General features: G+C 47.5%; 5 protein-coding genes and 1 long non-coding RNA gene across 15 annotated transcripts in view; 4 read left to right on the top strand and 2 right to left on the bottom strand.

Annotated features, from left to right (window-relative positions):
* Window positions 1-9,068, bottom strand: part of ARHGAP39 (Rho GTPase activating protein 39) — a 199,107-nt gene extending 190,039 nt beyond the window's left edge. For 2 of the 3 annotated variants that reach the window (XM_083516610.1, XM_083516612.1), the window contains exon 1: window positions 6,527-6,555. In XM_083516610.1, coding sequence (XP_083372736.1) covers window positions 6,527-6,540 — 14 coding nt within the window. In that variant the 5' untranslated portion in view covers window positions 6,541-6,555. Of the gene's footprint in view, window positions 1-6,526; window positions 6,556-8,876 lie in introns of those variants that run through there. The other variant, XM_083516611.1, reaches the window with a different exon arrangement.
* Window positions 9,069-49,534: 40,466 nt separating this feature from the next.
* On the top strand, window positions 49,535-71,279 carry GFUS (GDP-L-fucose synthase). The gene is made up of 11 exons (XM_083517097.1): window positions 49,535-49,616; window positions 52,121-52,277; window positions 53,190-53,304; window positions 56,982-57,110; window positions 58,488-58,561; window positions 59,834-59,967; window positions 63,019-63,083; window positions 64,236-64,302; window positions 67,009-67,088; window positions 67,740-67,839; window positions 70,137-71,279. The coding sequence occupies exons 2-11, from the start codon at window positions 52,132-52,134 to the stop codon at window positions 70,190-70,192; spliced, it is 966 nt and encodes a 321-aa protein (XP_083373223.1). The 5' UTR covers window positions 49,535-49,616; window positions 52,121-52,131; the 3' UTR covers window positions 70,193-71,279.
* On the bottom strand, window positions 67,846-118,546 carry TIGD5 (tigger transposable element derived 5). Of its 3 annotated transcripts, XM_083516734.1 has the most exons (3): window positions 118,448-118,523; window positions 113,695-113,991; window positions 108,407-111,746 (listed from the first exon to the last, which is right to left on the bottom strand). In XM_083516734.1, exon 3 carries the CDS (start codon window positions 111,173-111,175, stop codon window positions 109,265-109,267), a length of 1,911 nt encoding a protein of 636 aa, XP_083372860.1. In that variant the 5' UTR covers window positions 111,176-111,746; window positions 113,695-113,991; window positions 118,448-118,523; the 3' UTR covers window positions 108,407-109,264. The 3 variants fall into 3 exon arrangements, 2 of the variants coding, with proteins under 2 accessions (XP_083372860.1, XP_083372861.1); XR_014529076.1 differs by lacking the exons at window positions 108,407-111,746; window positions 113,695-113,991 and adding an exon at window positions 67,846-68,504 and having other exon boundaries at window positions 118,448-118,543; XM_083516735.1 differs by lacking the exon at window positions 113,695-113,991 and having other exon boundaries at window positions 118,448-118,546.
* Window positions 96,149-105,929, top strand: PYCR3 (pyrroline-5-carboxylate reductase 3). 2 transcript variants are annotated; one of them, XM_083516911.1, is made up of 7 exons: window positions 96,149-96,337; window positions 99,282-99,581; window positions 100,340-100,404; window positions 101,151-101,330; window positions 103,540-103,752; window positions 104,307-104,399; window positions 105,456-105,929. In XM_083516911.1, the coding sequence occupies exons 1-7, from the start codon at window positions 96,253-96,255 to the stop codon at window positions 105,636-105,638; spliced, it is 1,119 nt and encodes a 372-aa protein (XP_083373037.1). In that variant the 5' UTR covers window positions 96,149-96,252; the 3' UTR covers window positions 105,639-105,929. The 2 variants fall into 2 exon arrangements, with proteins under 2 accessions (XP_083373037.1, XP_083373038.1); XM_083516912.1 differs by lacking the exon at window positions 99,282-99,581 and having other exon boundaries at window positions 96,160-96,337.
* A 4-nt stretch (window positions 118,547-118,550) lies between the features above and the next one.
* Window positions 118,551-140,578, top strand: EEF1D (eukaryotic translation elongation factor 1 delta). 5 transcript variants are annotated; one of them, XM_083516714.1, is made up of 10 exons: window positions 118,636-118,776; window positions 120,246-121,504; window positions 123,190-123,313; window positions 127,541-127,612; window positions 133,057-133,128; window positions 134,737-134,836; window positions 135,050-135,153; window positions 136,801-137,073; window positions 138,454-138,648; window positions 140,487-140,578. In XM_083516714.1, exons 2-10 carry the CDS (start codon window positions 120,246-120,248, stop codon window positions 140,523-140,525), a joined length of 2,238 nt encoding a protein of 745 aa, XP_083372840.1. In that variant the 5' UTR covers window positions 118,636-118,776; the 3' UTR covers window positions 140,526-140,578. The 5 variants fall into 5 exon arrangements, with proteins under 5 accessions (XP_083372842.1, XP_083372841.1, XP_083372844.1 ...); XM_083516716.1 differs by lacking the exon at window positions 133,057-133,128 and having other exon boundaries at window positions 118,551-119,578; window positions 119,819-121,504; XM_083516715.1 differs by lacking the exon at window positions 133,057-133,128 and having other exon boundaries at window positions 118,631-118,776.
* LOC310713252 lies at window positions 127,619-132,698 on the top strand. Its single transcript, XR_014529150.1, has 2 exons — window positions 127,619-130,552; window positions 131,396-132,698. It is a non-coding gene; the product is annotated as an uncharacterized lncRNA (long non-coding RNA).
* Window positions 140,579-141,329: the final 751 nt, after the last annotated feature.

Raw genomic sequence — 141,329 nt, 5'->3', positions numbered from 1 at the left:
TAGAAATTATGACCAAAGTGGTAATCAAATGGATTAGAGCTTCAGAGGCTTTTACCCTGAACTGGCCATCTGGGTTTGGTAAGGAGGTGTAACATTTCATGGATCAGGGAAGGCGGGTTTCAGTCAGCAAAAGCTGCAATCCACGGCCCGCTTACTTGGGAATAAGCCCCAACGAATTTACTGGGGCTCGCTTCCGAGCAAACATGTGCAGGATTGGGCCCCAAGGTGCTGCAGGCCAGGACTCCAATTAGTTGAGGGGGCGAGTTGCATCAAATTCATAGGTGACAAACCGAATGGTTCAGAGTGCCAAGAGGACTTAGAGAAAACACTTGCACAGACGTCCTGAGATTCCCTGCTGTTGCTGCAGAGTTCCTGGTTTAGGCAGGGAAACTTTTGAGAGCCCTTCCATCAAATGATCCTAAGGGCCAAGGCCCCATTGGGTTTTGAGGACCACAAAAACCTACGTCACTCTGCTGTAACAGGGAAAGATGTGCACATTCCTAGAGTCTCTTCATGTGAAGATTAAAAGAATGCACATAGAAATGGGGGTTTCCGTGCCCCAATCCCTCTTTGCATTCCCATTCCAAGTGACTAGCCAACCACCCATGTAGTTCTGCTATTTTCTTCTCCCTAAATGAGATTTCAAGACCCATCAGAGGCTGTTTATGCAGTGGTAGGAGCAATACATGACACAGAACCCAGAAGGTTAATAATAAATAATAATAATAATAAATTATTTATACCCTACCCCCATCTGGCTGGGTTTCCCCAGCCTCTCTGGGCGGCTTCCAACAAAATACTAAAAATACAATAAAACATCAAACATTAAAACCTTCCCTAAATGGGGTTGCCTTCAGATGTCTTCTAAAAGTCAGATAGTTGTTTATTTCCTTAACATCTGGTGGACCGGCATTCCATAGGGCGGGTGCCACTACTGAGAAGGCGATCTGCCTGGTTCCCCGTAACCTCACTTCTCGCAGGGAGGGAACTCCCAGAAGGTCCTTGGAGCTGGACCTCAGGGCTGGACGATGGAGGTGAAGACGCTCCTTCAGGTCTACTGGGCTGAGGCCATTTAGGGCTTTCAAGGTCAGCACCAACACTTTGAATTGTGCTCGGAAACGTACTGGGAGCCAATGTAGGTCTTTCAGGACTGGTGTTATGTGGTCTCGGCGGCCGCTCCCAGTCACTGGATATCAGCCATCCATGGGTACATTTGGCCCATGAGCAGCCGATGGCCAGTCCTTATAATGCAGTACAAGGCTAATGTTGAGCCAGTTGGGTCTCGTTCATCACCAGCATGATTAAAAATGGCCTCTAGGTATGGACTCTAGAAAGATACACATCTTTTGACCCTACCAAGAGTGCCGTAGATCTTTATGATCACGGTTAGCTTGCAGATGGAAGCATCAGCAAATCAGGAATATACAGGCACAAATACAAGATGGGTGACACCTGGCTTGAGAGCAGTACATGTGAAAAGGATCTAGGAGTCTTGGTTGACCACAAACTTGACATGAGCCAACAGTGTGACGCGGCAGCTAAAAAAGCCAATGCAATTCTGGGCTGCATCAATAGGAGTATAGCATCTAGATCAAGGGAAGTAATAGTGCCACTGTATTCTGCTCTGGTCAGACCTCACCTGGAGTACTGTGTCCAGTTCTGGGCACCACAGTTCAAGAAGGACACTGACAAACTGGAACGTGTCCAGAGGAGGGCAACCAAAATGGTCAAAGGCCTGGAAACGATGCCTTATGAGGAACGGCTAAGGGAGCTGGGCATGTTTAGCCTGGAGAAGAGGAGGTTAAGGGGTGATATGATAGCCATGTTCAAATATATAAAAGGATGTCACATAGAGGAGGGAGAAAGGTTGTTTTCTGCTGCTCCAGAGAAGCGGACACGGAGCAATGGAGCCAAACTACAAGAAAGAAGATTCCACCTAAACATTAGGAAGAACTTCCTGATAGTAAGAGCTGTTTGACAGTGGAATTTGCTGCCCAGGAGTGTGGTGGAGTCTCCTACTTTGGAGGTCTTTAAGCAGAGGCTTGACAACCATATGTCAGGAGTGCTCTGATGGTGTTTCCTGCTTGGCAGGGGGTTGGACTCGATGGCCCTTGTGGTCTCTTCCAACTCTAGGATTCTACTCCCACCATTTCACAAATGATCAGCATGGATATATGGGGGTGGGCAGATGGTCTCAAATAAGCTGTTGGCCAGTAACTTACCGGCCTAAAATAATCCGAGGTCCGGTAAATTATTTGCAGTGCTGCTGTTCCAGTTTTGCAAGAAGTATAGATATATATTTTTTCTGGCTACTGTCTGCTGAGGACAGTTAGCAACCATTGTACATCGTAAAAGAAGTAGACAGGGGAGTTATGATCCCCAAAGGACTAACCTTTAATGGTCATAAAGTATGGGGGAAATGAAAAGGCGGAGGACTCACACCTATCGTCCTGTCTAGCACATCCCAGCCCAGAGGTGGCCGCATTTGGGATGCTGGCATGCTTACGAACCTAACCCGGCTACAGGCCCTGAAAGGGTTAGGCCCGTAGGAGGCAGCAGAGTAAAATCAATGCATCTATGATAATGGGTCTTTGGCTCAGGGGGTTAGTAGTGCTTTTAGCCAGTGACAGGGAGGCTGGATTTTCATACCCAGTGCCCACAGAAGTAATTTACATTCAGGAAGAGTTCAGTGCTAAATGGGTCGATGGAAGCACATTGAGGCAGGGAGAGAACTGTCAGCACCTTAAAAAAAGTGGAAGGGCGGGGAGATGAAGGCTGGAAGGAGGAAGGATACGCCTGACGACAACAACAACAACAACAACAACAACAAAATAGCAATGGGGAAATCAGAGTCACTGCGTCTTGTTTTCAGCTGTACCACATGGTAAAGACTAAGGCTCAGCTCATGAGCTTCCACTGAGCAGGGTCTTATTATTACTGGCCCCTTCCAGTCTGCTTAAAGAAGAAGCAAACCTCAAGGTTTTACATTTCAAGCCTCTTGGATGGCAACATATTTAAGCGGAGCGCTGCTGTGAACTTAGCACAACGGGCAGTGACTGCTTCGTAGTGACTCGGAGACAAATTGCTAAGGGCACAGCCTCCCTCTGCCCTCATAATTAAAAATATAGCCAGCAACAGAGGAAGCTACGTGAACAGAAAAGGCTATTTGTCCGTGTAACTTAGCATTGTTTCTGCCAACTGGGAGCCCATTTCCAGAATCTCAGGCAGAAAGAGGTCTTCCTCATCACTTGCTGGGGGATCCCTTCACTGGAAATGGCAAGTATTGAACCCAGGGATTCTGAAATGCAAATCACAGGCTGTTTCGCAAAATTAAGGCAATCCAACCTCCAGCAGTGCTTTGTTTTCATGTTGTATGGAATCTAACCCTCCCCCAGCCCACTCAGCTTGGAGCAAGGGGCTGTCCCAGAACTTGCAAGGCATTTCAGAAGCCCAGTCCGTCAGGGGAAAGAGCGGCATGGTTCTGGTGACCGGGACTTCTCAGGTTGGCTACCCAGCGGGAAACAAAACCTGACGTCTTACTCAAGATTGGTAACCTTCCAAAGCATAAGAGATGAACTCTAGATTCCTGAACCTTGCCATTCTCCCATGTTAAAGCCCAAACAGCCCGTTTTTAATACTGGTAACTAGCAACTTATGCACATTTAACTTAGGGCTTGCCATACGTCCGAAAATTATTGCAATGCCCGGGAAAATCTGGTTGTATGGTGACCCGTGTCAGATTTTTGGTGGCAGATTTTTGGTGAATTTCGTTAAAAATACCCTGTAGTTCAAAAACTTCTCCTTTTTTTTGTTAGATTTTGCAAAAAGAAGAAGAAGAAGAAGAAGAAGAAGAAGAAGAAGAAGAAGAAGAAGAAGAAGAAGAAGAAGAAGCAGCAGCAGCAGCAGCAGCAGCAGCAGCAGCAGCAGCTCGGTCACTTTGCAAAAAAAAAAAAAAAAAAGCCTCAACAACACTTGTGTCCAGATACTCACTTTTTGAAATATGGCAGCCCTATTTAACTTGAGTGCATTCAGCTTTATGAGACTGACAAAGAAAAATATAAATAAATAAAAGGGGGTGGGTGTCTGGGTAGGGGGAAAGACCCTGGAGATCCCACCGGCCATTGAACCCAACGTTTTATACACAATTTTGGCTTCACTCCTCATGCCGTCCCATAACATAACCCTGTGTAACTCAAGTGTCAACTTCAGGGGAGCCTCCAAACTATGGCTTGAAGGACTGATGAGGACAATATTCTTCGTCCGCCCCACATGTATATTTGCCGACTCCAACTATGGCTGGTGCCAAACTACTATGTTCAGTGCCAGTCCTCCAAGCCATAGTTTCTTCACATTCTGATTTGGAGGGGCAACCACACTAACCATACTTTGCCAGTTCAGGCATCATGGTCAACTATGGCTGGTCTTAAAACAGAAAACAGCATCCTGGAGACACAAGGGGGGGGGGAGGTTCATGGAAGTCCACAGTTTGATGTGCATCACCTAAACTATGGTTTGGAGGATCATCTGCCGAAGTGTTTGATGTTATCACCAAATTCACCCAACCCCACGGAATTAACTCAACCACACTTATAGGTAGAGCTCACACTTTGCATGCAAGATATTCCAGGGGAAACTGGCAATCCTAAGACCTTTGAAGCCTCAAGACCTTGCAGATCCCCAAGCAGGCCAAGAATCTAATTCCACAGAAGGCAGCTGTTCGTTAGGCAGTTCCTTAAGGCCTTGCCGTCTATTCTCGCTCAGGGCCCCTGCAGAAAAGCTATTGAACCTATAAGATCATCTACCTACTACGGCATTCACTTGACCAGAAGCTAAGAAACCCTGGGTTCTTCTTGGTCAAGTGGTTCAAAAATTCCCTTCTCCATCACCACCTGGAAGCTGCAACAGTGGTGGGCTCGTTCTGCATCTCTTATCTCCAATAGCAAGACACAGTTTAGGAATTTCTCTTTTGCCACCTTCCAGCAGTCTGTGAAGAGGACACCAAAAGGCAACAGGAGATGCTAAAACCTAGCATGTGCCGCCACCCAAAAAAAGCACTCTTTCCTCAACAGAAATCTGTATTAGGTTAATACCTCCCATTGAACTGACCCTTCCCCTGGGTACCTAACAAAATTCTGGCCTTAAAATTCCAACACCATGTGCAGTAATGTGCGTAACATACAGATACAGTTTAAAACCTTCTCTGAATATCTTCAAACTCCTCTCATACTCCATCTTAAGACTTTTAGCAGAATCAGACAAGGATGGATGGCTTGAACACCCGCAGCACCCCTTCCTCCCCTTAAATAATTATTTTTAACGTTTGCCAGATGAAGAGTTCTGGGGAACTCAAAGAGGTCACACACTATTTTGCAATATTTTGGCTGGCCTGATGAAAGTACTGCCTTAATGTGGCCTTTGCATTGTGATTATTTTTCTTCTGATGCCTACTTTTAACTTTAGCTTAAAACCAGACTTCTCTGGGATTCAGGGAGAAGACTGTTACTCGGCCGCCTCCCATGCCTTAAGCTCGGCTCACTCCTGCTACTTTCATGCTGTTGTTACGCAAAATGCAGGCGTACTGGTTTATTCCACCAGACCCACACAATCAGCGCTTGGCAGCTGAGATGCAAAAGGAAAAAGGCGGCTTCCCTCCTTGCTGCGTCCGCACCAAGCTCAACAGTGACACTTTCGTCAGCATCCAGCGCAACAACACACATGTGGGGCACACCACCACACATGCAAAAGATCAAAGGCAACAATTCGGGGGCAGGACCGTCCAGCTGGCAGGGTCCATCGCTGGCGGGGCAGACCAAACCACAGCCTCACATCATCTCCCATTGGTCAGGGGACAAACAGGGCCACACGCAGGACTCAGCCGGAGTCGCCTGCCGCCTGTCCACGCAGCCATAATTCTCACGCCCAGCTCCATTTGTAGAAAAGACCGCCAGCCAAGGTCACCATCCAAGGGTTAATGCAAACGGTATTGCACGCACAGCGGGGGGTGGGGGAGGGAAATAATAATTTCCCCGCCTTGCAGCAGGTTAGCAAGCAGCTGGCAGCATCCAGAGAGCAGCCCCGGAAGCTATCCGACCGCATACCAGTCTTCGAGCTCTGGATGCTCTGAGCCAGCGCTGCTGCATCCCGGTTGCGCTCCACCCAAATGCCAATCTTCACCCCCCCCGGCCCCCAACCCCTCCCACTGCACCAGTGGGGGCCCCAGCAGAGCATCCCAATCATTCCACAACACCCAGCTGGGCGCAGATGCACCCACAGCTGCAACCGCCAGTTCCAAACCTGAGCTGGCATCTCTCCCCGCACCCAATTCAAACGGGGGGGGGGGAGCGGTTAGGAAGAGAACCACGCATTTCCACCACCCACCCAGCTCCGCTTCACGGCTTGAGACGGCTCGACACCCCCCCCCACCCAGTCCGTCCTTCGGTATGCCTCGTGTTGATGTAAATAAGCACCCAAGCCATTTCCACCCACGAAGCCTCTCCCCCCCCCCCCCGCCTCCGCTCGGCCAAACCCGCAGTCCTCCATGCTTTTGCAACATGCTCGGTGCTGGAGGAGGCAATCGCCCACCAAACACGCCCCTTAGCCCGGTTCACTTGGCTCGCCTCCAACTTAAAGAGCCCATCCCTCCAATAAAAAAGAATAAAACCTTTCCCCCCCCCACAAGCCACAATCTGCACCAACGGCTTCCAGCTTGCCCCCCAATCCATGCTAACTGTACTCCTATGCGCGAGAGGCATGGACACAGCTCCAGAAGACGCAGGAGCAAAATAATATACAATAAATGCGATTCAGGGTGGGAAGAGATTTCGATCTCGTGTGCATGCACACACACACACCAGCTCTGGATAAGGAAGGGGGAGGGCGGTGACCCCCCCCCCCAGCAGAGAGGAATGGGGCTGCCTGAAACCCAGAAGCACAGGGCAGGTTTGGGGCAACTGGCGAGGTGGCGGAAGCAAAATATCCACGGCCAAAATTTCAGCAGGAGGAAAGGTAGAAAGCCACCTGATTGCAGAGGGAAGGGCATGGGCAGGTGCCATGTGGTGGGGGGGGCACCCAAGCCCCACACCTCCACATGGGGGCAGAAAGCAGGACCCCCAAGAAACAGCTGTGAGGTCCTGTCCGGAATGGCATATTCCTCCCCCAGGAGTGGAAAAGCTCCAGGGCCGATGGATGGCACTGGTCTCTTCAACCAATCCCTGCAATGGGAGGAGGTTGCGTGGGGGGGGGTCTGATCAGTTTGAAGGGGCAACTCGGGCTCCTTCCTCTGTAAGGTCCCATCCCTGCACAGCTATGGGGGGGGGACTGGAGAAAATTGGGTGGGTGGGAGTCTCTAAAAAAGATCAGGGGTGGGGAAAAACCTTCAGGGCAGGGTCCTCAAAAGGGAGAAATGTGTCAAGGTGAAGGGGGGTTCTCTGGAGCAGCCCAGGCTTACTGGGGAGGAGGAGGGGGAAGGGGGGGCTGTCCCAGGCTGGAGAGGGAAAGGTCTCCCAGGAAGTAGAGGAAGGTGACACACAGGGCCTTCCAGGGGTGCCCCCCCACCCTCAGAAAAGAGGGCGATCTGCCCTAGCAGGGGCAGAATTTGGGGTGCGGGGTAACCCTCTGAGCGCACTGAATGTACCAAGGTGCCCTCCCTATAGCAGGTGGGGCATACTGTTACCGTGGGGGTGTTCACAAGGGGGGCGGCAGGCGGTCCCTATGGAGACGAGCTCTCCAGCAAGGAAGGTGCATTGGGGAAAACAGGGAGGGGTGCAGGATCTATGGAGTAGAGGGGGTCTTCCTACATTGAGGAAAGGGGTATGAATGCCAACCCCCTCCAGCAAGGGAAAAGAAAGACAGATGGATTATAAGGAGACAGGACTGTTGCAGCGGGGGGGGGGGGTCCATAGATGAAGGGGGGGAGCTGCAGAAAATATGGGGTAGCCCCAAATGGATGAAATGGGCGAGGGTCAGATTGAGCAAAAAGGGTCTGAAAGTGGATTGAGGGGAAGGCAGGAGAGAGAAAGTGCCCCTTTCTCTGTATTTTCCAAAGGGAAAAATTAAGGGGGTTCTGCAAGGAGATGGGTGGGGTTGATTCGACCAGATGGGGTATATTTTTTTGGGGGGGGGAACTACGATGACGACTAAAGTATAAAAGGAGCTGGCTTGGCCGAAGGAGGAAATAAAAAACAAGAGGATTCGGGAGGGAATGGAGGTGGTTTTTTTTGGGGGGGGGACACTACTGATGTGAGAATCTCCACCTGGGGTGGAGGTGGTGGGACAGATTTTGGGGAGGGGGCTTGGCGGGAGGTGTGGGGGGGCGCCTATCCTTGCGCTGCATAGCGGCTGATTTGGGTGGGGAGAACCCCCCCCCGCAAAAAAACCGAGGAGGGCAGATTTGGGGGAGGGAGACCTGGAATGGGGTGGGGGGGCTGTGATGCAGTAGTGGTGAGGGAAGGGTTTGGGGGCGGGGTTGGCTGTGGGGGCGGGTTTCCACCTCACCCCCAGTGGGTTGGGGGGTTTGGGGGGTCTACACATACCCCCAGTTCGTGCTGTGGGGCAGGAGGGGGGCGTGAATGGGGAGGGGGGTCTCCTCCTGCCTCCCCACCCCTGTGAGTTGCTGGGGGGCTGCTGTGAGGGGGGGTCTCTCCTCTTCCTCCTCTCCCCCCCAAAGGATTTGGGGGTCGTGCATGGGGAGGGGGTCTCTTCCTGCCCCCCCCACCCCTGTGAGTTGCTGGGGGGGGCTGCTGTGAGGGGGGGTCTCTCCTCTTCCTCCTCTCCAAGAATTTGGGGGTCGTGCGTGGGGGTCTTTTCCTCCTCCCCCCTCCCCCCCAAGGATTTGGGGGTCGTGCATGGGGGGGGTCGTGCGTGGGGGGGGGTCCTACCTCTCCGCCATCTTCTCCCCCGAGCCGGCGGGGTCGTCACCGGGCGCGGCGAGGGGCGGCGGCGGCCCCCGCCCGGCAGCCCATGGCCCCGGCAGCGCTGCGGCTCCTCGCCCGCCGCCGCCTCCTCCTGGCCGCTGACGGAGCGAGCGACGGAGCGACGACGGACCGACGGACGGGCTGCCAGCGCCGGCCAGGAGGAGACGATGCCGCCGCCGCCGCGTCCCGCCGTCACCACCGACAACGGCCCTCGGCCAATGGCGCTCGCCGACGGGCGGGGCCAAGGCGGCCTCGGTTCCGCCCCGCCCGCCGGCCCCGCCCTCCGCCTCAAGGGCTCACGGGAAATGTAGTTTCTGCGGCCGTCTCACCTGAGGTGGCGGCGGCCATGTTTGGGCCTACGAGAGGAGGCCTCTCAAGGGCATCCAGTCGGCCCTTGGCAACATGTCGGAGAAAATGTCCCCGCTTAAAAAAAATAAACTAAAACTCTGTAATGAAATGCCTCTCTCTTTTCAGCCAACGGAAATGGAATAAGGCAGTGGGGGGAAGCACTCTGCATATGTTCAAGAGTGCCATGCCATAGAATCAAAGATTTGCTATGAGTATTCTTGCTGCTGTTGTGACGTACATAAAAAATGTTCTGTCTTTCTTTGACAGCAATTGGCCGACAATGCCCAGGAGAAAGGCCTCTGGTTTCTTAGGGAAGGTACATTTAAGTACCTTTTTCATTTCGTTATATATCATTTCCCAGAAGTCCTTAATCCTTGGGCACGTCCACCAAAGGTGAAAGAATGTACCTTCAGTTTCTTTACATTTCCAACATTTATTATCAGACAAGTGGTATATTTTTGCAAGCTTGACTGGGGTCATGTACCACCTATAAATCATTTTCATAATATTTTCCTTTAAGGCATTACATGCCGTGAATTTCATACTGGTGGTCATCGCAAAGTATTGGAAGACACAAGACTTACCCACTCTGGAAGAATGGCAGATGAAGGTGATAGACTACATGGGACTGGCTGAGATGACTGGCAGAATCTGAGACCAGAGGAAAGAGACGGCGGAAGAAGACTGGAAGAAATTTAAAATCTATCTTAAGAGATATTGTAAAATTAATGAGTGTTAAAATGTTATGATTATAGAAAGTGAGTGGACTACAGCTATAAAGATTAAGTCAAAAGAAAAGAAAAGAATACAATTAGATAAAATTAAGGGTGAGGATTTGCTGAATTAATTTCGAAATTGGAATGCAGAAAGGGGAGGTATGAGGAGGTCAGTGAAGTAAGTTTTAAGAAAATAAGGTTTTGAAATTATACTTGTTTGTTTTTGTGTTTGTTTGTTTGTAGTGAGTATGTTTATATAATTTGTGAAAATTCAATAAATATTATTATTTTTTTAAAAAATAGAATCAAAGAGTTGCAGGAATATGCAGCTGTCCCATATGGGGACTGAACCTGCGATCTTGGCCTTATCAGCACCACATTCTCAGACCCTTCAAGTGCCCCTATTTTCCCAGGACGTCCCTGATTTAGAGAAGTCGTCCCAGTTTCTCTTTTGTTCCAGTTTTACTATACAGTGGTACCTCAGGTTACAGACGCTTCAGGTTACGCATTTTCGGGTTGCGTACCGCGCCGAACCCTGAAGTACCGGAATGGGTTACTTCCAGGTTTCGGCACTCGCACATGCACAAAAGTGCTAAATCACACTTTGCGCGTGCGCAGAAGCGCCAAATCACGACTCTGCGGGTTGCGAACGTGCCTCCTGCACAGATCACGTTCGCAACCCGAGGTTCCAGTGTATTTACATATGCTGGAAGCTGCCCTGAGTGGCTGGGAAAACCTAGTCAGATGGGTGGGATACAAATTTATTAGTAGTAGTAGTATTAATCTCCTGTGGCATTGAGTTCCACAGTTTATCTATGTGCTGTGTGAAGAAGTCCTTTCTTTTATCCATCCTGAATCTTCCAACATTCACAGACCCTCCAAGTGCCCCTGTTTTCCAGGTACACTCCTGGATTTACAGAAGCCGTCCTGGTTTCTGATTTGATCCCAAAATGTCCAGTTTTTCCTTAGGATGTCCATATATTCACCAGATCAACATTGCAGGGTATGCAATCAGCTTCTCAATGCGTGGTCCTGTATTCTAGTGCTTTGAGAGAAGCATTTTTTTTTCCTCTATCCACATTCTCCACCCCAGGTGTCATTTTACGAACTATCCAGGGCTTTTTTCCAGTATGAACTCCCTGGACCTGAGATCCGTCACGTCTCAGGTGGGCACCATCACCGTTATAGGAGAGCAAGGGAGGCATTCGTAGTGAATTTTGGCACCTCTTTTTCTGCAAAAATAGCACTGCTTCTGTCATGACTCCTCGTACCCTCCTTTTCCCAGAGGCATGAGGGAAGCGCATAGGCGCCACTACTGTGTGGTGTGGTTTGCGGGACTTGTTATTTCCCTGCAAATGTATGGAGCCTCCGCCGTCTCCTAACCTTCACCGCCCCCCCAGTTTTGCACCTTCACAGTCTCCTGACATGGATGCTGAAGGTTGCAAACAGCCGTGTTTTATATATATATATATATATATATATGTTTTCGTAGATTTTCACGGGTACAGGAATGCAGGTTTTGGTGTCCTCGGGTGTCTTCCCGTGTAAAAGTTGGGGTGTCTAGGCGACGTTTCGACGAGGTCTCACTAGTCATCTTCAGGCTGGTGCTTTCGGCTTCTTGTTACTGGAACAGAGCGGGATCTCAGTGTTTGAGTTCCTATAAATACTGTAGAGGGGTGTGGTGTATTGCCTCAAAAGTTCTGGGCAGAGGGGAAGTTCCCAGGCTAGTGTTCTTTTCTTCTTTTGTTCCTTAATTACTTGAGGGATATCTTGAGTGATTACTTGAGTGATATTCTGAGTACCACTTAGGTGGGTCATTGGGTGTGGATTAGTTGCTAAAGCCTTCGTGTCTTGACCTCTTGAATTTGTGAAGAGTTTTTCTGGGAAGATGGCTGTACTGCACTTAGTTGTGCTTTGGCTTGGCTTCGTGTATAGGGGCGAGCTGTGGTTTTGTGCCCTGTGCCAGCCAGATCTGTGTAGGGATTGCAGGGGGGTGCAGCATCCGGAGGTGCCACTATGGTTTGGTTACTGGATGGTGTCTGTAATTTATCTGTGGAGAGGGTCTGGGTTTGGGTCTGGTGTGGTTGATTGGTGGTGGCGTTCTGTGTGCCTCTGGATCTGGTGTCGGTTTTTGTGGGGAGGGCTAATTTCCAGATGTCTGGCAGGCGGGACGTGTCGTCACGCTTGTTCATGTTGTGAGGGTGTTTCTCTATCTCGATGGCTTCCATGATTATTCTCTTGTGGTGATGTTCCATGTTAAAGAGCAATTTGGAATCTGCAAAATTAATTTCGTGTCCTGTTTCTTTCATGTGTTGGAAAAGAGAGGAAGATTTTTCTTCTTTTTTGACGGCATTCTTGTGTTCTGCGATACGTGCATTTATTCGTCTGTTTGTTTGTCCAATGTACGTGGCTGGGCAGACTTTGCAGGGTATTTCATAGACCCCTTGGTTTTCCAACTGGATTTTATCTTTGGGGTTTCTGAGGATATTGGCTATTTTTTGGTTGGTGCAAAAGGCTGTTTTGATATTGTGTTTATGGAGGATTTTGCTAATTTTATCTGTAGTGCCCTTGATATAAGGAAGGAGGGCCATGCCATTGTTTTCTTCTGTGTCTTGGTTTTTGGGGGGTGTTTCTTTTTGGATAAGCTTCGTAACCCTGTTTTGCTGGTATCCATTGGCGATTAACACATTTGAGAGATTCTGTAACTCAGTTGTCAAGTGGTCTTTGTCAGTCAGGCGTTTGGTTCTGGAGATGAGGGTCTTGGCTACGGAGTTTATTTGTGCAGGGTGGTGGTGTGATTGAGCATGTAAGTAGCGGTTGGTGTGTGTTTTTTTCCGGTAGATAGTGTGTCCTAGGGAGCCATCAGGTTTTTTGTAGATTAGGACGTCAAGGAAGGGAAGCTGGTTGTTGGCTTCTATTTCCATAGTGAATTGTATTTTGGGGTGTAGGCTGTTGAGATGTGTGAGGAAGCTATCTAGTTTTTCTTTCCCGTGTGGCCAAATTACAAAGGTGTCGTCAACATATCTGAGCCAAAGTTTGGGTTTGTGTTCTGACTTGTCTAAAGCATTGGTTTCAAAGTGTTCCATGTACAGATTTGCGATGACCGGTGAGAGGGGTGATCCCATAGGTGCTCCTTCTATCTGTTTGTATCTTTGTCCATTGTGGATGAAGTACGTGTTGGTTAGGCAGTGGTTGGTCAGGTCCAGGATGTATTCGGGGGGATTGTATTTGTTTTGAATGGCTGTCAAGGCTTCATTAATGGGCACTTGTGTGAAGAGAGATACAACATCGAAGCTCACAAGTAGGTCATCGGGATGTAGGTTTTGCTTCTTTATTGTTTCTATGAACTGGAAGGAGTTTGTAACGTGTGAAGAGATGGATTCTGCATAGGGCTGAAGTTGCTTAGCGAGAAATTTATGCTTTAGACAAGTCAGAACACAAACCCAAACTTTGGCTCAGATATGTTGACGACACCTTTGTAATTTGGCCACACGGGAAAGAAAAACTAGATAGCTTCCTCACACATCTCAACAGCCTACACCCCAAAATACAATTCACTATGGAAATAGAAGCCAACAACCAGCTTCCCTTCCTTGACGTCCTAATCTACAAAAAACCTGATGGCTCCCTAGGACACACTATCTACCGGAAAAAAACACACACCAACCGCTACTTACATGCTCAATCACACCACCACCCTGCACAAATAAACTCCGTAGCCAAGACCCTCATCTCCAGAACCAAACGCCTGACTGACAAAGACCACTTGACAACTGAGTTACAGAATCTCTCAAATGTGTTAATCGCCAATGGATACCAGCAAAACAGGGTTACGAAGCTTATCCAAAAAGAAACACCCCCCAAAAACCAAGACACAGAAGAAAACAATGGCATGGCCCTCCTTCCTTATATCAAGGGCACTACAGATAAAATTAGCAAAATCCTCCATAAACACAATATCAAAACAGCCTTTTGCACCAACCAAAAAATAGCCAATATCCTCAGAAACCCCAAAGATAAAATCCAGTTGGAAAACCAAGGGGTCTATGAAATACCCTGCAAAGTCTGCCCAGCCACGTACATTGGACAAACAAACAGACGAATAAATGCACGTATCGCAGAACACAAGAATGCCGTCAAAAAAGAAGAAAAATCTTCCTCTCTTTTCCAACACATGAAAGAAACAGGACACGAAATTAATTTTGCAGATTCCAAATTGCTCTTTAACATGGAACATCACCACAAGAGAATAATCATGGAAGCCATCGAGATAGAGAAACACCCTCACAACATGAACAAGCGTGACGACACGTCCCGCCTGCCAGACATCTGGAAATTAGCCCTCCCCACAAAAACCGACACCAGATCCAGAGGCACACAGAACGCCACCACCAATCAACCACACCAGACCCAAACCCAGACCCTCTCCACAGATAAATTACAGACACCATCCAGTAACCAAACCATAGTGGCACCTCCGGATGCTGCACCCCCCTGCAATCCCTACACAGATCTGGCTGGCACAGGGCACAAAACCACAGCTCGCCCCTATACACGAAGCCAAGCCAAAGCACAACTAAGTGCAGTACAGCCATCTTCCCAGAAAAACTCTTCACAAATTCAAGAGGTCAAGACACGAAGGCTTTAGCAACTAATCCACACCCAATGACCCACCTAAGTGGTACTCAGAATATCACTCAAGTAATCACTCAAGATATCCCTCAAGTAATTAAGGAACAAAAGAAGAAAAGAACACTAGCCTGGGAACTTCCCCTCTGCCCAGAACTTTTGAGGCAATACACCACACCCCTCTACAGTATTTATAGGAACTCAAACACTGAGATCCCGCTCTGTTCCAGTAACAAGAAGCCGAAAGCACCAGCCTGAAGATGACTAGTGAGACCTCGTCGAAACGTCGCCTAGACACCCCAACTTTTACACGGGAAGACACCCGAGGACACCAAAACCTGCATATATATATATATATATATATATGCTTTCGTAGATTAAAGTTGTTGAAATCGGCTGAAAGCCTTTCTGCGGCATTTCTGTTCCCAAATCTTCTGTGCTTTGTGCAGGGAGCTTTCCCTCTGAAAACAGCCTCTTGAAGTATTTATAATATCTTATTTATGCAGAAGTCTTGCTAGCCGCTTTTCCAATTAAAAAAAAGAGAGAGAAAAACAGAAAGATTCCTCAAGGTGACATACAGAAGATAAATTATCTCAATTTTATACAAATAATATTTTCTCGCCCAAACGCTGTTTGTGGGCCCGTGCTGCCTTTCCTCAGGTGCCTTCAGAGAAGGAATTACGAGTCGCTCTCATCTTTCTCTAACCTGTGAGGGAGAAATAAGGCGTCCTTCATAAATAGGATATGCAGAAAAGGCTGAAGCTTATGGGACCCACAAGCACCGAAAAGGGGAATATGGTGTAGACAGGCAATACTAAACTCTGTTTGTTTATTATCCATATTGTGTTTTTACCTTGTGTTTTTTTTAGGCTGCGAACCAGACAGAGATCTATGGATGAAGGACAGTGTGTACACATTTAATTAATAAATAGACGAGAGGCAGAGGCCACGATGACGATGCTTGGATGCTGCGAGATATCCAAAGGGGAGCACTCAGCCTATAAGTTTTACACTCTTTGGCTTGGAGTTGAATGCTTTATCAGGGGTCAGCAAAGTTTTTCAGCAGGGGGCCGGTCCACTGTCCCTCAGACCTTGTGGGGGGGCCAGACTATATTTTGGAAAAAAAATATGAATGAATTCCTGTGCCCCACAAATAATCCAGAGATGCATTTTAAATAAAAGGACACATTCTACTCATGTAATAACACGCTGATTTCCGGACCGTCCACGGGCAGGATTGAGAAGGCGATTGGGGCAGATCCGGCCCCCGAGCCTTAGTTTGCCTAAAGGTAAAGGTAATGGGACCCCTGACCATTAGGTCCAGTCGTGACCGACTCTGGGGTTGCGGCGCTCATCTTGCTTTATTGGCCGAGGGAGCCGGCGTACAGCTTCTGGGTCATGTGACCAGCAGGACTAAGCCGCTTCTGGCGAACCAGAGCAGCGCATGGAAACGCCATCTACCTTCCCTATTTATCTACTTGCACTTTGAGGTGCTTTCGGACTGCTAGGTTGGCAGGAGCAGGGACCGAGCAACGGGAGCTCACCCCGTCACGGGGATTCGAACCGCCGACCTTCTGATCGGCAAGTCCTAGGCTTTGTGGTTTAACCAACAGCGCCACCCGCGTCCCCAATTTGCCTACCCATGCTTTATTTGGTCCTGCCACCTACCCAGAGAGAAGGCCCTGTCCTTCCTCCTCAAAAGGTGACCGAACCTTTATTCAGCAACTAAAAAGGGGCGAGGAGGAGACACACGAAGCAAGCCCCCCCCATCCCAGCCCCCCCCATGGAAGAGCCTGTTTCCATAGCAACAGTGACACCCCGGTGTCTGTAGGCAAAAAGCGATGCTGGCATCTCACATTAGTCACAGATCTGCATCAGAGCTACCGGAGGGCAAGTCTGGGGGATGCAGCGACATCCAGCCAGGCCCTAGCTAAAAGTAGAAGGAAGGAGCAACAAGCACACTTAAGGGAGGAAGGCGGGTCTCGCTGAAATCAGTGGGGCCACCTACTTCCGAGTAAACATCCCTCCGGAAGCCTCGCTGAGTGGGTAATGATAAGGTGCCATGCCAGGCGCGGAAAGCCAGGCTCTGTCTGCAAACGAAGGAGGCGAGAAAAACACTGAGCAGGGTGGGGACTGAATCACGATGTCGGAAGCAGAGATTGCGTTTTTCGCCTTCGGGTGCAAACACGCAAGATCTCTGGAGCTTGACAAGCCAAGAGGTGGCTTGTCCCGCCTCTGCATGAAACCCCCCAGCCAGGGGGAGCCCACCACTTCTCCAGACAATGGCAGACCCTCCAAGTGGGTCCCTATTTTCCAGGGACAATCCCAGATTTACAGAAGCCAGCTCAGTTTCTGATCTGATCCCAAAATGTCCCACTTTTCCTAGGATGTCCCTTTTTTCATCAGAGAAATGTTGGAGGGTATGGAGTTGCGCAACCCCCCAAGCTAAGGATATAAGTAACTCTACAACCTTCAGAAGACATCTGAAGGCAGCCCTGTATAGGGAAGTTTTTCATTTTTAATGTTGTACTGTACGGTCATACCTCTTGTTACGTTTGCGTCATGATACGTTTTTTCAGGTAGCGTCCCGGAAAGGGTTACTTTTGGGTTTTGCCACTCGTGCATGCGCAGACGTGCAAAATGATGTTACGCACATGCACAGAAGCGGTGAATCGCGACCCGCGCATGCGCAGACACGAGTTGCATTCCTTTCAGGTTGCGAACGGGGCTCCGGAACGGATCCCGTTCGCAACCAGAGGTACCACTGTATTGTGCTGGGGCAACCCAGTCAGATGGGAAGGGTATAAATGTTGTTGTTGTTGAATAGGACATCCCTATTTTCATAAAAAAAAATGTTGGAGGGTAAGCAATGGGTCCTGCTGCCAAACAGCTTCATCTATTGTTGAACAGAAATCTGTCCTCCTCTAAGTGATGCCACCCTAGATCCAATTCTTCTCCCTGGAGTGACAGGAAGCGAGTCTTTGCCTCCTTCTGTTATGATTATGATTATATTTGTATCCCACCTTTCCTGCAAGGAGCCCAAGGTGGCTGACATAGGAGCAGGAGGGGTGGCTAACACCCCAGAGGACAGGATCACACTTCAAAACGACCTTGACAGATTAGAGAACTGGGCAAAAACAAACAAGATGAATTTTAACAGGGAGAAATGTAAAGTATTGCACTTGGGCAAAAAAAATGAGAGGCACAAATACAAGATGGGTGACACCTGGCTTGAGAGCAGTACATGTGAAAAGGATCTAGGAGTCTTGGTTGACCACAAACTTGACATGAGCCAACAGTGTGACGCGGCAGCTAAAAAAGCGAATGCAATTCTGGGCTGCATCAATAGGAGTATAGAATCTAGATCAAGGGAAGTAATAGTGCCACTGTATTCTGCTCTGGTCAGACCTCACCTGGAGTACTGTGTCCAGTTCTGGGCACCACAGTTCAAGAAGGACACTGACAAACTGGAACGTGTCCAGAGAAAGGCAACCAAAATGGTCAAAGGCCTGGAAACGATGCCTTATGAGGAACGGCTAAGGGAGCTGGGCATGTTTAGCCTGGAGAAGAGGAGGTTAAGGGGTGATATGATAGCCATGTTCAAATATATAAAAGGATGTCATATAGAGGAGGGAGAAAGGTTGTTTTCTGCTGCTCCAGAGAAGCGGACACGGAGCAATGGATCCAAACGACAAGAAAGAAGATTCCACCTAAACATTAGGAAGAACTTCCTGACAGTAAGAGCTGTTCGACAGTGGAATTTGCTGCCAAGGAGTGTGGTGGAGTCTCCTACTTTGGAGGTCTTTAAGCAGAGGCTTGACAACCATATGTCAGGAGTGCTCTGATGGTGTTTCCTGCTTGGCAGGGGGTTGGACTCGATGGCCCTTGGGGTCTCTTCCAACTCTAGGATTCTAGGATTCTATGATTCCTCCTCCCCCATTTTCTCCTCACAACAACCCTTTGAAGTAGGCTAGGTTGAGATTGGCCCAAGGTCACCCAGTGAGTTTCATGGCCAAGTGGGGAATCAAACTCTGGTCTCCCAGGTCCTAGACCAACACTCTAGCCACTGCACCATACTAAAAAAAGAATCATAGAGTTGGAAGGGACCCTGAGGGTCATTTATTCCAACCCCTTGCAATGCAGGAATCGCAGATAAAGCATCCCTGACAGATGACTATCTCACCTCGCCTCTGAAACATCCAAGGTAGAAGTAATCCAGAATGCGGCAGCTAGACTGGTGACTGGGAGAGGCCGCTGAGACCACATAACCCAGTACGTTTCTGAACACAATTCAAAGTGTTGGTGCTGACCTTTAAAGCCCTAAACCACCTCAGTCCAGTATACCTGAAGAAGTGTCTCCACCCCCATCGTTCTGCCCGGACACTGAGGTCCAGCACCAAGTGCCTTCTGGTGGTTCTCTCCCTGCGAGAAGCCAAGTTATAGGGAACCAGGCAGAGGGCCTTCTCGGTGGTGGCACCCGCCCTGTGGAACGCCCTCCCACCAGTTGTCAAGGAAATAAACAACTACCTGACTTTTCGAAGACATCTGAAGGCAGCCCTGTTTAGGGAAGCTTTTAATGTTTAACAGACTACTGTATTTTAATACTTTGTTGGAAGCCGCCCAGAGTGGCTGGGGAAACCCAGCCAGATGGGCGGGGTACAAATAATAATGTGTTATTCTTATTACAGTGGTACCTCTGGTTAAGAACTTAATTCGTTCTGGAGGTCCGTTCTTAAACTGAAACTGTTCTTAACCTGAGGTACCACTTTAGCTAACGGGGCCTGCTTCTGCCGCCACACAGCTGCCACTGCGCGATTTCTGTTCTCATCCTGAAGCAAAGTTTTTAACCTGAGGTACTATTTCTGGGTTAGCAGAGTCTGTAACCTGAAGCGTCTGTAACCTGAAGCATATGTAACCTGAGATGTCACTGTATTATTATTACTATAGGAAGGCATGCCATCACACCCCAGTTTGAGCACTGGCCTTAATTTCAATTGTGCCAATTTACATTCATGTGCCCTGGGATAAATATCAAAGGATTGTAGTGCAGGAAAGGACCCTCAAGAATTACCTAGTCCAGTCTCCTGCAATGCATCTATCATATACCTACTCCTCTCTTAAGAAACTTAGCTTGCAGTCCCTGCCCTTGGGGGTCTCTGCAATGTGAAGGGGGGCGGGTTGCAATTCACACACACAAAATCAAAAGCATCACCATAGGACAAAAGGAGGACAGGTGACATCTGAGGTTGTAAACCTCTGCTCATGTTCTTTGGACACACCTGATCTTTGGCAGTCATTGCGCCCAGATATTCAGCCTCTCCCTTTTTCTAAGACCACAATTCCTGAACTTTATCGCGCCACCACCCCCTCGGTTCCCTGTGCTACCCGACCCTATAAAAACCCATTATTCAGTATAGCCGTTTGCATGACACCCTCGAAAAATGTAATAAAGCAATGACATTCAAAACAGGCACAATTAATTGTGCCTTAAAAAAAACCCAATCCAATTAAAACTATTTAGTTTAATTAATTCAACAAATATTGATCCAGTGATACCAGCTTCTCGGAGTCTGAGAGTCATTTACGTCTCCAGCGCCATCCCCACCAGGGACAGTCCCCCCCCCACTTTGGGAATCTAATTCTTTGGGGTGCAGGGGTCCCCTATAACCTTGATTTGTTTCTGCGACAATAAGTAAAACATTGCTGTGGTTGGGGCCATCCTGGGAAGAGAGGGGTCCTCTGAGCTTCCGATCTGGTGCATCGCAGCCAAAGTTACTTGAGTCTGCGCTCAACAGTTTCTGAGCTTCCCACTGAACAGAAAAAGTATTGTGATACCGCGTAGAGTGCATGTCATCCTGTTCTTTGCAGAGCAGGAGCTGCAGCAGGGTGATTTATGGAAGGAAAGAGCAGGGCTCTCTGGACAGCATCTCTGCGACTTCTTTCTCCTATTAAAAAACATGAGCTTAGATTCTGCCATCAAACATGTGGAGCTTCCGAGGTGCTCTGGGTGATGACAGTGTGTGTGTGTGTGTGTGTGTGTAACGCTGCAACACGATTGCTGAATGGAGTGAGACGTTAGGACATTACAATTCCTGTGTGCCGAGATCCGCACTGGTTGCCAATTTTCTCACGGGGCCAAGTTCAAGGTGTCACTATTAACAACTTGGGACCAGTTTACCTGGCGAGATCACCTTTCCCCATATGTGCCCACTCAGCCACTTTGAGCAGCAAAACTGGCACTGTTACCAGTGCCACATATTACTCGTTATGCACTTGTAAGAAATTGGTCTTTGGAACTCCCTGCCTCTTGATATCAAGCAGGCGCCTTTGATTTACTCTCGATTGACATTTTTGTTTGGACAAGCCTACCGAGACCTGAAGAATGTCAGTGTATGTTAGTTAGTTAGCCTTGGTGAAGACTTGATGTTTTTATTCCCCAGAAAGTTTCTTATTTGAGTTTCCATTGAAATGAGGCTGTATTTTAATGTTTTAATGTTGTATTTTAATCTTGTTTTTAAGTTGTATTTCAATCAATTTGTTTTTATATTGGGTGTTAGCCACCCTGAGCCCAGTCTTGGCTGGGGGGGGGGTATAAATAAAATTGATGATGATGATTTAATCTGATTTTAGTCTAATGTTAGGGTCAGGGTTTTAAAGTTTCAAATTACCGTTGTTAATTTTTCTTATTGGTTTTCAAAAAACCTTTTATTTTTATTTTTTTTGGTACACTGCTTTGAGGTTTCTTTTTTTACAACTAAGCAGTGAATAAATCTTACGAAATATATATTTTCTTATTATGCTTTTGCCTCTATTCCACACCCTGATACAGTCAATGATAGCACTGTAGAATTGGAAAAGGGACCCTGAGGGTCATCTAGTCCAACCCCCCCCAAGGCAGGAGTCTTTTGCCCAACGTGGAACTCGAACCCACAACCGTGAGATTAAGGGGTCTCATTGCTTTATGTTATTTAGTCGCTATTTTGCATGCATTGCCTAAACACCAGCTCCTGGGTGAGATGGGACATTTAATTATTTATCTGTACAATGCTGTTATATGTTGAAATAATTTAATTTAATTATGAAAAAATCTAAAATTTTAGTATTCCAAAGAAGCTTATCCCGGTCTAAATGGGTGCTGGATGGCCATAACCTTGAACAGATTAAATACTTCAGTTATCTAGGGCTCACATTCCATCATACAACATCTTGGAAGCACCATTGGCAAACCTCCCTTCAAAAGGCAGAGATCACAAAGCTAGCCATATTCAGATTCTTTTTCACAAAGGGCGGCAAATATGTTCCAGAAGCCTTAAGGGTTTTCAACGCAAAATCCACTGCAAATGTCTGGCATAATGGGGACCTGCCAAAGCTAGATGGCTTTCAGGCAAAATTTCTATGATCTCTGCTGCAGGTGCCCAACTGTGTCCCCAACTCCATACTTCTGTTGGAAGCTGGTGAATGCCCAATTTTAACTAAAGTGTGGTGGGCTGCCCTAAATCATTGGCTCAGGATTTCAGTGTTTGATCTAGGGAAGGGTTTGTACCAACACCTGACCAATGAGGAGTTTGTCAGCAAATGGCAGAAAACCATGGCTAAAAAAGCCACCTCTATTGGTCTGTCACGCCCACCCCCAACTGTATTACCTGGGTTATGAAGGCACCCAAAAGACGTTAAAGCAAAGATTATGGGATAATGCACACAGTGACTTGCGATCTCGATCACGCGCAGTCTGTAGTCCACTGGCAGTAGGAGTACAATATGGGCATGTCTTTAAGTTAACACCTTACATTAAAAACCTGACAGTACCAAACTATCGAAGGCTTTTCACCAACGCCAGACTAAACGTCTTTCCTTCTGCAGTGTTGGATGGCAGGTTGAGAGGAGTTTCCTACCAGGACAGACTTTGCTCGTGTGTTCAAGACATCGATTCTATAAAACATATTTTGCTGCACTGTGCGAAATACAAGCAAGCCAGGGCTGAACTGATATTACCCTTGCTGGTATCTTTCCTGGGAAAATCAGAGGCTCACTATGTCAGGTTCCTATTGGAAGACCGGACAAACGCTAGAACATTAGCAGTGGCGAAGTTTTTATCGGTGGTTGCAAGAACCAAAGATCCCTATCTTTAAGTCTGAACAAAATGCTTGTTTAACCTGGAGGTAGGCTGTCTGAATTGTGCATTGCTTTGTAACGATTTGTTGAGTCTCTGGACTGTAATAAAAACTGATTGATTGATTAATTTAAAAGATTTTTTTAAAAATGCTTCTCCTGAAGATGCTCAGGCTTGGACTCTGGAGGATCTTCTGTTGGAGAGGATTCCTTAAGGCAATGTGGGGAGGCAGCCTTTGAGAAAACCCTCTTCTTCTCGCTGCTGTCTAATCCTGGCTGATAGATGATTTCAGTAAGAGGGTATCTTCTGCAGGGAGGAACAGGGCGCATGCGGGAGGCAGACGTTATTTACAAGGTTCGTCGGGCGAAATCAATTTATAGGCCACATTTCCAACAATCGGGCGCATGAAGTGCTCAGCAAAACCGTGCCATAAAAATAAAATAAAAAACGGCAGACAGATGTAAAAGCGCTGTAAACTATAAAAACAACCGTAAAACAGCAGTGAAGGAAAGTATCATAACTTTGACGTCAGAAAAAAATCAATCAAAACCGTCTTTTGGATTTGACTTCCTAACAGGATGGAAAGAATCTCGCTCACCACCTACACCTAATGATGTGGCTGAGAGACAGCTTCTCTGGAGGAGAATCCTAAGTCATGGAAGGAGCCACCCACTGAAAAAAGCCTCTTGATGGGAATAATTGGAGAGGGAGAAGGCCGGCCCTGTCATAAGGCAGACTGAGGCAGATGCATCAGATGGCAGGTGCTGTAGGGTGGCATTGCATCAGATTCCTCTAAGGTTAGCCTCCTCTGCCCTTCCTAAGATAGCCCAGTGTCCGTCAACAGTGCTGGAATAACAGCCCATCCGGTCAGGTTCTGCACATGGGACAGGGTGGCGTCACCTTGGCCTTTATCTCAGGCAGCAAATTCAGTCATAGAATCGTAGAGTCATTTAGTCCCACCCTCTGAAATGCAGGAATCTCAACTAAAGCATCCATGGCAGACGCCATCCAATCCCTCAAAGAGTCTCAAAGAGTCTCAAAGAACTTCCTGACAGTAAGAGCTGTTTGACAATGGAATTTGCTGCCAAGGAGTGTGGTGGAGTCTCCTTCTTTGGAGGTCTTTAAGCAGAGGCTTGACAACCATATGTCAGGAGTGCTCTGATGGTGTTTCCTGCTTCGCAGGGGGTTGGACTCGATGGCCCTTGTGGTCTCTTCCAACTCTATGATTCTATGATTCTGCTTAGAAACCTCCAAGAAGGAGAGTCCACCACCAGTTGCTCTTATTTACATGTCACTCGGGAAGACAGGCAAACTAATATCAGTGTACTGGAAGAAGCAAAGATCACCAGCGTTGAAGCAAAGATTCTTCAACATCAGCTTCATTGGACTGGTCATGTTGTGCGGATGCCCGATGATCGTCTTCCAAAGCAACTACTCTATTCCGAACTTAAAAATGGAAAGCGTAATGCTGGTGGTAAACAAAAGAGGTTTAAAGACTGTCGCAAGGCAAATCTTTAAAAATGTAGTATAAACACCGACAACTGAGAAACACTAGCCTGCGAGCGCTCCAGTTGGAGAACAGCCTTTGCCAAAGGTGTCATGGGTTTTGAAGACACTCGAATTCAGGACGAAAGGGGGAAATATCCTAAGAGGAAACATGCTTGGCTCACTGTGATCAGCTCCTGCCCAGAAACCAATGTCCCCACTGTAAGAAGGACGTATGGATCCAGAATTGGTCTCCACATTCACCTATGGACTCACTGTTAAGACCGTGTTCATGGAAGACAATCTTACATGGCTACAAGGTATCGCCAAGAAGAAGAAGAAGAGTTTGGATTTGATATCCCGCTTTATCACTACCCGAAGGAGTCTCAAAGCGGCTAACAATCTCCTTTCCCTTCCTCCTCCACAACAAACACTCTGTGAGGTGAGTGGGGCTGAGAGACTTCAGAGAAGTGTGATTGGCCCAAGGTCACCCAGCAGCTGCATGTGGAGGAGCGGAGACGCGAACCCGGTTCACCAGATTACAAGTCTACCACTCTTAACCACTACACCACACTGGCCAAGGAAGCTAGAGATGTCAAAGACAGTGAACGGACGCATGGATGGAACTCTCACCAGCTCAACTCTAGCCATTTTCTGCCGATATTCAGGCAGACAGCCAATCCAACAGATTGTTCCCGTGACTGAGTTCCCCTTGTCTCAGAAGGCGCTTCCTGATATATAGTCTGAATCTCCTTTCTTCCAACTTGGGGGTGGGGATTGAGAAACTGAAACTGACAGGACCCTAGGAGGGAGAAGGCATTTCTGGGGGTACACAAGCTCCCCAGGGAACCTGATCCCAAATGGGCAAAAGCTTTCCTTGGGAATCTGGGCTCCAGCTGTTTGTCAAGCGGTTCTCTCGTAATAAAAGTTGCACTGCAAGTCCCAGAGAGCGGAGACCAGAGATTTTTCCATTTCCCTCACCTGCATCCCAGATAAGATGACATTGAACCATCCCGGGGTGGATGAGAGAACGAAATCAAAGAGAAGGCGATGAGAGCTTTATATTGCACAGAAGCAGGAAAAGACTCTTCCACTTAACCGCGCACAGATGCTAAGGCGGACATCCGGCGCCTGAGCTCATGCTCCAAGAAGCATGAGGGATTTCAAAGAGACCTTAAGCGTTATGGCATGAAAGGGGGAGTGTGATCCGTTCATGGGGTTGCCAGATGGCAAAGAGATCAGAGCTCCTGAATCTTTAGTGGTTGCAGAGACACAAGGAAGCGGGGACTAGGGCTGGCTAATATATCCATATATCGTCCCAAACCAGTTTGATGTCCATATTGTGATATCAGTTCCATAGTTTTTGGCCTGGCAATATATTGCAATTCATGATATTTGTGTGTGTTTTATGCGGAATTCACGATACTGGGAAAACTGTGATACTGGGAGCCAGTGCCTCTACATGTTTCCATTCTTATTTCAGATGTCGTGATGTACAGTCATACCTTGGGTTAAAGCCACTTCATGTTGTGTTTTTTCGGGTTAAAGGTAAAGGGACCCCTGACCATTAGGTTCAGTCGTGACCGACTCTGGGGTTGCGGCGCTCATCTCGCTTTATTGGCCGAGGGAGCTGGCGTACAGCTTCAGGGTCATGTGGCCAGCATGACTAAGCCGCTTCTGGCGAACCAGAGCAGCGCACGGAAACGCCGTTCACCTTCCCGCCAGAGCGGTACCTATTTATCTACTTGCACTGTGATGTGCTTTCGAACTGCTAGGTTGGCAGGAGCAGGGACTGAGCAACGGGAGCTCACCCCGTCGTGGGGATTCAAACCGCCAACCTACTGATCGGCAAGCCCTATGCTCTGTGGTTTAACCCACAGCGCCACCCGCGTCCCTTTTTCCAGGTTACGGACCGGCAAAACCCAGAAGTACCAGAACGGGATACGTCCGGGTTTCAGCGCTAAATCATGCTTTGCGCATGCGTAGAAGCGTCAAATCACAACCCGCATGTGTGCAGACACGCAGACACGGGTTGCGAACGTTGCAGGTTGCAAACGTGCATCCCGCACGGATCGCGTTTGCAAACTGAGTGTCCACTGTATCAGTATATCGCAATGTTTAGCTGGTGATACATCGCGAAGTTGAAAGCCAGATCTTGCCCTTCGCCACCTTTGAGGAGGGGATCCTTAGCTTGGCATGGACAGTAGATGGTCTCACCCAGGCAGTGTGGGCTAGGAGTTAGAGTGTCGGACCAAGACCTGGGAGACCAGGGTTCGAATCCTCACTTGGCCATGAAGCTCAGTGGCTGACCTTGGGCCCGTTACTGCCTCTCAGCCTCACTTACCTTGCAGGGTTGGTTTTTTACCTTGAAGGTAAAAAAAAGGGGGGCTACAAATGCAATTAACGAGAATGGAAATTAGTAGGAGTGCTTCATTATTTGCTGATCTTGCAAGGCTGGCCGAGGGGGCTTGTGGCGCAGAGATTGGCGCAACTCCCTTGTGATAGGAATGCTGTGTCAGCACTTCTGTTACTTTGAGAAAAGCGCTAACCTGACGGGGCGAAAGCAGCAGTTTGGGAGCCCCCTAATCTTCTTAGGCCTAATGGCCGTGATTGCATGGTGCTGTGCAAAGTCTTGGACGCACGTGGCCATTACGAAGCGCTGTAATTACAGAGGAAGTCCCGTTGCAGATCTGCGTGGTTTCAGCCTTGTGTTTCTTCAGCCGGGGAGCAACATCAGCCAAGGAAGACATCCAGCCGTCTGGTCCTTCTGCAAAAACAACGTCTGGCAGACCAGAAGCATCTCACCGCTTCCTTTCTCCCTTCTCCGGGCTGTCAATCAATCTCCAATTATTTCCTCTTGTCTGGAAGCTTTTTCAGGATTATTTAATGCATCTAAAGCACTTTTCTCTCGCTGTGTGTTTTTTTTTTTTTAAGTCAAGACAGGCTTGGGAGACGAGAGAGAACAGGAAGTCTGCTTGACCCCATCAGGCGGGACAGTCCTGGAGTCGGTGTGTGTAAATCTTGGGTCACAGAATCGTAGAATTGTGGAGTCGGAAGGGCCCCTCAGTGGCCATCTAGTCCAACCCCCAACCTTCTGCAATGCTGCTGTTGGGGCAAGGCTGGCCCTACCATTAGGCAGAGTGAGGCAACCACTTCAGGTGGCAACTGCCATGCCACTTGAGTTCCCAGCTGTGCTCCTCTGTTGCTATATGGCCTCGGGGTTGAGCCCCCCCCCCAAAAAAAAGAGTTTTTAGCACTAATAATGCTTTGTTGGCATGGAATGTTGAGTGTCAGTAGGAAATGAATGGGGGAAAGTGCAGGATGGAGGATTGTGGAAGAGGGTATAGCCAGCTGACTGAATCATAGAATCCTAGAATCCTAGAATCCTAGAGTTGGAAGAGACCACAAGGGCCATCGAGTCCAACCCCCTGCCAAGCAGGAAACACCATCAGAGCACTCCTGACATATGGTTGTCAAGCCTCTGCTTAAAGACCTCCAAAGGAGGAGACTCCACCACACTCCTTGGCAGCAAATTCCACTGTCAAACAGCTCTTGCTGTCAGGAAGTTCTTCCTAATGTTTAGGTGGAATCTTCTTTCTTGTAGTTTGGATCCATTGCTCCGTGTCCGCTTCTCTGGAGCAGCAGAAAACAACCTTTCTCCCTCCTCTATGTGACATCCTTTTATATATTTGAACATGGCTATCATATCACCCCTTAACCTCCTCTTCTCCAGGCTAAACATGTTAGGGTGTGAAACCTAAGACGCTGGCAAGTTAGCAATGTCATGTAACTTTAAGTAGTCAAGCTCGTTAAGTTGTTAAGTTGCTCAGTATATAAAGAGTGTTTGTTTTCTCTGTGTGTGGGGCGTGAAGCAAAAATGTCTGAAAGCTCCGGAGGTGTTTCTGTTATCTTTCTGCAATAAACCTGTCTTTGGAAAGACAGGCTTCCCTGTGTCGTTATTTCTTTGCTGCTGAGACTCTGAAGCTTGTACTGCAACAAGAATCTCTGCACTGGACTTAATTAATGCTCTGCAAAGAGAGCTGTTGCTGGTGGCGCAGCGGAAGTGTTTACTGGACCAGTACAAACTCTCTTAGGTTATGGATCCTTCTACGTTTCCACAGCTGTATTGTGTGCAGAGAAAGTGAAAGCAGCTTTCGGATGAGAGGAGACCGGCTTGGTCATAAATACAGCTCTTAAAGGAGGCTGGAGGCGTCTGAAAAGTGAGTAAAACAAATCCCAAGGGGAAAGAGAAGAAAGGGCACACAGAGGGAGTAGCAGCAGACCCCAAGAATGGCAGTGGAAAATTTCCAGGTTCCCTTTACAAAGTTGAACTCTGCTAATTACGTGCAGTGGTCTAAGAGGGCTCAAGTCTGGTTGGAAGCCAAAGAAGTGTGGGCTGACTATGTCCAGAGGCGAAAGCCGTTTGTGGCTGTTGCAGCAGATGCCACAGCAGAGCAACAGGCTGCTGCACATGCCCAGAACAGGGAACATGATAAAATGGACACTAAAGCTAGATGCATGTTGTTGGTATCGATAGACGATTCCCAATTACCTCATGTGGAAAATTTAAGGTCTGCATTTGAAATTTGGGAAGCTCTTAGGCGAATTCACCACAGAGCCACGCCCGGAGAGAAGGTGAACATTATACGTGCTTTGTATGAGTTGAAACTGAAGCCAGGGGATAGTGTGGTTGAACACACGTCACAGATGACTGAGTATTTCAACCAACTGTCATCTTTAGGTGTGAATTTTCCTGAAAATATTAAAGTTTATACTCTGCTTAGCAGCCTGCATGCAGGGTTCGAAAACTTAGTACTAACTTTACAAGTTTTGCCAGAGGACCAGCTGAATATGAATTATGTGACTGGTAGATTGTGTGAGCAAGAATATCAACATCATCGAAAACGTATTGATAATTCAAATACCCCAAGGGTTGGATGTTCAGATAATTCCCAGCATGGGGAAACTAGGAGGCAGAGCTGGAAGGAAGCCTCACAAGTGTCTGCTATGGCCAGCAAGTCATGTTTTCGATGTGGCAGCAGGTTTCATTTGATAGCAAAGTGTCCAGAAAAGCAACAGGAATTTCAACAGTCCAAGGCCAGTTTCCGGAGCTACAGGGGAAGACGACGTGAGAACTACAAGAATCAACGATCCAGAGGGGGAGCAGGTGCTGATAAGGGACTATCTGCAATGGCAGCACAACAGAGTTCTAAAAGGAGTCAACAAACTTTGAAGTGGATAATTGACAGTGGAGCAAGTCACAGTTTAGTTCCAGCGACATCTAGTGGCCGCTTGATGAACTGCAAGACATTGCCAGTTGCAAAAACTGTGACTATAGCAGACAATAGTAAACGAGAAATGAACCTTAAAGGCACAATTTATGTTAACTGTTTGCAAACTAACCTTCCTGTTTTTGTTCTTCCAGGAATGAAGAATGGACTTTTGAGTGTGTCATGCCTGGTAAAAAGTGGTTTTAAGGTTGAGTTTGAAAATGATGTGTGCACCATTTCGAAACAGGGAAAGGAGCTAGTTAAAATTCCCTGTGAGGATGGGCTTTTTGTTTTGAATGAAGAGCAGTTAGCAGCAGGTAGATGTTCAACAGGTGAAGCACAAGCTAAGTGTGTAAATAAGGCTCCTCATACAGGTTGTGCACATCTACTACACAGAAGGTTGGCTCATATATGCTTTAAGTATGTAAGCAAGATGCCAGATTTAGCTGAGGAGTGTAACATTAAACCCTGTCCAAATTTTCTGGATTGTTGTGCTTGTAAACATGCTAAGGTTAAGACGTGTAACTATCCTAGATCTGATAGAGTAAGCAAGAAACCCTTTGAACTTGTGCACACAGACGTGTGTGGCCCTATGCCAGTCAAATCGCTTGGAGGTGCGAGATTTATGCAAATTTTGGTGGATGACTTTTCAAGGGCTAGTTGGGTTTTCTTTCTGAAAGAAAAATCAGAAGCAGCTTCCATCCTGATGGATTGGATTGAAGAAGTCGAATGTAAATTTGACACCAGGGTACGTAAAATACAATCAGATCGTGGTGGGGAATTTGTGAACCACACGCTGGAGACGTGGTTAAAAAGGAAAGGTATAGTTCATAGACTTACCAATCCCTATTCACCACAGGAGAATGCAGTTGCCGAAAGAAAATTTCGAACATTACAGGAAGCCATTGCTGCTTTGCTGTTTGATTCTGGACTTCCACAGCATTTTTGGGCTGAAGCTGCATTGTATGCGAATTATACTTTTAACAGAGTGTACAATAGCACAGTAGGCAACACTCCTTACTTCATGCTATTTGGGGAAAAACCAAAAATTGATCATCTAAGAGTTTTTGGATGTCGTGCTTATGTGCTGGTGCCTAGGGCACAACGTAGGAAAGGCGATCCTAGGTCTAAAGAAATGTTTTTCTGTGGTTATCAAGCAAACACAAAAGGTTGGAGATTTGTGAATGTAGAAGGCAATCAAACGAAAATCACAATCAGCAGAAGTGCAGAATTTTGTGAACAGGATGGTTGGAATAAAATTCATGGAAATCCTGACATACTATTTGATGTGGTGAACAGTAACAATGAAACTCAGGCCCCAGGGCAGGTATTAGTTCCAGAACAGACTGAGGAATTTGAGTCTGAGGACGAGAGTGAGAAATCGCCTAGTTCACCCAAGTCTGTAAAGTCAGAATCTTCTAGCTCTAAAAGTTCACCTGTACAGCAAGAGAGACGTGTAAAGTCAGAATCAGAAAGTTCTTCAACTACTAGTGACAAACAGGTGACGACTAGTGATTCTGGGTCAGAGGGGGAAACTGAAGGAACATCGCAGGAACTGTTAAGGCGTTCTCAGCGTACCAACAAAGGTAAACCTCCTGAAAGGTACCAAGCTATTAGTGTTTGGGCTGGTTTGGCAAATTGCGAACCTGAAAGTTTTGAGGAAGTTGAGCAATTACCCCAGGAGGAGGCCAGTAGGTGGCGTGAGGCCATGCAAAAGGAGTTGAATTCTATGAAAGAACTGGGTGTGTTTTCCATCACCAAACTGCCAGAAGGTACCAAGGCAGTAAGTTGTAGGTGGGTGTACAGGATAAAGACAACAGCAATGGGGAAACCAGAGTACAAAGCAAGGCTTGTAGCTCGAGGTTTTACGCAAAGAAAGGGGTTACATTATTCTGAAGTCTATGCACCCACGTCAAGGAGTGAAACCCTACGGGCACTATTAGCAATTGCTGCTCAGAAAGGGTTCAAAGTGAATCAATTTGATGTCTCTACAGCTTATCTTCATTCAGACTTGGCTGAAGAGCTCTATATGGAGCTACCGCCAGGATTGAAAGTTGGTAAATCAAATCAGGTGTGGAAACTACATAAATCTATTTATGGACTCAAGCAATCTGCTCATAATTGGAATGAGTGTTTGAATGACGTTTTGGTAGGCATTGGTTTTAGCAGGAGCAAGGCTGACAATTGCTTATATTTCAGAAATTCAGGAGATGCTCAAGAATCTTTGCTTGTTTATGTAGATGACCTGATTTATACGTCAAAGACACAAGAACAAGTAAAAAAAACTAGCCAAAGAGTTAAATAAACACTTCAAAGTTAAGAATCTTGGTGATGTGAAGGTCTATCTTGGTGTTCAGATAGATAGGACCAAAAATGGCAGTTTTCTACTGAATCAAAAAGGCAAGATATTGCAAATGTTGAAAAAGTTTAACATGACAGAGTGTGCAGGTGTTAGAACACCAATGGAAATGGGTTTTGTAAAAGACAATGAGTTCAAGGATAGTGCTGAATTCAAGCGTGCTGAAATCTTTCAGTCAGCACTGGGAAGCTTACTTCATCTTTCCCAATGGAGTAGACCAGATATTGCTTACGCTGTTAACTTACTCAGCAGAGAAGCTTCGAAACCTAGTGTAAATGCATGGAAAGGAATTCAAAGAGTGTTAAGATATTTACAATACACCAAAGATTTTTGCCTTGAATTATCTTCAGAAGGACAAGCACAGATTACTTGTTGGGCAGATAGTGATTGGGCAAATTTAAAGGATAGAAAATCAGTGTCTGGCTGTGTAATAAAATTTGGTAACTCTCTGATTGGGTGGAGATCCAAGAAACAGAACCTGATTGCTTTGTCGTCAACAGAAGCTGAGTTCTGTGCCTTATCTGAGTTATGTAGAGATCTAGAATTTTACAAATGCTTGGCACAAGAGATGTATGAAAAGGCCATCACTCCAATCACTGTATGGGGTGATAATCAGCCGTGTCTTAAGTTAGCACAAAATGGGCAGTTTAAAGGTCGTACAAAACATTTGGATATCCGCTTTCAAAATGTTTGTCAAATGGTAAAAACAGGAATTGTTAAATTAAATTACTGTCCCAGTCATGAAAATCAAGCTGATGGTTTTACAAAACCGCTTGGGTTTCAGCGGCATGAAAACTTTTGTGAAGAAATGGGTCTGAAGTAATTTTGTTTTTTGTATTGCCAGCGAGAGGGGGTGTTAGGGTGTGAAACCTAAGACGCTGGCAAGTTAGCAATGTCATGTAACTTTAAGTAGTCAAGCTCGTTAAGTTGTTAAGTTGCTCAGTATATAAAGAGTGTTTGTTTTCTCTGTGTGTGGGGCGTGAAGCAAAAATGTCTGAAAGCTCCGGAGGTGTTTCTGTTATCTTTCTGCAATAAACCTGTCTTTGGAAAGACAGGCTTCCCTGTGTCGTTATTTCTTTGCTGCTGAGGCTCTGAAGCTTGTACTGCAACAAGAATCTCTGCACTGGACTTAATTAATGCTCTGCAAAGAGAGCTGTTGCTGGTGGCGCAGCGGAAGTGTTTACTGGACCAGTACAAACTCTCTTAAAACATGCCCAGCTCCCTTAGCCGTTCCTCATAAGGCATCATTTCCAGGCCTTTGACCGTTTTGGTTGCCCTCCTCTGGACACGTTCCAGTTTGTCAGTGTCCTTCTTGAACTGTGGTGCCCAGAACTGGACACAGTACTCCAGGTGAGGTCTGACCAGAGCAGAATACAGTGGCACTATTACTTCCCTTGATCTAGATGCTATACTGGCCGGCTGGAACTCTGAACAGGAGCACTGCTGTGACGCTGCACTGCAACATTTTATTGTAGTTCGTAAGAAGAGCCTACTGGGTCATGCCAATGGCCCATTTAGTCCAGAAAACCTGTTTTCACAGTGGCCAACCAGATGCCAGTTATGAGAAACCAGCAAGCAGGATTCAAGCACAAGGGCCCGTTATGGGATGCTTTTCTATTCTTCCCTGTCCTACAATTCCAGTGACCACCAATTTCTTCCCCAAACCCACCCCCAATATGCCAGATCCAAGATGTGGGCTGTTATGTACTGAGTTGAATAGGATCCAAAATGCAGCAGTCTGATTGGTCCTAGAACAATGGGATTCAGAATGCAGCAGTCTGATTGGTCCTAGAACAATAGGATTCAGAATGCAGCAGTCTGATTGGCCCTAGAACAATGGGATTCAGAATGCAGCAGTCTGATTGGCCCTAGAATAGAATCCAGAATGCAGCAGTCTGATTGGTCCACAGGAGCCACCCAATCCAGCTCCAGGTGGAAGTGAATCCGCAACCTGATTGGCCTACAGGAGAATCCCATAATTAGCCAATCACGTGGGGCCCATTGTGTAAATAGTGTATATAAAGCAGACATTCTGGGGGAACTTCCATTCCTCCTCACCACTATGAGCTGAATAAAGAGCATGAAATCCACTCACGACTCCGAGTATATTTCATGGGCCTTCTCTCTTGTGATTTGCACTTGGCACAGCACAGGGGACTTCACCCCCTGGCTGAGTGTTTGAAGCTGACTGGGCAGCACAAAGTGTATTGACAGGCCTTCATTGCAGGTAATCACTCAGTTGGCACAGCTCAGGCTGGCCAGGACTCCTGCCCAGGATAGGGTCACACTAGGCAAACAGATGCCGATATGAACTCCTTCCTCATCAAATAACTGAGCAGGTTGATCTGCCAAGATCACCTGTTGAGCGGGCAAGAGGGAAAGTGTGGTTTTCCTGACATTTCCGTTTCCTTCTGACCTTACTGTTTACACAACCATGTATACATTGGTGCACTTGTAAATTGTAGTTAAAGCTATGGTTTTCCCAGTAGTGATGTATGGAAGTGAGAGCTGGACCATAAAGAAGGCTGATCGCCAAAGAATTGATGCTTTTGAATTCTGGTGCTGGAGGAGACACTTGAGAGTCCCATGGACTGCAAGAAGATCAAACCTCTCCATTCTGAAGGAAATCAGCCCTGAGTGCTCACTGGAAGGACAGATCCTGAAACTGAGGCTCCAATACTTTGGCCACCTCATGAGAAGAGAAGACTCCCTGGAAAAGACCCTGATGTTGGGAAAGATGGAGGGCGCAAGGAGAAGGGGACGACAGAGGACAAGATGGTGGGACAGTGTTCTAGAAGCTACCAGATTGAGTTTGACCAAACTGCGGGAGGCAGTGAAAGACAGGAGTGCCTGGCGTGCTCTGGTCCAGGGGGTCACGAAGAGCCGGACACGACTAAACAACTAAACGACAACAACAACATGACCTAGACAGAAAGAGATAAGAGAACCAGCTTGCACCAGCTGTACTCAGAAGGAATAACCCAAACATCATGAACCTTCTGCTCGTTTCTTTGAACACACAGAAGCTTCCAGAACCCTCTTGAATTAATTTGAACAGGAAAGATCTCTACAGATCAGATCAAAACTTTCTGCAGTAAGAAATGCAAACATGGGGTCACGAAGAGTCGGACACGACTAAACAACAAGAACAACAACAAAATTCAGAATCACATTTCCTGCAGCCAATGGAATAGTCTGGAGTCCATAAAAGCTCAGGCTGTAATACATATGTCAGTCTATGAGGTTCCAAAAGACTTTGCCGCTGATGTTTCCATTGACACCAGTTGTACCAGGTTGGGGACATCTTCCCTAACCACTGGACCACACAGTTTACCCCTGGAACATCTCTGCACTGGACAAAGCGGGGAATATAATGCAACAAAATTAAGCTCCTAGGATCAATTGCCGGCTTTGGGAACGCTTGCAGGAGTCACCTTCCTTTCCTCTCACCCTGCCAAACTTTGTCCGAAACACCTGGTTTTCTTGGAGAGGGGGGGCGTTCCTCAAAGGAGTCCACTGATCCCGCCGCTAAGGGTCCTGACCTTTGCCCAGCCGCCGGGAGAAAAGGCCTTTTCTCTTCTCTTCAAGGAGGACATTATTCCGGCTGGAAATGTCAGCATGTTTTGGCCAAGCCAGCTCTCTGTGCTGCCCGATAAGCTGGGAGGCGCATCTTATTAGCTCTGCACAATGGAGCCCAGAGAGAGCCCGTCCGTCCGTCAAAGGAGCCATTCTTGCCGCGACAAAGACGGCTGGTGTGCGCCAGGAGGGGAGTGAGGAGGTGGCTTCAGCAGCCCGCCCCCTCCTGTCCCAGGGCTCACCCGAATTCCTCAGCACCTCCGTCACAGAGAGCCAGTGAAATACAGGCAGGAGGGCCTAGCCAGCCTCACCAAGAGCCCCCGAAACAGGAAGCCCAGGAAGTGGGGAGCTCCAGAAGTCTGGAGCAAAAAAAGCAAAGGGGGTGGACAAGGCAAGACACAGCGATAACAGCAAGAACCTTTATTGAACGACATAACTGGGAAACAAGGGCAAAGCAACTGCTTATATACATTCCTGAAAGCCTGAGCCACTCCCACTCCCAATGTGATTGGCTATCTAAACTTCCAAGCTGCGAATCACGACTCAGAGTTCAAGGGCCAATGGCAGAGGCCCAAATCCTGAAATGTTCTGTGATTGGACATCATGTATCGAATCAGGAGCTCAGAATCCTTGGTTCAGACTCAAGCTCAGGCTAACACAGACCACTGAATACATAACAGGTGGAACTCATAGAATTGTAGAGGGACCCCCAAAAGTCATCTAGTCTACCCCCTGCAATGCAGGAATCTCAGCTAGAGCATCCAGGACACATGGCCACCTGACCTCTGCTTAAAAACCTCCAAGGAAGGAGAGTCCATCACTTCCCGAGGGAGACCATTCCACTGTCAAGCAGCTCTTACTGTCAGAAAGTTCTTCCTGATGTTTGGTTGGAATCTTCTTTTTTTGCAACTTGAAGCCATTGGTTTGTGCCTTCCTTCTGGAGCAGGAGAAAACCCAAGCAAGAGCGTCCGAGGCTCCATGCAGAGTTTGCAAGACAGACCGAAATGGAGGGAAGAAGAAGAAGAAGAAGAAGAAGAAGAAGAAGAAGAAGAAGAAGAATTTATTATTTGTACCCCACCCGTCTGGTTGGGTTTCCCCAGCCACTCTGGGCGGCTTCCAATGAAGATTAAAAATACACAAAAATGTCACACATTAAAAACTTCCCTGAACAGGGCTGCCTTCAGATGTCTTCTAAAAGTCTGGTAGTTGTTCTTCTCTTTGACATCTGGTGGGAGGGCATTCCACAGGGCAGGCGCCACTACCGAGAAGGCCCTCTGCCTGGTTCCCTGTAACTTGGCTTCTCGCAGGGAGGGAGCCGCCAAAAGGCCCTCAGCGCTGGATTTTAGTGTCCGGGCTGCACAATGGGGGTGGAGACGCTTCTTCAGGTATACCGGGCCAAGGAATCAGGAAGGGTCTGTGAGAGTGAGGAAAGGGCTCTCGGTGGCTGTCAGCCTCCACAGTGGGAAGCAGTGTTATGCAGGTCAGTAGACAAGAGAGCAGTTGCAGTTGGGTCGGCATCCAGCTCTCATACTGTCCAACTTTTCCAGAACCAAAACCGGGACGCATGTCTTCCGGGACGCATTCCTTGGTGAGTCACGTGACCTCACTCACACCCAGAAAGGGCGCTTTTGGGGGCTGGGAGAGAGAGTGAAATCACAGCACCCAAAATGACCACTGCGATCTCATGTGAAAAAAATGGAATGTCCCCTTTTTCCAAGGGTACTCGGAAACTATGATATCCACAGGTGTCTGCAAACCTGCCAGCCACTGTGGAACTTAGCAAGAAGTCTTAGGAGTCTTGGTTGACCACAAACTTGACATGAGCCAACAGTGTGACGCGGCAGCTAAAAAAGCCAATGCAATTCTGGGCTGCATCAATAGGAGTATAGCATCTAGATCAAGGGAAGTAAGAGTGCCACTGTATTCTGCTCTGGTCAGACCTCACCTGGAGTACTGTGTCCAGTTCTGGGCACCACAGTTCAAGAAGGACACTGACAAACTGGAACGTGTCCAGAGGAGGGCAACCAAAATGGTCAAAGGCCTGGAAACGATGCCTTATGAGGAACGGCTAAGGGAGCTGGGCATGTTTAGCCTGGAGAAGAGGAGGTTAAGGGGTGACATGATAGCCATGTTCAAATATATCAAAGGATGTCACATAGAGGAGGGAGAAAGGTTGTTTTCTGCTGCTCCAGAGAAGCGGACACGGAGCAATGGAGCCAAACTACAAGAAAGAAGATTCCACCTAAACATTAGGAAGAACTTCCTGACAGTAAGAGCTGTTCGACAGTGGAATTTGCTGCCAAGGAGTGTGGTGGAGTCTCCTCCTTTGGAGGTCTTTAAGCAGAGGCTTGACAACCATATGTCAGGAGTGCTCTGATGGTGTTTCCTGCTTGGCAGGGGGTTGGACTCGATGGCCCTTGGGGTCTCTTCCAACTCTATGATTCTATGATTCTAAGTGGAACTTAGCAAGTTGGAACACCTGAAAGGCCACACAGGGTCAGGCCAATGGCCCATCTTGTCCGGCGTCATGTCCTCACAGTGGCCAACCAGAGGCCCTCAAGCAGGATTCGAACACAAGAGTCCTCTCCCCTCCAGCAGTCTCCAATGATCAGTATTTAGAATCATTGCTGCCCCAGACCGTGGAGGCAGAGCCTAGCCATTGCGGTGGCTAACAGCCATTGATAGCCCTCTCCTCCATAAATTTGTCCAATCATCTTTTAAAGCAATCAAGGTTGGTGGCCACCACTGTGGCAGGGAGTTCCACAGTTTAATGATGCAATGTGCAAACAAGTGCTTTGTTTTGTTTGCCCTGAATCTTTTGGAGGGAATTGTTTTCGTGGTGGACCATCCAGTCCTGTGACGCCCCCCCCCCCCATTGCCACCTCAGAGAGAGAACATGTGCCCAGTGGAGCTTATATTATACTCGCTCTACGCAGGGCTGCCCTTGAAGCTGACCCAGAAACTCCAGCGGGTGCAGAATGCCGCGGCGAGGCTCCTTACGGGGTCCTTGCCGCAGGATCACATTCATCCAGTGCTCTACCAGCTGCACTGGCTCCCGGTGGGGTACAGGATCAGGTTCAAGGTGCTGGTTTTGACCTTTAAAGCCCTATGCGGCCTAGGACCCTCGTACCTGCGGGACCGCCTCTCCTGGTATGCCCCATGGAGGACCTTAAGGTCCACAAATGACAACATTTTGGAGGTCCCAAGTCACAAGGTGGTTAGATTGGTCTCAACTGGGGCCAGGGCCTTTTCAGTACTGGCTCCAACTTGGTGGAACGCTCTGTCCCAAGAGACTAGGGCCCTGCGGGACTTGACATCTTTCCGCAGGGCCTGCAAGACAGAGCTGTTCCGCCTGGCCTTTGGTTTGGACTCAGTCTGACCCTTATGTTGCCCTCCCCTTTATGATTTACCTTTTAAAATGAGGCTGCATTTTAAATTGCATTTCAACCTGTATTTTAAATTGTTCTTTTTCTTTTTTCTTATTATGTTTTTACTGAAATTTTATTGGTGTTAGCCACCCTGAGCCTGGCTCTGGCTGGGGAGGGCGGGGTATAAATAAATATTATTATTATTATTATTATTAGCCAGGTGGAGCTTATAGGGCCAGAAACCCTTAATGACAGCAGTTGGGGGTTGGCTTCCAAAAGAGATGGTTTGTGGCTTCAAAGGGCTAAACCCCTGGACCTCTAACCATTGGTTGCTTGTGTACAGGGGAAGAACGTCCCAAAGAACGACTTTTCTCAAATGACATCCCAGGGATTTCTCACACTTTACTACTGCTGGCAATCATGTTCCCCCCATGCGCACGGCCCAGTTTTCTGCCAAGAGGAAGGGGCGAAAATCTGAAAATCCCATTACTGCCAGCAACAATGGCTGATTCCCATTTCTTATCTAGAGATGGGGAGAAGCCTTTTGAAGTATTAATTTCGGAAGGTTCTGTAGCAATTGCTTTTCTTTGCGGAATTCCCGCTGGAGAAAAAGCCTTGGGACCTCTTAAGACCCTACCCCACCCCGATTCTTCCTCCCCCAATACTTTAATCTCAGATTAAGTGTTATTAAAGATGGTTCAATCTAGCCTCAATGGAATCTATTCCTAATGAGCTCAGATAAGCTCCAATCCTGTTGCATGAGGAAGGAGGGGGCTAGGGTGGGCAAAGGAAGGGGTGGGCATATTCTCTTCCCCCCTTCCATCTTTCCCAGAAGCTTTTATCAAGGATTTGGGTAAAGATACTGTCGTATTGCAAAACGATACACCACTGATATCTTCTCATAAGCATGGGTTCCAGTCTCTGCCCCTCTTCCAACACCTTCTGGTTATCTTTTGCAAGTTCTCAGAACAGGGGCATAACACCTAAATTTGGAATATGGCGCAAGGAAATACATCTGGGGAGTCTTAGCTTTAATTTGGGGAATAGAGGAGTTCCTGGCTCTCACCACAATTATGAAATGACATCTGCTATGCCTGCAGAAAACCTAGAAGACAGAACTTCCAGGTGAGATTTCTACTCTATTCAGGGCCAGCTCCCAATGTCCTCCTCTTCTTCTTTTTTTGTATATAATTTTTATAAAATTTTCTGTTTTACAATTTAAAATACTCATTGTTACATCCTTAAGATATCGATGCCTTCCCTTTTTCTCTTTCCATGGTCCATTTTACATAAAATAAATCCCTGCATATTTTACAAAAACTATACCATTTAAAATTCCATTATTGCATCCATCAAAACTTATTTACACTGTTTAAATTATCTGAATGCTCCCAGCATGTTCAGCTATACACAATTATTTCCCATATATTCAATAATCGTTTTCCAATCTTCTTTAAACTTATTCTCTTCTTGTTCTCTTATTCTATATGTTAAGTCTGCAAGCTGCGCATATTCTGTTGAGTTACCGGTAAGTTGCCATTCTTCTTTGGTTGGGACCTCACTCATTTTCCATTTTTGGGCTAACAAAACACCGGCCGCAATAGTAGCATACATAAATAACCTTTTCTGACACCTGGGAAAGGACTCTGGGTTTTTTTTGGGAGGGGGGGCTACTTTTAAACCTTTTTTTTCAATTCATTATGTATCATTTCCCAATACCCTTTTACCCTTTTTCAGGTCCACCACATATGAAAGAATTTCCCTCCACCTCTTTGCATCTCCAGCACTTATCTGATTCAGTCATATACTCAGAGTTAAAGGCCATCTGTAAATCATTTTCAGGTAGTTCTCCTTCAAAGAATAACATGCTGTTAAGTTCAAGTCACTTTTCCAGAGTTTCCCCCAGAGGTTATAATGTATATTGTGTCCTATATCTATGGACCAGTGAGTCATTGAGCCTTTAACAAGCTCATATTTTGTTTCCCAGTCTAATAACAAATTATACATTTTAGACAAAAGTTTCTCTTTGTTTTGTATAAGTTCTTTTTCGAATTGTGAGCTTTGGTCTGAGAAACCATTTTTTCTATCTAATTTAAACATTTCATGTAACTTGTTATGTACTGAAGTTCTCACCCTGGACCAGCAGGGGGATACTGTAGGTAGTTTTCACTCAGGTCCACATATGCAAATAAGGAATTGAAAGTGACGTTCAGTGATTGGATAGTTACAGAAATTGTTACTGTTGCGTTGTAGTGGTGCTCTATATAAGCAGGTTGGCTGAACCCAGTTCTGTTCTGGGTCTGTGAATAAACAAGAGCTGTTTGAAGAATCGCTGTGTTGTCTGATACGTTCACCCACAACTTAACATAACTGATAGCCTTTTAACAGCACATTCATGTTGATTTGTGCCATGGGTAGGCAAACTAAGGCCCAGTGGCTGGATCTGGTCCAATCGCCTTCTGAATCCGGCCCACGGACAGTCCGGAAATCAGTGTGTTTTTACATGAGTAGAATGTGTGCTTTTATTTAAAATGCACCTCTGGGTTATTTGTGGGGCATAGGAATTCGTTCATTCCCCCCCTCCCAAAAATATAGTCCGGCCCCCCACAAGGTCCGAGGGACAGCAGACTGGCCCCCTGCTGAAAAAGTTTGCTGACCCCTGATTTGTGCTCATGACGCTATCGGGACAGTCACATGCAATCCGGTCTCAGTACTGTTTGCACCTGCAAAAGTTCTGGGGTTGTCACATTGCTTCCTTTCCATCCAGTGCATAACCTATAACTTCCTGCTGAAAACCCACCATAACTTTTTAAAACCACAAACGCCCTGGTTTATTTTCCTCTGGCTTTTCTAGCTCTGCAGCTGTTAAGTTGTGGGTAGACCTAGCAGACGACGCAGTGATTTCTCCAAAGCAGCTCTTTATTTGTAAGCTGGAACAGAACTGAACAGCAAACAGCTCAGCCGGCCTGCTTTTATAGGAAGCTGATTGTCAACATTGTAGCAACAAGAACCCATGACGTGGACCTGAGTGAAAACTATATACATGATACTCCTGGTGGCCAGGGTGAGAACTTCAATACATAACAGCAGCCCCTCCGGAGAGCAAAAACATGGTAGCATCGCAGAAGAAAACAAACCAGATTAAATCCACCGCTTAGTCGGTGCGTCAAGAATATGCTGTGCAGTTACACCCAGAATAAAACATGAGGCTGGAAACAGGGCATGAGTCCTTCATGAGTTGCTCGACCTAAGGATCATACGTATAATTTTTTTCCACTTTAAAAAATACTTGCATGCAGAAGCCTAATTCAGGAGGGATTAAACTGTGCTAACAGAGAAGCCACGAAACATTTTGCTGCCTGAGATCACGGGGAAGATGCCCTGAATGCATTCAGTGTGCAGAATTTGACTAGACTTGTGGTAGGTTCTCAGTTTCATTCGTGGCAACAGAAAAAGGCACACAGGGGTGTCAGGCTCACAGCCAAGAGCTCTCTTCTCCACCACAGCTTCCCCGAGTTAGCCCAGTTCTGTGCCCCCCGAGGGGTTATGATCCCAGCAAGCTTTGGTGAAGCTTTTCTGACTGAGTTTTGTGTTGTTGTTTTTTTAGCTGTCTGTTATAAATGCATTTCCATGCATCAATGCATGCTCTGAGCCTTGGAGACCAACCCTGTTGCACAGGTTAAAATGGACTTGAAGAATATTTAAAGCCCTATGCGGCCAGGGACCCACATATCTATGGGACCGCCTCTCCTGGTATGCCCCGCGGATTACCTTAAGGTCCACAAATGACAACATTCTGGAGATCAGAAGGTGGTTAGATTGGTCTCAACTAGGGCCAGGGCCTTTTCAGTACTGGCCCCGACTTGGTGGAACGCTCTGTCACAAGAGACTAGGGCCCTGCAGGACTTGACATCTTTCTGCAGGGCCTGCAAGACAGAGCTGTTCTGCCCGGCCTTTACTGACAAGTGATTTAAATCAATTTGATTTAAATCAAATCCACCCTGGTAGCCACCAATAGCTTTTTTCCTTCATGAATTTGTCTAATCATCTTTCAAAGCCAATGCTCAGGTGGGAAAAAGCTCAACAGCAAAGGCCCTGTGCAGGTGGGAATTGTGCCACAAAATGTTTGTAGGGTTGGGGAAGTTTGCTATAGCTCCTTCACCAGCATATTCTGAATACAGGATAGCACCCTAAGACCTCCCTTTCAGCCATGCTTTTCAAGGGCTGTTGTTTGTTTGTTTTAAAGGTAAAGGGACCCCTGACCATTAGGTCCAGTCGTGACTGACTCTGGGGTTGCGGCGCTCATCTCGCTTTATTGGCCGAGGGAGCCGGCGTACAGCTTCTGGGTCATGTGGCCAGCATGACTAAGCCGCTTCTGGCGAACCAGAGCAGCGCACGGAAACGCCGTTTACCTTCCTGCCAGAGCGATACCTATTTATCTACTTGCACTTTGACGTGCTTTCAAACTGCTAGGTTGGCAGGAGCAGGGACTGAACAACGGGAGCTCACCCTGTCACGGGGATTCGAACCGCCGACCTTCTGATCAGCAAGTTCTAGGCTCTGTGGTTTAGACCACAGCGCCACTGTTTGAGGTGGCACAAAAATAGTGGAGGTTTAAGCCGTAAACGAGAACTGGGCAACGGATCTGGTTGTCACAGTCCGGTCTATGGGCGATCAAAGTCCCGGCTGACGACGTCAGGACCGGGGGCAAGATGGCGAGGTGGGAGCAGGAACGCGAGTCCAGAAGCCAGGGGTCCGAGAGTCAGGAAGCAGGAAGTCACGAAGTGAAGGGTCCGAGGGTTGAGAAGCAACGACTCACGAAGTCAAGGGTCCGAGGATCAGGAAGCAAGAAGCCAAAGGCTGCAAGGCAAGAAACGTGTTGCTGTGGCAAAGAGCTGAAGGGAACTGCTGACCTTATATCCCTTCCCAGCTCTTGCCACCAGGTGTAGTGAGTTGCCAAGCAGCCTCACCTGTGCGGCCGCGCCTTGCCTCTTCAGAATGAACTTAGGAAGGCCCTAGTCCTGCGAAGCCCTACTGGTCACAGGGCCTGGCTCCTGCACGCACTCCTGACACTGGTGTGAACTACTCCTGCTCTCCACATCAAGAACAAATGAGCAGACGGGTGGGAGACCCAGTACAGATATATAGCTGGAACCAAGAAAACGAGTTTTTAATGAATGGGGAGGTGCTTCTTTACCTCCACTGGGGAGCGATTTGCCCATCGCCTGTGTGATTTCTAGCTCTCCGTCTAATGAATCGTAATTCTGCGTCCGACACCCCTGCTGCGTCTTCAGCCCCATCAGGCTTCGCGGTCACATCAAGTGTGACAACTGCTGAGTCTGCGTGTGTCACTCGGCTCTGGAGGAAACCCCGAGCTGGCAGTAGTGGCTTCTCTCACTCTCGGCACGCCAGCTGTGCCCAGCGACACCTAGCTGCGTCACCACCCTCCAGTTTGCTGGAGATTGCCCACAGCATGGGAAGAGTTGATGTGGGGAAGGGAAGGATTTGATGCACAGCAGATGGAAAGTCTGGTCCCTGGAGCGCCTGATTAACCTCTGCAATTCACTGGGCAGCGGCAACAGGTCTTAAGTGTTGATTTCCCGTGTGGCAGGAGGTGGCGTGGCTCAGCGATAGCTGCACTTGAGACTGCAATCGGCATTATCAGAACAGGACTGCGCGGTTCTCCTGTCGGGATAATTCCACACATACACACACACCATTTTCTGATTGTGCTGTAGATGTCCACACGATTGAAGATGGCAGGACCCCCAAGGACGTGCTCTGCAGAGAGCAGGCTCCAGGCACCAAGATGCCTGCAAACATAATAATAATAATAATAATAATAATAATAATAATAATAAATTTGTACCACGCCCATCTGGCTGAGTTTCCCTAGCCACTCTGGGCAGCTTCCAACAGAATATTAAAATACAATAGTCTATTAAACATTAAAAGCTTCCCTGAACAGGGCTGCCTTCAGATGTCTTCTAAAAGTTTGGTAGTTGTTTATTTCCTTGACATCAGGTGGGAGGGCGTTCCACAGGGCAGGCGCCACCACCGAGAAGGCCCTCTGCCTGGTTCCCTGCAACTTGGCTTCTCACAATGAGGGAACCGCCAGGAGGCCCTCGGCGCTGGACCCCAGTGTCCGGGCAGAACGATGGGGGTGGAGACGCTCCTTCAGGTATACAGGACCAAGGCTGTTTAGGGCTTTCAAGGTCAGCACCAGCACTTTGAATTGTGCTTAGAAACGTGTGTGTGACGCACGTGTGCTATGCATAACCGACAAAGCGAAGTTATTATTTGCATCTTTGCAACCTGCTTTCACTCAGTTTTAGAGCAGCTTCCTGCAAACACAGAACACGATCCTTCACGCTGTGCAAATTGAATCGGAATTGGAAGAACAGCAAAAGCCTAATGAAACTGGATTTGAACTAAAATAAAATACAACAAAGTAAAATCCTGCCAATATGCTGAGACCCACAAATCAGCTGAAAGAGATCCAGAAATTACATTTAAAGCATAAGGCTTTACCCAAAGAATATTGGGTCACAGTTCCCAATATTCCCGCTCTGGTTAAAGGAACCAACAGTTGATATGATATAAGTAAGAAGTTCCCCCTTGCAGTCATTGTAAGCCTCCTTCTATGGTCACATCCACAACACCTGCTTAAAGCACATGGCTTTCTGCAAAGAGGGACGCGGGTGGCGCTGTGGGTTAAACCACAGAGCCTGGGACTTGTCGATCAGAAGGTCGGCGGTTCGAATACCCGTGACGGGGTGAGTTCCCGTTGCTCAGTCCCTTCTCCTGCCGACCTAGCAGTTCGAAAGCACGTTAAAGTGCAAGTAGATAAATAGGTACCGCTCCGGCAGGAAGAAGCGGCTTAGTCATGCTGGCCACATGACCCGAAAGGTGTACACCGGCTCCCTCGGCCAATAAAGCAAGATGAGCGCCGCAACCCCAGAGTCGGCCATGACTGGACCTAATGGTCAGGGGTCCCCTTTACCCTTTATCTTCTGCAAAAAATAATCCTGGGAACCATAGTTTTTACAGGGCACGGGGGATTGTAGTTCAGTGACGGCTTCTTACTTATATCATATCAACTGTTGGTTCCTTTAACCAGAGCGATGCATGTTTGTACTCTAAAGGATCGTGTTTTTTCCTGGGTCCTTCCCTCCTGGCTGTGTTGATGCTACAAGTAAAAGCACCAGTGACCCCCACGGTGCCAAGGTCACAGAATCCTGCAATTGTACATTCGGGTTTTCATTTCCACTCCTGGCATCACCTTACAGGGCCTGACAAAGACCTCAAAGGAGAGCATGGGGATTCCAGAAGCTTCGCCAAGAGCGGCAGGTTGCAAGGAAGCTGCCTCGACGCTGCCACCACGTGGCACCAGACCGTGCCTGCCCCACAACCTCCTCCTCCTCCTCTATGCTAGAAAGTGAATTAAGGTCGCCTTCGGATTGTCAGCACTTGGCAGGAGGAAATTCAGCTGTGCACCAGAAATCCAGGTTTGCACAATTGAAATGATTTAAGCGCGACAAGCCTGCTTTTTTGGGGGGGGGAGGACAATGGAGCTTTTGCAAATAAAAGGCCCATCCAAACTGGTGTTTTATCACAGGTGTGTTCGGCAACATATGCTTGACACAGATCTGATGGCTATTTGCAGATTAGTTGCGCTGCAGAAGGCGTGCTGGGGAGACCACACATTCAAGAAACGCAAAATAACTTATGCTAGGTTTTACTAACAAAAATAAAAACTCCTTTTACACTAAATTACAATACAGTGGTACCTCGGGTTAAGTACTTAATTCGTTCCAGAGGTCTGTTCTTAACCTGAAACTGTTCTTAACCTGAAACACCACTTTAGCTAATGGGGCCTCCTGCTACCGCCGTACCACCAGAGCACGATTACTGTTCTCATCCTGAAGCAAAATTCTTAACCCGAGGTAATATTTCTGGGTTAGCGGAGTCTGTAACCTGAAGCGTCTGTAACCTGAAGCGTCTGTAACCTGAGGTACCACTGTATATCAATAAGCATGACCCATCCACCAGGGTACTGAGAGACCTACATGCTGCTCTTTATATACCATACCCGACTGCTTAATTACCACAACTTAACAGCACCTGCTATACTGTTTAACAGACTACTGTATTTTAATACTTTGTTGGAAGCCGCCCAGAGTGGTTGGGGAAACCCAGCCAGATGGGCGGGGTATAAATAATAAATTATTATTATTATTACTATACTGCTTCACAGCTGTAAAACTAGGTCACGTTATTTGCTCTGGCCTTTAAAGAAATACACATCTTGTGGAACAATAATGAACCTTCAAATTTAAGGAGACCATTCAACAAGATAATGGGTAGCTCAGTCGGTTAGAATGCATACCCTCCAACATTTCTCAGATGAAAACTGGGACGTCCCATTCCATAATGATAATTTTGCTATTTATACTCCACAGATCTTACTGGACACTCTGGGCAGCTTCCAACATATATAAAAACATAATAAAACACTAAAAACATTAAAAAGGTTGCCTTCGGACAGCTCGGGGGTTAGATAACCCCACACCCTCCAACATTTCTCCAATGAAAATAGGGGCATCCTAAGCAAAAGTGGGACATTCCGGGATCAAACCAGAAACCAGGACGGCTTCTCTAAATCAGTGATGGCCCTAGAAAATAGGGACACTTGGAGGGTCTGAGGATGTGGTGCTGATAAGGCCACGGTTGCAGGTTCAGGCCCCGTATGGGGCAGCTGCATATTCCTGTGTCACAGGGCATTGGTCTAAATCAGGGGTCAGCAAACTTTTTCAGCAGGGGGCCAGTCCACTGTCCCTCAGACCTTGTGGGGGGCCGGACTATAATTTGAAAAAAATAATAATTAATGAACGAATTCCTATGCCCCACAAATAACCCAGAGATGCATTTTAAATAAAAGGACGCATTCTACTCATGTAAAAACATGCTGATTCCCGGATTGAGAAGGCGATTGGGCCGGATCCAGCCCCCAGGCCTTAGTTTGCCTACCCATGGTCTAAATCCTCAGGGTTCCTTCCAACTCTTTGATTCTATGATTATAGAGTGCATTAGTGGTGAATTTATGATGCTTTAAGGTGATTTAATGCTCTTGCAAAACAAACCAATTTCCCCTTGCCTAAAACACCTTCTTCTTCTTCTTTTATAATGTATATAAAGAGAAGACAACGATGATGACAGACAAAAATTGAAAGATGAAAAACGAAAGTATAAAATGAGTAGTTGCACATGAGCTGAAATAATAATAATAATCATTTATTATTTGTACCCTGCCATATGCCTGGGTTTCCCCAGCCACTCTGGGCAGCTTCCAACAAAGATTAAAAATACATCAAAATGTCACACATTAAAAACTTCCTTGAACAGGTCTGCCTTCAGATGTTTTCTAAATGTCAGGTAGTTGTTTATCTCTTTGACATCTGCTGGGAGGGCGTTCCACAGGGCAGGCGTCACCACCGAGAAGGCCCTATGCCTGGTTCCCTGTAACTTGGCTTCTCGCAGGGAGAGAACCACCGGAAGGCCCTCGGAGCTGGACCTCAGTGTCCGGGCAGAATGATGGGGGTGGAGACGCTTCTTCAGGAATACAGGACTGAGGCCAAAGTAAAAACTATCTTTCCCCCCCAGATCATCAGGTATAGTTCCAGATTTCCCAGGCTTGTGATGAAGCTTGAGAGTGATGGTTCTGTTGTACTGCATGTTTCATAGAGGAATGCCAAATCATACACAAAGTTTCTGGTCTGGAAGTTCCAGTCGAAATCTCAAATGATGTGTGATTCTCTCCATGACAGCTGAATTGCAGAGTGAGTGGTACTAAGGACTCAGAAACAACCAGACTTTGGAGGATAAGGAAAGAGACTGGAAGAGACGCAGGGAAGCACTTCCTTGATGCAACATGGCCTAACTCACTTGCAAGCGAAACAGAACACTCAATAAATTGCTGGCATCCTCTAACCCCCCTGCAAGCCAATCGCGACAGACGTCTCAACAAACAGGTCATCTATGGTGGTTTCGAGTGACCTTGTTTAGTTGCTGCTCTAAAGGACTTTTGTTGTGGAAATGAACATAAAAAGCCCTAAACGGCCTCGGTCCAGTATATCTGAAGGAGTGTCTCCACCCCCATCGTTCAGCCCGGACACTGAGGTCCAGCTCCGAGGGCCTTCTGGCAGTTCCCTCACTGCGAGAAGCCAAGTTACAGGGAACCAGGCAGAGGGCCTTCTCAGTGGTGGCACCCACCCTGTGGAACGCTCTCCCACCAGATGTCAAAGAGAAAAACAACTCCCAGACTTTTAGAAGACATCTGAAGGCAGCCCTGTTTAGGGAAGCTTTTAATGTTTGATGTATTGCTGTATTTTAATATTTGGTTGGAAGCCGCCCGGAGTGGCTGGGGAAGCCCAGCCAGATGGGCGGGGTACAAATAATAAATTATTGTTATTGTTATTGTTATATATGAGGCCGTACACGCGTGGGTTCGATCTTGGGTGGGCAAAAGATTCCTGCATTGCACCGGATCGGATTAGACGACCCCCGTGCAACCTTCTCCGAAGGGGCGTCCACCCCTATGTCGCGGGAGTCTGTTCACGCAGCGTTTTCTCTGCAAGGCAAAGGTGTCTTTTGCAGTTCCGCTCGGGGGAGAAAAAGAGACAAGCATAGAAACGGAGACAGTCGGCTTCGGTTGGGGACTCCATTTCCCAGGGAGCCGCCGGGCCGGGGAGGGTGTGCCTAGTCCCGGCTGCCGCGTTTGCAGGAAGCGCCACCGACAAGAAAGAGAAGGAGACGCGACAGGAGGAGCGCGCGCCCTGCAAAGGTAGCCGACTTTCCCCGGGGAAAGGGGGGGGGAAGAGACCCCGAGTGGGGCCCCCGCGCGAGGGTCTCTATCTCCCCCTACCCCCCACCACGCGAGGGTCTCTATCTCCCCTCCTCCTCCTCCGCTCGTTGGGTGCTCGTGGATCCGTAAGGGCGCCCCAGGAGACCCACGGGCACGGGTGGGGGTCCTCCTTTCCTGCCTGGCTCCCACCTGCGCGCAATTACGCACGCGGATTCGTTTCCTTTAGCCGGTTTCTGATTGCGACCTCCTCCCGGGTTAGAGGCCTCGCCTCTTGCGCCCTCTCCAGCCCCACCATCCGCGCGTGCCACCTGTTTTGGACTCTAGTTCCCATCAGCCCGCAAAAAACACAGGGGCTGATGGGGGTTGTAGTGCAAAACCGATGGAGGGCGCCAGGTTGGAGACGGCGGCCCTGGCGCAGAAGTGGCAGTCCCCTTTGGCAATGAGAAGTGTTGTTGTTTAGTCGTTTAGTCGTGTCCGCCTCTTCATGACCCCCTGGACCAGAGCACGCCAGGCACTCCTGTCTTCCACTGCCTCCTGCAGTTTGGTCAAACTCATGCTGGTCGCTTCGAGAACACTGTCCCAACATCTCATCCTCTGTCGTCCCCTTCTCCTTGCGCCCTCCATCTTTCCCAACATCAGAGTCTTTTCCAGGGAGTCTTCTCTTCTCATGAGGTGGCCAAAGTCTTGGAGCCTCAGCTTCAGGATCTGTCCTTCCAGTGAGCACTCAGGGCTGATTTCCTTCAGAATGGAGAGGTTTGACTCTCAAGAGTCTCCTCCAGCACCAGAATTCAAAAGCATCAATTCTCTGGCGATCAGCCTTCTTTGTGGTCCAGCTCTCACTTCCATACATCACTACTGGGAAAACCATAGCTTGAACTATACGGACCTTTGTTGGCAAGGTGATGTCTCTGCTTTTTAAGATGCTGTCTAGGTTTGTCATTTCTTTTCTTCCAAGAAGCAGGCGTCTTTTAATTTCGTGGCTGCTGTCACCATCTGCAGTGACCATGGAGCCCAAGAAAGTAAAATCTCTCACTGCCTCCATTTCTTCCCCTTCTATTTGCCAGGAGGTGATGGGACCAGTGGCCACGATCTTCGTTTTTTTGATGTTGAGCTTCAGACCATATTTTGCGCTCTCCTCTTTCACCCTCATTAAAAGGTTCTTTAATTCCTCCTCACTTTCTGCCATCAAGGTTGTGTCATCTGCATATCTGAGGTTGTTGATATTTCTTCCGGCAATCTTAATTCCGGGAAGGGATTCATCCAGCCCAGCCTTTTGCATGATGAATTCTGCATAAGTAGAACCATAGAATTGTAGTGTTGGGAGGGGAATCCCGAGGTCATCTAGCCCAACCCGCTGCAAAGCAGGAATCTTCTAAAGCCAACTCCCCAATGGGTGCCCTGGTTTGTTTTGTTTGTTGAGGTAGGCTGGGCTGAGAGCAAATGCCTGGCCCCGGGTTCACCCAGTGAGTGAGTCTCACGGCTGAGCAGGGATTCGAACTCTGGTCTTCCAGGTCATAGGCCAATATGGTTCTCCTCGCCATTTCATGCGCACAACAGCCCTGAGAAGCAGGTTATGTAAATTATAACAATATAAATTTTTATTTATACCCCACCCTTCCTGGTTCAGAAAACCAGGCTCAGGGTGGCTAACAAGAAATTTAAAACACTTAATTGAGGCAACAAAAAACAGCTTAAAATACAGTATGAAACGTGAATAACAATAAATTCAGAATTCAAAAATCAGTTTAGGGGGGAAATCCATCCAATAAACATTAGATGATCACCAGGGCTAGCTGGCTAAATTAGCCCTATTTGGGCCAACGAGGAGACCAGGGGAGAATTAGCTGTGGGATCCCAGAGCGGGTAATCTTCATCAAAAGGGGAGGGGGAGGGAAGGAAGGGGAATAAAAGATCAGGCTAAGTTCAAATTGAAAGCCAGGCAGATTAGCTCTGTTTTACAGGCCCGACGGAAGGAGGTTAAATCCTGCAGGGCCCTGGTCTCATGGGACAGAGCATTCCACCAGGTCGGAGCCATCACTGAAAAGGCCCTGGCCCTGGTAGAGGATAGGCTGACTTCCTTAAGGCCCGGGACCTCTAAACTATGGTTATTCATGGACCTTGAGGTCCTCTGTGGGGCAGACCAGGAGAGGCGGTCCCATAAATACGAGGGCCTAGGAGATTGTGACTGCTCCAAGGTTACCCAGCGATCATCACCCAGTGAGTGGGGATTCGAACTCATAGTCCAACAATGGATGCAAAGGGCAAAGAGATGGGGACCCTATTCCAGTTTAAAGGTTCTGTTCCCAGGGGCCACAAAAAGCATGACCGGAGTGCCAAGGGCACGTCCCACTCAGGGTGAATCGGGGCCAGTGAGGAGGGTTGTGACCTGGTGAATGTTCTGGGGGCCAATTGGAGAAGCCAGGAGGGCCGCATTTCACACCCGACGCGGTTAGTAATTCGACCTCTCATTTTTCGCCATACAGAGCTTCTCGTCATGGCTCAGCCAGCGCAACCGAAGCGCATCTTGGTGACCGGCGGCTCGGGGCTGGTGGGCAAGGCCATCGCAAAGTTGGTGGCCGAGGGAGAAGCGCGGCCGGACGAGGAGTGGATCTTCGTGTCGTCCAAGGATGCCGACTTGACGTGAGCCAGTCCTCCCTCCAGGGTTTAAGAAAAACCCACACTTGCCGGGGGTGGGGGTGGGGCTGGATGACCTTTGGGGGTCCCTCGCACCTCTACAGTTCTGTGAGAAGTCTGGTTGTGTTTGTGAAGACTGGGGGCTCTCCGGAGAGCCCAGTCAAGCAGGCAAGCGCAGCGTCATTCGGTGAGTCATTTGGTGTATTGATCCGGTCAACGGACCTCAAAATAAGAGACATAAGGACAGAATACAGGAGTATCAAACGTCTCTAGAAAAGGATAGAGCACACAGAAAGGTGCAGAAAAGGTCAGGCAGGGAGTTCAGGGGGACTTGAGCACCAATCTAAGGTGAGAAGAGTCTGGATAGCTCATTTTGTTTATAATACCAAGGTTGCAGGTTCGAATCCCGTATGAGACAGCTGGATATTCCTGCATTGCATGGAGGTCTAGATCATGGGTAGGCAAACTAAAGCCTGGGGGCCGGATGTGGCCCAATCACCTCAATCCGTCCGGAATCAGTGTGTTTTTACATGAGTAGAATGTGTGCTTTTATTTAAAATGCATCTCTGGGTTATTTGTGGGGCATAGGAATTCGTTCATTTCCCCCCTCCCAAATATAGTTGGTTTGGGGCGTCTAAGCTTAGGGAAGAAAGTATTTTTAAGGAGGGATCCACAGACCAGCTGCACTGCCTCCGCACACACGATTTGTGGCAGCGTGGAGCAAGTTGTGGGCGCAGCCCTGGAAGCCTTGCTTCTAATCATCTTTTGAGTATTTTCCTAAGGCTGCCTTGAGGCGGAGGGCTTAGGAAAGGAAGACGAAAATGCACACCTGACTCCCTGCACAGTTCGAGTGGCGCAGCTTTGCCTAAGGGGAAAGATGCTTCCTTCTCCATCCTCATCCCCTCTCTTCCCTTCCAGGGATTCTGCCGCAACCGCAGCCCTTTTTGAGAAGCACCGGCCGACTCACGTCATCCACTTGGCAGCCATGGTGGGAGGCCTTTTCCGGAACATCAAGTACAACCTGGATTTCTGGGTAAGGATGCTGATCTCTCTATTCACCTGGTGCTATACCAGCTGCACTGGCTCCTGGTGGAGTACAGGATCAGGTTCAAGGTGCTGGTTTTAACCTTCAGAGCCCTATACGGCCTAGGACCCTCGTACCTACGGGACCACCTCTCCTGGTATGTCCCACGGAGGACCTTACGGTCTTCAAACAAAAACAACTCGGAGGTCCCGGGCCACAGGGAGGTTAGGCTGGCCTCAACCAGAGCCAGGGCTTTTTCGGCCGTGGCCCCGATCTGGTGGAACACTCTGTCACAAGAGACTAGGGCCCTGAGGGACTTGACATCTTTCCGCAGGGCCTGCAAGACGGAGCTGTTCTACCAGGCCTTTGGCCAAGGTACAGCCTGACCCCCTCCTTTGGTAATTCTCATAGCACTCCATCTACCCAAATTAATGGTTGCCATTAATTTGACTCTGAATTGATTTTAGAATGAACTGATTTTAGAATGTATTTCAATTAATAGATTGTGATTTTATGTAAATTGTGTTACTTTTATTGTTGTTAGTCGCTCTGAGCCCGGCTTCGGCTGGAGAGGGCGAAGGTCCTCCGTGGGACATACCAGGAGAGGCGGTCCCGTAGGTACGAGGGTCCTAGACTGTATAAAACATTAAAACGTTTTTTTGATTGCCTTGAATTTTCCTGCCATGCCAGGCGCCAGAAAGCTTGGGACCAGTGGACTTGAGAGACCACCTTCTGTACCTGGTACAGAAGTCCGAAACGGCTGGAGGGCACCAGCTTGGGGCAGTTTGCCCTAAGGAGAGGGTGTGGTTTACCCCACAGAAGTCTGAGAAAATTGCTCCCCTCCCCTTTTCCGTCCTCGCCACCTGCTTGGCACAAGCCTGTAGCCTTTATTTATTTTTTATTGCTGCGAGAGATTAATCCCTCGCTGGCTTGGAGAGGTGGCGATCCATCTGCTCCCTACAGATGTCTGCCCCGTCTCTTCCCCTCCTCCCTCTCCCGGATACAAGAAGCTTCTAGCGGTCAAGAGACGCACGTCCGCAGACTCTCGCACGCAAGGAACACATCACACCGAGCTGGTTTATTTGCTCCGAGGCGGGGCTGTGCAAGCCTGCAGCCACGTCATCCTTAATCCCAAAGGTCTGCTGCAGGAAGCAGAGAAAACTACAGATCCCAGAATGCTGTGCTCCTCCTCAGCTGCCTCCCCCAGCTTCATTCAGGGGTCTGGCTTCTTTGCTGACCTGCGGTCAGACTGGGTGTGCTGACCAAACTTAGCCTCCTTGTGTATATTTTGCTCCACAGTAAATAAAATAATAATAATAATAATAATAATAATAATAATAATAATAATAATAATAATAAAATAATCATAAATTTATTATTTATACCCTGCCCATCTGGCTGGGCTTCCCCAGCCACTCTGGGCGGCTTCCAACAGAATATTAAAATACAGTGTTACCTCGGGTTACATACGCTTCAGGTTACACATGCTTCAGGTTACAGACTCCGCTAACCCAGACATAATACCTCGGGTTAAGAACTTTGCTTCAGGATGAGAACAGAAATTGCGCAGTGGCAGCGGGAGGTGGTGCTTCAGGTTAAGAACAGTTTCAGGTTAAGAACGGACCTCTGGAATGAATTAGGTACGTAAGCAGAGGTACCACTGTACAATAGTCTGTTAAAACATTAAAAGCTTCCCTGAACAGGGCTGCCTTCAGATGTCTTCTAAAAGTCTGGTAGTTGTTGTTCTCTTTGACATCTGATGGGAGAGCGTTCCACAGGGTGGGTGCCACCACCGAGAAGGCCCTCTGCCTGGTTCCCTGTAACTTGGCTTCTCGCAGTGAGGGAACTGCCAGAAGGCCCTCGGCGCTGGACCTCAGTGTCTGGGCTGAACGATGGGGGTGGAGACGCTCCTTCAGGTCTACTGGGCCGAGATTACTTCCAGCCAATGAGCTACCATAGGCACTAGAGGGCCGTGAAAATTTGTTTCCTGGGCTTTTGAGACTCGTCTACCCAGGTACTATCTGAAACCCTTCGGTCACCACATGTGATTTCTCTCCCCCCCCCCCAGCTCTCCTACCCCACTGCTGTGTGTTTGGGAAGGCGGCACGGTGTTTGACGTGCACAATTGCACCTTTAGAAACCCATGAAATGAAAATCCTTTTTGGAAAAGGAGGGGAAATTGCTGGGATGTGCTTTGAACAGAGACGGGTGTTTGACGCGTGGTTTCAGAATTACCGCGCACAACTTAAGGACAACTGTGACCTTAAAGAAGAATGCGAACCTTTTACAATACAGTGGTGCCTCACAAGACGAAAAGAATCCGTTCTGTGATTCTCTTCGTCTAGCGGTTTTGTCGTCTTGCGAAGCAAGCCCATTGACGGATTAGCGGATTAGCGCTATTAGCGGCTTTTAGCGGCTTATCTGCTGATCGGATCAGCTGATAAGCGGCTTAGCGGCTTAGAAAAAGGGGGGGAAGGGAAAAAAACCAGCAGGAACTCGCAATACATTGTCGTCTTGCGAAGCAAGCCCATAGGAGATTCGTTTTGCGAAGCACCTCCAAAACGGAAAACTCTTTCGTCTAGCAAGTTTTCCGTCTTGCGAGGCATTCGTCTTGCGGGGCACCACTGTATATATAAAAAGACAACAAAATGAACTGGACTCCTTGGCAGGTTTTGAATAAACATACACAAATTTATTGGGTTAATATAGTGGATAGATAATAGAAGGATGTATACAATTTTACAATATGCAGAGAACAATATGAGTTGAGAAATCAGAGAGAGGAGCTGAGGGAAGTCCGGAGGGAGGGAGGGTTTGTTGGGGAGGTGGGAGGGGGAAAAGGGGGGGGAATAATGAAGATTATTTGTATTGATGATTTGTTATGTTGAAATTGTTCAGAGTGGGGAAGCCCAGCCAGATGGGCGGGGTACAAATAATAAATTATTATTATTATTGTTGTTGTTGTTGTTGTTGTTGTTGTTGTTGTTGTTAATAATTTAAAAACAAAAAACAAAATTACCATTCTCAACTGCCCCCTTTGTACTCTGGTTGGAGGGGGGGTGTCCCCTGAGTGGTTGCCATGGGCACCAGGACCCCTACCCCTCCCAGTTTTTAATCTTTTAAAACTAAGTAGGTTTGGTTATGGGGAGGGGTGCTCTCATTCTATTTACCGTATTTTTCGTCCCATAGGACACACCTAGTTTTTCGGCGGGGAACTCCTGCAAGGCTCCCCACGCTGCGGATGTCTGCCGGGCGCGGGGGGCGCTCTGCTTCAGGGCGCCCCTCGCGCTGGGCGGCAGGCTGCTATCCGCAGCCTAGACATCCCTGCCGGACCTCCCACAGGGCTGCCTAGGCTGCGGATGTGTTCCCGAAGCCTGGAGAGCAAGAGGGGTCAGTGCGCACCGACCCCTCTCGCTCTCCAAGCTTCAGCAAAAGCCTGCATTAGCCCCATAGGACGCATCCAGATTTCCCCTTCATTTTTGGAGGGGGGAAAGTGCGTCCTATAGGGCGAAAAATACGGTATTTGTTTGTTTTTCAGGGGGGAGCGGTCGCCATTGCTGACTTTTGGAGATTCTGAGCTGTTACGTAAAATGCATATCTCGCATCACCCGCAATGCGGTCCTAGATTTTTTTCTGCAGAAATCTTGGAGACCCTTAAACTCCCCTCTTTTTTTCTCTCCGCCCAGCGGAAGAACATGCACATCAATGACAACGTCCTGCACTCGGCGTACAAATCTGGTGTCCAGAAGGTGGTCTCCTGCCTCTCCACTTGCATATTCCCCGACAAGACCACCTACCCGATCGACGAGAGCATGGTAAGGGCTGCCTCCTGATCTGCATGTTCTGTGCCCTTTTATTCACTAGAGGTCATGTGGCATAGTGGTTAGAGAGTGGGGAGACCAGGCTTCAAATTCCCACCCTGCCATTCAGCTCACTGGGTGACTTGGAGGCAGTCGCCGTTTCTTGACCTCGCCTACCTCGCAGAGTTGTTGTCCTAGTTCTTGGTCTGGCCAACCTCACAGGGTTCTTGTGGAGATAAAATGGGGAGTTGAGGGGAACTGCGTATACCACCTTGAAGGAAAAGTGAGATAGATATGTAAAATGTAACAAATAATATATTTGTCTTTAAGAAGTTGGAAGGCTGCTCTTCCCAAAAAGGGAAACCCGGGTTCTGTGATCTGCAGAAATTAATTGTGGCGACAGGCTCCGCCCCTTCTGTGATCAGGGCGGGGTCTGCTGCTACATTGCCACTCCCCCAACCCCCACCCCATTCATTCTATCTAAGTAAGAATGTATAGAGAGATTTTGACTCAGCTTGCTAAATCGTAAAGGTAAAGGGACCTCTGACCATTAGGTCCATTCGTGGCCGACTCTGGGGTTGCGGCGCTCATCTCTCTTTACTGGCCGAGGGAGCCGGTGTACAGCTTCCGGGTCATGCGGCCAGCAGGACTAAGCCGCTTCTGGCGAACCAGAGCAGCACACGGAAACGCTGTTTACCTTCCCGCCGGAGCGGTAGAAATAAAAAAGATAATAATAATAATAGTAATGAAAACAAGGTACTTCTGCTTCTCTGTCTGCCAATTATATATATAAAGCAATTGTCCAGTAGCACCTTAAAGGTAAAGGGACCCCTGACCATTAGGTCCAACTCTGGGGTTGCGGCGCTCATCTCGCTTTACTGGCCGAGGGAGCCGGTGTACAGCTTCCGGGTCATGTGGCCAGCATGACTAAGCCGCTTCTGGAGAACCAGAGCAGCGCACGGAAACGCCATTTACCTTCCCGCCACAGTGGTACCTATTTATCTACTTGCACTTTGACGTGCTTTCGAACTGCTAGGTTGGCAGGAGCAGGGACTGAGCAACGGGAGCTCACCCTGTCGCGGGGATTCGAACTGCCGACCTTCTGATCAGCAAGTCCTAGGCTCTGTGGTTTAACCCATAGCGCCACCAGCATCCCTGCTAAATCATAGAATTGTAGAGTTGGAATGGTCATTTTGTGCAACTGCCTGAAATGCAGGAATTGCAGCTGACATTCCTTTGCTCGTGAACCTAGAGGTCTTTCTGTCCTTCCCCACACTTATTCTGGGGGTTCCAGCAATGGGGAGTGGGTGTTTTGTGGGTGGTGGTCCCATCTTTGACCCCGGAACATTTTGAACTCCCCGATCTGAACTGATGGTCAGCCTTCTCTTCCAGATCCACAACGGTCCCCCGCACAACTCCAACTTTGGGTATTCCTACGCAAAGAGGATGATAGATGTTCAGAACAGGTAGGCCCCGCTCAGCTCTTCCCATTGCCCTCCACTGCATCCCGCCCCAGAAAAGCTCTGCCACGCCCTCACCTGCCAAACTACCCCTTACCTCCTGATGTTATCAACTTCCAAAGAAATTCATTAGCAGCATGTTGGTATTTCTATGGGCTCTGTGGTTTTTCCTTAAAAAAACCTGATTAGTTGGATCAATATTAATCTGCTGATCATCCCCTGTAACAACAGAAAGCTCAGGTGTCGACAGACATTGAGCCTCAGCTACAGGTGAAACTTGGAAAATTAGATGATCATCACAGTTATAACAAATAAAGGCTTGACATATCTCGCTTTGCATGTCATGAGTCTATCACATATATTAGTTTCACCTTCTAAGTTGAATTACTGAAATAAATTACCGTATTTTTTGCTCTATCAGACTCACTTTTTCCCTCCTAAAAAGTAAGGGGAAATGTGTGTGCATCTTATGGAGCGAATGCAGGCTGCGCAGCTATCCCAGAAGCCAGAACAGCAAGAGGGATTGCTACTTTCACTGCGTAGTGATCCCTCTTGCTGTTCTGGCTTCTGAGATTCAGAATATATTTTTTCTTGTTTTCCTCCTCCAAAAACTAGGTGCGTCTTGTGGTCTGGTGCATCTTATAGAGCGAAAAATACGGTAACTTTTCCACGATATTCTAATTTTTCGAGTTTCACCTGTTGGTCACCTGAAAAGCAAGAGGGAGGTGATCAGTATTCGCAGGGGATCCCTGGAGTTTGAACTGTAAAACTATATATATATATATATATATATATATTTGTTTTCGTAGATATATATATATATATATACACACACACACACACACACACACACACACACACAGATTCGAATGGAATCTGTTCCGGAAGTCTGCTTGACTTCCAAAACCAAAGCGCAGCTTCCAATTGACTGCAGTTACATTAAACATTTTTTCCAACTCATTATAAATCGTTTCCCAAGATAGCCTTTCAGATTTCAGCAGCGTCCGGAGCGAGGCCAAAATCCGTCGCCTCTCGCTTCCTGTTCTGCGTTTGCAGTGAGTCAGAGGGAGTCATAGCGTCCTGCGGCGCCCCCCTCGGCTTGGCGCCAAGGGCAGGGGAGCCAGTTGCGATGCCCTAAATCTGCCTCGGTTGCTATAAGGCGGCTTCCCCCCTCGCGCAGCGCCAGGGACCGAACCTTTTCCATGCAACGGATTCCGGCCTGCTCTCCAGGAAGATCGCTAGCACCACACACCCGCCCTGCCCACTTTCTTTCCCCAGGGGGTATTTCGAACAGCACGGCTGTCGCTTCACCGCTGTCATCCCCACCAATGTCTTCGGACCCCACGACAACTACAACATCGAGGACGGGCACGTCCTGCCGGGCCTCATCCACAAAGTGTACTTGGCCAAGGGTGAGTGGGGCTGGGCGTCTGGCCTTGGGGCCCGAAATGGGAGAGGGCGGTGGTCAGGCGGCAGGAGGGGGGAAAGCTGCCTCCCTTGCAGCAGCGCTACTTGAACTCGGGTCCGCAGATGTCGTTGGACTACAACTCCCATCATCCCTAGCTAGTGGTGGTCAGGGATAATGGGAGTTGCGGTTCAACAACCGCCAGGGACCCAGTTTTGAGAAGTACCACCTTACAGCCTGCCTGGCAACTGTGTTGGGAGATGGGACTACTCAGTGGGTAGACTCTGGATCTCAAGGTTGTGGGTTCGAGCCCCATGCTGGGCATTGCAGGGGGCTGGACTAGATGGCTCTGGTAGTCCCTTCTAATTCTGCGATTCCAAGATTCACGTGGTCAAATTGACTTCTGTTTGGTCTTGACTATGCTACCACTCAGTGGATTTGTAACTGGCTGACTGACCGAACCCAAAGGGTGCTCATCAATGGTTCCTCTTCATCCTGGAGAAGAGTGACTAGTGGGGTGCCACAGGGTTCTGTCTTGGGCCCGGTCTTATTCAACATCTTTATCAACGACTTGGATGATGGACTCAAGGGCACCCTGATCAAATTTGCAGATGACACCAAACTGGGAGGGGTGGCTAACACCCCAGAGGACAGGATCACACTTCAAAACGACCTTGACAGATTAGAGAACTGGGCCAAAACAAACAAGATGAATTTTAACAGGGAGAAATGTAAAGTATTGCACTTGGGCAAAAAAAATGAGAGGCACAAATACAAGATGGGGGACACCTGGCTTGAGAGCAGTACATGTGAAAAGGATCTAGGAGTCTTGGTTGACCACAAACTTGACATGAGCCAACAGTGTGACGCGGCAGCTAAAAAAGCCAATGCAATTCTGGGCTGCATCAATAGGAGTAGAGCATCTAGATCAAGGGAAGTAATAGTGCCACTGTATTCTGCTCTGGTCAGACCTCACCTGGAGTACTGTGTCCAGTTCTGGGCACCACAGTTCAAGAAGGACACTGACAAACTGGAACGTGTCCAGAGGAGGGCAACCAAAATGGTCAAAGACCTGGAAACGATGCCTTATGAGGAACGGCTAAGGGAGCTGGGCTTGGTATGTGACCCATGAGGAGAGCATTTTCCAGAGCCTTTTCCAGGCTGAAGGCACTGTTCTTGGTTAACCTCACGGGGGCCGCAGGCCAGTGGCGGGTACGTCTGAGGCTACCTTCGGTCCAGAGCGTGGCATGGGAGGCTTACAGCCCCTGGCAGAGCCTTGGCGTAATGGTTCGAGTATTGGACTAGGACCTGGGCAAACAGGGTTCAAATCGTTTTGCACCGACACTGAGGTCCAGCTCCGAGGGCCTTCTGGCGGTTCCCTCACTGTGAGAAGCCAAGTTACAGGGAACCAGGCAGAGGGCCTTCTCGGTGGTGGCGCCTGCCCTGTAGAACGCCCTCCCACCGGATGTCAAAGAGAAAAATAACTACCAAACTTTTAGAAGACATCTGCAGGCAGCCCTGTTTAGGGAAGTGTTTAATGTTTAATAGGTTATTGTATTTTAGTGTTTTGCTGGAAGTCGCCCAGAGTGGCTGGGGAAACCCAGCCAGATGGGCGGGGTATAAATAATAAGTTATTATTATTATTATTATTATTATTATTATTAATCCACGCTCAAACACGAAGCTCACCAAGTGACCTTGGGACAGTCATAGAGACCTTCAGGCATCCTCTAGTCCGGCCTTTCTCAACCTGTGGGCCCCCAGATATTGTTGAACTACAACTCCCATCACCCCTAGCTAGCAAGGTCAGAGCTCAGGGATGATGGGAGTTGTAGTCCAACAACATCTGGGGACCCACAGGTTGAGAAACACTGCACCCCCTGCGACGCAGTCACTGTCTCCTAGTCAAACCGACCTCACAGGATTGTTGTGGAGTTGGACTGGAGAGGAGGAGATCCACTAGGCCACCTTCATATCCTTTGAAAAATTTTATTTACCGTATTTTTCGTCCCATAGGACGCACCTAGTTTTTTTGGGGGGAAATAAAGGAAAATTTTTTCCCCTTTATTTCCCCCCCAAAAGCAGGTCGGGGAAACCGAACCAGGTCGAGGAACAGCGGGATGGCGGCGCTGCGCCTCCCTGCAGTCCCCCGAGCTTGTGGGGCTGGCCGATGTCTGCCCAGCGCGAGGGGCGCTCTGCTTCAGGGCGCCCCTCGCGCTGGGCGGCAGGCTGCTATCCGCAGCGTGGGGAGCCCTGCGGGGGACTCCTGCAGGGCTCCCCACACTGCGGATGTCTGCCCGGCGCGGGGGGCGCTCTTCTTCAGGGCGCCTCTCGCGCTGGGCGGCAGGCTGCTATCCGCAGCCTAGATATCCCTGCGGGACCTCCCGCAGGGCTGCCTAGGCTGCGGATGTGTTCCCGAAGCGCCGGGCACTCTGCTTTCAGGGCACCCGGCGCTCCGGGAAGCAGGCTGCTATCCGCAGCCTAGACATCCCTGCAGGACCTCCCGCAGGGCTGCCTAGGCTGCGGGTGTGTTCCCGAAGCGCCGGGCACTCTGCTTTCAGGGCACCCGGCGCTCCGGGAAGCAGGCTGCTATCCGCAGCCTAGACATCCCTGCAGGACCTCCCGCAGGGCTGCCTAGGCTGCGGGTGTGTTCCCGAAGCCTGGAGAGCGAGAGGGGTCGGTGCGCACTGACCCCTCTCGCTCCCCAAGCTTCAGCAAAAGCCTGCATTCGCCCCATAGGACACACCCAGATTTCCCCTTCATTTTTGGAGGGGGAAAAGTGCGTCCTATAGGGCGAAAAATATGGTATCTTTCGGTGAATATTTTTATTAAGATCCTTGGAAGATGAAGTTGATATGTAAATAACAACAATTGTATTGTATTGTGGCTGAGTGTGGGGGCTGAGTTTGGGCATGAGAAAGGGGTCTGTGATCCAAGAGTCTCATTTGATCCCAACACGAGAAGCAGCTGGAATGGGAAGACTTGAGTGCTTTTTTGCAGCAAAGGGGGAAGGAGTAAGGATGCTCTCTAATTGGTTGTTTTCTCCACTCGTCTGTAGAAAACAGTACGGCTCTCACTGTCTGGGGGACAGGAAAACCCAGGAGGCAGTTCATCTACTCTCTGGTAAGCTGGCTGGTTGAGAGGGAGAATTGTCAGGGGGAAATACAGTGTGGGGAAAATGTAAGAAGATCCCAACTGCTACATCAAGCTAGAACAGATCAGCAACCTTTTCCAGCCATGGGGTAGTCCACCGTCCGTCAGACCTTGTGCGGAACCGGACTATATTTTGAAAAAAAATATGAACGGATTCCTATGCCCCACAAATAACCCAGAGATGCATTTTAAATAATGGGATACATTCTACTCATGTAAAAACACTAGGCAGGCCACACAAATAACCCAGAGATGCATTTTAAATAAAAGGACACATTCTACTCATGTAGAAACATGCTGATTCCTGGACCGTCTGTGGGCCAGATTGAGAAAGCGATTGGGCCGGATCCGGCCCTGGGCCTTAGGTTGCCTACCCCTGAGCTAGAAGGTGTGCAGGGGAGGGTGACCAAGATGACCAAGGGTCTTGAAACCGAGCCTGATGAGGAGCGGTTGAAGGAGTTAGGGATGTTTGGAGAAGCCTGAGAGGTGATAGGATAAGGTAAAGGTAAAGGGACCCCTGACCATTAGGTCCAGTCGTGGCCGACTTTGGGGTTGTGGCGCTCATCTCGCTTTATTGGCCGAGGGAGCCGGCGTACAGCTTCCGGGTCATGTGGCCAGCATGACTAAGCCGCTTCTGGCGAACCAGAGCAGCGCACGGAAATGCCGTTTACCTTCCCGCCGGAGTGGTACCTATTTATCTACTTGCACTTAATGTGCTTTCGAACTGCTAGGCGGGCAGGAGCAGGGACTGAGCAACGGGAGCTCACCCTGTTGCTGGGATTCGAACCGCTGATCGGCAAGTCCTAGGCTCTGTGGTTTAACTCACAGCGCCACCCGCATCCCTTATAGGATAGCCATCTTCAAATATCCGAAGGGCTGTCCGTTGGAAGATGGAGCAAGTCTGTTTTCTGCTGCTCCAGAGGTCCCTTTGTTTCTGAGGGTTTGGAAGGGGCAGGCAAGCATTTGAGGACTAGGGTGGACCAGCCTTAAATCTACGACACCCCCAAGCAACATTGTACGTGGGACCCTGTGAAGGTGGGGGCACCCCAAGGCTCCAGCAGAACCGCCTCTCTTGGAGCAGAAGAGAGGAGACGATGGATATCTGGTCTCTGGTCGTTGCAGGACTTGGCGCGGCTCTTCCTCTGGGTCCTGAGGGAATATGATGAAGTGGAGCCCATCATCTTGTCGGGTAAGGCCGTCCCCATGCAGAATTGAACACACAACACACACACACGTTGCCCCAAACCAACATTTACCGTATTTTTCGCTCCATAAGATGCACTTTTTGCATCCTAAAAAGTAAGGGGGAAATGTCTGTGCATCTTATGGAGCGAATGCGTGGTCCCTGGAGCCGAATTGCCCAGGGGCAAAAAGCAGATTGTGCAATTATTGTTTTTTGAAAGAGGGAAGTGGGTGTTGAAACAAAGCCGCTGATCGTTTGCCGATCGGGGAGAGAGATAAGGGACGCTAGAGATAAAGGAGGCTGCCTGGGAGGGGGGAGGTAAAGACAGCAAACTTGTAAAGGGAGGAAACAGGAAGACTAAAGCAATGAGGAGAGGAATTAGAAGAAAAGGAGGAGCAAAAAACGGCTCCAGCTAAGGAAAAGACACTAAGGCAAACAAGAGGGAAGGGGGTGTTGAAAGGAAGCAGCTGATCGGTGGGATGGGGAGAGATAAGGGACGCTAGCGGAGGCTGCCTGGGAGGGGAGAGGTAAAAGCCCATAGATCCTCAGGGTTTTTGCACTGGGTCACCCCAAATTTACCATCAGATCACATAGCATGTCCATGGCTACAGCCTGCACCAAAAAAACCATTCATCCACTGTTTTCTGGTGCTGCAATGGTGCAAAAACGTGGTTACAAAGCACGGATCCACATGGATCCTCAGAATTTTTGCATTGGGTCACCCCAAATTCACCATCAGATCACGTGTCTGTGGTCACAGCATGAACCACAAAAATCATACATCCAGTTTCATTCAGAATATTTTTTTTCTTGTTTTCCTCCTCTGAAAACTAGGGTGCGTCTTATGGTCAGGTGCATCTTATGGAGCAAAAAATACAGTAGATCGGGAAACGCTTTTACATGCTGGGTCTCAGTCTCAGGACATGGGGCTTCATTACACAACTTCTCCTCTGTTGGAGGCTTTTAAACGGAGCTTGGATGCCCATCGGTTGCTTATTCTTCAGCTGAGATTCCTGCATTGCAGGGGGTTGGGATAGATGACCCCCAGGGTCCCCATAATTCTGTGATTCTATGAGTCAACAGAATGGCATGCCCCAAACTCTCACACCCTCTTTCTCCTTGCTTTTCCTATCCAGCCAGGGCAGGAGCCTCTTTCAACTTGGGGGGCCACATCTCCCCATTGGTGGCCTTTTTGGGGCCACAGACCCATAGATCTGCATTCCCAGAGCAATTTATTCCATTTCCACGCCATTTTCTGAACTCTTGATTTCTGCCTTAAGTTTGAGCTTTCACGTGAGCCAAAAGCCCTGTAATGGTTTTAGGGGTTGCTCATGCGTAAGTTGCCGCCACTCCTGGCTAGGTTGCCTGGTTAACCCTTTCTGACTGAACAGCCTCCAGCATCGTGACTGTCTCAGTCGCTGGCAGAATCCGTCAGTGGGCGTTTCTCAAACCTTTTCCAGCATAAAAGTTATTTGAGGCCAAGTCTCCTCCTACTCTCCCTGCGCGGAAGTCTTCTGCGCAGGGAGGGTGTGGGCAGCGGAGGACCCGTACTCTCTCCACTGGTGTACGGCGAAGAGTCTTGGAGATTCCTCTCCGATTCCCCCATCTGCCCCCCTTCTCCACTGGTGTTACACTGATTTCCTTCCCCAGCAGATGGGCTGCCTCTCTCCCTACTGGGACCCTCTCCTGCATCCCTTTGGAGCCTACCCTCCGCCTCTAGCTCCGATGGCAGTTCCCTGACACTCCCCTTTCTGTGCTGTTTGTAAATGAATTTTTCTCCCCGCAAGCAGGTTAGCATAGAATTCAGTGCTAACCTTGCTCTGTATTCCGCTGTGAGTGGAGGAAATCCATCTCTCAGAATTCAGGAGGCGGCAGGCCAGTGGGCGTCAGGATGACCTACCGTATTTTTCGCTCTATAAGACGCACCCGACCATAAGACGCACCTAGTTTTTAGAGGAGGAAAACAAGAAACAAGAAAGCAACGCAAAGCCTCTGGAGCGAAGAGACAGGAGTGCTCCCGCTGCACTCAAGAGGATTTGCGTGGCTTTCCCTGAAGCAAGAAGAGCAAGAGGGATCGGTGCTTCTGGGATAGCTGCGCAGCCTCTTCAGGGCAGCGGGATGAAGGCTTTGTGAGATTTGACCCATCTGGAGCTGATACAGGCTCGTCTTACCTTGAGCCCAAGCAGAGCGTAGTCCCGCAGACGAAAGGATAAGCAGGTAATGTGCTACATGCTGAAGTTTATTTACAAGCTATGCTGAGAGCATACAACATACATCTTGCCTCTGTGAGAGCAGAGAAGCAACTCCTCTCGACACAAAGAAACCGAGAGAACAGTGAAAAACAGGAAATCCAGTCTCCCATTCCCGTGGGAACCCAAGAGTAACTTGAACTGTGGAATGTAAACATTGTCTTGTGACAAGCAGTTGCTGCACAGTGAGGGAAATAGAAACCAGCAAAGTTTCTCATTGCCCTGCGCGCGGCTAAGCCAGAAGCTAGAACAGCAAGAGGGAGCGCTGCGCAGCAATCCCTCTCGCTGTTCTAGCTTCTGGGATAGCTGCGCAGCCTGCATTCGCTCCATAAGATGCACACACATTTCCCCTTACTTTTTAGGAGGGAAAAAGTGCGTCCTACAGAGCAAAAAATACGGTATATGGCCCTGGGCAGTGGAGCTCACTTCCATAACGGTGTTGTTTTGCTTCCTGTCTGCTTAGTCGGAGAAGAGGACGAAGTCTCCATTCGGGAAGCAGCCGAGTGTGTGGTGAGAGCGATGGACTTCAAGGGAGAGCTTCTTGTATCCTTGCGCATAGTTTCCCAAGGCACTGCAACCCCTCTCAAGGACGCCGCAAGGGCTGTGTCCTTTTCTGGGTTCGCCTCCCCTCTTCTTATGCAAAGCAGTACAGACGGTCCCACTCTTCCCCTTGAAACTGTTTCCTCTGCCGGCAAAAAGCAAAGGCTTCCATTTGGTCCCTGCATGTCTTCTTCCCTTCCCCAAAAGGGCAACTGATGCCAACGAGGGCCTTTTTCCCCCATTGGGAAAAGGGTTTACAAACCAGAATCGCACCTTCTTCCCACTCCAAGCTGAACAGGGGCACAGTGCAGCCACTATTCAATTTTTTAAAAAACCACAAAACTACTACAGAATCTCCTTCTCATAACTCTTCCAGTTTGTGTGTCGTTGCACCTTTCAGAGCAAGGTTTCCAAAAACGTGGGTCTCCGGCGGCTTTTGGACTACAACTCCCATCATCCAAGTGGTCAGGGATGATGGGAATTGTAATCCCAAAGCAGCTGGAGACCCAAGTTTGGGAAACACTGTTTTTAGAGGAAGGGATGGGGAACCATTTCCGGGCCACATGGCAGTGGCAGGTGAGGCCAGAGCTGTGCCCCCCCCCCCAAATCAACAGAAAGAGAAGTTTTATTCCCTTAACTTGGACCCCTTCTTAGTTTGATACAACGAAGTCGGATGGGCAGTTCAAGAAAACAGCCAGCAACAGCAAGCTGAAGAGATACCTCCCCGATTTCCAGTTTACACCGTTTGAGCAAGGTGAGAACAGCGCAGCTCTTGCTCCTCGCAGCCAGGGTTGGGATGGGAGCGGCTGTAAACGAGCTTAATCCAGGGCGCCATTTATTCTGAAAGCAGCTGCTCTCTAGGGTTGAGATCTTGCCTAGCCTTCCAACGGATTGTGCTTGAGCAGCATAACAGAATCGCCTAACCCGGAGCCTGGGGTGACGGCAAGGTGAGATCCACCCTTGTCCTGCAACATGCTTTTTCTCTTGAGCAGCTTGAGGCCTTTGCCCAGTAGCTAGCAAAATAACTTGCTTTATATTTATTAAGAAGTTTCTACTACTTGATAAAGGGACGCGGGTGGCGCTGTGGGTTAAACCACATAGCCTAGGGCTTGCTGATCAGAAGGTCGGTGGTTCGAATCCCCGCGACGGGGTGAGCTCCCATTGCTCAGTCCCTGCTCCTGCCCACCTAGCAGTTCGAAAGCACGTCAAAGTGCAAGTAGATAAATAGGTACCGCTCCGGCGGGAAGGTAAACGGCGTTTCCGAGTGCTGCTCTGGTTCGCCAGAAGCGGCTTAATCATGCTGGCCACATGACCTGGAAGCTGTACGCCGGCTCCCTCGGCCAATAAAGTGAGATGAGCGCTGCGACCCCAGAGTCGGTCACGACTGGACCTAATGGTCAGGGGTCCCTTTACCTTTACCTTTACTACTTGATAAAGAAATAACCTATCTCTGGGGTTTACATAAAAAGGTAGAAAAGCATGCATTAAAACTAGCAATTAGACATGATAAAATTTCGCAACATGGGTAAAATCAACAGCTTCAAGAATAAATATGCCTAGTACAATTGGGTAGCCTTGACTGAACAAAGAGGCATTGAAAACGGAAGGAATTCCAGAGCATAGGTGCTGCTAGAATAAAAGATCAGTTTCTTGGCAAGTGTGGAATAAATATTTGCTATGTACAAGATTGCCAGTTCCACACATTGAAGTGGTCAGGTGGGCACCCAAGGGGGCAAATCCTTTGTGTCAGCTGCTTCATGCCACAACACATGCCCCTGTGTTGTTAATAATAATAATAATAATTATTTATCTATACCCCGCCCATCTGGCTGGGTTTCCCCAGCCACTCTGGGTGGCTTCCAACAAAACACTAAAATACAATAACCTATTAAACATTAAAAGCTTTCCTAAACAGAGCTGCCTTCAGATGTCTTCTAAAAGTCTGGTAGTTGTACATCTCTTTGACATCTGGTGGGAGGGCGTTCCACAGGGCGGGTGCCACCACTGAGAAGGCCCTCTGCCTGGTTCCCTGTAACTTGGCTTCTCGCAGTGAGGGAACCGCCAGAAGGCCCTTGGCGCTGGACCTCTAAGGGACATTTATGATTTTTTATTTATTTATGCCGCCCTCAGCAGCAGTTTACATCAGTAGCTGCGCACAGCTTACTGAAACATTAGCAAGCACATCTTGACAATAAATAATAATAATTTTTTATTTGTATCCCGCCCTACCCAGCCAAAGCCGGGCTCAGAGCGGCTAACGACAACAAAATAGTACAACATTCTAAAACCATTTCATTATAAAATTAATTCAAATCAGATTGATGGCAACCATTGGGCTAGAGTTCTGTGAAGATTGCCAAAGGAGGGAGTCAGGCTGTGCCCTGGCCAAAGGCCTGGTGGAACAGCTCCGTCTTGCAGGCCCTGCGGAAAGATGTCAAGTCCTGCAGGGCCCTAGTCTCTTGTGGCAGAGTGTTCCACCAGATCGGAGCCGCAGCCGAGAAGGCCCTGGCTCTAGTTGAGGCCAGCCTAACCTCTCTGTGGCCTGGGACCTCCAATATGTTTTTGTTTGAAGATCGTAAGTTCCTCTGTGGGACATACCAGGAGAGGTGGTCCCGTAAGCACGAGGGTCCTAGGCTGTATAGGGCTTTAAAGGTTAAAACCAGCACCTTAAACCAAGGTGCTTAAACACACAGCAGGCATGCGGCCGGGCAGTCTCTCATGACTTGGGGCCACTGTCCGGATCCGGCAGGTCGTAAACTTCAAAAACTGGGTGGGGGGGGGGGAAATGCATTTTATTTATTTAGGCAATCTGTAACTGCATCGTCATTCAGATCAGTCCCAGAGCAGAACATAACAAGAATGCCAGAAGAAAAAAACCCCCAACTAGAACAGCTGTGCAATGGGGTTACATCCATGAGTTTTCTGGAGGAACCTCAGATGTAAACTAAGGAGCTTAGACATGGTCTGTTCCTCTGGAAAAAGCAGCTCTCCAATCTCCCAAAATCTGGATGCCATTGGCCCCAGCTGATCGTTCTTCTCTTCTTCCCGCAGCCGTGAAGGAAACGTGCGACTGGTTTTGCGCCAACTACGCCATTGCCAGGAAATGACCAAAGGAATGGTACCAGGGTGGCTCAACAGTGACCAACGCTGCTCTCTGCAATTTTTGCATCAAACTCAGGTTTTTTTGTTTTGCTGGAATAAAGAATGAGAACAAAAGGGGCCGTTTTGGGTGCCAGGATAGTGTGCAAGCCACGCTTTTTCTGACTCTGGGGTGATAGTTTAGTTTAGCTCTTTAAAGGTGGCACGGCTTGCTTATTTATGAAGCAGTACTCAGCAGAATTGGTGGACGGAGGGGGCTTGTGGTGGTGGCATTCGCGTTCTTAAAGAGCAGCTTTCAGCACTCCAGACAGCTGGTGGAAATCTTGGGAGAGGAGTGGCAGGCATGTTGCACTCTTCCCCTGTTCACAATAACTGGCCCCTGTGACCTGTCCTGTTGCACCAGAGTCCTTTCTTGGAGCAGAGCGCTGCTAACTGCGCCAAGGTCACCTTGCGTTTTGGGGAAGAGACCCCGTTTCCCACAGCCAAAGCTGATGTGGCTGTAGGAACCCTTTCAGTCTCGGAAGAAGTGACCTGATCTTCTAATCCAACCCTCAAAACAAATACTTGAAGAGACCCTGTGTGCTTTTCAAAATTCCTGTCGTGCATATTGTCACGGGCTCAAAGCTCAGGGATACAGCATGCCCTTCGCTGCACCCTCTCCAGCGTCCGAAGCTCAGTGTCCCACATTGTGGGTTTGGGGTAGGGTGAGGGGCTACATCTGCCACAATTTTTTAAACCCTTGCTTGGCTCAGGAAGCCCTAGGGTGGGTCACCTCCAGTTATTTTATTTCTGAAAGACTTATGGAAAAGAGATGGGGAGGTTAGGAGCTCGTTGCAGCAAACCAGATGCCAAAGGCAGGCGCTGTTACTCCGAGGTAACAACTGCAGTGCTGGCTAGGGGGGTGTTGATGGGAGCTGTGTCCCCAAACAGCCGGAGGGCGCCAGGTTGGAGAAGGCTGGGCTACCAGAGGAGCCAGCCAGCCGGAGTCCTCCATTTGGTAGCCGTTTTAAATATTTCTTTAGCTCATCTCACTTTGACCTGTCAGAAAAAGAACACCGCTGTAATGAAACTTGACAATAAATCAGTTATTTCTTATGCCTGTGGCCTTCCTCTAACCCAAATCTGTTTTTATTCCACTCCCCTTAGTTCTGTCTTCACACAACCCTGGTGTATCTTAAATAAAATGAGTCTAACAGCAAGTTTGGCATCCTGGAAGCACTCTTGTTCTGGGAAACATAATCCACAAGTGATGTTCGCCTGAATTAGTTTTGCCTGCTCTGATTCCCCAGAGTAGTTTCACACTTAATTCCTCTTCCCCAGGGAACTCCGAGAGTTATAGCTCCTAACAAATCTCAGCTACCTGAACTACGCTTCCTGGGATTTTTCACTGTAGCAGACAGCCGTTAGTTTCTCCTTTAACTGGTTCTTCTCCCCAGTCTTGTGGTCCGTTCTCATTCCTATGTCTGTGGCACCAGCCTCGCCAATGGCATGTTTTCAGAATTCCCACCTAGCCATGAAAGGACGCCCACTTTGGCTAGGCAGGTACAGTCATACCTCAGGTTACAGACTTTTCGGGTTGTGCACCACGCCGAACCCATAAGTACCGGAACAGGTTACTTCCGGGTTTCGGCACTCGCACATGCGCAGAAGCTCTAAATCGCGCATGCGCAGACACGACACTGCGGGTTGCGAACGTGCCTCCCGCACGGATCACGTTCGCAACCCGAGTGTCCACTGTATTGGTACAGAAGAGAAGAAAAAAACAGCAGCTATCGGTCAAAACATTTATTAAACGTAAACCTGGCAACTTTCACATAAAATAAATTGGTGCAGAAACATGGATTGTTTGCGACACCTTTTCACTCAAAGTCCTTGAAAAAGCACCTGCGATCGAGGCATAAAGACAAAATTGTTCTTAGGGGTTCAGCACGACCATTGTGGGAACTAAAGGCAGCTAGAGATGGATAACACACACAATTAGATCTGCCTTTGTGGAAAGTTGGTGGTGGCTATGGCTTTAAAATGCTTTGCCTTCCAGCCACGCTCCTTAAACCCAACACAGGCCGACAAGTCAGAACAGAAGGAGCTTGTGCTCTTAATTTGGAGGGCTTCAGACGCCAGTTTTTTCTTAGGCAAGTTGAGTCGGATCCAGAGGGACATCAGATTGTCGTTTGTTCAGCTTCAGAAGCGCAAAGAGGTGTAATTTTAAGAAGGCGGCCCTCTCTCGTCAAAAATTGAGCACCAGGAAGGGTGGTACCCGAGCAGCGAGCCCACAAACAGCATCTCTGCTGAGTCTCAGCATCCATCCGTTGGGAACCTTAAAAGCAGGCACCCGATTGGCTGGTGTAGGAGGACTGACCAGAAGCATGGACGTGGCAGAAGACGTGGCCTGGGACGGCCTTCTTCCTGCACTGATGTCCTGTCCTGGTGACTCCTTGGCAGGGTGGACGTGGAGTCAGGGAGGCGTTGGACCTGGAATGAATATATATCAGAGAGAAAGATGGGTGATAATGAGGCCAGTTAGAGAAACCATCTAATATAAATGTGGTTTCTGGCAACTCAGATTCAGAGGCATTGCTGAGATTCAGAGGTGCGCAGTCTGGGAGTCATTTTGGACTCACAGCTGTCCATGAAGGCACAGGTCAATTCTGTGTCCAGGGCAGCTGTTTATCACCTCCAACTGGTACGCAGGCTGAGACCCTATCTGTCCGCAGACTGTCTTGCCAGAGTGGTGCATGCTCTGGTTATCTCCCGCTTGTACTACTGCAATGTGCTCTACGTGGGGCTACCTTTGAAGGTGACCCGGAAACTGCAATTAATCCAGAATGCGGCAGCTAGACTGGTGACTGGGAGCGGCCGCCGAGACCACATAACACTGGTCTTGAAAGACCCACATTGGCTCCCAATACATTTCCGAGCACAATTCAAAGTGAGGTGCTAATCTTTAAAGCCCTAAACGGCCTCGGTCCAATATATCTGAAGGAGCGTCTCCAGCCCCATCGTTCTACCCGCACACTGAGATCCAGTGCCGAGGGCCTTCTGGGGGTTCCCTCACTGGGAGAAGCCAAGTTACAGGGAACCAGGCAGAGGGCCTTCTCGGTAGTGGCACCCACCCTGTGGAACGCCCTCCCACCAGATGCCAAAAAGAACAACAACTACCAGACTTTTTAGAAGACATCTGAAGGCAGCCCTCTTTAGGGAAGCTTTTAATGTTTGACATATTACTGTATTTTAATATTTGGTTGGAAGCCGCCCAGAGTGGCTGGGGAAGCCCAGTCAGATGGGCGGGGCATAAATAATAATAATAATAATAATATGTGGAGGGAGGGCAGAGCCATAGTGGCTAGGAACCATCCATAGCCCTTTCCTCCTTCATGAATTTGTCGAATCTTCTAAAGCCATCCAGGTTGGTGGCCATACGCCGCCTACTGTGGCAGGGAGTTCCACAGTCTAACTGTGATCTGTGTGGCGAAGTGCTTCCCTTTATCCATCCTGAATCTTCCCAACATTCAGCTTTGTTGGACGTCCACACATTCTCATGCTATGCTGCAGTGTGTGAGATACTCAGAGATCACGCCCGAAAGAGATCTCGTCAATCGTATCGGTCCACTGAGAAAAGGGCACGTCAGGTTTTGTTACTTACACATCACTGGCCATGGACTCGTTTGGGGAACTGGTCCTTGAGATGGGAAAATTGAAGGCTGAGTCCAGGCGGTGGTGGGGGAATTTCTCCAAAGCGGCCTGTTGGGAAGAGAAAAGACTTTGGGAGGGTGGGGGCCTTATGGCCAAGGAAGAGAGCAAACTCACGCACGTGCAGATTTCTGGCACTGAAGCTCCTAACTTGTGCATAACCCTTTTGTGGGCAGATTGATTGATTTATTTTTAAATGGAAGTTTTTCATTGGGGAATCATCTACTCTGAACCTGGCTTTGCCTGGGGAGGGCGGGATATAAATAAATTATTATTATTATTATTATTATTATTCATATTCATATGACCAGGCGACCCAAATACCCCAAGGCTAGGGCCAAATTAATGAGAGTGTTTGGGGAGAGTGGGAAATTGCAAAGGAGAACATAGGAGGCTACACCATGTCAGACGATACAGTGGTATCTCAGGTTAAGAACTTAATTCGTTCCGGAGGTCTGTACTTAACCTGAAACTGTTCTTAACCTGAAGCACCACTTTAGCTAATGGGGCCTCAGACTGCCTCCGCACGATTTCTGTTCTCATCCTGAAGCAAAGTTCTTAACCCGAGGTACTATTTCTGCGTTAGTGGAGTCTGTAACCTGAAGCTTCTGTAACCTGAAGCGTATGTAACCCGAGGTACCACTGTATTACTAAGCCCGGCGATGTTTCTCTGACTGCATACAGCTCTTCAGAATCTCTGGCAGAAGAACCAGTTAAGAGTATTGGGAGTAGGAGATGTGGGTTCAAATCCTCCACTCAGCCACGAAGCTCACTTGGGTGACCTTGGGAGCCAGTCACTCAACTCTCAGCCTAACCGACCTCACATGGTTGTTGGGGACATAAAATGGAGCGCAGGGGAACAATGCACAGCACACCTTGGAGGAAAAGTGAGATATTAATGCGCATGCACAGAGACAGACAGGAAATGGCTTTCCCCATCACTGAAGACGTGGTTTCATAGAATCATAGAATCATAGAGTTGGAAGAGACCACAAGGGCCATCGAGTCCAACCCCCTGCCAAGCAGGAAACACCATCAGAGCACTCCTGACATATGGTTGTCAAGACTCTGCTTAAAGACCTCCAAAGTAGGAGACTCCACCACACTCCTTGGCAGCAAATTCCACTGTCGAACACCTCTTACTGTCAGGAAGTTCTTCCTAATGTTTAGGTGGAATCTTCTTTCTTGTAGTTTGGATCCATTGCTCCGTGTCCGCTTCTCTGGAGCAGCAGAAAACAACCTTTCTCCCTCCTCTATGTGACATCCTTTTATATATTTGAACATGGCTATCATATCACCCCTTAACCTCCTCTTCTCCAGGCTAAACATGCCCAGCTCCCTTAGCCGTTCCTCATAAGGCATCGTTTCCAGGCCTTTGACCATTTTGGTTGCCCTCCTCTGGACACGTTCCAGTTGGTCAGTGTCCTTCTTGAACTGTGGTGCCCAGAACTGGACACAGTACTCCAGGTGAGGTCTGACCAGAGCAGAATACAGTGGCACTATTACTTCCCTTGATCTAGATGCTATACTCCTATTGATGCAGCCCAGAATTGCATTGGCTTTTTTAGCTGCCGCGTCACACTGTTGGCTCATGTCAAGTTTGTGGTCAACCAAGACTCCTAGATCCTTTTCACATGTACTGCTCTCAAGCCAGGTGTCCCCCATCTTGTATTTGTGCCTCTCATTTTTTTTGCCCAAGTGCAATACTTTACATTTCTCCCTGTTAAAATTCATCTTGTTTGTTTTGGCCCAGTTCTCTAATCTGTCAAGGTCGTTTTTCTCTTTACCTAGGCCTTTGGCTATTCAATGATCTATGGCCTGTTAAATGTGTGTGGGTGTTGTTCTGAATACTTTCTTATTATGCCCTGTATTGTGGTTTTTTATTATGATGCTGGGTAAAATAAGTTCTGTGGGGCGCGGTTGGCGCTGTGGGTTAAACCACAGAGCCTAGGACTTGCCGATCAGAAGGTCGGCTGTTTGATTCCCCATGACCAGGTGAGCTCCCGTTGCTCGGTCCCTGCTCCTGCCCACCTAGCAGTTCAAAAGCACATCAAAGTGCAAGTAGATAAATAGGTACCGCTCTGGCAGGAAGGTAAACGGCATTTCTGTGCACTGCTCTGGTTCGCCAGAAGCGGCTTAGTCATGCTGGCCACATGACCCGGAAGCTGTACGCCGGCTCCCACAGCCAATAAAGCGAGATGAGCGCCGCAACCCCAGAGTTGGCCACGACTGGACCTAATGGTCAGGGGTCCCTTTACCTTTACCTAAAATAAGTTCTTAATGTTGTACACCTTCCTGGGATCTTTGGATAAAACATATAAATAGAATGAATGACGACGACAGCAACTGAAGTTTACTTAACGATGGAAGATTCACAATGGCCTCGCTCCAGTATACCTGAAGAAGCATCTCCACCCACATCATCCAGCCCAGACACTGAGGTCCAGCGCCGAGGGCCTTCTGGCGGTTCCCTCGCTGCGAGAAGCAAAGCTACAGGGAACCAGGCAGAGGGCCTTCTCGGTGGCGGCGCCTGCCCTGTGGAATGCCCTCCCACCAGATGTCAAGGCAATAAACAACTATTTTACTTTTAAAAGACACCTGAAGGCGGCCCTGTTAGGGAAGCTTTTAATGTCTGACGCTGTATTGTTTTTGATATTTGGTTGGAAGCCGCCCAGAGTGGCTGGGGAGACCCAGTCAGATGGGCGGGGTATAAATAATAAATTATTATTATTCTATAACTGACAAAATGGAGTGCTTATTCTGCCTGGACACTGAGGTCCAGCGCCAAGGGCCTTCTGGCGGTTCCCTCGCTGCGAGAAGTGAGGGTGCAGGGAACCAGGCAGAGGGGCTTCTCGGTGGTGGCACTCGTCCTGTGGAACGCCCTCTCACCAGATGTCAAAGAGAAATATAACTACCAAACTTTTAGAAGACATCTGAAGGCAGCCCTGTTTAGGGAAGCTTTTAATGTTTAACAGACCACTGTATTTTAATTCTTTGTTGGAAGGCACCCAGGGTGGCAGGGGAAACCCAGCCAGATGAGCAGAGTATAAATAATAAATTTGTTGTTGTTGTTGTTGTTGTTGTTAATGTAGCACCAACTTGGACTGTGGAACTCGCTGCCACAAGAGATTGTGATTGTTTCCCTCAGCTGCTCGTGTCCCCAAAATTAATGGGACAGAGTAGGGTTTGAAGTGGAACTCCACAGAAGTTCAAGGGTTGGTGAGTTTTTCGAACCGGAAACATCTCCAAACACCACACACCCAAGGCAGACTTCTTCCCTCCCCACGTTCAGCACAAGACAGCTAAGCAGTTTCCCCAAATACCTCATGCCTGCTGGAGCGGGTCAGACTCTGGCGCCGAAGGCTCATAGGGTGAGGGGAATAGCTTCGCTGAGGCTTCCAGCCCGTTGCAGGATGCACTATGCCTTCCTCCAGAAAGATGCTCTCGCCCTTCATTGGAGAGTCACTCGCCAGGTGAGAGTCACCTGCGACACAAAGATTGGCAAATATTGGGCTAATGGCGGAGACATACCTTTGCCATTTACGACAGAATTCCAAGAACCAGTGTATTCTCTGTTCAGAAGACGGGGGGAACAAAACCCAGCTTCCCAGCAAAAGCTAGCAAACATTACACACAAAGTTTTAAGTGTCTATATGCTTATCGCATTTATAAATTTTAAATTTATTGTTGTACATTGTTTTAATTGTTTGTTTTCCTTCTGCGACTGTACCCCCAAGTGTGTTTTATAAGCTGGTCTCCGACCGTAATAAATTATCTATCTATCTAACACAGCTGAGTACTGCTTCAAAGGTTAAAGCGCAAAGCCTCTAGTCTTCATGGAGGTGGAAGGGAAAGCACCCGTTTTTGTGCTGCAAGTTGAAAGCTTCAGAATCCAGAATGGAAATGCATTTTATTAAGTTATTTCATAAGATTTATACACCGCTTGATTGTCAAACTCCTCAAAGCAGTTTGCAAAAAAATAAGATTATTGGTAAGAAAAATGAATGGCAATAACACAAGACCTTCAAAAACAACAATAGAACAAAAACAGATTAAAACTCACATCAACTTTCTAAATACCTGGGTGGGCATGTCTAAAGAAAAATGCTTTTAGCAGGCACCAAAAAGATATCAATAAGCAGGGAGTTCCTAAGTTGCTAAGGGCTTTATATACAACTGGAACACATGATGCTCAATGTGACACATTGAAGAGATGGGGAAGAATTTAAATACCTGCTTAGCCAGAAAAAAAAACCCCTCAGAGGTTGGGGCTAGAGAAGTCATTATATAGAATTCATGTCACAGGATTAAATTAATAATAATAATAATAATAATAATAATAATAATAATAATAATAATAATATTTTATTATACCCCAGCCACTCTGGGAGGCTGCCAACAGAATATTAAAAGCACATTCAGATGACAACAGGATATATTCTGCAACACCTACAGTCTTTGCTGTAAGCAAAAAAAGAGAAAGATTTGCTACAAACCAGATTCTCTTCTCTAACATGTTTCCCGAGTTGGCAGAAGAGCTGCTTTCTGGACAGTGAATGCAAGTCATCACCCCCAACCCTCAGGCCTTTGTTCTTGGCTCCCTAAAGCCATGCACACCTGAGGACGGCTCACCTGTTGCGTAGCTCAAGTCTCCCAGCTTCTCCAGTTCCCTTTTCAGGAGACCAACCTCACCTTCGCTGCGGAGAGGAGAGGAGAGGCCAATCAATCATTTTCTCGCTGCTTTATCTTGAGTCTGGCCATTGGTGCATCTAGCTCAGTAGTATCTCTCCACAGTTTCAGGCAGGGGTACTGCCCAGCCCTGTGGGACGTGGGTGGCGCTGTGGGTTAAACCACTGAGCCTAGGGCTTGGCTTGCTGATCAGAAGGTTGGCGGTTCGAATCCCCATGACGGGGTGAGCTCCCGTTGCTCGGTCCCTGCTCCTGCCAACCTAGCAGTTCGAAAGTCGGTCAAAGTGCAAGTAGATAAATAGGTAAGGAAGGCAGGAAGGTAAACGGCGTTTCCGTGCGCTGCTCTGGTTCGCCAGAAGCGGCTTAGTCCTGCTGGCCACATGACCTGGAAGCTGTACACCGGCTCCCTTGGCCAATAAAGCGAGATGAGCGCCGCAACCCCAGAGTCAGTCACGACTGGACCTAATGGTCAGGGGTCTCTTTACCTTTACTGCCCAGCCCTACTTGGAGACGATGGAGACTGAGCCTTCTAAAGGCCTTCAGCTGTTCCATCATTGAGCCCCAGCCCTCTTCTGCCAGAGAACCTGCATATTCCAGAGTTTCATGGAATCTTAGAGCTGGGAGGGACCCCTTGGGGTCATCCATCTCAACCCCCTGCAACGCAAGAATCTCAGCTCAAGCATCCATGGCAGGTGGCCACCCAAGCTCTGCTTAATCCAACTGTAGCCTTATTTGAGTTCACCGACTGGGTCTGCGTTGCTCCCGGGAGGGAGGAAGGAAGTCAAATGACACCGAGGTTGATTCAGAGAAAGAGTTTATTCTGCTCTCCGGATAGCAGAAGGCACTTGCGTGGTCAGCTCACAGCAAGTCCAAAGAAATGAGAAATTTTATGCAGTATATATATCCTCCAGGCACCCTCTCCCCCCCCCTTCCCCAGGAATCCAACCACGTAGCTCATACACGCAAGTTGACATCCATGACCATTAACAGATATTCCTGTTCCGGTACTCTTGACCATAAAAGGTTGATCCTGTTCCTATACTCTTATCTTGGGGCAGGAGGTCACCAACTCTAAGAACACTCCTGGCACCGTTCCCTGGTCTCTTGTCAGACTTGACAAGGTCTGTGCGTCTTTTGTGGTCAGGATGTAAGATAAGACCCAGACTCCCTGCTCCATGGAACGGGCAAGGTCACCCATTGCCATCACGGACTGATAAAGGAGAGGGCTTTGAGCACTTGTTTATACAGCTGGCTTTCTGTTTATACATTGACTCAAAAGCTCAAGTTAATGCACTTTAGAAATGCTCCCTTGGAGGAAAAATTTTGGGTCCCGTTTCAGACTGACTGCACAGAAACCCGTTCCTTTCCCCTTCACAACCTTTCAATACGCAGCAGCGTCGCCTGTTCCTGGCCATGCCTTCCTACCTGTCGGGCGTGGAGGTGAGCCGGCAGCGGCTGGAGCCTTCCACCTGTGCTTCCTGGGTGCCCACTTCTGCCCCCTGCCTCAGACGCAGCAAGGTGGGCTTCCATCTCCTTCCTTTCAAGGCACAGAGGCAGAGGGTGCCTAGGAGCCCATTGCCTAAAGGGCAGAGAAAGCGCACATCAATATCACTTGCCATACTTCAAGGTTTCCAGCTCATCTACTCTGTGGGCTCAGCGCCAGATAAAAAGAAGATGAACTACCATATTTTTTGCTCCATAAGACTCACTTTTTCCCTCCTAAAAAGTAAGGGGAAATGTGTGTGCGTCTTATGGAGCGAATGCAGGCTGCGCAGCTATCCCAGAAGCCAGAACAGCAAGAGGGATTGCTGCTTTTACTGCGCAGCGATCCCTCTTGCTCTTCTGGCTTCTGAGATTCAGAATATTTTTTTTCTTGTTTTCCTCCTCCAAAAACTAGGTGCGTCTTGTGGTCTGGTGCGTCTTATAGAGCGAAAAATACACTTCACTTGGTGTGCTGGTAAAACTGAAAATCGGCTGGTTTTCTCTTAAGAGGTGGAATATATCAATCTTCTTGTATTGTGATATGTTTTCACCAATTATAGATGAGTAATTCTTTGTTGTAATTGAGAAGTGTCAACTGTCTAATTATTACTTGCTGATGTTTAATTTTAGTGTTTACTGTTGGATTCTAATTCATTACTGCATCTTGCTTTATTTGGTATAAGTTGTATAAAGTTATTGTGACTTTTTATATAGGATCTGATTGTTACTATTAATGTTTGATGTTTATTATTATTATTTTTGTGTGTGTTGGAAGCCACAATAGAGGGGCTGGGGCAACCCAGCCAAATGGGCGGGGTATAATTAAAATAATAGTATAGTAGTAATAGTAGTAGTAGTAGTAGTAGTAGTATGTGTTGGACCTGGAACTCCAGGAATCCCCTGCCCACTCACTAGACTGTTTCTGTTTCCCCCCACCACCACTTTTCCCTCCCAGTACATTTTTTTGTCCTTCTGCAAATCTTTTTTTTTTATTTCATAAAATTTATGCACACCTTAATTGTGAAGAATCACCTCCAAGCTGTTTAGAAAAAAAGATAAAACAATAAAATCAACTGCTCTAAGGTTTGTTTTTAACAATCAAACGGTGTGTAAGTGAAATAATAATGTTAATAAGAAGAATTGACAATAATGTAAAACTTTTAAAAGAAAGAAAAGACAACATGCTAAACACCAACATGCTGGGTTGCATAGACTTCATGCTTGCCTGCGACAGTCAAGATTAGGAGGCAGGTGAGCGACTTGAAGCCCAAGGAGACGGCCTGGTTCAGCTCAGACAGGGCGTTGGCCACGACGAGAACTAGCAGGATGGCACGCGGGAGCCCAGGAATCTGCAGGAAGGTCATGATGAGGGCTGCCAGGAGGAAATAGCTGCCGTGTAGGACACAGGTATAGATGGAGCTGATGCTGAACCCTGCGAGACAGAGTTGGGCACGAAAAGCTCTAATTCCCGTATTTTGCTTATTTGCTAAGCTGCTGTGATTCTGCATTGTTTAAAGCTTTGCATTTTGCAATGGCGCTGTGGCTTAAACCACAGAGCCTTGGGCTTGCCGATCAGAAGGTTGGCGGTTCGAATCCCCACGACGGGGTGAGCTCCCGTTGCTCGGTCCCAGCTCCTGCCAACCTAGCAGTTCGAAAGCATGTCAAAGTGCAAGTAGATAAATAGGTCAGCACCGACTGGACCTAATGGTCAGGGGTTCCTTTACCTTACTGATACAATAGTCTTTATTGTCATAGTCCCATACAGAACAACGAAATTGAAAAAATCTACATCAGACATTCAAAAACCAACAAGCCTGCTATACCAGCTGTCCCAGCCTGGTTAGCCCCCTAAAAACTCTGATACCTCATAATTAAATACAATATACTCCCATAGAGAGTACCTTAAAGGTAAAGGGACCCCTGACCGTTAGGTCCAGTCGCTGCCAACTCTGGGGTTGCGGCGCTCATCTCGCTTTACTGGCCAAGGGAGCCGGCGTACAGCTTCCGGGTCATGTGGCCAGCATGACTAAGCCGCTTCTGGCAAACCAGAGCAGCGCACAGAAACGCCGTTTACCTTCCCGCCGGAGCGGTACCTATTTATCTACTTGCACTTTGATGTACTTTCGAACTGCTAGGTTGGGAGGAGCAGGGACCAAGCAATGGGAGGTCATCCGGTCACGGGGAATCAAACCGCCGACCTTCTGATCAGCAAGTCCTAGGCTCTGTGGTTTAACCCACAGCGCTACCCGTATCCCTAGAGACTACCTTACACTGTGTTTAAAACTAAAATCGCATTTGGGTAGAAACTGTTTCTCAGGCGGCTAGTCCTAGTCTTTATAACCCTGGACCTTCTTCCAGAAGGCCGAAGCTGAAAGAGATAATTTCCAGGGTGCGCACTATTCTGCGCTATCCCTGCAGCTTTCTTATGACACCTGAAAGCGTAGATTTGATCCAAGGTGGGAAGAGTGCACCCAATTATTCTCTCCACAGTCTTTACAACCCTGGACAACATTTGAAGCTTTGACCTGCCTGTGGAGATGAGAAGCTGCCAGGGAAGTGATGAAACGGAAATCAGAATGAGAACCTGACCCCTTTTCTCCCGCAAGCCCCAAATCTTCTTTGGAGTTCTGCCGAGATCAGATTTGGGGCGGAGAAAAGAGAGGGGAGTTTGCTTGCACAATCGGAAGGCGTTGAATCGACTTTGCTCCATTCAGCCTCCTGCCTCTGCCCTCCCAAAATCGTCTTACCTGCCCAGCTGATGAACCTCCGGATGTGCTGCAGCTGCCCTTCCACACTCGCTTGCATGCGGTCCATGGCGTTCAGCAACACTCCCAAACTCTGGTTCATCTTCTGCAGCTTCTGCATCAGCTCCTCGTAATACAAGGCCGTCTGGTTCTGGTAGGCCGCGAACAAGCCCAGGTTGGTCTCTGGGATGGAGGGCGGAGGGGGAAGAGAAACGACCAAGTTCAGAGTGCAAGCGGAGAGGCAGTCTTGGCTCCGTGGGCAGGGGCAGAGGCAAGGAGGGTTTGAACGCCACCTCCCACCACCAACCTGTCTTGGAGAAGACTTCTTGAGCTCGCCTCTGCACTTGGGACAGGTCCTCAAGGATGGCCCTGTGACCTTCTTGAAGCTCCAGGTCCTGCTGATCTAGGTGACGGCTCACGTTTTCTGCAAGGAGAGTGTTAGGTTGAACATATCAGACAACACAGCGATTCTTCAGACAGCTCTTGTTTATTCACAGGCCAGAACAGAACTGAACTGAAGGGTTCAGCCAACCTGCTTATATAGAGCTCAACTACAAAGCAACAGTAAAAACTTTCTGTAACTATCCAGTCACAAAGTCACTTTCAATTCCTTATTTGCATATGTGGACCTGAGTGAAAACTATCTACAGTATCCCCCTGCTGGCCCAGGGTGAGAACTTCAGTACATAACAGAGAGGAACACGGGCAGCCCTTGCTTTTTGGAATTTCTGCTGCGATACCCAACAAACCGCAGTTTACATCGCGATATGACCAGTGTCTCCTATCTGCTCTTCCAAGAAACCTCATCAGGGGTCTAGATGACCCTTTGTGTCTCTTCCAACTCTGCAGAAATTGAAGACATCTCTGTTCTGCCAAGTCTTCCTAGGGTCTGTGCTGTGCATACAGCTTTTAAAGTTAGTTGCTCTTATTTTCTGTGTTTTCCGCCTTTCTGTAGCCGTTTTCATTGCATTTCTTGCATTGCCTCAAGACATGTGCATTGAAGGAGATGAAATAATTTCTTTTGTTGGACTACAGCTCCCATCATCCCTGAGCTCTGACCTTGCTAGCTAGGGGGTGATGGCAGTTGTAGTTCAACAACATCAGGGGACCCACAGGTTGAGAACTGCCGAAAGCCAAACATGCACCATTTATTTCAGTGGTGGGTAAGTAAGGTCTGGAGATTGACCCCCCCCCCCCAAAGCCAGAAAGCTCCTTTCTATAGGGTCAAAACTTGAACTCCCAAGGCAGGATTTGGCACCCTAACCCGCCCCGCCCCCCAAGACGGGAGCAAGCCTTTGAGGACACAAGGCTCTGCAAAAAAATTTGGGCCCCCTGATATTGCAGTTAGTAATACTGCAGAGTCTGAAGTGACTGGAAGCCTAAGAACTGACTCCTTTTGGGATAAATCGTTGTGCAGGCCCATAAAAATATTATTCAAATCTTTTCTGGCAGAACTCTTCAAAGTAAAACAGAAACATCAAATGATACATCCAAAATATCCATGCAATGTCTTGTGCTGTCCAGCACAGGCTCAGCATCTCAGAAAATATGAAACAGACTTAGAAGCAGAGGTCTGCCTCTCCCCACAGCCCTGCTTTCCAGCCTCCATTGGCCTTAGGCCGTTTATTCTTCCTTCAGGATAGAGTTGCCATACATCCGGAAATGTCCGGGATTTATACTGCGAAAACAGCACGTGGAGGGAATTCCAAAAAATTGGCAGAAAAGGCTCAACAACTTTTGTGCCAAGATTTTTTAGTTCTTGAAATATGGCAACACTATTTCATTGACATCCTTCTGCAATTAATCCACAATGCGGCAGCTAGACTGGTGACTGGGAGTGGCTGCCAAGACCATATAACACAGGTCCAGGATGTTTTCGAGCACAATTCAAAGTGTTGGTGTTGACCTTGAAAGCCCTAAGCGGCCTCGGTCCAGTATACCTGAAGGAGCGTCTTCACCCACCATCATTCTGCCCAGACGCTGAGATCCACCACAGAGGGCCCTTGCTGCAAGAAGTGAGGTTACAGGGAACCAGACAGAGGGCCTTCTTGGTAGTGGCACCCGCCCTGTGGAACACCCTCCCATCAGATGTCAAAGAAATAAATAATCTGACATTTAGAAGACATCTAAAGGCGGCCCTGTTTAGGGAAGCTTTTAATGTTTAATAGATTATTGTATTTTAATATTCTGTTGGAAGCCACCCAGAGTGTCTGGGGAGACCCAGCCAGATGGGTGGGGTATAAATAATAAACTATTCTTATTCTTATTACCCATCCTCTTTGTGATGCCCTCAATCAGTTCTGCCACCTGCTGCTGCCCACTGGCAATGAGAGCCTTCTCCCGAACCAGTTGGTCCAGGTTGTCATGGATGGATTCCTCCATCTGCACCTGGCTGCCTTGCAACTTCTCCTGCTGGGCCAGGATCGCCTCCTGGCTGGTGGCCACTTTCTGCAGCGATTCCGACGTCAGCTCCTTCAGCTCCTCCTGCCCGCTCTGCAGGGGAGGGAAGTCGGAGAATAAGAAGCGTCAGAAGAAGCGAGGCAGCCGAACGGAAGAATAGATAAAGCTGCCCAACGACAGAATCCATAAATTACTCCACCTGTCTCAATATTGTCTGCACGGACCGGCAGCAGCTCTCCAGGGTTAAAACACTTAATTGTAAAAGCAGCATAAAATATAGTATAAAAACACGAATAACAATAAAATTCAAAAATCAATTTAGGGGAAATAAGCATTAGATAATCCCCAGGGCTAGCTGGCTGAATTGGTCCTACTTGGGCCAGCGAGGAGACCAGGGGAGAATTAGCTGTGGGGTCTCAGAGCGGGTGATCTTCATAAAAGGGGAGGGAAGAGAAGGGAAATAAAAGATCAGGCGGAATTCAAATTAAAGGCCAGGCAGAATAGCTCTGTCTTACAGGCCAACGGAAGGAGCTTAAATCCTGAAGGGCCCTGGTCTCATGGGACAGAGCATTGCACCAGGTCGGAGCCATCACTGAGAAGGCCCTGGCCCTGGTGAAGGATAATCTGACTTCCTTAGGGCCCGGGACCTCTAAACTATGGTTATTCATGGACCTTAAGGTCCTCTGTGGGGCAGACCAGGAGAGGCAGTCCTGTAGATACGAGGGTCCTAAGCCACAGATAGTCCTCCAGCCCCCCAAGGAAGATCCTAATTTTTATATATATCAAATCCCAAGCAGTACAAGCCTTAAGTATTTTCATCGCTTCCAGCTGGCTGACGGCAGTGGAGACCAAGGCGTTGACGGTGTGCTCCGCTCGGCGCTTGAACTGCATCTGACGGGTGGCATAGCAGACAGCCCGGGCTCGGTTGCTCACGATGTGGTAGGCATTCCAGGTGTCTGGATCCATCCCCGCGGTGCATTCTGCTAGAGTCTGTTGGGAGAACAGAAAGGGAGCAGCAGATCGCGATTGAATGAATCATCGCGGGAACCCTACAGCTCATCCGAGACCCCAAGATTCATGCAACTCTGTTTAGATTGGTTAATTTTAATTTTATTTACTTAACGGGGCATCGGCCTCACCCTTGCTGTCTGAACCAGGTCATTAAAACAAGGAAATGCAGCCAGCATAGCTCTGGGAAAGGAGCTATGGTTGCTGCCCACGCCTCCAGCAGCTGTTTTTGTAGGCAGGTGCTGCTTCGTAATGAAATAAAAAAAAATTAAGGCTTATATATATATAATAAATGTTCATGGATGTGCCAGGCAAACATGTACATAAATGTATGGGCCACATGTCTGAGGCAGCACAGGATGGCAGCCCTGGAGCCATTTTGGCTACCAAACTGACCAAATGTTTTCTCTGCAAGGTCAAAGGAAAATGGAAAAGCCTCCCCATTGTCTTTTCCTTCACAAATCCTGTCTTAAGGGTATATCTGTGCATGAATAGGGTGAGCCTGTGACCTGGCCCAGGAACTAAGTATTTGTCACTACAAAAGACTGGCCAGGCTCCCCAGGTAATCCAATCAAGTGACCATTAACAGGTAACCTGCCAGACAGGAGATAAACAATGCACTCAGATTTCTGTTGTAGACTGCCCTTTCTGTGATGTATGTATGATGTTTCTGGGGGTGGTCTTGATCTACAGGGTGGCAATTTCAAAAGTCTTTATAAGGCCTTGCACACTATTTTTCTGGGTCCTCCTCCTTCTCCTGCGTGTGAGGGGAGCACCCTGTTGCAACAGTTCAATAAAGATCAGGCTTACTAGCTGCTTTGCTTCTCAATATTCTCTGGTTGGCCTCTGTTATTTTCTCCGACCGATGGAGAACCTGCAAAGGACTCTATATGGGCTCTTGTGTCCCCCATAAGGGAATAAAGGCAGATTTCTGTTTATTACAGTAAGATTCTAGGTAGGTTCCCAAACCGGATTAGGTACCATGTCGGCAGTGCACAGGTAAGTCCCACGTCCTTCGACGCTGGCCTGGCAGTTGAACAGGGAGACCCCCAGCTTGGCCAGCTCCTCTTCTGTCAGGTCCGTGCAAGACGACCGAAGCTGTGCAACCACCTAGCAATGAAGGTAAGAGAGAGAAGTGAAATAACCAGGCAGAAAGGGGGGGGGGGGTATCTCCTGTTTTGCTACAGCATTTTAGTGCAAAAGGGAATATAAAGTTGGTATTTGTAATCCGAGACCAACCAGCCGCCCAGAGTGGCTGGGGAAACCCAGCCAGATAAGCTTGGTATAAGTAATAAATTATTATTATTATTATTATTCCACAATGGACATTTAGAGGCAACGCAAAAATCTTATTTTGTTCTAGGTCTACACATGCTTCGTGAGCACTGCTATAGAAAAAGGAAGCTTCTATAATTCTTTGGAATTGTACCTGAAGGAGCGTCTCCACTCCCTGCGTTGAGCCTGGACACTGAGGTCCAGCTCCAAGGGCCTTCTGGCGGTTCCTTCACTGTGAGAAGTGAGGTTACACGGAACTAAGCAGGGCCTTCTCGGTAGTGGCGCCCACCCTGTGGAACGCCCTCCCATCAGATGTCAAGGAGATAAACAACTGACTTCTAGAAGACATCTGAAGGCATCCCTGTTTAGGGAAGCTTTTAATGGTTGATGTTTTTCCAGTGGTTTTTATGTGTTGTAAGCTGCCCAGAGTGGCTGGGGGAACCCAGCCAGATGGGCAGGGTATATATTAATAATAATAATAATAATAATAATAATTACAGTCATACCTCGGGTTATAGACGCTTCAGGTTGCGTTTTTTTGGGTTGTGGACCGCCTAAACCGAGAAGTACCGGAACAGGTTATTTCCAGGTTTTTGCGGTCGTGCATGCGCAGAAGCACCGAATCACAACCCGCACATGCGCAGACGCGGGTTGCGAATGTGCATCCCGCACAGATCACGTTCGCAACCCGAGCGTCCACTGTATTATTATTGGGGCCTGGATGGCTCACTTGTTTGGAGCGTGGTGCCGATAATGCAAAGGTCGCAGGTTTGATCCCCTGGAGCAGCTGCGTGTTCCTGAATTGCAGGGTTTGGACTAGATCACGGGTGTCAAACACAAGGCCCGCGGGCCGAATCCGGCCCGCCAGACCTCGTCATGTGGCCCGTGTAGCCGCCGCCGGTCACCAGCCTTCACCAGTGGCGTAGCGTGGGGGGTGCAGGGGGGGCCGGCCGCACCGGGCGCAACATCTGGGGGTTAGGGTTAGGGGGCGCAAATCCACGGGTTAGGGGGCGCAAATTACTTGCCTTGCCCCGGGTGCTGGCAACCCACGCTACGCCACTGGCCTTCACCTTTTATTCTCGGTTTTTTTGACACAAGAAAGCTGCCTCTTCAGCGCATGCGCGGCAGCCTACAAGCCAGATAACGTCTGCCCTCTAGCGGCGCCGGCCGTTCTACACAGGAAACCTCCACTTGTTTTTATATTGAGCGCATGCCATCCTGTGATGTGACAGATCCAACGGCTGCCTGAACCCTTCTCTCCTGTACTGCAAGTCCTACAGATACAACCGGCCCTTTGAGGGTGACCAAACTGCTGATGCGGCCCCCGATGAATTTGAGTTAGACACCCCTGGACTAGATGATTGTCAGAGTCCCCTTCCGACTCTACAATTCTACGATCCGTTGTAGAATGAAGAGCGTAAAACTCCGGGGCAAACCTCCACGACGGCATGCAAGATGGCCCACCCTGCAGGGAGAAGACCACCCTGATGTTTACAAACTGCAGGCGGACCTTATGGTGGCAGGAGTCCAGGGGCGAGAGATCCAGCCGCCGGGCCTCAGCTAAGAACCTCTCATCTGCCGTGGTCATCTCAAAAGGCACATGGGACAGGTGAGCTGGGTCCGGAGGGGGTGCGGGGGGCACAGGGGCTTTTTCTGGGGTTCCACTTCGAGTGAGCCAGCCGAAAAACCCAGAGGAGGGCGCAACCAGGAGCAGGAGAAGCGAGAGGCAGGAGGCCCAGCGATCAAGAAGCAGCATCTTCAGAGGGTATACTGCAAGGGAGACAAGGGAGACAGTGATATATGCATTGCGGAGGGTTGGACTAGATGACCCAAGGATCCCTTCCAGATCTGCCATTCTATGATTTTTTTAAAAAATATTTTTATTAATTTTTACATGAAATTTCCAAAAAAAAAAAAATGCAATGTATTTTCTCATCTTATTCAATGTTTTGGACTTCCATCAACCACATCTGAAGATTTTTCAAACTTTATTATTATTATTTCAATATTATTACCATTATCATCACTTAATCTGCATTTCCTTAATTTCACTATTACTTTTAACAGTCCTTCACTAACAGTTCTCGTCATACTTTTCTCTGCAATATTTCACATAGTCCTCCTTACAAAACTTCTTGAAATCCTACTAGCGTAATCTGTTGATTACAATTGCTTTTCAGATATAGTTCACATATTTACGCCAGTCCTCTGAGAATCTCTGGTCCCGCAGGTTTCGAATCCTTCCTGTCATCTTGTCTAATTCTGCATAGTCCATTAATTTCGTCTGCCGCTGTTCTTTTGTCGGTAATTCTTCTTTCCATTTCTGTGCCAATAGTACTCTTGCTGCCGTTATATAGAAACAGTTTATTATCCTGCAGTTCTATGATTCTACGTATGTCGTGGTTTGTTGCCGTTTCCTGATGCTAAAGTTTTGCTAGGTCTGTATGTGGGTCACTGTAAGCAGAGTTTTAGAGCTGGAAGGAACCCATCTAGTACAACGCCCCTGCAATGGAGGAATCTTTTTGTTCAACGTGGAACTCAAACCCACACAACTCTGACATTAAGAGTCTCATGCTTTTACTGACTGAGCTGGGCGTGTTGAATTTTCCAGCTTTCAAATTACCAAAAATGAGGGGTGCTAAGAAGTTGTAACCGCAGAGCCTAGGGCTTGCCGATCAGGTCGGCGGTTCGAATCCCCGTGACAGGGTGAGCTCACGTTGCTCGGTCCCTGCTCCTGCCAACCTAGCAGTTCAAAAGCACGTCAAAGTGCAAGTAGATAAATAGGTACCACTCTGGCAGGAAGGTAAACGGCGTTTCCGTGCGCTGCTCTGGGTTCGCCAGAAGCGGCTTAGTCCTGCTGGCCACATGACCCGGAAGCTGTACACCGGCTCCCTCGGCCAGTAAAGCGAGATGAGCGCCGCAACCCCAGAGTCGGCCACGACTGGACCTAATGGCCAGGTGTCCCTTTACCTTTACCTTTAAGAAGTTGTAACATGACTGGGGAATTCAAAAGGTGTTTGGTTTTTTTAAAAACCAATATAATTTAGTTTTGCTTGGCAAGTAAAATGTATGTAAAAAAACGCATAGAAATAAAAAATGATTGCCAAGTACTTGCAGTTATCTTGTACATTATTATTATTTAGCATTGCGTGCCATTTTCAGAAGGCAAAATCAAAATGCTTTTGTTTTCCGAAAGCAGTTTATGTGCTTCTTCATCAAACCTAGATGTAGCAAGCAAATGTTGCATCACAAAAATAATAGATTTGAATTTCTCATACCCAAAAACAAATTTTAAGCCCCCCCCCCACTGAATAAATTTGCAAAAAGTAAGTTTCGCCCCCTAAAATGACACACCCTGTTAATGGTTTCACATTGCAATGTACCGGTATTCTCTTTCCTTTTATGCTGTGCCTTCGGCTGTTAATTTTTTGTAAGTGGCTTAGAGAGTCTTTTGCAGCAAATTACTAATAAGTCAAAGACACCATCTGGTCTGCAGCCAGGATGCCACCTAGAAAAATACGCAGACATTGGGTGGTGATGGTGGGGAACCAGACCATAAACTTCTGCTGCTAACGGGAAAACTTTAGGGGGAAAGTGAAGAGGGAGACATTTTCTCCAGCTGGGTCCTTTGTCCAAAATTAAGGGGAAAGGGGAAAATTCACATTCCCTGTTGCTCAACGAGCCTTGGGAGAAAGGGGGGGGGTGTCCCATAAAGGTAATTAATAGCACTTCAATAGCACTGCTGCCCTGTTGAAAGCTATTGTTTTCCAAAGATTATTCTATCTGGCTCCACAATAGACCAAGATAGCCAATTGTTTGGGGTATATTCCAGCAAAGGCAGCGCTTGGAAAAAAACCATAGAAGTAGCCCTTCAGGATGAGACTTTGAGGCTCGTCAGATCCAGCATGTGATTTTCCCACAGTGGTCAATCACAGGCTCTCTCTCAAATGACGTTTGAGTGAAAATAAGTGGTACTGGTAAAGAGATGCTTAAGAAATGTAAATAGGGATTGATAATTGGAAACAGATATTCATAATAATAGGTTAACATATGGAGTAAGGATGAATGTTAGAGGGTAAGGATTTGCTGAATTTAATATTTGAACTGGAATACAAAATGGGAGGTGTGAGGAGGTCAAGAAACTAGTGAAGAAAATATAAGATTTGAAAATATTAATCTATTTTTCAGTTTTGATTTTTGGCTTTTCTCTTTGTTCTTATTCTTTATTCTTTATTTTTTATTTTCTCTTCTATCAACTGTTTTTCTACTGTGTATCTTATTTGTTTTGCTTTTGTAGTTTGAATGTTGGAATTTGTTGGAATTTATTTTTATTGTTTGTGAAATATTAATAAATATCATTTTTTAAAAAAAATCACAGGCTCTCTCCATCCCCCAATATAGGGAAGGGTTCAGCATCGGATGGCACTGTGGTCTAAACCACAGAGCCTAGGACTTGCCAATCAGAAGATTGGCGGTTCGAATCCCCGCAACGGGGTGAGCTCCCTGTTCCTGCCAACCTAGCAGTTCGAAAGCACATCAAAGTGCAAATAGATAAATAGGTACCGCTCCGGCAGGAAGGTAAATGTTGTTTCCGTGCGCTGCTCTGGTTCGCCTGAAGTGGCTCTGTCATGCTGGCCACATGACCCGGAAGCTGTACACCGGCTCCCTCGGCCAGTAAAGCGAGATGAGCACCACAACCCCAGAGTCGGCCACGACTGGACCTAATGGTCAGGGGTCCCTTTACCTTTACTATAGTTCAGCATAGACTGCAGTGGTGGCCAAACTTGGCCCTCCAGCTGTTTTGGTACTAAAACTCCCATCATCCCTAGCTAACAAGACCAGTGGTTAGGGATGATGGGAATTGTAGTCCCAAAACAGCTGGAGGGCCAAGTTTGGCCACCACAGAGCAACTGCCCTGCTTTCAGGCAGTCCTTGGTTCATGCCCTAGCATCTCCCAGGAGAGGAGAGGTGGAAGAAACTCTTGTCAGAAACTCTGGACTCAGAGTAGACAATACAGAGTAAGAAACAAGACAAGACATTTTTCTCTGTAGAGCATGAAATCACTTTGCGACTCTGAGTATATTTCACAGAGCGTGAAAGCAATAGCTTCCCCCATTCCCTCCTGTTGCAGCACCTGGCATTCCAAGATAGACTGCCCAAGAACATGGAGGTTTCATTTTGCTAGCCAACATACCTAACATCAGTGCTTTTTTTCCTGGGGGTGCACACACCCCTAAACATTTTGTGATTCATTGAGGGGCAGTATTTCAATATGAGTTGGAAAAGCAGGGTACACTTAGACATTTTTTTAAGGGAAAAAAGCACTGCCCAACAGCATGAGCAAGCATGCCTGGAGCTTTCACTGCTTTCTTTCTTTAGGTAAGCAGTTAAAGACATTTTTCTAGGAATAAGAACGAAAAGTTTCACCTTTGCTCCAGAAACAGACCAGGCTGCATGCTCTTCCTGACAGGGGCTCAGCCAGACATGTTATTACACGCAGTAAGGCACCCTGGAAGAACCAGGAACCTTGGTAAGCTGGATGTGGTCAAAAATGAGATGGCAAGATGGGGAAGAAACGGACGCAGTGAGAAATTTTACTTTCTTGGGTTCCATGATCACTGCAGATGGTGACAGCAGTCAGGAAATTAAAAGACGCCTGCTTCTTGGGAGAAAAGCAATGACAAACCTAGACAGCATCTTAAAAAGCAGAGACATCACCTTGTCGACAAAGGCCCGTATAGTTAAAGCCATGGTTTTCCCAGTAGTGATGTATGCAAGTGGGAGCTGGACCATAAATAAGGCTGATCACTGAAGAATGGATGCTTTTGAATTCTGGTGCTGGAGGAGACTCTTGAGAGTCCCATGGACTGCAAGAAGGTCAAACCTATCTATTCTTAAGGAAATCAGCCCTGAGTGCTCACTGGAAGGACAGGTCCTGAAGCTGAGGCTCCAAGACTTTGGCCACCTCATGAGAAGAGAAGACTCCCTGGAAAAGACCCTGGTGTTGGGAAAGATGGAGGGCACAAGGAGAAGGGGACGACAGAGGACGAGATGGTGGGACAGTGTTCTCGAAGCTACCAGCATGAGTTTGACCAAACTGCGGGAGGCAGTGGAAGACAGGCGTGCCTGGCGTGCTCTGGTCCAGGGGGTCACGAAGAGTCAGACACGACTAAGCGACTAAACAACAAGGCATCCTGGAAATTTTCAGGTCAACACTATTTGAGCAGAAATAGGTGGGAAAGGACTCAGAAGGTCCTAGGTTTAATCCCTGGCATGTCCAAGGAGGACTGGAAATCCACACACACAAATACCCTGCCTGAAATCCCTGGGGAACTGCTGCCAACCAGTGTGGACGATACAGAGGTAGACTGACCAATAGTCCCATAAGGCAGTTTCCTGTCCATCAACCAGGAAATTCTTTAGAAAATGAGATTATGATTTTATTTTATTTTTAAAAGACCCATACTAGGTAAACTGCAGAGGGTTGGGGGTGCCTACCACCTTCAAAAACCATGTCAAGATTGCTGCATTGAAGCACGTTGGACTAGATGACCCTCGTGGTGCCTTATGATTTTAAGGCTTGGCATCTGGATATTTCCGGGGAGCCAGTAGCAGCTCTAGAAGCAATGAGCTATTTCTTCATGTATGCTACAACAGCGGCAAGAGTCTTGATAGCACAAGGATGGAAGAACGAAGAAACCCCGACAAAAGAACAGTGGCAAGAGAAATTGATTAACTATGAGGAATTGGCTAAATTGACATACAAACTGCGAGATAAGGACAACCGTGACTTCAAAGAAGAATGGGAACTTTTTACAAAGTATTTAAAAAGACAACAAAATAAAATGGACTCCTGGGCAGGTTTTGAATAAATATATGCAAATTTAGTGATTGGTAACATGGTAGATAAATAATATAAAGATGGAAATAATTTTATAATATGCAGAGAGTGACATGGCTTGAGAAATCAGAGGAGCTGAGGGAAGTCTCAGTGGGGGAGGGCGGGTTTGATGGGGTGGGGGGAGATAATGAATATGATATATTCATTTGATATATTATGTTGAAATTGTTAATAAAAAAATTAAGGGAAAAAATAAAATAGAAGCAATAAGCTAAAGCTGGACACCGAAACGCCAAAAATCCCATGTAATTTGGGAGACAGAAGAATGTTGACCACTCCCAGAAAGGTGTTACACCCCCCTAGTCAGCAGCAGTGTGGCATAGTGGTTAGCCTGTCAGACTAGGACCTGAGAGACCAGGGTTCAAATCCCCCCCTTGGCCATCCTGAAGCTTACTGGGTGTGTCTTTGGGCTCGCTGGCCTGCCCTACCTCACAGGGCTGTTGTGATTAGTAAAAGGAGAAGGGGGAGAAGCATGCATGCTCCCTTGAAATGCTTGGAGGGAGGAGGAGGAATATGAATGCAATAAAATAAAAATGAAATAAAATACCCCTGGGCTGCTCCAATCAAAAATTCTATACAGAATGGGAATGCATAGGGGAATACATGAAGAAATATGGTGTTAAAGCAGAACTCTTAATAGGCAACTGTTAAGTGTGTAAGGACAAAAGAAGTAATTATAAAACAGTTTTTAAGTTATTCTATTTTGTTAAAGCAACTAGGAAAAAAATATTATGATGGGAAGATCTCACACAGGTGAAGGGAAGCAGTGGGGAGGAGGGGAGGGTTAGGTTGAATTTGGGAAATAAAACAATATATGGGACAGCAAAGGATATAATAGATTATTATAGAATAGTAATATATTGTAACCAGAATAGCAGTTCAAAAGGAGAAGTAAATGTATTTTTAGCATTTTCATTATGGTAATAATAATTTTTTTTTAATTTTTGAAAAGTTTTTATTGTTAAAATAATTCAGCATTAATACACACATATTGCGAATATACAAACATACATTTCATACAACCCTTAAAAATGTTCAAACATACCTACACTCAACCCCACAGATAATTCCTTTTCCCATCACCATCCACCACCCCTCACCCCACCTTTGTGCTAGACTTCCAATCTACTCAATTGCAATTTCTTTCCACTTCCATTACTTTCTTTCACACGCCTTTAACCCAATTTCATGCTTCTTTTTCTATTACACCTTGTTATCCATCTTATTTAGTATTCCAGTATTTTTAAAACGGAACTCGTTTATTCTAATAGGAGTTCTGATTTTTCAATATGGTTTTGCAAGTATCCTTTAAGCACCTTGGAAGGATCTCAAAAGAGAAGATAGACAGGGACAATAATTATTATTTCTTATCTGTAGAAGGCAATGTTAATTTAGGCTTCTTCGTTTTGCTTTCGGTATAATTTTCTTAAGTCAATAAAAAACGAAACGAAACAAAACCAAACCCCTCGACCAATCATCTCCCCACCTGCCTCGCCAGCGTCTCCGGTTTCCCCCAAACGCGCATTTCGAAAGTTTCCCGGCAAAAGCGCTACCAAATCCATTCTTATGAACAATCCTGATGGTGACGTCAGAGCCGGCCCAGCCAACCCGCAGCCGCGCCGGCCCTCCCACGCCCCGCTTGGAACCCAGCGGCGGCCAATCAGGAGAGCGGAGGCGAAAGATGAATGGCCGCGTTCTGAATGGCGGCGTGGGATTCATTCGGGCTCACCGCGCGGGGAGGAACCGCGCGGCTTGATTGGCTCCCTGGCTCGAGCGGGGGGCGGAGTCTGGACCGGGCCACGTGGGTATTATGAGCTCGGCTGATCCGAAGGAGGTTAAATAAAAGAGAGAATCCGGTCCGTCTGTGGCAGGTTGCGGAGATGGAGAAGCTGCGGGAGCTGCGTGTGGGCTTCATCGGGGCGGGGCGCATGGCCAGCGCTGTGGCCCAGGCGATCCTGCTGGCAGGTAAGGGCAGGTAGGAGAGGCAAGGTGTGTTGTGGGGGGAGGGGAATCTCCTGCATGCGCAAAATCCTAGAAAAAGCCCAAATCAGCAGGGGGCTGGGATCTTCAAAACCCCTTGCAGGAAAAAGGAACGCCATCGGATTGCAAATGAGGCTTGCTTTTGAGTAAACCTGCTGTAAGTGATGAGGGGTCCAGAGGCCAAAGGTGGCGGATCTGTTGTTGCGCGGTGCAAAGGGCGTAGGTTGAAAGACAGACTAAATATGATTTCTGGTTAGAATATTTGCAGGGCGCTCGGCTAGGTGACCCGGGGGTTGGGGGGGACTCGTCAGAATCTGCAGTTCTGTGTTTCTGTGAGGCTGGGAAAGACCCACCCCCTGGCTGAACTGTCTTTGGGTAAGGCAGCCTCTGTATCTGTTGGGAAGAGGCATTGCGACAGCAGGTGCCTTGTTTTGAGAAGATGGGTAGGCAAACTAAGGCCCGGCGGCCGAATCCGGCCCAATCGTCTTCTCAATCCAGCCCGCAGACGGTCTGGGAATCAGCGTGTTTTTACATGAGTAGAATGTGTCCATTTATTTAAAATGCATCTGTGGGTTATTTGTGGGGCATAGGAATTCGTTCAATTCCCACCCCCCCGCAATATAGTCCAGCCCCCCATAAGGTCTGAGGGACAGTGGACCGGCCCCCTGCTGCAAAAGTTTGCTGGCCCCTGTGGTAGGAGATGGTGAGGTCTCTGCTGCCAAGCTATTTCAGGTGTGCTGGAACTTTGGTTTTGCAGATGGTGCTGAACTACAATTCCCATCAGCCCCTGCTAGCATAGCCAAAAGCCAAGAGTGATGAGGATTATAGTTCCATGACACCAGGTGGGCCAAAGGTTCCCCACACCCAAGTCAGATAATGTTGCATTAGTTGGCAAAATAATAAATTATTATTATTATTATTATTATTATTATTATTATTTATACCCCGCCCATCTGGCCAGGCCTCCCCAGCCACTCTGGGCGGCTTCCTAAAGAATATTAAAAACACAATAAAACATCAAATATTAAAAGCTTCCCTAAACAATCTAAAAAATTCTCACTATGTACAGATTCATGAGTCTGTGTGCTACAGGACTTCTGTTTTTGCATGGAATTGAGTATTCGGAGCCCAGCTGCAGCTTAATAGCATTGTTAGCAAGCTCGTTTAATTTTACAGCGCAGTGTAATCCTACGTACGCTTAAGTTCCATTGAGTCTAATGGGGCTTACTCTGAGAAAGTGCTACAGGATTGCAAGTAGAATAGGACTTAAAAGTGAAAGGTAAAATATAATTAAACTGACCGTAAAATACCAAAAGCCCATTTCAGTTACGGGTTCAGAGGAGGGTTTTTTTCTAGAAGGGGTAAGTGGAGTCCCCACCCCCCACCCTTAGGCCAAACTTTGTCTTGTGAAATACTTCCAAGTGGAAGAATTTTTCCAAGGCCTTCAGACATGACAAAACTTGAGTAACAACCACCTCCATGTGTATTAAGCAATACAGAATTGTGTGTTTTATAAACAGTAGCTCAGTAACATCTTTAAGACATCTAGTTCTAGGCTGCAAAAAAGTGGGGCTTACTTCAGAGTAAGTGTACTGCAAATTGTGTCCCAGAATGGGAGGTGGGGGAAAGTTTTGTAACCGAATGTAACTGAGCTTTTTATTGCTTTACATCCATCATGGAAAATTACTCCGGCTCATGGAAAGATACTCATCTGTCTTTGATGATTCCCTTCCTTGTTCCTTGTAGCACGTAACACCCCGTGCAGAAACCCCCAACTAAATCGTGTCCCATGGAAGGGCCAAATTGCCTAGAAAGTTGTGCAGGGGAAACTTGGCTAACAGCATGCTGGTTGCACAGTCAAGATGATAAGCAGGGCATCTAATTGCACATGGAAGATGACCAGCAGCTGATAGAGCCAGGCAGAAACATGGTCTTGAAAGGCATTATGTGCCAGGAGGGGTTTCCAAAATTTCCAAACATACTCCATGGGGAGTCCCATATGGAGTTTGTTTACGATACAATAAGATACGATAATCTTTATTGTCATTGTCCCATATAGAACAATGAAATTGAAAAATCTACATAAGACATTCACAATCCAACAAGCATCCTATCCCAGCTATCCCAACCTGGTTAGCCCCTAAAAACTCTGATACTCCATTTTTAAATACAATATACAGTACTCCCATACAGACTCGTTAAAGGTAAAGGTACCCCTGACCGTTAGGTCCAGTTGTGGCCAACTCTGGGGTTGCGGTGCTCATCTCGCTTTATTGGCCGAGGGAGCCGGCGTACAGCTTCCCAGTCATGTGGCCAGCATGACTAAGCCGCTTCTGGTGAACCAGAGCAGCGCACGAAAACGCCGTTTACCTTCCCGCTGGAGCGGTACCTATTTATCTACTTGCACTTTGTGCTTTCGAACTGCTAGGTTGGCAGGAGCAGGGACTGAGCAACGGGAGCTCACCCCTTCGCCGGGATTTGAACCGCCGACCTTCTGATTGGCAAGTCCTAGGCTCTGTGGTTTAACCCACAGTGCCACCCGTGCCCCTGACCACTCCAGGAGCCTTCCACAATTGGTTGCTGCAGCAAGGCACTCCTGACCACAGCTGCCGCCTGACCAATGGGCAGAGCTGTGTCCAGGAACACACCAAAACGGCAAGCCCCATCTTTCAGGGGGAGTGTAACCCTATCACTGGGCTTGTTCATCCCCTGGCGAGAACACACCTGCGTTGTGCAGTCTGAGTTTCAGCTTGTTCATCTGCATCCAGTCCATTCACGTGGTGGTTCAGGAGATCCAGAGCTGTGGGTTTCATGTCGATGTTGGGTAGGTAGAGGGCAAGGTGGAAGTTTGGGGGGGGGGGACACCCGAAAACAAAAGTGCCGAGCAGGGGCTGCCCCTCGGAACTACCTTCTGGAATCTGCCCTCCAGGAAAAGCCGGAGTCTCTTTATTACGGCACCCAGAAACCCCATTCCAGGAAGGACAGCAGGGCCGATGGCACCGAAAGTGGCTCAGGACGCCATCGGAAAGAACAGGGACGTTCTGCCCGGGTCCAGCGTCCAGCATCAATCATCCGCCAGGGCGACCGAGGCAGTTTCAGTCCCCAAACCAAGTTGGAAACCAGGCTAAAATGGCTGAAGATAATCTCCCTCTCCCAGGAAGTCCTGGAGTAGGGCCATCACCACACACCCAGGCATCTTGTTCAAAAATGGAAAGTTGGAGACCAGACGGTAAATGCTGATAATTCTTGTGGGTCTGGAAAGTTTCTTTAGCAAAGGATGAACTACTACAGTGTTATAGTTAGCTAGCAAAGTGTGGACACACTTTCACAGATACATTAATCCTCACCATCTAAGTCAGGGAAGCAGGGTTTGGATTAATAATAATAATAATAATATATTTATATGCTGCCCATTTGACTGGATTGCCAGCCACTCTGGGTGGCTTCCAACAAATTATGAAACCACAGCAAAACATCAAACATTAAAAACTTCCCCAAACAGGGCTGCCTCCAGATGTCTTCTATATGCTCCCAACTCCTTTCCGTTCCAATGGTTAGGGAAGATGGCAGGTAGAGTCCTGCACACCTGGAAGGCAACAGGTTGTGCACCCCTGCCCTGAACCACCTGGGGCCCAAATTCCTTGAGTTTGCAGAAGGGAAATCCTCTAAAGGGGTTTCCTTTTTTTCCAAAGAGGTGAAGATGTCAGGGGCTTCTCAGTTGTGCCCTCTGGAATCTTCTCATGGTCAAAACTTACCTTTGTCAATAGTGGGGAACGAGTGTTTTTCCAGAGAGCTTTGTGAGCTGCAGATGAGTCCATTCTGACTATTACTTAGATATGATGAGGTTGAACTCATTGCCTTGTCCTTTTTTTTTTTGCAAGACAGCTTGCAAAAGCAGAGTGGTCTTTCTTCTGCTGGGCTCGTGTTTGGGTGAGGCATAAGGTGCCGTACATTCAGCCAAGCGTTCTTTCTCTCCATCTCTCGCAGGAGAAGTCCAGGCAGTGAACATCTTTGCCAGTGCTCCATCCAACAGGAACCTGGACAAGTTCCAGGTAAGTGAAGGCCAAATGTCAACAGGACCTGAATCAAAAGGGCCGTGAAATGCTAAAGGCCATCCGTTCAGTGGCGGCCACTAACTTGGATGGCTTGGAAAGGGGAATTCATTCTAACAAAGGAGGAATGGCTTTTAAAAGTAATGGACGATGTTGAAATGGCAAACTGACAGCAATATTAAAGAGATTGAAATGATGGAATTCTTATAGAAGGAGGGAAGCCCTTTTTGGACTATTTGGAAAAGCACTACAGTATAGTCAAATGAAGTTGTGGGCAGGATTAGAGAGGGGAGCAGCGGAAGTAAAATGACAAAGTAAATGTATTAGAGGGATTTCTGTAATAGACAAGTGTTTGATCTATAATGCAGTAGAAAAGGGTATGAACAAAACCATTCTGGAGGTGTGAGTGGGACGGCAATACATGAAATGACGTTGCTATTTAATTTGAAGTCAGTTTGCAAAAATTTGAAAATTCAATAGAAGTTACATTAAAAAAAAGAAATGAGCAATTCAGATCTGTTGATCCATGGGAAAATTAAGCACTGGGAAATGTTCTGCCCCACATCACTGAGTGTCTAAACACCAGTTAGCCAGAGCACATGAGTGGGGCAGCTCTGTGCACTGTTGGACTCGTCGCAGTTGTGGCTTTCCTAGAGCCATGTGCTCAACATAGGCCTATGGTCTGATCCACCTGCAGGGCATGAAGTTCTCATGTTCTTACCTTGTGATCTCTCTTTTGAATAAAGACCTTTGAGTGCCAGACGACGCACTCTAACCTGGAGATTCTGGAGAACTGCACCATCGTATTCCTGGCTACCAAGCCCCATGTGCTTCCCACGGTTCTGCGAGAGATCGCATCTGCGGTCACCAAAAAACACGTCGTTGTCTCCATGGCAGCTGGAGTCACACTGCAGGCCTTAGAAGAGGTGAGTTCTTGGAGGAGCAAGCCCACGGGCCCATCATCCCCATAGGCACACCCAGCATGGTGAAGTAGGGCGTTAGTGAACCTTGCAGCCCAATCATCACTGTACTCTCCATTGAATTTGCTTTGGGCTGGAACTTGACTGTACAAGTTTAGGGAAGCTTTTAATGTTTAACAGACCACTGTATTTTAATATTTTGTTGGAAACCGCCCAGAGTGGCTGGGGAAACCCAGCCAGATGGGTGGGGTATAAATTATTATTATTATTAGTGCCACCGCTACCTGGTATGTGCAGGTATAGGGTGAGGCTGCAGCTCGCTGGAAGATCCCAGGTTTTGCACAAATAATAATAATAATAATAATAATTAATAATAATAAATTTATTATTTATACCCCGCCCATCTGGCTGTGTTTCCCCAGCCACTCTGGGCGGCTCCCAATCAAGTGTTAAAAACAGTACAGCGTTACATATTAAAAACTTCCCTGAACAGGGCTGCCTTAAGATGTCTTCTGAATGTCAGGTAATTGTTTATCTCTTTGACATCTGATGGGAGGGCGTTCCACAGGGCGGGCGCCACCACCGAGAAGGCCCTCTGTCTGGTTCCCTGTAGCCTCACTTCTCCAAAGAGGGAACCGCCAGAAGGCCCTCGGCGCTGGACCTCAGCGTCCGGGCTGAACGATGGGGGTGGAGACGCTCCTTCAGGTATACATCATTTGACATCATGTCAAATCCTTGGCACCTGCAGTTTAAACATAATCTCTGTTAGCGAGTGCTAGTCCTTCTCAGAACAGACCCACTGAAATGAAGGCGCAAGACTAACCTGGGCCCATTATTTACTTTATTTATTTGTAATCTGCACTTTCATAAAAAAAATAAAAATAAACATATTGAGGTGGTTTGCAACATGTAAGGGGGGGAAATCCATCAAGAAGCATAAGTGAATACATGTTGGTTAAAAAGGAAATTCATACTGCAAAGGATTGTCTACTTAATTTCAATGGGTTCGCTCAGAGTAAAACTTGGTCGGGCACAACTCTTAGATCAGTGGTTCCCAAAGTGGGCGGTACTGCCCCCCCGGGGGGGTATTGGGATTACTTGGGGGGTGCTAAGAGGCAAGGGGTGGCAGGGAGAAATGACTATCAGGCTTTGAAAGCTGGCATCGCTGGACTAAGTTCATCTGTTTCGTTCAATTAATTAAACCAAACAGTTTTAATTGGATTTTGAATAAATGAGTAATTATGGTTTTCAGTTTTAGAGAGCTCAGTCGGTAGAGCATAAGGCTCTTAAATCCCAGGGTTGTGGGTTCGAGCCCCATGTTGGGCAAAATATTCCTGCATTGAAGGGGGCTGGACTAGATGACCCTTGTGGTCCCTCCCAACTCTACAATTCTATGCTTCTAACATTATCTTAGTGGGTCATGCTCATAGCTGTCAAGCGTCCCTTATTTCGCGGGACAGTCCCTTATCCTGAGTTTCAAAGGAAGCAGCTCCTCTCCCTCCCTCCCTCCCTGCCGGCCAAGGAGGAGGGAGGCTCCAACTGTGTTGCTTGGCTGCGTTGCTCACCCAATAAGGAGTCTAAGAACGACTGGGGGGTGGAGCTTGCCTGCCTTGTGCCGAGCAAATCGACCTCGTTGCCTGGGGACTCGCCTTTGCTCAGCGCTTCCCAGCAGAGAGGTGACGGTGGTTTTCCTTGCTGCATCCCCTTTGCCGGGTTGCTGCGCTGTGGGAACCACCGCTTGAGGCTTCATTTGGCTGCTGGCTGGGCTTTCTGCCCTTGGGTCAGAGGGGCTCAGAAGTTGAACATACCTCTGCCTGGAAAATCCCTTATTTTGGCTGCTGATCCCTTATTTTCGAGGCTGCTGGTCCCTTATTTTCAAATCTGTAAGTTGACAGCTATGGTCATGCTGGCTGCTGTTCTGAATAATGTTTTTAATAGGATAGGGGGCAGTGGGGGTGAGTTTATGGAACCAAGGGGGTGGTGGCCCTAAAACATTGGGAAACCACTGCCTTAAATTCCCCATAACTTCTAGGTGGTAATCACATTATCCACTCAGCTTAAACAACAACTCTTTAAAAAACCTGTTCCGAATGCAAGGAATCCCTGCAGAATGTTGCAGCTTAAGCTCAGTCCTTGTGGCTAAATGTTAGGTAAAGCATCCCTGATTGCAACACTAAATGCACATTCCCTCTTCTGCTTTTCTGGGGTTCCACAGCTGCTTCCGACTGGGACCAAAGTGCTGCGGATCATGCCCAACCTTCCCTGCGTGGTCCAGTCGGGCGCCATCATTCTGGCTCGGGGCACCTGCGCTGAGGAAGAGGATGTGGCCCTGCTGAAGAGGCTGCTGTCTCACAGTGGGCTGTGTGAAGAGGGCCCCGAATCCTACATCGACATCCACACGGGGCTGAGCGGCAGCGGTGTTGCCTATGTGAGCTGCCTTTTCTGTCGGGTCCGCAAGTGGCCTCTTAAATAGTAGGCATGGCATTGGGCTTAAACACATATTCTGCAGTTCTCGTCTTGGCCTTTCTACGTTTGGGGTCCCCTATTGTGCATGGCTGCTCACTTCAGCCGTTGCTGGAGTACAGCTCCCCATCATCTTATTGCTTTGGCATGGCAGTGGGGAAGATGAAATTTGGAGTCCAACATCATATTCAAATTAGCCAAGCACAAGTTAGCTAACCCTTGCCTTGAGCTTCAAGTCAGTGCAAGTGTTAGTTTAAACCGCACTGTTTGTCTAGCAACCTAGACAGTACTTTGCTTTGTTTAAGTTAACTCTACCCCTAAAAGCGGAGGCATTTTGTTTACTTTTCTCTCCCCGCTTGCTGAGACCAAGATGCCTGCTACTTTTGCTCTCTCATCTCCTCATGCCGTAAATAGTTCCTGCATGAATAAAGCCTTTGAGCTCCAGAAAGTGATTATTGTAATCTAATTGGACAGTCTGGTAATGGTTTCCTCTTCTTTATTCTCTCCCCATCGCCACAGGCATACATGTTTGCTGAAGCATTGGCGGAAGGAGCTGTAAAGATGGGGATGCCGGGGGCTATGGCCCAGAAGATTGCTGCTCAGACCCTCTTGGTAAGGGGCTGTGATTCCTGCCAACCTCCTCCGTCCCTCCACCATCCCATCCCTCCATAATCTCCCTTAGGTAACCTCTAGGTTTAAATGATTGTAATGTGTTATATGTAGGGATGCCTCTCAAGACAGTTCGGAAACTTCAGCTGGTGCAGAATTCAGCAGCCAGGCTGCTCACTGGGGCAAGATGGTTTGCAGCCCAACTGCAAGGGCTGCCAATTACTGTAGGTTATGGGCCCAGTTCAAAGTGCTGGTTAAACCGCTCAGGGCTGCAATACCTCAAGGACCGCCTCTCTCTATAGGAACCAACCCAGACCCTGCAATCATCCCACAACACAGGGATCTTTTGCCTAACATAGATCTTGAACCCACAACCCTGGGGTTAAGAGTCACATGCTCTACAGACCGAGCTAAGGATCTATAATTCTTTCCTCGAAGCTTGAATTTCTCCTGGATACTTTTTAATTTGATGTTTTCATTGTTGTAAACTGCTTTGAGATTTGCTATTTAAAATGCAGTGGTACCTCTGGTTGCAAATGGGATCCGTTCCGGAGGCCCGTTCGCAGCATGAAAAGAACGCAACTCGCAGCGGCGTGTCTTTGCACACGCAGGTTGCAATTTGCCGCTTCTGCGCATGACGTCATTTTGCACATCTGAGCATGCGCGAGCGTCGAAACCCGGAGGTAACCCTTTCCGGTACTTCTGGGTTGCTGCGGGACGTAACCTGAAAGAACGTAACATGAGGTATGACTGTATAAAACAGTATAGAAATGAAAATAACATTAATAATAATAATTTATTATTTTTCCCCCAGCCACTCTGGGCAGCTTCCAACAAAACTCTATTGCGGGGGGGGGGGGAGAGCCTAGACATTTCATTGTGGTGACCATAACCTAGGTTTAAGGTGCCATTTGGCAATTAGATTATATATCTGAGTTTCTAACACTGTGATTGAGCAGTGATCTGAACTTTGGTTCCTTGTGTGGAAATCCAATGCGCTATCCACTCCCCCCCCCCCATCGTCATATCTGAAACTGTATTTGTTGTCTTTTCCTCCAGGGAGCAGGAAGAATGATCCTGGAAACAGGAGAGCACCCAGCGGTTCTGAGAAGTGCTGTTTGCACCCCAGGGGGAACAACTATCCACGCCTTGCATGAGCTGGAAAAGGGGTCTCTACGCTCTACTGTCATGAACGCTGTGGAGGCAGCCACCTGCCGCGCTCAGACATTGGGCAAGCGATAGGAGGGGGTGGGCATGTGGTGGCCTTGGCGATGGAGGCCCCCACATCTTATGCGTGGGATCAGGATAGAAAACCACCGGGAAGAATTCTGGGGCAGATGGCCTGGAGCTGTTGCACATGTGAACTTCACAATGGCAGTCTGTTTTTTCTTTGACACTTATGGGATTTTCTCCCCCCTCCCGCCACCGCCGCATGACTCAACAGCAAGGGAATAATCCACACCAGTGACAATCATCATCTCTCTCCAAGCCCTCAATATTATTAAACACACCTAACTCTAGGCTTCCTATTGACATGTTAGCTTCTCTTGTGTCCTTATTATGTACCAATGTTACCTGAGCGTACAAGCACTAGCAGAAACGAGCCTTTTGCAATGTAAAAGGTAAAGGTAAAGGACCCCTGACAGTGAAGTCCAGTCGCGAATGACTCGGGGGTTGCAGTGCTCATTTCATTTTACTGGCGGAGGGAGCTGACGTTTGTCCGCAGACAGCTTCCAGGTCATGTGGCCAGCATGACGAAGCCGCTTCTGGCAAAAGCAGAGCAGCGCATGGAAACGCCGTTTACCTTCCCGCCGGAGCGGTACCTATTTATCTACTTGCACTTTGACATGCTTTCGAACTGCTAGGTGGGCAGGAGCAGGGACCGAGCAACGGGAGCTCACCCCGTCGCAGGGATTCGAACCTACAACCTTTTGATCGGCATGCCCTAGGCTCAGTGGTTTGGACCACAGCGCCACCCGCGTCCCTGTTTTCACACTGTACCTCGCTTTAAAACAGTGGTTCTCAACCTGTGGGTCCCCAGATGTTTTTGGACTACAACTCCCACCATCCCTGAGCTCTGGCCTTGCTAGCTAGGGGTGATGGGAGTTGTAGTTCAACAACATCTGGGGACCCACAGGTTGAGAAAGGCGGCTTTAAAAGAAGCTGCACTTCCGGTACAGAGGATGGTGTTGATGGAAGTAGCATAGGAACACATCTGGCCGAGTAAACTTCAATTGCAGACAAACCAAAGGCCGGCTGGTTAAATAAGAACGTAAGGAGAGGCTGCTGGATCAGTCCAGCGGCCTGTTCTCTCAGTGGCCAACCAAATTCCTCCTCTATTGGGAAGCCCGTAAGCAGGATCCGAGCACAAAGAGCCCTCTCCCTTCCTGTGGCTTCCAGCAAACGGGCATTCAGAAGCATCTCTCCCTTGTGGCTCACAGCCATCAGTAGTGCACTGAAGCTCCTTAGGGGCATAGAAGCTGCCTTATATTGAATCAATATTTACGCTGACAAAGCAGCACCGTTTCAGAGTTCTTTCCCACCTCTTCCTGGGATTGGCTGGGAACGGGGCCTGAGAATTTCTAAATGTGCTCTGCCACGGCGCTAGAGCTGTCCTACGCGGGTCTAACGCTGCACAGGGGACCAAAATTGTACACTGCTCACACAGTGCAAGGGAGACGGGACTTTTCCTTTCATAGGTTCTTATCAGGCCCAGGCAAGTGTGCTTCATTCAAAGTTTGTGCGTGTGCCATTGGGTGCGACTGTCTTATTGCAGCCAGGGTGCAAAAGGAGAGGCATAAATCCATTACATTAAAACAACTGGATCCCACCACTGATCTCTATCACAGAACTGGGAAAACAATACAGTCATACCTCGTGTTGCATTTGCTTCAGGTTGAACGTTTTCAGGTTGCGACCCAGAAGTACCGGAAAGGGTTACTTCTGGGTTTCGTCACTCACGCATGCGCAGACGCTCAAAATGACGTCATGCGCAGAAGCAGCGAATCATGACTTGCAGACGTGGGTTGCGTTCTGCTCAGGTGGCGAACTGGGCTCCGGAACGGATCCTGTTCGCAACCAGAGGTACCACTGTAAATTGAATAAAAGGCTTCTATTTCCCAATAATTGCTGTACAGTGGTACCTTGGGTTAAGAACTTAACCTGAAACTGTTCTAAACCTGAAGCACCACTTTAGCTAATGGGGCCTCCCTCTGCTGCCGCGCCGCCGCTGCCACGCAATTTCTGTTCTTATCCTGAAGTAAAGTTCTTAACCCGAGGTACTATTTCTGGGTTAGCAGAGTCTGTAACCTGAAGCGTATGTAACCCGAGGTACCGCTGTACTCTGAAATGGAAAAGAGTCTGCTTCTTGAGGAACACATTGAGGATGTTCAGGAATCATTTTGGGGTTTTTTCAGCTCTGTAATAGGACAGCATTAACCCCCCAAAAGCTCCAAACACACACACACACACACACACACACTCTCTCTGTGAAAATTCAAGTCTCTGAAGTCCAATTCAAGTCTGTTCACAAATGAGAGTCCAGTAGCTGTACCATTTCACTTTATTAAATTAATTCTTTGACTGGCAGGCAGGGTGGGTCTCTTATTTCCAAAGCATCCAAGTACAGTGGTGCCCTGCAAGACGGAAAACTCGCTAGAGTTTTCCGTTTTGGAGGTGCTTCGCAAAACGAATTTCCTATGGGCTTGCTTCGCAAGACGACAATGTCTCGCGAGTTCCTGCTGGTTTTTTTTCCTTCCCCCCCTTTTTCTAAGCCGCTTATCAGCTGATCCGATCAGCAGATAAGCCGCTAAAAGCAGCTAATAGCGCTAATCCGTCAATGGGCTTGCTTTGCAAGACGAAAAAACCGCTAGGCGAAGCACAGAACGGATTCTTTTCGTCTTGCGAGGCACCACTGTAACTCCAAACCCATAGAGGGTTAGCGCCACCTCATCTCTGTATGTCACCCAAAGCTTCCTGAGTATCTCACCGGTCCTGATCCAGTGTGCTTCTTGGAAAGGCATGTTTTTTTTAAAAAGGAGGACATTCCGCAAGAAACTCAGGAGGAAATATGGAGGGGAATAGCAAGCAGCCCTTTCAACAAGTGTGATAAGCTTACAAAAAAGGTGGTTGGGTGAGGGGAGTTACCAAATAGTTCTGACGCTGTGGATGGCATAAAATCAGGGAGTACTATACTCCTGCCTAGGCGCTCTTCCCATTGCACAGCTCTGCTGCTTTCATACGTAACTCAGCTTTTTAGGTAACATTTGAATTCTAGAGCCCTCTCTTGTACTTCTGCGCATTCCCTTTTCTATTCAAGTATGCCTACATGGCCAACTCACACCTCAATCTTTTGCTTGACACTTGAAAACCACTGCAAACTCCCCACCCCTTTTTCAGGGAGCATCCCTCCCCCCAAACCTCTTTGAACTTGCAACGAGATTGTCTCCACCTTGGGACAACTTTTTCAACCTGTTTGCTGGACAGGACAAGTCTTTAATTTTACCCTGTGTAGAGTGTGTTCGAAAGGAAACCTCCGCCATGCATAAATTCTAAGTAAGAAGGAAGTCCACATGGTTCCACCACATGGAACAGGCAAGAATTGCACCCTGAGCAAACGGTTTAGGGAGCAGAGGTACGCCTCCTGCCTCTCTGCTGTTGATAGCCACTTTTTCCAACCCCCAGAACTTGGGGAGTCAAGCCCCTTTAACAGCCTCACCCCAATGCTCATAGGGAGGGGGAAGGAACTCTCCTGTTCTGCCCTGATTGTGCCGTATTTGCACCTCCCAGTGGGCACACGGCACTATCCCCTATTGCTGCATAAAGAGTAAACACTTCCACCAGATGTGTAGGTGAGTGCAATAATCTGGTTAGCTGTTTTGCTCTGAGCCGCCTTGCCATGAGTCGGGTTCAGCTGCCTTCTGCAGCCTTTGCGCCATGCTGATGAAGGACCGGAGCTGGACCACCTTCAGCGTCCCAACTTCCTGGGGATCCTGGCTCTCCAGCCAGCGCAAGGCCTTCTGCAGGCCTTGTATTGCTTCCCGGGCAGTGGGCGGCAGAGTATCTCCCATTCCATCACTCCCAAAACCTCCATCATCTCTTGTCCCAACTGTTTCTTCCTCCTCCTCGCCTTCCCCTACCTCTGTGTCCGGAATGACATCATCTAAGTGGAGCCAATCGGCCACTTCTTCCGGAACCAGCCGTTTGCAGGTAAGGGCAGCCAGGTGTACGAGGTCAGCAAAGTCCAAGTTGTCCACACCTGCAGAGGCCTCTCCCGACTCCTCCTCTTCGCCTCCGGAGTGGGGCTCAAAGGCGGCACGCAAGCCAAGCAGCCAACATTTCTCAATGGATCCAGCCGGGATGAGATCCCAAGACAGGCCAGCTAGGCAGAGCATATCCTCCAGGAGGAAAGAGCGGCCAAAGTCCAACTCTCCGCCAGGTTTTTCGGACTCCCCCACTGCTGCTCCTCTTGCTAGGCAGGCCACGGCCAAGCGCAACAACTCCCGCTTGTACAGCAGCTTGAAGGCCGACACAACGCCTTGTTCCAGCGGTGGCAAAATCCGGCCTCTGCCTCCCAAAGACCCTCCTGCCGCCTTGGAAAGGAAGAGCGCTCGGATAGACCCGTCCGGAGTTTGAAGATGGGGTGACTCCTCGGAGTGCGCGGAGGCACAGCTGAGCAGGAGGACGGCTTTCTGCTGGAGGCAGCTGCGGCGCAAAAAGCGCTTCACGCTAGGCACGAAATCGTCGAAGAACCAAATCCGCAGCAGGGAGCGGTCCAGCCGGGCCCGGGGGCTGTAGCGGTAGCAAGCCGGGAGTGTCTCCCTCTTGCGGCACCGGAGGCAAGGAGGGTCCCGCAGCCCTCCCACGACCAGCGGTTTCAGCTTATGGGAGCCGGTTAGATTTGCGGCGAGCAAGACCGTGACCCCGTCTCCCGCCCACGATGGAAGAGGCTGCAGCAGTCGGGCCTGGCCAGGCAACAGCTTCCAATAAAGCCCGGTGATGTTAGCGTTGTAGATTTGGTCGTCGCTGTAGCCGCCTTCGTCTGGTGGCGCAGCAGCCATGGGAGGCCGGGTATGGCCGGAGAAGGCCGAACAGGGGGAAGCAGTGTCTGCTTCGGCTCGGAGGGCAGGCGTGTCACCTGCCGCCCCTAGGCCGCCCCCCTCGCGTTGGCTGGAAATGCCGTGCCGCTTCTGCCACCGCCAGAACCACCCGTGGCTGGCCTTGAAGGTGCACTCGGGCCCGTAGATCTGCCGGGCAAAGGCTTCGGCCTGGGCCTGGATGGCGGGTCCGGAGAGCGGCACGCTGTGCTGGCGCAAGGCGAGGAACCACGTGTAGACGGCGCGGTCAATCTCCTCCTCGTTGGCCAGGCGCATTTTCTTGCGGTGGGTGCCCACCTCGCCCCCTAACTGGTCCAGGAACCAGCGCAGCTTGCTTTCGTCCTTCAGCCAGCCGCGGAGGGTGCCGCCGGGGACCCCGAAATCCCGGCACACCGAGGCCTGCCGCTCGCCCCTCTTCACGCGCTCGATGGCCTGCAGCTTGTCCTTGATGGAGTAGGCCCGGCGGAAAGCCATCTTGGACGCTGGCAGCGGGGAAGATGGGGCGGCACGGGGGGCCCGCCTCGCAAGGTCGTTGTCAGGCTTGCCGCAGGGCCGGTGCGAGGAGCCTGCAGGCTCACCTGAGGCTGGTGGCTGTTTCATGGGGGAGGCCTGGTCCCCCCCAGGGCTGCCTGGGGCCCCAATCCCTTCCACTGCAGGGAGGAGGGCACCTTGACCCCCTGCCATGGTGGGCTCCTTTCAAAGCCCCCCTGAGGAAGTGCCCCAAACAAGCGAGAGGGAGGCTTATTCTGGGGGGGGGGAGCGCGGGAAAAGCGGGGCGCGTTATATCCGGGGAGAGCTGAAAAGCGAGGGAGGGGCGGGAGGGGCGGAGCGGCCGCCTTTGTCTTCTCTGCCTCTCTCGCTTTCCGATAGGGCAGGCCGGCCGAGAAGGCGCATGCGCCGCGGGACAGCTCCCTTTCCGTCCCCCCACCCTCTTCTCTCCATGGAATCTTCCTCTCCTCTGCTGCTCTCCCCCATGTTTGGCGGTCTGTTGGACTCTCTCACGCTCTCTTTTGGATCATTCCAACCCGTCGAATCCGGGGAGGGGGAAACTGGGGAGGAGTGAAACTGGGATTTCTGCCTTCTAAAATCCGCAAGTCTATTTCACCGCATATGTTGCCTTAAAAAAACGTAACAAAAATAATCTTTCTGAAAAAGAAGCTAAAAGTTTAGCCTCACGCTGCCGTCATCCTGTTTTGCCTTTTCGCTCCCCCCCCCCCCACTTTCACCGGACCGGGCTATTCCATTGACGACATCTCTGGTAGGGGGAGAAGAAAAGAAAAGAAAACGGATTAACTTCACCTGCACATTGTTGACCGTTAGTAAGATTATTAACCCCCCCTTAAAAAAACCATTCACGACCCCATTTGCTCCGCGTCTCCCCAACTTCCTCCTTTTTCTCTCCTTGCACCCATTCCCTCCCCCCCCTATTTCCAAGCGGGGATGGCGCGTTCCGAGCAGCCGCGTTCCCAGAACCCCCCGCGCGGCGCGTGCCTTCTCTCTTTCCTCAGGCGGAGACCGCGCGGAGCGGAGCAGCTGCTGGTTTTTCCTCTCGGGTCCCCCCCCCCAAAAAAAATACCGTTTCCCTCCTCTCACCTAACGGTTATTGCGTGAGTAGAGACCATTTCTTCTCACGGGGGGGGGGAGGTGAGAAGGGGTTGCTAGGCGACGCTTTACCGGCAAAAAGAGGGGGGCCTGATATTTCAAAAACGGGCTTGACCTGAAATCGTCCCCCCCACGTCCCATCATGCACCGCGGGGGCCTGACTTTGGACCGCCAAAACGGGGGGGGGAGAGAAGGGCGCCCCTTACAGGTGGAATGGGAACCCAGAGGGCCATCTAGTCTGACCCCCTTTGCTTCAGGGTTTTTGTGTTATTTTCCTGGTTTTATTGTGATTTTTTCTTCTTATCCCCCCCCCCCCATGTATGGAAGCAGGAGGCGGGTTAGGAAAGAGGCCCTTTTATAGGTAGAATTGCAGAATCGGAAGGAGATTAGCATCTGGTCCACTTCCCTTGCCTTCCTCTTCCTTTCTTTCCTGGCTAGAAAATTATTGTTGTTATTTCTTTCTTTATATCCCACCCTTTTTCTCCCCCCTCCCCAAGACCCGGTATCAAGGCAGCTTATACAAATTAAGACAGCATGGATAGCATTCATAGAATCATAGAATCCTAGAGTTGGAAGAGACCCCAAGGGCCATCGAGTCCAACCCCCTGCCAAGCAGGAAACACCATCAGAGCACTCCTGACATATGGTTGTCAAGCCTCTGCTTAAAGACCTCCAAAGGAGGAGACTCCACCACACTCCTTGGCAGCAAATTCCACTGTCAAACAGCTCTTACTGTCAGGAAGTTCTTCCTCATGTTTAGGTGGAATCTTCTTTCTTGTAGTTTGGATCCATTGCTCCGTGTCCGCTTCTCTGGAGCAGCAGAAAACAACCTTTCTCCCTCCTCTATGTGACATCCTTTTATATATTTGAACATGGCTATCATATCACCCCTTAACCTCCTCTTCTCCAGGCTAAACATGCCCAGCTCCCTTAGCCGTTCCTCATAAGGCATCGTTTCCAGGCCTTTGACCATTTTGGTTGCCCTCCTCTGGACACGTTCCAGTTTGTCAGTGTCCTTCTTGAACTGTGGTGCCCAGAACTGGACACAGTACTCCAGGTGAGGTCTGACCAGAGCAGAATACAGTGGCACTATTACTTCCCTTGATCTAGATGCTATACTCCTATTGATGCAGCCCAGAACTGCATTGGCTTTTTTAGCTGCCGCGTCACACTGTTGGCTCAAAAAGCTAAAGCAAAAAAAGCGAAAGGTTGTTGCATAAAAGTCATTGAACTAAAATGGAATTGAAATAGTGGTGTATTTATTAATCTGGCTGTATTTGTAGAACAATATTTAAACACCTCTAAGCGGGGTTCACAAAAATGCTGCCGTTTGCGCTCCACCACCCCCTTTCCTATGTTGTTTCCCTCTGTCTGTTTTAGATTGTAAGCCCTTTTAGGGCAGGGACCTGTCTAACTTGTTAGTAAGGCACCATACGCATAGATGTTGCTATAAAAAAAATAGTAATATATGGCAAGGTGAAAAATGCAACTTAAAGAAGAGGGGTGCTGCTCTAGCACTGGGTTATTTATTTATGCTTTTTTTTTTAACTCCATTTTTTCTCTCTGAGGAACTTCCACTCTTCCACTCACCCCACTCTTACCTTTCCCATTGATGTGGTCATGATTTGGTTTGTAATTGGCCCAGAGAATAAATCTGAGAGGTTGCTGATCCGAATCTTGACCATGATTCAACATTGTAGGCTGCCTTAGGCAAATGATTGTCTCTTGGCCTTAAGTTGGGATGATAACTGGTCTCTTCTATAGCATTGCTGTAGCACATTGGTTATAGTGTCTAGGGAGACTTGGGTTCAAATTCTCACACAGCTGTGGATCTCATTGGCCGATCTTGTTGCGTGAGTCACCATCTCTCATCCTTGCCTACCTCATGGGACTGCTGTCTGGATGAAATAAGAGGAAGGAGAGCCATGAACGCTGCTTTGAGCTTCTTGGAGGAAGGGCAGGATATTAATGTAATGTTTGTGAAGCCCTTTCAGTTCTTCAAAGTGCTAGGGAAACGCCAAGTTGCCGGGGTGTGCAATTGGCCATTTTGGCTGCTAGCATTTAAAGCTGGTTTTCGCCATTCTAAATCAGGCTGCTATGCTATTCTGACTGACCACCTGACTGCCTCTCTTATGCTGACCTATCTTATGGGCTCGGAAGAACTGCTTTGCTGAATCATACCCAAAGGCTGCTTATTCTGGCATTTTTGCCTCAGACAGTGGCCTTATGGATGCTTTTGAAATGCTTCCAAGTGAGGCATGCAGGTGATCACTTCCTTTTGTGTCATCATTTGGTAGTTGGAGGTGAAATGCTTTCAGGCATAGTCTTCTGTTTTTGCCATTCCTTCTGTTAGCCCATGGCAGTCCTGTCTTTCATGAACTTGAATAATTCCTGAGGTTGTTTCCAAGCAGCTGTGAGCCAATGCAACCTTCCTCCAGGAAATATGTAAAGCTGTAATTCAAGAAGCTTGTTGATGCATATACAAAAAACTGCATTTTCTTACTAGGTGGTCTCTTTCCACATATGTGATCCTTTCTACTCGCAAGTGAACTGTTTGTGATGGAGTCCGAAGAAGAATAAAGAAGAAACTTTATTTCACACAGTGCTCTCTGCAGATCTCTGCCACCCAATGATTGAATTCTTTCACCAACCTTCTCTAGCCCAGCTTCTTCATACAGCTAAAGAAATGTGTCTGCATTTACTTCTTAATAATAAATGTGAGGGATTGTTTCTGGTTTTTGGTTTGTTACTGCCCCGTCTTAGAAACATGACTGGCTACAACATCTGCTGTAGCTATGAAGCACTGCAGCATTCCTGAGTATCTCTGCCTGTGACAGTTCTGTCTTTGCATTTCCTGCATTCTAACCACTGTTCCATTTTTAATTCAATGTTGTTAACTACTGTATGCTATCTTAACTGCTTGTGGATCATACATATTTTTTCTGCACTGCATTAAATGTTTGCTGTTGGATTTTCCTTTTCTTTTTATAGCAGTATTTCCTCTGTCCTCCTTGTTCTTCTCTCTCCTTCCCTCCCCCCTCTCACTTTTGAGTTTTTATTTTAAGTGACCCTTAAAACAGAATGCTAGACTTGATGGGCCTTTGGCCTAATCCAGCAGGGCTTTTTTTTAAGGTTCCTACCCTTACTGTCGTGTTGAGGGTTCTGGTTCAGAAAAAGGACAGGCATCTCTAACCTGACCCTGTGACAGAATACAGTGGTGCCCCGCAAGACGAAATTAATTCGTTCCGCAAGTTTTGTCGTCTAGCGAATTTTTCGTCTTGCGAATCACGAAATCCCATAGGAATGCATTGAAAATCAATTAATGCGTTCCTATGGTCAAAAAAAGTCCAAACAAAGCCAAATTTGGTACAACAACAGTTTATTAACTGCTCTTTAAAGTCACACATACTGTAAAGAGCAGTTCAAAAATTGAAGGGAAAATAAATTAACTTTATAAACAAAACATGTCTTTGTTTTTAGACAAAGGAAACAAAGTTGCGAGACGTTTTCGTTTTGCGAAGCAAGCCCATAGGGAAATTCGTCTTGCGAGGCAAATCGAAAACGGAAAAACCTTTCGTCTAGCAAGTTTTTTGTCTTGCGAGGCATTCGTCTTGCGAGGTACCACTGTACCTTTAACTAGGATTGGGAAAAACCCAAGTGCCTTGAGACCTGGTTACATATTTTCTCAAATGTCCCCCCCCCCCCAATCAAAACTAAGGTAGTCATTATTTTTTAAGCTAATGTGCAAATCTTTACTTGAGGGTTTTGTAGTTCCACTGCCGTCAGAAGATCAGAGCAGGGAGGTTGGTCCAGACCAGGGCATTCTCTGTGGTAGCCCCTAAGTTGTGGAAATCCTTCCCTACAGAGGTGTGTGTGTGTAGCACCTTCATTATACATCTAACAGTCTTTGACACCTGAGAAGTGTGCTTTCAGGATCCACACTATTCCTGCAATAGTATTTAGTTTTAACTGTTTTAATACTGATTTTTCAGCATCTGTAACTTCCTCTGGGACCTTGCTGGTGAAGGGACTATTATTAAATAATAATAGTCATAATACATTTTCCTTTTCGCTATATGGGCTTCTGAGGGATTCTCTATTATGGTAGCCTCCTGCCATAGAGGGTGAAGCTTTCATGTTACATACAGGGGAGAGAGCTACCCTTTGGGAGTGGAGCTGGTTTTTTAAGAGTCAAACCCTTTTTTGTTGCATTGTGTTTCAGATATTTCCACCTCTGCACAGTGCCATAAACAGCTACTACTTATCTTGTAGGATTGTGCTGAGATGGTGGGTTTTAATCTCTTGGTGGCTTTACTCTTTGGCTAGTACGATTCTGGAAACAAAACCATCTTAACCTTCCTGTTTTCTGTCTGTCTTTCTTAATGCTATCCTAGGAACTAAAAAAGTAAGTACTTGCTCACAACATTCTTGCTCCTTTGTTTGCTTGACTTACTCGATTGAAAAGTGATGCCCAGTAAGGCAGATCTACTAGGCTTGGCTTTTAAAGTATTTAATAGCAATTGTGGCATTAAGTATTTATATTGTACTTGTGTCTTTCATTTTGATGCTGAGGCTTTTGTGGAGGAGTGGATAGCATCTTATTTCAACAAAAACAGCAGGAATGCAAAATTACTACCGTCTTCCATCATCTACAGCCTCCTAACGGAAAATACGTCCTCTGCTGCTGATAATCTGAGGTGTATTGCCTTTTAGACAATTGTATATTGGTTTTAGATTCTACCCAGCTCTTTTACAAAAGCTTGGTAGCAACTACTGAAAAAATAAGTGATTAACAGAATACCACATTAAAACCTATTTAAAATAAATCTACATTAGCTTTACTATGGCTGTTGAAAGCCAGCCCAACCAAGAAAGCTTCTTCGGGCTGCCAGAAGGTATTCACGCTTGACATATCTCTATTGTGATTTCCACAACTGTGTAGTGACTGCTGATTAACCTCGCAATATATATAATTACCGCTCATACTAGGCGTCATGTACGGTACAGTTCTGGAGACATTCCTATCACAACCGGTAGGATCAGAGGAGAGGGTAAGGCCCACGCTATTAAACTTTTATAACCATAATCTTAGCATCTCTCAAACAAAAAAGTAATAGTAATTAATTATATTAAACTTAAAATATGCATTTAAATAACCCCACCTACTGTAAAATATTGCCTCCTTTTTGAAACAGCAGTTTCGCTCACTGGCTTAAAGCAATTGGCTCTAATTCTGCTAATCCCAGAATAAGATGGAACATTTAGGGGGAACACCATGTAAGCACCCTTTCTTTCTAAGGATTTGGGTTTTCAAACAAATTGCCTATGCAGTTCATGTAGAAAAATCATGCCCATGTCTCAAAAGTGTGTATCCCTTTTGAGATAATCCAAGTCATAACTGAAATAATTTCACAAATATATTTACTGCTGCTGAATCCTTTTAGCTAACAGCTCCTCTCATAAAAAATTCCAAAGTGATAGCCCCAGTATTTAGCATTTTGTAAGTCACCTGATTTTGACTTTAGGATGGAAGGTTCACTGCTTCTGTTATGTGCTCTTTGACACTTCAAGCAACTGGAGGAAAAAAAAAATTAAACTCCTCTTCCCACCCGCCCCCCACTCACTGTTCCTTCTCAAAATATGGCTCTTTTCTCCAAATTTAATTCAAGTAATTTGTGGCTGTGGAAGAATCCTATCTATCCCTTGTGTCTTTTGTCAGCCTTTTGTTAAAATCCTTGTTTTTCCCCTTCTCCAGCTCTTTCCCCTGACCCAAAACTGTAGCTTACTCTTTTACGCTGTTGGATGCTTCTTCTGTTTCTAGGGGAAGCTTCAATATTCCAAATTCTCCCCAAATCCCTTATCCCTTGCACTTAGTTAATGGCTATATCAAAAGGTCGTGGAAGAGTTACCACGGGTGCAAGCACTGTTCCCACTTTGCTCCTCCCGTAATACAAACTGGAACAGCAAACCACAATTTCTGGCTTAGCCAGGGATCAGGGATCATTGTTTATTTCACTCCCCCCCCCCAATAAAAAATCCTGCTATGTGAATCCTAAGATGTGCGCTTTTCTTGTCCATGGCTTGTTTGAGCGACACAAACCACAATCCCTGGTTTGGACATAATGCTAAGCAAGGGGTCATGGTCTCTCCTGCTTGTACTAAGGGAGCAACAAAATGAAACTATCTCCACCTTGACAATAAACCATTAACTATGGTTTACGCTGATGTCCGAATGCAGCCAGGGTTTCATGCAGCTTATGCCATGTATGGGACAACTGGCTAATTCCCTTTTTATGCAACGTTAAAAATCCGTTGAAACTAGGATTCTGAGGTTACTGTAAATATGGGACCTACTTTGTGCGATGTGGTGGAAATGTGCAGTGTACCTGTTTCAACATTCATTAAATGCACTGGGAGGCCATGTGCAAGGAGAGGCAAGAGGTTTACTCCTATCAGTCACTACTTTTCATCCCCTGTGATGGCATTGTGATGTCATTGCCGTTCACTAGTCACAATGCCCTAGAGATTTTACACAAAGGAGACTCCCTTGACCAAGTCCATACAGCTCCCAGCTTTTCAACATCTTGATATGAACTTGTTTTCAATGGGGTCAGGGCTGGACTTTTAAGAAGTAAAATTTTCCATTTTTTTTAGAACGAGCATTCCATTTCAAGTCACCAATAGTAAGTAGGGAAATTTAAAAAATGCTTTTCAAGAAATAGAAAGCTCATTTTAAGAATGATCCTAGTTTTGGGGGTGTCCAGTTCTGATGCGTCTTTCAAGTTAATTCACTTATATTTTTTTACACATATACACGTGTACAATAATTACACATTCACAAAATTGTCCACAATGATAGACCCAATATTTAATACTGTACCAAGAGCATAGATTTTAAACCACATGGTAAATTTCAAGAGTTTGGATTTCATTAATAGCATAAATATGGGCACAAATCACACCAATCACAGCTTTGAACCAAACTAAACCTCAGTAGGGCTTTTATGAGATGTAGATTGGATTATGACCATCAGCTGCACACTATGATATTCGAAATTTGAGGTCAGTTGTTCCCTTTGGAGTTGTTGGACAGTTGCTACTGATTCATTTGTTCATATTCTGACATCCTCTTGCAAAAGGAGTATGGAGTCCTAAACAGTGCTCATTTACATTTTGATAACTGATGCTACTTGGATATATAGCAATGTGACTGATAACTTTGGTTTAGATAATAAGTTTTATCATTTGAGCCTCATGAATAAAAGATCATCCACAATGTGTATGTGGTTCCCAGCCTACAAATGAACAGTGAAATAGATTTGCTAATTTTGAGAGACTTGGCCAACATCTGTTGATAGACAGTCTATGAACTTTGAAAAGCCGTTTGTTGGCTCTGGGAGGGCTAATATTGCCTAACCCACAAATTCCAATCCAAAGTACGGCAATTACTTGATCTACTTTGCCTCTGCCATTCTGTGTGATGATGTCCTATGTGGTGGTACCTCGGTTTTTGAACGTAATCCATTCTGGAAGACTGTTCAACTTCCGAAACATTCAAAAGCTGAAGCATGCATTTCCAGAAGCATTTACGTCCAGAAAACTCAATACGGAAGCCGCATGGCATATTCGGCTTCTGAAAAGTGTTCGAAAACCGAAGCAGTTACTTCTGGGTTTTTGGCGTTCGAAAGCTGAAACGTTCGACTTCCAAGACGTTAAAAAACTGAGGTACCACTGTATATTCCAGTGAACATGATGTGCACTGGAAGACAGAGGGTGCAAGCCAGATCATTTCGTTGCTCTTACTGGTTCTGGTCTGCATCCCAAGATACGGAACTAAATTTATGCTGCATCGAATAAATCTACTCCCCCCCCCCCATTGTGTAACAACAAAACAATTTTGGCATATGAAATGCAGTTTGGGGAGGCAGAGCCTTCTAGAGCAGCTTATTTTGAGCAGCTTTGAAAATTGATCAACTCTTGAGTATGACTAGCATTGGATTTTAACTAGGGCTCTGCATATATGTAGGTAGTAGAACCTGAGGTCTTGAAATGAATAGAACCTAACTGCATGCCATTAGTATGTCTTAGGTTTTTTCCCCCCTGCAACTATATTGCTGTGCTTGTTTCTTAATGCTGCCTCCCCGTTTGGAAGATGAGGACAAGGAAGCTGCTTTATCCAGCGGAAAAAGTCTGGGTGGACAAGCACAAGTATGACGAGGCAGAGAGGCTCCACTACGAGAGGGAAGCAACCTTAGCAGCTTCTGCTGCCGGGGCCTGTCAAGAGGTGGTGGCGGTGAACGGCTTCTGCCATGAGGAGGACCCTGTGGAAGAAGAGGTGAAGGGAAACCTGTGGAGGGCAGGAAGCAGGAAGAAGCAAAAGAAAAGGAAGTGCTCCCCCAAACGCAAGCCTTTAGACCCCAAAGTGGACTTTGTCCTGGCCGGGTTACTGGCTGACCGTGTCTGGTTTGACAAACCTCTCTTTGACCGGGCGGAAACAGCTTACAGGAAGAAGCTTGCCGAAATGATGTTGCAGGAGGCTTCTGAGGGCCTCCCGGCCGCTGAGCAGTCTGCGCTGGTGCCCTGGTCAGAGGCAGAGGTCTTCCAAGGTGAGACGAGGCCACAGAGAAATCTGGCCGCCTTGCACTGTGCCCATGGCAGCCTGATGGCCTGCCACCACATCATCCAGGATGTTTGGGTCAACAAGTTCAACTTTGACGACGCTGAGAAACTGTTTGTCGAAAAATCCCAGTTGGTGGCTCTACCACAGACCCTGGACCTCTCACCCACGCCATTGCACGGCAGTAGTGGACTAACACCAGATGAAGGCTATGTGACTGCACTGCCTACTCCTTCAACACCAGCCCAGCCTGCGGATGTCATCGTGGATACCGGTGCGCCCCCAAACCTGCCTGATACTTTGATCCAGCCGGTGAACGGCAAGCCTCAGGTGTCAAGTTTGCAGGCGCTGATCTCGGAGGTGTGGCTGGAAAAGCCTATCTACGATGACGCAGAGAGATGCTTTTACACAAACATGTTTGACGGGCACCCTCCGGGAAAGGTGAGGTTGCAGGAGTGTGGGCGCCCAGAATCTTCCAAGAGGAGCCGGAAGGACAAAAAGGGCCGTAGCACAGGGAAGCAGGCAGCAGCAGGCAAGAGGGGGAACAACATCATCTCTGCAACGGCACCTCCAGATTCTGCACTCTCACCAGCCACCTGGTACTTCATGCACAAGGACAGCGAGTCTGCGTGGCTCAGCAAACCCACCTACGACAGTGCTGAGGCGCAGTACTACATCTCCAAAGCCTCAAAGCTGGCAAGCAAGCAGGAGAGCGCCGGAATGCCCGAAGCGATGTTAGCAAAGCCATCGCAGCCAGCTGCTCTCGCTTCAAGCGCACCAGAGTCTCATGCTAAGTAGGAAACGCTTGTTCTGGGGTAACATTCCCAAACCTAATGGGCCAGGATAGTGTGGAAGAGCTTCTGTATGTAAAACATTGCAATGTGTTGTGTCCCACTGTAGAAAGATGTAAGCAGGCCATAATTGACATCCATGTTAATTGGGCCAGTCCAGGTTAGAAGGAAGAAGGGAATGGTTTTATGATTTGTCCTTCTCAATTGCTGGTAGTACTGCTCTATACTATTTAAGCTTATAAATTATTCCCATTACTTTTGCAGAGCCTGTTAACTTGTTCAGGGGAGGCATCTGAAACAGGATTTACTATCTCTGTATTATTATTACTTTTAGGGAATTAGTACCCTGCTCCTCATGCAAAAACCTCCCAACTAACATGCATCAGAAGAGCAATTTGTTTGATTTTATATACTGTATATATGTAGAGCATTAAGAAGTTCTACATAATTTTATATACACATGTCACATCCATTTCTCATGTGCCCAATTTGTGGGAGCTTTTGTTTTTGTCAGATGTGGAAAAGCTTTTTTAAAAATAGGACCTCCACAGATACTGTATCTGACCCTTTTTGGCTGTGTCAAACACTAGCTGTATATACACTAGCTGGAACTATTCCCTAAAGTGCTTCTTAGCAAAGGATTGTTGTCACTTGAAGGTATGCTGAGTGGTGACTATGGCTTTGGTGGTTTTGGACTGATCTGGAAAGGTTTGGGACGTTTATGTGAATGGAACCAAACAGATACCTCTGAAAGGTGCTTCTTTTTGTTGGCTCTGCTTTTCCCTGCAGTTTAAGGGTTTCTCAATAGCACATTGCAAAATCTGATGTTTCCTGTCAGGTTCTCCCCTTTCCCTCTTCACTTAGAATCTTCTATCCTGTGATCCTTTTCTGTGTCACCCTGCCCGATAGTAACCAGTGAACCTCCCTTAGTTTTGAATTCCACTGCCACATGCAAAATTCTCACCTCTGTTTATGACTGCCCCTATTTCCCACCTAGACACAAATTTAATGTTGTTCTTCTCTTTTGGCCAGTTTACCAAACCACAGTGTTTGGTGGTTTACCAAACCACAGAAGGAAGGCCTCCACAAAGGGGATGGGATGTTTTGCTCTTTAGTAAACTTTGCCTTGGTGCTTGGCTTTGCAGGTCTATGCTGTGTCCATTGGTGGACGTTGGTTAATGTGGCTCCACAACACTCCCTCTTTTTTTGCCCATAAGAGTTGAAGTGCTACTTAAAATCATTTACCTAGAATCATTTTGGTGGCTTATTCAGGTATCCATAGAGCTGGTGTCATAGCTACCCTCCTGTCTGGGCAAAGGAACTCTGCCTAGCCCTCCTAGAAAGGCAATGTCAGGAAAGGGTTGTGTGAACATGAGCATATTGAGAAAAAAATATTCTTAACTGTTGGTTGGACTGTGGATTTTCACGTGTCTTGTCTCAGGGTAGTTGAACTGGTTTTTTAAAGAACGCTTGCTTATCAATGTCAAAAGAACTGAACAGGCAACCAAGTGACTGAGCAGTAGGTTCCTAATTGGTCCCATTTACACAAGCCTTCCCATCTTTTGTAGGGAGGATCAGTGGGATGTGGCCCAGTGGGATGGAAGAGGGAGATGATGTTTGACTAAGCTGGCCCTAACCGTTGACCTGAAATATTTCTAGGTATTTATTTAGTCTCCCCCTCTTTTCAGAAACATGGCCGCCAGCTTCCTCATGCATGAAAAGATCTGGTTTGACAAGTTCAAATACGATGATGCTGAGAAGAGATACTATGAACAGAAGAACGGTCCAGCTGCTAGCCCCTCCTGCCAGCAGGTAAGATGCAAATACTGTCCAGGGGAAACAGGCAGCTTGCATGGCACAATCCTTCTGGAGCAGGTAGCAATATGGTGGGGGCTCTCTGCATACTTGTATGAAGTCATTTCCATTAACAATCTCACCACCTACTGAACACCAGATGAGCTTTGCTAGCCTTTGCCTAGCCTCCTGCTAATCAGATGTCTGTGGGAAGCCTATAAATGGGGCTTGAAGGTAACAGCCACCTCCTGCTAGTTCCTGACCACCACCTAGTAACTGATACATTGCTTGGTACCTGTAGGATCTACGAAACAATACCCTACGTAGATTACCTCTCACATTATTCTTGGAGCACCAGATGTCTTAAAATTCTGTTCCCGCCTATCATCTCCTTGTCAAGTACTGGGCTTTTGCCTTTGGTTGCAGAACAATCACCCTGCTCCCCGCCCCACCCTACTCTATGGTACAAGTGAATCCAAAACATGTTATTTCCCAGTGGGATGCACTGCCTTGAGGTGGCAAGATCTCCTTTCCCTGGTTCATTTCCAGGGAAGAAGAGCTCCTCAGCTACTGTACAGGTGTTGTAGTTTGAGTACTACAAGAGGTAGTGATTGCCAAGCAGGTAATTTCCAGTTTAGCTCCATTCCACATTCATTACCCCTTGCCCCTCGAACCTTGCATTCTTTGCACTTCTAAATGTTTGTCCTTGAGAGTGCTGGCTAGGGTAGAACAGTGTGCATTAAAATAAAATTTTGAGCTATTTGAAAAGGAAAAGGAAGCCATATTAGCCTCATTCGGGTGCAGTGCTAACGTATGACTTAACAATATGAGGCCGCACCATGGTGAGGTTTGGTCTCGCATGTTCTCCTTTTCTCCCCACTTCCTTTGTGTGCAAGGGGAGAAAACTTTACTCTTCCAGTTGTGCTTTGTGACAAAGCACAATTCTCTCCTCCCCCCCCGCCCCCAAATATATGCAACTGGCTTGTCCAAATAGTGGCAAACCAGGGTCTGATTGTGGTTTGATAATCCCAGTTTAACCATCTGTAGTTTGTTACAAAGATAAAACAAATGCTTCAGATTTTCTCCTTTGTAGGTGAAGGGCTGGAAAGGCCTGTTATGACACATTCCCATATTACTAAACCAGGGATGGGGGACATTTTTGGCCTGGTGGCCCAGATCTACAATTCTCTTTTGTGCACCCAGACTAAACAAGACTGAACACTCCGCACATCAGCTGGTGAGAGGGGAATGGAATCTGGCTGTGCCTGTCTGCCCCATACCTGATGTCACATAGGATGTTTGGTGTGGGGCAGGTGAGTGTGATTTCAGGAAAATGATCTTGCAGGCCAGATGGGGAGGCCTGGTGGTCTAGATTTGGCCTGTGGACCAGAGGTTTCCCACTCCCGTGCTAAACCGTGCTTTAGTGTTCCATCTGAATGCAGCCACTGACTGATTTAAGCTGTTTCCCATTAATCCAGGTTACTCTGAAAGGACAGAGTAGGAACAGCATTGCCTCCCTGGCATTGAATAATGGAGATGAGAGGCAGGATTCAGTAGTGTTGATAAGGTTTTCTAGGCTGCAAGAAAACAGCTGTATAGCAGGGAGCAAAGTTTTGTGACTATGAACAGGTTCCATAGAGGTTGCTGTTGACTCTGTTATAGAAGAAGGCTTGTAAGGAAGGGAGAAGGTGCAGGAAATTCTTGCACGTTCTTTCTTACGAATGTTATGAACAGCACTTGTTGGACACCTGCGTACTCCCCTCTTCCTCACAACCTACAGCACTGCTTTTATCTGGAAGCTCATCTAAAACCCACTGTGTCTGTACATGCAAGACATTTCCCCTCTCTTTTCTTGCAATCTTAGAAAAGTTTATATAGGCCTCTCCCTAAGGGTAATAGTCTCCAGATTAGACCAAACCAAAATTAAATTTCTGACTCAGCAGCAGCACAAAGACTTGCCGCGGTGTCAACTGGATTTCTGCAAATTCGTCCAGGTTAGGGTGGAAACACTTAATGTAGTGACTGGGCCCCCACAAATATGTAAAAATGCAAAACTGAAAGATGGTTGAAATCTGCAGGGCTTTTAAAAAATAATTCCCTGGATGGTAGATGCTGCATCTGTTCAGCTACATTTGTGCTGCCTTCAGTAGTTACATTATTGTAGGAACTAGAAATGCTCACCTGTGAGCAATTGTGCACATGGTACAGGCTCTCATAGGGGCAGGCTGTGAGTGAAGCAGAGGGCTCTCTTTTCTATGGTAAGCAGGAGATCAAGTGAAGTTTGCCCCATATCCAGAAGCAGCAGCTTCTAAGTATTCAGTCTCCCAGGGCTTATTCTCCAAGCTGCTTTGTTAAGATAGTAAGGAACTTGAAGCAAATGAGACCGACATTCATTAAGGGGCAATGAAATTGATAAGTGTCTTCTTTAAATAGGCTGACTTTCCTACATCTTGAGAACGTGACAGTGTGATAGCCTATACTTGTAATGTTTAAAAAAGATTTGGCAAAGTAAGTAGAGAACATGACAGTTTAGAAGGATGTTGGCTCTTGCCAAGAAGGATTAGACTGGTGCTTTCCAGGGCCCTGTTTTCTTTTAGGTTTTTTTAACACATCAGGGGCTGCGCAGCAGGGTATGCCACAAGAGAGACTGAAGTGTGCCTTCAGTATTCACCATTCCAAACACGGATTCTTTGACACAGCTTGCACTATCACTAGTCACAGGGGAATCCTAGAACACCCAACGTTGGCCAGAAAGTTCTATCCCATCCCTGAACCCTAAATGGATGGACAGACAGGTGGGTGCAATATGGGAAAACAGCATAGACTTGGCTGTCCCACAGTTCTAAAGAACTGGTTGAGAAACTACACGTCTTCCTGCATTGCAAATAACTTGACAGTTATTTGATTCTGTGATTCTGTTTTTTGGGTATAAGACTGAAGTTTGTGTCCAATTTTTTTTTTAACCTGTGCCACAGGTGTCAAAGGTTTGGGAAAACGCTCATGTAGGATCTGATGCATACTAATCTCAGCTTAGTTTGTGTGGAGGGCTTAAGATGCATGGCCTAGACAGCGTGATTGCCACCATTAGAACAACACAGCTTTCATGAGTTAACAGCAGTTGTTATGCCAGAAGATACAGTCTAGATTAAAGTTAAACCCAGCATCAGGTCAGCACGAGGAAACTTATGTTCAAGGCTCTGATGTGTAGATTAGAGTACCCCACACAGAATTTGGTATCCTGAAAAAATTCACCTAAAAAAGTTTCCAGTCACAATGGTTGAGAGGCGCTTGCTAACACATGACCAGTTGCTGGAGAAAGACTCAGATGAGAGGGACCTGGTTTGCCAGCAGTTGTGGCATCAGTGCTTGGCCCAACTCTGCCCCCCATCTCATGGCTTCCTTATCATGTTATACATCTAGCCCAGGTGTGCTTGCCATCTCCACCATGTTTCCAATTCTGTCACCATCATTCTTGATGTGGTTTGGGAGATGCCAGTTTTTTTGAAAGCCTGGTGCTTAAGAGCAGAATCTTGTTCAAAACCAAGTATATTCAAATTTCATAATCTAGGCCAGTGTTTCTCAAACGTGGGTTTCCAGCAGTTGTTGGACTACAACTCCCGTCAACCCTGACCACTGGTCCTGCAAGCTAGGGATCATGGGAGTTGTAGTCCAACAACAGCTGGAGACCCAAGTTTGAGAAACACTGATCTAGACCAAAGAATGCAAGTCTCAGTTCAGGATATGCAGCTGCCCTGCCTTTGATGTAAGGAATTTATTGTGTCTATAAACCCACTCTATTTGCATAGGGTGGGTAGCAGCAGTATAAAAAGCACTTTTGTCAATTCGAAGTCTGCATGTGCACTTTCTATGGAGAATAGGGTCACTGACCCAGACATGGGTATGGCTGTGTCATGAATAGCTACACCCGCTTCTCTGATGTAAAAGTTGGTGGGAAGTTGGAGCGTCCCGGTGGCTGCTGCCTGGATCCTATCCTGCAGCTTATTCCAGAAGACAGTCTGGATATAGCTGCCGACAACATAGTTGTTTCATTCCATGGATGGATTTTTACTCTCACTAATTTTTTTCAATGGCTGACTGCTCTCGTACACAGTAAAAACACTTTCCCTTCTTTCATGTGATCCACCCTCAGTAATTTCTCCTGTATCTGTTTGTGCCTTTTTAAAAAGAACAAAAAACAAACCAAACAAAAAACCAAACACTTGGTTCTTTCTGCACTGTTTGCAGGAGAACGGAGCCAGCACGATCCTACGCGACATTGCCAGAGCCAGGGAGAATATCCAGAAGTCGCTGGCCGGAGTGAGTACCTGGGCGCTCTCTCACCAGCTGGCTAACTGCATTCATTTTTCCTAGCTATGGCATATCTCACAGATATAACTCCCCCTGCTCCTACTGTGATTGATTCCCCCCCCCCCCGAGCCTGTGTGTGTGTCGCTTTTCTTACCATAAGTCAGAGGAGATGGATGAGGTGGAATGAGCTCTGTCATATCATGGCATCCTATTTGTGACATAATCCTGCTTGCTCTAGCCAGATTGCATCTGCAGACTAACCCAAAGTGGAATTGCGGTGTGGCATTCCATCAGCTCATAATTCAGAACCAGAGCATGCGCTTGGCAGCAGTCATAGGTTTTGCTAGGTTGCCATTTCAGACGGCAGGTTGCAGCCTTGTGATATGTGCTCGTATGTCAGTTCTACTCTAGCTTCTTGACATACATTGGTGGTTGGGAGCTTATAACATGGGGGGTAATTCAAGCATGCACCCCCCCCCCATCTGATCTGGCAAAATAAATTGCATGCAACTTCCTCTGTTTCTGTTCTTTGTGGGCTTAGCAATTGCTTAGCTTCACACTAACGTAGCACTTCAGGGACAGCAGTAGACCTGTCAGCAGGGGCATTTGTGAGCTGAACAGTGAATTTCTTGATCCAGTTTCCGTTAAGATATATACAGAGAGATTGCATTTGCACATTCTGCCTCCGGTGAGCTGGTTTGGCTGTGAATTTTAACTCTGAATGCTGCTGCAGCAACTTAGCCTGGGTTCACCTAAACAAAGGCAGTTGACTTTCTTTATCAATCACATTGCTGTTCCTCCTGGGGAGCTTGGAGTCATTTGCACAGGTTCCCAGGCTATCCAAATTCCTTAGCTTCAGCAATAGAACTGGATCGTATGCAGTTTGGATCAGGAACACAAACTTCAATTTGATGTTTAGTGGGCACGTCCTCTATAGTTTCCCATAAAGAGAATCTTGTTCAGTAAAGCAGGCAAACAATATCCCAGATTCTTCCCCAGGTGATTTTTTTCTAAAGAAAGAAAGTAGCCCTCACCCACATTCTTAGATGCATGCAAAGTAAAGCCTCCATTTCAGCTCCTGAGTGAAAACAGGAGTTGTTTTTAGGAGCGGCTGTTGAACTGAAGTAACTGTCCGTGTTAACTGTGACCTTGGCTATGGAGCATAGCTAGAGTGCATAGTGTAGATTTACAGTTTCCAGAAAATTTGAAGCCATAGTGGGGGGCAGAACTGTGGTTCCTTCCCCTGGAAATTTTTATGCAAAATATGTATAGCATATTAAACCAAAATTTACTTTGCTGCTTTAAGTACATAAAATGCATCATCTATAACTCAGCATAAGAGTTTGCCCCCCAGATTTCCAATCTTTGCTGGGAAAATGAAAAAGCCCTCATAGGTGGGCATAAAAAGCTCCTCTTTCCCCTTGTATATATTTTTCTGAGCCTCGTAGACTCTAGTGCTTCTTAATGCTGCCTTCTGCTTTCAGGCAGTAGTCATTAGGATATGTCTTCTGTTTTATAGCTTGTGTGTCTTAAAAAAGATTAGATTTTTCTGAAGAAGCCAGAAAATCTTATTTGCAGGAGAGGGCATATAGTAAAGCAGTCGTCGGTGGCCCTGTGTGGCATGTGTCTGCTTTCTATTAGCCACAGCAAATGGAGAAAATGAAGCTGTACTGCCTGGGGCTGATGGAAGTTGTAGTCCAAAATAAGTGAATAGCTTCAGCTTGAGAGAGGCTGCAGTAGAGGAGTGAGCTGAAGTGACTCATGAGTGTTAGGTGAGAAGCAGAAGAATGTGGGGTTTGAGGTGCTGCGAGAAGATCCTTCACTTTCAAGGACACACCTTGGGGACTTACAAAAAAGACAAAAGAAATTTGCCTCATCTTCTTGCATTTAGCCGGGAACTTTCATTCATTTGCATGGCTTCCTTTTGAAAACAAAAGGGCATCTTTCTTGCTTGATTTCATGCTTGCATTAACAATTAATCTTGGGTGTGTTAATTTGAGCCAGTGAAGGGTTTTATTTATTGACTGAATTTGCATCCTGCCCTTCCTGCCGAAGGAGCCCAGGGCAGTTTTGACTTTGAATTATGCCTGGATGGCTCTGGATAACACTTGGTTGCTTGGCAAGTAGACGTGCGGCATGAGCAGAATAAAAGACGCAGCACCTCTTTCCATTTTGCATTTGCATGGTCTCTCTGTTTCAAATAACGGCTATTTTTTGCTTTGTTCTGTTCAGCTGCAGCACTTCTTATTTTCTGCATGTGGGGCGTATTAAATGGGTACGTGTCTTAAGTTGATGAACAGGTAGGGGTCCCTCACAGTGGGGTTGATTTGACACTCTTTGACGTCACATGGCTGAAGCAGAGAAGAGAGAACAAAACGTGACTCCCTTGGGCAGGCATAGGCAAACTCGGCCCTACAGATGTTCTGGGACTACAATTCCCATCATCCCTGACCGCTGGTCCTGTTAGCTAGGGATCATGGGAGTTGTGGTCCCAAAACATCTGGCAGGCCGGGTTTGCCTATGCCTGCCCTTGGGCATCTTCTTGCCTGTTTCCATGCCTCTTAAATTCAGCCCCAAACTATGTGTACTGGATTCAGTACTCTTAAAACTTGGATAGTAAGACAGCCTTGTATTTAACAACTTGCCTGGTGCCTATAGGGGGTTAGGAGTCCCACAGAGGTGAGTGAGTAAGCTGGTGCAGAAGGAATGGATCTCTCCATTCTGCTTGGTTTCCATGCCGACTGCAGAAAACAAAGGGGAACTCTCCCCCTTCTCTCTGTCTTCCCTCCACTGGCTTGTTTGGGAGGAGGCAGTATTCATTCTCTCCCCCCTCCCTCTTTCTTCCTTCCTCTAAGCCTGCTAAGGGGCAACCATCCTCTATTTCTGCAGTGATCCACTGCAGCCAGCATGGAGACACAAATTGCTAGTCTCTTAGGCTAATAAAAAAGGGTTCAGGCTAGTTCAGACTCATTTTTATTTGCAATATTTTACTCTGTCTCATCATTGCATAGTGAAACCAGGGCAGGCAACAGTCAAAACGTAAAATTATAAAACAGTTTCCAGTTACAAAGTTAAGAAGCAGGAACAAACAAAGTTAGGAAGCAGCGTGTGGGTCCCCAGATGTTGTTGGACTACAACTCCCATCATCCCTGAGCTCTGGTCTTGCTAGCTAGGGGGTGATGGGAGTTGTAGTTCAACAACATCTGGGGACCCACAGGTTGAGAAAGGCTGGACACACAGTCTTGTCCAGGCACCAGAGGAGTCCCATAAAAGCCTGCTGGCAAGTATGTGTGTTAATCTGGCGGTGAAAGATCTTCAGTAGATCATTTCAGCCCTATTCCCGGGCCTTAACCCGGACAGAAGTGGGTCAAGATAATTGGTCTAGGCAGGGCTATTTTTCTAGAAAAAAAGGGTGCCGGAACTCACCATGGAACACCTCCCTCATTCTCTTAGGATGGCAGTGACGCCCACCGGAGAGATGCTGGAACTAAGCAAGTTCCAACTAGAAAAAAGCCCTGGGTCTAGGAGATAGTTTGGTCTTAATTGCATTTGATAGAATTCAAGATCTGAAACAATTAGTCATTCCTGCTTTTAAAAAAATCATTTGGTAATAGTAGGTCCTTTAGCTCATTAAAAGCTTTTAAAGTTGTGGGGTTCCTATTAAAGCATTTGTTTGGAAGATTTATAAACCACTAAATATTTGTCATTTTTAAAAAGGATTTCCCATCCTGTTTCTTTTGCATTTCCTTGTTAAAAACGTGGAATGGCAGCTTGAACTAATCTCTATTGTAGGCTTTGGAAGCCAGGCCACTACCAAATGCGGAGGGCACCAGGTTGACCAAGGCTGCTCTGTTAAAATTGATCAGTACTGTCAGCTTCTTCAGGGGAAGAGAAGGGGATTTGTGGTTGTGGTTTGTGAGCACAGCGTGGGTGTGTTTTGTGGGTGTGTTTTTCTTCTTTGTTGTGCATTTGATTTCTCTGGCTGCTGTAACACTCTTATTTTTAAAGCAATTTGCCATTCCTCCCCTGCTTAGTAAAGGGAAGGACTGATTATCCTGATGGGCTTCCAGAACTTGTTTTTCCACAACTTGTTCTATGAATTGATTTAATTGTGCTGTCCCAAACGTTCCAGCTACAGGACACCAAGCTTCCTAAGTGGGTTTTTTAGAGCAATAAACAAATTATGGTGACTTGGGCCTAGTGCTAAGTGTAACATGAACTCATTTGGATTAGGAGGGTCGGTTGCAGCATGTTTAAAAATAAAAAAAATAACCAGGCTACAAATGGAGCTGATGATCAATTTATTTTAATAATTCAAGGAATGGCAGATACAAAATGCAGAGCTATGACAGTACTAAGAGATGGAGAGGCAAGTTGCAAGGCAAAACTGGGGGGAGAAAACAACCTGCAACAGAACCACAAATAAAAATTTAATGCCGAAAAGAGAGGACATTTTCATTTGGGGAATAGAAAGCTGCCATATATCAAGTCAGAACATTGTTCCATCCTGACAGCAGCTCTCCAGGATTTCAGATAGGAGACATTCCCAGTCCTATCTGGAGTTGTGAACCTGAAACCCTCTGCATTTAAAGCATGTATTCTACCACTGACCTTTGGCCCTTCACCATTGTCATAATATGCAACATCAGACAAAGGTAGGAGGAGTTGTGGCATACATGGAGATGGTGCCAGTGGTGCAAAATTTAAGAATCCTTCTAGGAATCTATGGTATAAACAGGTTGTGAAAACAGTCGCTTGCAAATGTGACTACATGCTGCTCACCTCAGACTCCAAATCACGTATGAATAAGTTATACAGCATCATTCCCCATAAATAACCTCTGGGGATTTCCCCATCACCATTCCTCCCTCCATCACAAGAATTCTCCACCTACTTCCACTTTCAGTTTCTGGACTAGTTCTCTTACCTCCTGGCTGAGGTTACCTAGGGACTTTTAATGAGGGGCTTAAAATGTATATGGATTGTTTGCACATGTTTGTGTCTGAAATAATCCTGGCTCTTCTGCTAAGCCTAATGGCATTCCAGTTGCCGTGTCTATGGCTAAATTGCAAGTTGCCTTAACTGTTTAGCACAGAACTTTCTCTGCTAAGCTATTTCTGCCATTTCCATGTCGGGACAAGTTGACAGTGTGAGCAGCTTGTTTTGGGTTGGACTGGTAGGATTTGCTATCTCTGGTTAGGCAGACAAGACCAAATCTGTGCCCTGACCCTAGTTGAAAAGAACAGAACTTTGAAGCTTAAACTCATTTTTAAAAATGCGCCCCAGGTTACTGTCATACTCTCAGAATATTGATTTTGCTTAACTTTTCTTACCTAGGCATGTTTTTCTGCATGTGGGTTTGACTGCTCTGCTTAGCTGCCCACATCTGCATGAGTGACCAGAGTAAACCGTGTATTTTTTTTTTTACCATAAAATACTCTTGCCCTTTCCAGCTCAAGACAGTTTTGCAAAACCCCCACGAAGCCCCTCCAGCACGTCGCAAGAAGCAGTCAGGTCGCGCGACTGTAAGTCGCTTTTGGGGGCGGGGGGAGCACAACAACCTGTTTGTTTGTCTGCCAGGGTCAGCCCTTGCTCCTGCGTAAGGCCCTTCCTCTGCCTCTTCCCCATTCTGTCATCGTGCTGCTTTGCAAATTCAGTGCCGTTTAATGGTCTAGTTATACATAGTTTTGCTTGTGGAAAATATCCACACAGTTACGTTCAGTAATCCTTCAGGAATGGCTTCTCAAGTAGGGAAAGAAACCTATATTCTAATTTTTAAATTAAGTCTATCGGTAGTTTTTAAAAACATCTATACTACTTAAGCAGCAGAATAACTGAAAATAGTATTCCGTAACCCATCTTTCTAGAACCCTTAGCTATAAGCTGCCATAGTTGTGATTAGATCCCAGTCATAAGATTCTCTGGTGCAAGGAACTAGCTGAAGCTCTCACAAGGGGCTTGTACAAACCCCCTATGATTTCCGATGCTTGTCTGTTGCTTATTCGATGTTCCAGTTTGCTTTTGAAACTCCCCGTTTCAAACACAGTTTTCCTTGCAGAGTGGAGGACTGCTGTTTAGGACAGGAAAGTGCCTCGCGTCCTTTTAGGCTCACGGCGCCTTGGATCCTGGCCAAGTTCTCTTGAGAAGCACTGGAGCCATCTCTCCCAGTCTTGTTAAAAAAATAAAACTGGTCTCCCATCCCTGAGTAGGATAGGTAGTCACATTATTTGCCTTGCATGATGGTGTGATCTTAAGAACAGAATACTGATCATGTTTGGCCAGGTTACCTCCCCCTTAAAAAGAGGTGCATGTCATACACATATCCCCCCTTTTGAGCCATTCATACACATGCCATGCAAATATTATCGTACAGTGGTGCCTCGCAAGACGAAAAGAATCCGTTCCGCGAGTCTCTTCGTCTTGCGGTTTTTTCGTCTTGCGAAGCAAGCCCATTAGCGGATTAGCACTATTAGCGGGCTTAGCGGATCAGCTGATAAGCGGCTTAGCGGATCAGCTGATAAGCGGCTTAGCGGATCAGCTGATTAGCGGCTTAGCGGATCAGCTGATTAGCGGCTTAGCGGATCAGCTGATAAGCGGCTTAGCGGATCAGCTGATAAGCGGCTTAGCGGATCAGCTGATAAGCGGCTTAGCGGCTTAGGAAAAAAACCCCGCAGGAACTCTCAAGACATTTTCGTCTTGCGAAGCAAGCCCATAGGAAATTCGTTTTGCGAAGCACCTCCAAAACGGAAAACCCTTTCGTCTAGCGGGTTTTCCGTCTTGCGAGGCATTCGTCTTGCGGGGCACCACTGTACTTAAGATATTAGGAGGTACCGCATAGCAGGGACTATTTGACAGCTATGTTTTGTTTTGAATTACCTAAAAGCCCCACAGGAGCACATATTCAGGAGTCGAGGAACTGTGTACACCACAGTTTCCATCATGGGGCTCAGGCCATGTGCTATTTGTCTTGCACCTTCTGTGTGAAAAAGCTTGTCCCTGTTGCTCTCTTCACAGCTTCCCCCATCCATTTCTCTCCTGTCACTATGGCTCTGTTATGATAGAGCGTCTCTCTTGTCTGATGTGTCGGCAACCGACGGCCTCACCCTTCTCCATACTGTCTGTCTCTTTTTCAGAGTGTGAGCAGCACCTCTGCTGCAGGACCGGCTGGGGACCAAAGTGAGCTGGTCACCAGGATCGCGACCCTGGAGGCAGAGAATCAAAACCTTCGTTGTGGTGAGTGGCGAAACCAGATTATGACTTGCAACTGACGTGCCAGTAAAATCTTCACATTCTCTTGTTCAGAAGGAAGAGTCTGTGTGTTTTGACTTCTGTCAGCATTCTGCTGATGCTAATACAGTAACTGGCAAGAAGGAAAGCAAAGTGCTCCATGCGGTCAATTTTGATCCCATTCATTCAGTGTTCTCTACCCTTTCTCCCATTTTCCAGTGGTTACAGACCTTCAGCTTGCCATTTCCAGACTTGAGAACCGCCTGAGTCTTCTGGAAAAATCATCTACCTCTCATCACCCTTCACCGCCACCACCAACACAGGTAAAACCATTTCTAAAGGAACATGCCATCGTATATTTCATCCAGTTGTGGACAGGAACGCTGTGGGGCTTTTGGGGAGTGGCGGCAGTGGGGTTGGGGAAACCTCTGCAGGGTGTTTTTATTTCTGCCCGGACACTGAGGTCCAGCTCCGAGGGCCTTCTGGCAGTTCCCTCGCTGCGAGAAGCCAAGTTACAGGGAACCAGGCTGAGGGCCTTCTCAGTAGTGGCACCCGCCCTGTGGAACGCCCTCCCACCAGATGTCAAAGAGAAAAATAACTACCAAACTTTTAGAAGACATCTGAAGGCAGCCCTGTTTAGGGAAGCTTTTAATGTTTAATAGATTATTGTATTTTAGTATTTTGTTGGAAGCCACCCAGAGTGGCTGGGGAAACCCAGCCAGATGGGCAGGGTATAAATAATAAATTATTATTATTATTATTATTATTATTATTATTATTATTATTATTATTATGCCCATGGAGAAGTACATAGTCTCAGCCAGACCTTTGTGTGGTAAGAAGGTGGAACAAGTTCCTTATCTATGGGGTAATGTCATTTGTTTGTTATTGGAGAGCTTTGTTGCAGGAGGGAATTGGCAACGGTGGGCACTTCATCTTCAGCTGTTAACATCCTTCTCATTAAGGAGTGCCAGGATTTCCCAGAAAATGTGTTTTACTCTGAAAACTATTCCCTTAATCTGTGTGTGGGAGTGACCAAGTAAAAACATTACCTCTTGCACTGGCCTGGGCTGTGATAAGTTTCTGTCTACATTAGAAGATCCCTGTTGAGTTATCCCAAGGACCCATTTAGTTCAGCAACCTGTTTTCATGGTTGCCAGCCAGGTGCCCATGGGAAACTCCCACGCAGGATCAGAGCACAACAGCACTCTGGGATGGAAAGTCCAAATGACAGCCATCTCCCCGTAATTGTCACGAATCACAATCCATTTTGGTGTTTCTACGCATCTTCATACGTTTCCGAGCACAATTCAAAGTGTTGGTGCTGACCTTTAAAGCCCTAAACAGCCTCAAAGGCCCAGTATACCTGAAGGAGCGACTCCACCCCCATTGTTCAGCCCAGACACTGAGGTCCAGCTCCAAGGGCCTTCTGGCGGTTCCCTCCCTGCGAGAAGCCAAGTTACAGGGAACCAGGCTGAGGGCCTTCTCAGTAGTGGCACCCGCCCTGTGGAACGCCCTCCCACCAGATGTCAAAGAGAACAACAACTACCTGACTTTTAGAAGACATCTGAAGGCAGCCCTGTTTAGGGAAGTTTTCAATGTTTAATAGACTATTGTATTTTAATATTCTGTTGAAAGCCACCCAGAGTGGCTGGGGAGGCCCACCCAGATGGGCGGGGTATAAATAATATATTATTATTATTATTATTATTATTATTATTATTATTATTATTATTATTATTTCTATTCATTTCAATGGGGCTCCCTCAGGGTAACATGATGGATTGTGCCCCATGGGTCAAATTTGTGCTTGCTTATTAGCTGGCACCGAAAACCCACCCTCTCACACGTCTCCCCTTCTTTTGCCTGTGACCAGAGTTCCCCTGCTCCTAGCGATTACCTCCCCTCCCTTTAGGCATTTGCTTTTCGCTTTCCCTTGATGCAAGATTTATTTTGGTGTCTCCCTGAAGCATGTCACTCCCATGAAGAAGGTGGAGCCGCTGACCCATTTATCAAGGAAAGTTGAGCTGCCTTCTGCTTCGTCTACAAGGAAAGCAGAGACCTCCGCAGCAGCGGCTGTAGATGAGGACGATGACGACATCGACCTGTTTGGTAGTGACGAGGAGGAGGAAGACCAGGAAGCTGCCAGAGTTCGGGAAGAGCGGCTCAAGCAGTATGCAGAGAAGAAGTCTAAGAAACCTGGCCTGATTGCCAAGTCTTCCATCCTCTTGGATGTCAAGCCAGTAAGCTCCTTTTTTTACCCTTTTCCAGTGAGTCAGTATCATGGGGATAACTTCAGGTGCTCCACTCAACTGGTAAAGTGTATCTTGTGTGAATTGGGTGTTCATAAAGAACTCTCCACCTTAGCCCTGAAGCTCTGAGTGTGTTGTCTCTGCCCTTTTCTTTTCTTCTCTGTCTCTCACCCTGTCTCTGCAGTCTTCTGGGGTGCTGGAACAAATATGAGGAGAGCTATGAGCATTCCATGTTCTCAGCACATGATTGTAGATGCAGAGCTGAGTGTCCTGAAGTTTGGACGAAACAAATACAGAACTCTCAAGGCTGATGTAGCGCTGCCTTGGAGTACTAGGCTGTGGCTAATGGGCATTGCTTAATAGGGTTCCTAGTGTTTGCTGGTTTGGGCTTCCTGACTAACTCCAAATTTGGCATCCTCTAAGACTTTTCTTAGAACGCGGGTGGTGCTGTGGGTTAAACTACAGAGCCTAGGACTTGCCGATCAGAAGGTCGGTGGTTCGAATCCCCGCGACAGGGTGAGCTCCCGTTGCTCGGTCCCTGCTCCTGCCAACCTAGCAGTTCAAAAGCACGTCAAAGTGCAAGTAGATAAATAGGTACCGCTCCGGTGGGAAGGTAAACGGCGTTTCCGTGCGCTGCTCTGGTTCACCAGAAGCGGCTTAGTCATGCTGGCCACATGACCCGGAAGCTGTACGCTGGCTCCCAAAGCCAATAAAGCGAGATGAGCTCCGCAACCCCAGAGTCAGTCAGGACTGGACCTAATGGTCAGGGGTCCCTTTACCTTACCTCCACAAGGCAGAGATGTGTTCTACGTTATAGAAGGTACCAACTCAAGAGGTCATCTTCTTGCTGTAGCATAACGTATTGAAATGTAATTATCTAATAATTTTTGCACTGCAAACCTCCCAAGTGAACCTTGCAGCCCAATCATCACTGTACTCCATTGAATTTAAATTGGGCTGGAACTTGATTGTACAAGTTTAGGGAAGCTTTTAATGTTTAATAGACCACTGTATTTTAATATTTTGTTGGAAGCAGCCCAGAGTGGCTGGGGAAATCCAGCTTTGGGGATATGTTACATTTGGCAAAAAAAGAGCTCGGTGGAGTAGCTTGAAGACAGGTGAAAGGGAAGATCTAAAGTTTCATAAAATTGCTAACTAGATGTTATTTCTCACCAATGCTGGTAAGCTAATTGACAGTTATGTATGGCTTCTCCATTTCACATATTTACTTTTGGATAATCTCTGGGAAGTCTTTTATTCCTGCAAGCAACCTTGCACTGCCTTGTGTCAACTGTAATCCCTTGGCTCCTGCATTTTCCTTACTGATTGTGTTGCTAACTCCCATTTCCCCCTCTCCTTTCCCTCCTTCAGTGGGACGATGAGACGGACATGGCCAAGATGGAGGAATGTGTCAGATCTGTCCAGATGGATGGTCTGGTTTGGGGAGCCTCCAAACTGGTCCCAGTGGGTTATGGCATCAATAAACTCCAGATCCAGTGTGTGGTGGAAGATGACAAAGTTGGGACAGATATACTGGAGGAGGAGATCACCAAATTTGAAGATTACGTAAGTTCCTACGGAGGGCTATTTCTCTGGCCCAGTTTCCCAGCCCACGGTGATGTAATTCTGTACTGAAGAGATGGATGGCCATTTGTCATGGATGCTTTAGCTGAGATTCCTGCAATACGGGGGGGGGGGGAGTGGACTACTAGAGCCCTTGGGGTCCCTTCCAGTTCTATGATTCTTTGTCCAAGTTGTGCAAGTCTCTTAACAAGATCATATTGACCATATTGGAGTTGATCCAAAACAATTGGGGAAGAGGTGGAATTTCATGAAGATTCCAAGCTATTTGCGGGGGGGAGAGGGCTTTGGGGCTTTTGCTTTTTTTCCCCAGGGAGGGTGCTACAGAGAGAAACACACACTGTCCTGGCATCCTGTTAATTCCCACTCCCAGATGCCTTGAGTAACTAGGAATAATGCAGGCCCTTGATTAGGACTACATTAGCAAGAAGCTAGTGCAAAAAATTAGGCTTCTGGCAAGAACTTTTGAGTCTCCTGAAAAGCCCATCTTTGTGCTCAAACTTTTAGAACATTCAGTTCAGTTCCAGACTTTAAAAGCTTGTGTTGATGCTGTTGGCAGTGCCAGAGGCTTATATTTGTGCATTGAGCTTAGGCCTTGCTGGTGTGTTCTCAGCTCTTACAGTGGTGCCCCGCAAGACGAATGCCTCGCAAGACAGAAAACTCGCAAGACGAAAGAGTTTTCCGTTTTGGAGGTGCTTCGCAAAACGAATTTCCTATGGGCTTGCTTTGCAAGACGACAATGTCTTGCGAGTTCCTGCTGGTTTTTTCCCCTCCCCCCCTTTTTCTAAGCCGCTAAGCAGCTTATCAGCTGATCCGATCAGCAGATAAGCCGCTAATAGCGCTAATCCGCTAATCCGTCAATGGGCTTGCTTCGCAAGACGAAAAAACCGCTAGACGAAGAGAATCACAGAACGGATTCTTTTTGTCTTGCGAGGCACCACTGTATACCGTCTACTGCTTGCTTCCTCCCAGGAGCAACTCTGCCATGTTCACTTTGCCAACCTGGTATATACCCTTCATATGTTTTGGATTGATGGTGGCTGTGATCCAAAACATCTGGAGGGGACCATGTGTTGGTGAAAGTAGTATTGGTAATTGAGCATTTGCCTGCTAAGAGGTTATTGTCTTGTGCTCTCAAGGGTTTATGTACAACAGGCATGCATCCCTGTGGCTTTTTAACCTTAACCTTAAAAACGCTGATGCAAAGCGTTTGACTAAGGCCTAGTGTAGTCACATTAGTAGAACTTGTACAAAACGTTTCGCAGAAATTAGATAGACAGATTCATTGGATTTGGATTTGATATCCCGCTTTATCACTACCCGAAGGAGTCTCAAAGTGGCTCACAATCTCTTTTCCCTTCCTCCCCCACAACAAACACTCTGAGGTGAGTGGGGCTGAGAGACTTCAAAGAAGTGTGACTAGCCCAAGGTCACCCAGCAGCTGCATGTGGAGGAGCGGAGACGCGAACCCGGTTCCCCAGATTACGAGACTACCGCTCTGAACCACCACACCACACTGGCTCTCATTCTGTGTAGCTGCTTATGTACCAGGATGCGATCTGCACAGGTCACTGAAGCTGAGTCCCTCTTAAACCAGCAGCTGTGCTTGAGAGTCCCATTATGTTTCCAAGCCTTCAACACACATCACACCTCCTTCTTAGTTATCATGAGGGTTAGGGTTTTCAAACGATGCCTGGATCAGATTGCAGAGTCTGTGGTTTGCGCACACAGCCCCTTCGCTTAGGCCAGTCTTGGGATTTATTTTTTTGGCCTGACAATGCAAAAACTCTTCTCACTTCGTTTTTCTCCCTTTTGCCTTCCAGGTGCAGAGTGTTGACATAGCTGCTTTCAACAAGATCTAACGGCAAACCTTTACACTTTCTAAAGCTAATAAAAGGTCGAGAGTTGGAGAGCAGTGCTGTGTGACGGCATCTTTCTTTTCTGTTGTAGGAGTTGCTGCTGATCAGAGGGCCTTTTTCAGCTCTCCTCCTCCAGGGTGCCTCTCTTGTTTTGGAGGTGGTTGAACTTAAATGTGCACTGCCTGGAGAGAAAGGCGCTGGTCCTGTTATGTTTCTTGTGCAAATAAAGTTCATTTCAGATGACCCTGTACTGAAGATGTTCCTGCAGCATTGTCCATGCACGCCTCCCCGGCCACATGGACAATAGCTGGGTAACGTAGGGGTGGTTTGAATTCTCTTGTTATAGAGGACACAGTTCTTTTGCTTCCGGATATAATGGAAATTTGTGGATTTAGTGTGTGTGAGTGCAACCACACACACACACAAAATTAAATGCACAGAATAGGATGGGAGGTACCTGACAGCAGTGGTACATGTGAAAAGGATTTTGGAAATGGTAATAAGTTGCATACTGAACATAAGTCTGCAGTTTGTGACTGCAAAAAATATATATAGTTCCAGGCTCTGCATTTTAAGAGGGATATAGACAAATTGGAGCCATTTCTCGGGGGTTGCTATGACAGTGGTCAGTGGGAGGGAAAATGAAACCTACAAGGTTGAAGGAAGTGTTATCCAATATTAATGGGAAAGGTTCGGGCCTTAGGTCAGGCATCCCCAAACTCGACCCTCCAGCTGTTTTGGGACTACAATTCCCATCATCCCTGACCACTGGTCCTGTTAGCTAGGGATGATGGGAGTTGTAGTCCC

Source organism: Podarcis liolepis (genome assembly GCF_965112155.1).
Source record: "Podarcis liolepis genome assembly, chromosome: 8".
Taxonomy (NCBI): domain Eukaryota; kingdom Metazoa; phylum Chordata; class Lepidosauria; order Squamata; family Lacertidae; genus Podarcis; species Podarcis liolepis.
The sequence above is the reverse complement of the archived record's forward strand: the minus strand, read 5'-3'. Positions and strand labels throughout refer to the sequence as shown.

Excerpts from the sequence above, each read along its gene's own strand:
- EEF1D (XM_083516714.1), top strand. The coding sequence starts at position 120,246 with ATGAGGACAAGGAAGCTGCTTTATCCAGCGGAAAAAGTCTGGGTGGAC. Across the intron at positions 127,613-133,056 it reads TCCAGAAGTCGCTGGCCGGA|CTCAAGACAGTTTTGCAAAA; the intron begins GTGAGTACCTGG and ends TGCCCTTTCCAG. Across the intron at positions 134,837-135,049 it reads GAATCAAAACCTTCGTTGTG|TGGTTACAGACCTTCAGCTT; the intron begins GTGAGTGGCGAA and ends CCCATTTTCCAG.
- GFUS (XM_083517097.1), top strand. The coding sequence starts at position 52,132 with ATGGCTCAGCCAGCGCAACCGAAGCGCATCTTGGTGACCGGCGGCTCG. Across the intron at positions 63,084-64,235 it reads GGCAGTTCATCTACTCTCTG|GACTTGGCGCGGCTCTTCCT; the intron begins GTAAGCTGGCTG and ends TGGTCGTTGCAG. Across the intron at positions 67,840-70,136 it reads GTTTACACCGTTTGAGCAAG|CCGTGAAGGAAACGTGCGAC; the intron begins GTGAGAACAGCG and ends TTCTTCCCGCAG.
- TIGD5 (XM_083516735.1), bottom strand. The coding sequence starts at position 111,175 with ATGGCAGGGGGTCAAGGTGCCCTCCTCCCTGCAGTGGAAGGGATTGGG.
- PYCR3 (XM_083516911.1), top strand. The coding sequence starts at position 96,253 with ATGGAGAAGCTGCGGGAGCTGCGTGTGGGCTTCATCGGGGCGGGGCGC. Across the intron at positions 100,405-101,150 it reads GGAACCTGGACAAGTTCCAG|ACCTTTGAGTGCCAGACGAC; the intron begins GTAAGTGAAGGC and ends TTTTGAATAAAG. Across the intron at positions 103,753-104,306 it reads GCGGCAGCGGTGTTGCCTAT|GCATACATGTTTGCTGAAGC; the intron begins GTGAGCTGCCTT and ends CCATCGCCACAG.